The following is a 144,179-nucleotide window of genomic DNA, read 5'->3' as shown; positions in this document are numbered from 1 at the left end:
TTTTGTTCACTGTTCTTCAGCAATACCTGAAAAAAACTAAAAAAAAAATCTGTTATTGTATTTAAATATATTACTACATTTCTTTTCACAATAGTCACAAAACGAAATTTCTTTGCCAATTTGAATGCACACAAACTGCTCTTTTTTTTGGGCAAGTGAAAATCTCTTTTACAAACTGTCACATTATGAAACCACTTTTCAGATTTTTTAAAAAGCCCATGTCCACAGTGCTACACTCCACCAAGGGCAACCAGCCTTAGTGATGCTGAATGTATTTGCATTACAGACTTAAACCTGAAAACCCCACTGGCTTGTAAATACTGTGCATGACTATACACGGCAAGGACATGGGTGTGTGCTAAGCCTCTGCTTCTTCCCCCAATAATTCGCTCCCCCTTTCCATCTAATGCAACTGTGAAATCACCAGAGCAAGACGCAATAAATCTCTGCCTATAATTCTTCTATGCACACAGAGTCATGTTTTCACATTAGTCCCAAAACGAAATTTCTTTGCCAATTTGAAAGCACACTTACTGCTCTTTTTTTTTCGGGCCAAGTGAAAATCTCTTTTTACAATTTGAAATCACTTTTACAGACTGACACATTATGAAACCACTATTTTTGATTTATTTAAATGCACATGTCCAAGCTGTTTTTTCAGACCACCACCATGTGTATTCTCTGTGACTGCCTACACTCCAGCAAGGGCAACCAGCCTTAGTGATGCTGAATGTATTTGCATTACAGACTGAAACCTGAAAACCCCACTCGCTTGTAAATACTGTGCATGACTATACACGGCAAGGACATGGGTGTGTGCTAAGCCTCTGCTTCTTCCCCCAAAAATTCGCTCCCCCTTTCCATCTAATGCAACTGTGAAATCACCAGAGCAAGACGCAATAAATCTCTGCCTATAATTCTTCTATGCACACAGAGTCATGTTTTCACATTAGTGCCAAAACGAAATTTCTTTGCCATTTTTAAAGCACACTTACTGCTCTTTTTTTTTTCGGGGCAAGTGAAAATCACTTTTTACAATTGGAAATCACTTTTACAGACTGACACATTATGAAACCACTATTTTTGATTTATTTAATTGGACGTGTCCAAGCTGTTTTTTTTTCAGACCACCACCATGTGCATTCTCTGTGACTGCCTACACTCCACCAAGGGCAACCAGCCTTAGTGATGCTGAATGTATTTGCATTACAGACTTAAACCTGAAAACCCCACTGGCTTGTAAATACTGTGCATGACTATACACGGCAAGGACATGAGTGTGTGCTAAGCCTCTGCTTCTTCCCCCAAAAATTCGCTCCCCCTTTCCATCTAATGCAACTGTGAAATCACCAGAGCAAGACGCAATAAATCTCTGCCTATAATTCTTCTATGCACACAGAGTCATGTTTTCACATTAGTGCCAAAACGAAATTTCTTTGCCAATTTGAAAGCACACTTACTGCTCTTTTTTTTTCGGGCCAAGTGAAAATCTCTTTTTACAATTTGAAATCACTTTTACAGACTGACACATTATGAAACCACTATTTTTGATTTATTTAATTGCACGTGTCCAAGCTGCTTTTTTTTCAGACCACCACCATGTGCATTCTCTGTGACTGCCTACACTCCAGCAAGGGCAACCAGCCTTAGTGATGCTGAATGTATTTGCATTACAGACTTAAACCTGAAAACCCCACTGGCTTGTAAATACTGTGCATGACTATACACGGCAAGGACATGGGTGTGTGCTAAGCCTCTGCTTCTTCCCCCAATAATTCGCTCCCCCTTTCCATCTAATGCAACTGTGAAATCACCAGAGCAAGACGCAATAAATCTCTGCCTATAATTCTTCTATGCACACAGAGTCATGTTTTCACATTAGTGCCAAAACGAAATTTCTTTGCCAATTTCAAAGCACACTTACTGCTCTTTTTTTTTCGGGCCAAGTGAAAATCTCTTTTTACAATTTGAAATCACTTTTACAGACTGACACATTATGAAACCACTATTTTTGATTTATTTAATTGCACGTGTTCAAGCTGTTTTTTTTTCAGACCACCACCATGTGCATTCTCTGTGACTGCCTACACTCCAGCAAGGGCAACCAGCCTTAGTGATGCTGAATGTATTTGCATTACAGACTTAAACCTGAAAACCCCACTGGCTTGTAAATACTGTGCATGACTATACACGGCAAGGACATGGGTGTGTGCTAAGCCTCTGCTTCTTCCCCCAATAATTCGCTCCCCCTTTCCATCTAATGCAACTGTGAAATCACCAGAGCAAGACGCAATAAATCTCTGCCTATAATTCTTCTATGCACACAGAGTCATGTTTTCACATTAGTGCCAAAACGAAATTTCTTTACCAATTTGAAAGCACACTTACTGCTCTTTTTTTTTCGGGCCAAGTGAAAATCTCTTTTTACAATTTGAAATCACTTTTACAGACTGACACATTATGAAACCACTATTTTTGATTTATTTAATTGGACGTGTCCAAGCTGTTTTTTTTTCAGACCAACACCATGTGCATTCTCTGTGACTGCCTACACTCCAGCAAGGGCAACCAGCCTTAGTGATGCTGAATGTATTTGCATTACAGACTTAAACCTGAAAACCCCACTGGCTTGTAAATACTGTGCATGACTATACACGGCAAGGACATGGGTGTGTGCTAAGCCTCTGCTTCTTCCCCCAATAATTCGCTCCCCCTTTCCATCTAATGCAACTGTGAAATCACCAGAGCAAGACGCAATAAATCTCTGCCTATAATTCTTCTATGCACACAGAGTCATGTTTTCACATTAGTCCCACAACGAAATTTCTTTGCCAATTTGAAAGCACACTTACTGCTCTTTTTTTTTTCGGGCCAAGTGAAAATCTCTTTTTACAATTTGAAATCACTTTTACAGACTGACACATTATGAAACCACTATTTTTGATTTATTTAATTGCACGTGTCCAAGCTGTTTTTTTTTCAGACCACCACCATGTGCATTCTCTGTGACTGCCTACACTCCACCAAGGGCAACCAGCCTTAGTGATGCTGAATGTATTTGCATTACAGACTTAAACCTGAAAACCCCACTGGCTTGTAAATACTGTGCATGACTATACACGGCAAGGACATGGGTGTGTGCTAAGCCTCTGCTTCTTCCCCCAAAAATTCGCTCCCCCTTTCCATCTAATGCAACTGTGAAATCACCAGAGCAAGACGCAATAAATCTCTGCCTATAATTCTTCTATGCACACAGAGTCATGTTTTCACATTAGTGCCAAAACGAAATTTCTTTGCCATTTTTAAAGCACACTTACTGCTCTTTTTTTTTTCGGGGCAAGTGAAAATCACTTTTTACAATTGGAAATCACTTTTACAGACTGACACATTATGAAACCACTATTTTTGATTTATTTAATTGGACGTGTCCAAGCTGTTTTTTTTTCAGACCAACACCATGTGCATTCTCTGTGACTGCCTACACTCCAGCAAGGGCAACCAGCCTTAGTGATGCTGAATGTATTTGCATTACAGACTTAAACCTGAAAACCCCACTGGCTTCTAAATACTGTGCATGACTATACACGGCAAGCACATGGGTGTGTGCTAAGACTCTGCTTCTTCCCCCAAAAATTCGCTCCCCCTTTCCATCTAATGCAACTGTGAAATCACCAGAGCAAGACGCAATAAATCTCTGCCTATAATTCTTCTATGCACACAGAGTCATGTTTTCACATTAGTGCCAAAACGAAATTTCTTTGCCAATTTGAAAGCACACTTACTGCTCTTTTTTTTTCGGGCCAAGTGAAAATCTCTTTTTACAATTTGAAATCACTTTTACAGACTGACACATTATGAAACCACTATTTTTGATTTATTTAATTGCACGTGTCCAAGCTGTTTTTTTTTCAGACCACCACCATGTGCATTCTCTGTGACTGCCTACACTCCACCAAGGGCAACCAGCCTTAGTGATGCTGAATGTATTTGCATTACAGACTGAAACCTGAAAACCCCACTCGCTTGTAAATACTGTGCATGACTATACACGGCAAGGACATGGGTGTGTGCTAAGCCTCTGCTTCTTCCCGCAAAAATTCGCTCCCCCTTTCCATCTAATGCAACTGTGAAATCACCAGAGCAAGACGCAATAAATCTCTGCCTATAATTCTTCTATGCACACAGAGTCATGTTTTCACATTAGTGCCAAAACGAAATTTCTTTGCCAATTTGAAAGCACACTTACTGCTCTTTTTTTTTTTCGGGGCAAGTGTAAATCACTTTTACACACTGACACATTATGAAACCACCATGTGTAACTACAACAAAAACAATTCCCATTTCTATTATTCATTTCTTAAGTTACCACATACATCCCCTCTCAAACTGTAAACTCACCTTTAAAATTAGTTAGTTGTGAAAGAAATGTGACACTCAAACAGCAGATTATCAGAGCCAGGATCTCTGTTCTGTTCACCTCTCTCCTCTCAGCAGAACCAGATAATGGCAAACTTTCCCTCTATTTTTCCACACATATACATGTAAGTTTCAAATCTCAGTGCTTCCCCCTTTTTTTCACATGTATTCACACATTTCTATTGGTTGAAAACCAACCCTTTTCCAAAAGTACCCTGCCCCCAACTTGACTTCTGCCTAGTACCCTTCCCCCAACTTGACTTCTGCCTGCTACCATAGCAACAGCTCATGGAACACTGCTGTGTGCAGTTAGGTCAGAAGTTCGACACACAATGTTTCAATTCCACAGAGCAAGAGTGCTTGACTTTTCAAACCTTACAGCAAATCCATAGTACTGTTCTTTGGTTACACATTTTTTTGTACCAATACAAAACAGGCTTCTATTAATTTTCACATACAGCCTAGTTTTTATTCTAGAATGGTATGAAACAGCCAATCAGTTCTTTTTGTTTTAAAAAAATATGTATGCCTCCATTTCCAAACTGTCTTTCTTTTCTTATTGCCATTCTACTGAAAGACACCTCCTGAGTGCATCCAGTTCTCCTTTGAAGATGTTCACAGTGTGGATTGTAGGGCACAGCTATGTCTTCTGGAGTGAAAAGTTTGCAGAGAAAACAGATATGGTGAGAGACCTTGCTTTGCCAAATGTAGACATTAAATGGATTGGTCAGAGAGGGTTAAAGTGGCACCAATTGATGCCATTGGTGAAATCCTTCATTCAAATCCAACACCCTGACCTCATAATAGTGCACTGTGGTGGCAATGACCTAGGCACTTTGACTGGGGTAGGTCTGGAAATGCTTATGAAGGACACCTTTGCACAACTGTTTACACTTTTCCCTAAAACTGCCTTTGTGTTTTCCAACATATGCCAAAGGCAAAAATGGAACTGGTCCAATCATTTCTGTCCACAGATTGACAAAGCAAGAAAGCACGTCAACAAATCTGTTTCTGCTTTCCTCCGTGACTATGGTATGGGTGCCATTTACCACAACAACTTGCGTTATGACATGCAAGACATTTATAGAGGAGATGGTGTGCACTTCAATGATGAAGGGAACAGAGTCTTCCTCTTGAACCTTAGACTCTGCATCGGTACTTACTTGTAGGTACCACTAAAAAAATGACTTCATAAACACAACAGCTCTTTTTAGAGCTCCCTAATTTCTAAACTCTTAAATCTGCTTTTCATTTATCTTTTTTTTTTTTTTTTTTACCGTACGCTTACCGTAAGCTTACCGTACGCGTACCCCGTGATTTTTTTTTAAATCAATAAATGTTTTTTTTGTACTTTTCTGTCCTTCTTTGACCCCCTTACAAATGTTAGGGGGTCTGTAACTCTCCTCATTGCCCCCTTTCCTTGTTTTCACTCTTTTTTTTCAGAGTGAAATACACAAAATGGCGGCCGCCGCTTCCTGGTTTCGACCGATTCGAATGTTTACTAAGATCTAACAGCCACTCAGAATCGCGCTCGCGCACGCCGCCGTACGCTTACCGTAAGCGTACGGTAAGCGTACCGTAAGCGGGCTCAGATATATATATTGATTTAAAGGCTATTTTCTCAGAATCTACTGAACAGATTTACACCAAACCTACAAAAGGCACTTCCTTGACCTGAGGACTACCTCTCTGCCAAATTTCAAGTAATTCTGTTCAGCCGTTCGGGCTGTAGCTCGTTCTAAAGGTCCTATGGAAAAATGCATGGGAAAAACGTGTTTTGGGACCCCCCTTTTATCTCAGCCCCCGCTTGACGAATCCCCCCGAGACTTTCAGGGTAGGAGCGGAGCGTAGCGCCCCACCTATTTTGAGAAATTCGCGAGGATTCGTCGACCGGCGCCAAAGTTATTCAAAATAGAATGTTGAGGTTTTCCTATGGAAACGTGGTCCTAACTATAACTACCTACTGGCGACCGCCAGTAGGTAATATATATATATATATATATTGCCTACTGGCGGTCGCCAGTAGGTAGTTATAGTTAGGACCTAGTTACTATAGGAAAATGGCAACATTCTATTCGCAATAACTTTGGCGCCGATTGACGAATCTTTGCAAAATTTTTAAAACTAATTCTTTGTTGAGATCAGCTCCTGTTTTGAAAGTTTGGGCGTGATTTGTCAAGGGAGGGCTGAGAAAGAAGGGTAAACGGAATTACCCCAAATTTGGCAGGGAGAAGGGACTTGGTCTAGAAAGCACGCTTTTGTTTATTTGGTGTAAATTCAGTCAGTAGTTTTTGAGAAATCGCGAAATTTACAGATATCGATATTTGGGAATTCTGTCATCTGATTGGCTGAGGCGTTACGAGCACTAACTTGCTGCGAGCGGTGCGAGCGGTTGCAACTAGGAAGTGTTGGCCGCCATGTTGTGATTCTGTTGAAGCGAGTAAGGTAAAAAAAGGGGGAAAAAAGGGGGAAAAATTGGGAAATAGGAGGGTAGGAGCACTGTAACCTCTGTGGGGTGTTTAGGGTGTGCTATAGAGGGGGTGCGAAGCAACGTATTTACCCCTATCGGTGTGTAAGTGGTGGGCTATGGAAATTAAGAGAGGTATTGGGTAGAGTCTGATGCGGGTAAGGTGAGCTGGTGCAGGACTCGGGGATTAAAGCGTGAGCCCAAATTGTGTGTCTTATGCTGTGAAGTCATGTGCCATGGCCGCTGCACTACAGTTGTGGAAGTAGTTTCCGGATGTGTTTATAACTACTAGGACGAACTACTGACCCATACTGGTGTGGAAGTCCTGGGGTACGGAATATATGTGAGGTATTGTCTAGAGTCTCATGTTGCTAAGCTGAGCTGCTGCCGGAGATTAAAGAGTGAGCCCAAACTGTGTATATGCTGTGAAGTCATGCGCTCTGGCCGCTGTGCCACATCTGTGCAAGTAGAGTCAGCATGTAGTTATAGGTACTTGGATGAACTTTTGTTTAGAACATTGTAGCTTGTGTATGGTGCCTAGGTGGTGTTGTATAGGGAGTGCGAAGGTAAATCAATATGGTATTTGTAGAGCACAAACTACTCACCCCATGGGTGAGTAGAGCTGGGGATCAAAGCAAGAGGTCTGTGCTGCAACGTGAGATGGTTTGGCCGCTGCGGCACAGCTGTGTGGAGAATACATTTTGGCGAGGGTGCGGGAGTTGGCGTTATATGGCCCTAAAATAGGGGGCCTAAGTTGTAAGTTATAGGGTGGCTCTAAAAAGAGCCCTTGTGTTCATTAGTTGGAGCTACATATAAGTGCGGATGCACAGCTTCAAGTTATTCAGGAAAACTTGGTTTCCCTGATCTGTGAAGTGTACTCCATCACTTCTGTATATATACGCCATATCAAAACGTATGTTGTTGTTGTATATAGACCCCATTTTGTGGTCTCTTAGGTATGCAGAGACAGCTTTGTTGACTTTTTTCCGAGATTTTTCAATCTGAGGACAAAATAGTTTGGACCATTTCCATTTCTGTCTTTGGCATATATTGGAATTTACAAGGACAGTTTGAGGCAAAAGTAACATAAATTGTCCAAAGGTGTCCTTCATAAGCATTTCCAAATCTGCCCCAGTTAATGTGCCTAGGTAATTTCCACCACAGTGCACAATCATGAGGTCAGGGTGTTGCAAACAGGTTTTAACCAAAGTCAACAATTGGTGCCACTTCAATCCTCTCTGTCCAAACCATTTAATGTCCACATTTTGTAAACCTAGGTCCAAGTCAATACGTCTCTGTTCTGCATACCTGTTGCACCAGAAAACATAGCTATGTCCTACGATCCACACTAGCATTTTGAAGGTATGGCTGGAAGGTATGGAAAGATGTCTGTAGCTCATGCAGTTCCTTCGTAGAATAAAGGATATGTTTAAAGATGGGGAACTAGTTTCTTTTTGCATATAAACGGTACCTGATTGGGAGATGAAAAGCATTGTTTTTAAAAGTAGGGTGCACATTCATTTTGTGGAAAAGTATGTTTGTGATTGGTTAAGAAAAAGCAGTTTGCACATACATATTATAGTACATATTATTGGATGCAATTTGCTCAACTCAACCACACCTGCTACTTGCATTTGGAAGGCACTGTTCCAACTTAAAACAATCGTGAACTTTTAACCTGCACGTGCCGTTAAATGTTCAAGAAAATGTTGCAAAAAAATATCGTTAGGTTTAAAAAAATTGATGAACTTTTACCCTCCATGTGTTGTAGAATGTTGTAGAAAGTGTGTTGATAGAATACGTTGTATTTCTGACTTTGATGTGTACTTGAATATTTAAAAAACTATTTATATGGAAAAGTAGAAAGACAGTAATAGAGAGAATTTTTGAAAGCTAAAAGAATCAAGGAACTATTGTAATTTGTTCTTGATTACCTACTGGTGGTCACCAGTAGGTAGTTATCACTGTTAACGGTCTGAAAGTGCGGTGTTGCTCAGAGTGGCATAGTGGTGATATGATATGGTGCTACACTTGGGTATGAAACCGAGAGTCTAAACCGTGAGGTCATTGCTGTAAAGTGATGTGGTCTGGTGTTTGTAGCATATGCGTGCAGGTAGTGTTAGTAGGCGTTTATAGCATACAGGGAGTGGGAAGCGAACTACTGACCTCTACTGTGTGCTGATAGTATACCGGAAGCGGGAAGCGAAGTAGTTACGCGTACCGGTATGAAGACTTGGGGATGAAACCTAGCTGATTGCTGTAAAGTGATGGGCTCTGGGCGGTGTAGGATACTAGCCGCTGTAGTATAAGTGTGTAAGTAGTGTTAGTATGTGTTCATAGTATATCGGGAGTGGGAAGCGAACTACTCATCCCTGCTGGTGTGAAGACTCGTGGATTAAACCGTGAGCCTAAATTGTTAGCTCATTGCTGTAAAGTGATGTGCTCTGGGTGCTGTAGCATACTTGTGGAAGAAGTGTTAGTTTACGTTTATATAATATAGGGAGTGGGAAGCGAAAGTCTTACCCCTCCCGGTGTCAAGACGCGTGGATGAAACTATGAGCTCATTGCTGTAAAGTCATGTGCTCTGTGTAGTATTCTATTGTAAGTCATAGTAGAATGTTAGTATGTAATTCTACTAGAATCTTAGGGGCATATTATCAAGGAACGGCGTTAAAATTATCGCCGCTTTAGCGGCAGAAAACTGCCGCAAAAACGGCGATAATGGGCTTGATAAAATGCCGTAGAGAATTCCAATAGATGCCCATGTTAACACGAGAACGTGGGCTTCTATTGTAATTCTCTACGGCATATTATCAAGCCCATTATCGCCGTTTTAGTGGCTGTTTCCTGCCGCTAAAGCGGCGATAATTTTAACGCCGTTCCTTGATAATATGGCCCTCAGTATGTAATGTTAGAATGTAGGGCTGTCATGAGGGGAACTTTGCGGAGTTTGTACACGGTGCTGGATTAAACGGTTGCTTTGCTGTCTGCTCCTGTTGGTGGTTGTTTCAGGTGTCTTGTTTTCTTGTAATAAATCTACTTATTGGATTCACTGCTGTCTGCCTCTTCACTACATAAATTTGGCGACGAGAGGGAGAAGGCAAAAAGAAGGCACCACTCACCAATATTTCAAAATTGCTTGCGTTGTGCTGAAGACCCGTTTTGTTCGTGTAGCTGTTTCTACTCATGCCAGGGTCGTCGGCTCATTGAACTATGTCATCTGACTTCTGGTAGGATTTATATTTTTAGATTTTGTGCTTCCTCTGCTTCTTCACTACATTCTGGTCGCTGTACTTCACATGTGTAAGTAGTGTTAGTATGCGTTTATACTAACAAATGCATCATGGTAGTAGGGAGGGCGACCTCTCAGTCGCAGCTCATACAATGTCCCGGGATGTGCATTCGCTGGACATTTGTATTTGCAATTAGAGGGTGGTGCATGGCTTCCACCCTGTGATAGCAAATACTTGTTTGACTACTTGAAGCGAGAGGAGGAAAACCTTGTATCGCTGTACTAGAGGGGATGCGGATGGTAAAAATGGAGAGAAACAAACAACAAGATAAAAAAAGCGGGGTCTCATCCGTTCTTTTAAATGAGGCCCCTGGTGGGTGGGTAATGTTCCGTGGCCAATCCAATTATTATATTGCGGGGTCTCTGTAGGACTGAGGATCTTAATGTCACATGTAAATTAGGCGCGGAAGGGCACAGAGACATTTTGCAGCCTATGGGAGCGCCACCTTCCCGGGTATTGTTTACTAATTGTTTGGGGGCTTCGAGGCCAACTGAAGTCTGGGGATCGCCACACTCCGGGGTTTTATTTAAATATGCAGGGTGGGACTAGGCAGTCCCTGAAGCCTCGGTGGTCCTAGGCAGTGCCTTATTTGTTCTGTAATCACACGGGCAGTACTTATGGTGTTATAAAGTGATACACTCATAGAACTCTTGCAGTTGTACAATTACCCAGGCTTCATTTGTCTAATAGTCAGTTAGATTATGTTTGTTAGGTGCACTCTAATATTAAATAATCTTGTCCTTAAAATCTCCTATGAACAGATGATTTTCACAATAAACAATAGACAAGTGTCGTCAGAAAAAGAAGACCTATACACTCAGTTATTTATTCGAAAAAATAAGTAACTTTTATTAAAACAGAAATAAATAGAAATGTAACTTTAATAGAACAGTATAATAAAAAAAACGTGGGTTGGACTTGAGTGGAAGCAGCGTAGGAAACCTGCAAGACAAAAATGAAACATAAGTATGTGTGCTATGTGGAAGAGTTAAAGAAAGGTAGTCCAAATGAAAGGACCATAGTGAGAATGGAAGGGAGGGGGAGTGGGTGGAAGGGAGAAGGGGAGGGAGAGTCAAAAGAAGAGAGGGAGGAGGAGACAGAGCGTCGGCCTATTGTACCTAGCCCTTAGTGTTTACCTTCCGTCACCCATTTGTCTAGAATGCTGGGGTCTGCGAGAAAGAGTGTGGTTCAGCAAGTTATTAAAATAAAATACATGAGGCCAGAGATTATGGGCCATATTATGAAGGAAGGGCGATGACATTATCGCCGCTTTAGCGGCAGGAAACTGCAACTAAAGCGGTGATAAGCGGTTGATAATATGCCCTTGTGAATTCCCTTAGAAGCCCAGGTTCAGGTGTGAACCTGGGTTTTTATGGGAATTTACAAGGGAATATTATCAACCCCTTATCGTCGCTTTAGCGGCAGTTTCCTGTCGCTAAAGTGGTGATAATGTTATCACCGTTGTTTGATAATATAGTCCTACATTATTAGCTATGGGAAAATCACTTGCATGCACCTGAGCACCCAGGGTGCTGCACCCCAACCCCTTCCCCCGCACTGTGCTCAATTGTAGGTCTTGCACACGAGGCTTCTCTGCTCACCTGCCACCACTGGTGTGTCCCATGACGTGTTGGTGCAAGCTCCTCGTCCGGGGTATGTTTGCACGATAGACCAGGTCTCCGGTCGGGGACGGTGTCTTGATACCACGATGGAAGGTGTCAGAATGCCAGGGCATCATTGCGGGGTCAGCTCCCGCTCCGCCCTTCTTGTGGCAATCAATGGAATGTTTGAAAAGGGAGAAATAATTTAATGGTAGAATCGTCTGGAGGTAAATGAAGGTTTATTTCAAGCTTGATAGAAAATAGGAGTTGAGTGCATCCTTCGTTTTTGAAGTACGATCTACCAACTGTTAGTGCTAATCTTGGATCAAAGAGGAGTTGGAGTGCACGAGAATACACAAGGTTAAATAATATTACGTTATGCCAACGTTCACATACAAAGGAACAGAGCGCATGCTAGAAGCATAATGCGTGCGTGTAATGCAGTGGCAGAAGCCTGTGTGCATGTACACTTAGTAAGGAGCTCACTAGTGTCCTAAAAGCCAACGCCACATGTCTGTAGGGCAGCGCTGCCCGCCGGCTCAGGCCTACAGTACTGTCCAGCAGGTCCTTAAAATTAGACCGAAGTGACTGAATGAAGTCAAAGATGACACCATTACGCACGGCAACATCGCTTTTTCACACGTGCCCACTCCCGCAGAACTGCCCTCAACAGGTGTCTATAGGGCAGTGCTACCTGTATGTTCAGACCTACCTTATGGTATAGAAGGTCTTTAAAATGAGACAGAGATGTGACTGAATGAGGTCAAAGATCACATGATAACACATGGCAATATCGCTTATTCACATGTGTGCAGTCTGGCTGATACATCCCATCCCTCCCACAGCACCGCGCTGAAGAGGTGTCTATAGGGCAGCTCTGCCTTCTGGCTCAGGCCTAAAGTACAGTCCAGCAGGTCTTTAAAATGAGACAGAGATGTGACTGAATGAGGTCAAAGATCACATGATAACACATGGCAATATCGTTTGTTCGGACCTGCGCAGCTAGGCTGAAGCACCCCACCCTTCTTGCTGCAGCGTGCTCAATTGGAGGCCCTGTGCACCCAGGCCGCTCTGCTTACCTGCTGTCATTGTTGTGTGAGCAAACACTACGGGCAGCAGTGCTCACAATTCAGATGGTGTGTTGATTGCAGGAGAGTGTACACCTCATGGATCCCTTTCGTATACGACGGGCAGTAGGGCTCACAATTTAGAGTCCGTGTTGATTGCCAGGATGGAGTACACCTCATGGATCCATTTCTTTTTGTTATTGTGCATTGTGATATGTGAGGTGGATGCGGCAAATCATTTGAGGTAGTGTGGAAGAAGAGGGACTTGTGGTGTTGTGGTTATCCTATTTATACATACGTAAAGTGGTCTGGGCTTGCGTACGCCAGGCCAGCATAGGGGTGTGAATAATTATTCCGTTGACTTGGGCGTTGTTCAGTTCCTGCCTGGCCAGAAAGTGTACTTATGTGTGTTTCTTTTGTAGTTTTAACCTCGCAGAGTGTGCCATTTAGATTAGTGTAGCATGTGTCAGGAGGGCGGAAACTATCGTTAATGAGATGGCATGTGATCTAGGATGTGCAGTCTGCCCGTGGCTGATGATGCTCCGTAGAGCCAGCAATACCCAGGCCGAAAGGCAGCACAATAATGTGCAGACACACACACCAGGGGCATCGTGTAACACATATTTGTTTTTTGATGGAACGTTTGAGATGCATGGAAATCACACGTGGAAGGCTAATGTACAGAGCAAGAATATTGATCAAGATGATCGTTGCATGTTGTGTGTAGTATAAGATATGTGTATACAGGAAAACACTTTTCAAAAAAGCTTTCTAAGCACAAGAGGTGCCTCTCATCAAACGCTGTAGAGAGAATGAGTAAAATGGGTGGGGTCGTACAACTGTTACAATGGGAAATGTTATGAACCAATCGAATGCTTTTTTTTAAGGTCAAATGGCAATCGCGCACTGAGCGTGCAAGGAGGCCGCACCCGACACAATTTTGACAAAATATATTTATCATAATATAAGTTTATTACAGTTAGAAATATATAAATGTTTAAAATAATTTAGATTTTCGCGTGCTCTCATATACTGTTTAAAGTTATTTAGATATACTTTTGAGACAAAAAAAAGGGAATTGCGTACCCGGCGCAATACTATACGTCTGTGATGTAACACAGGGCCTGGCAGCGTGTACTCGTCGAATACGCAATGCGCAGCGGGCGCGACCCCATACGTACATGACGTAACGCATCGCTTGGTACTGCGTACCCGTCAGATACCAAAGTAGTACCTGGGGTGACTTCATGCGTATATGATGTTACGCGGGACGCGGGGCCACGAACTCGTCGGATACGAAATGTGCATCATTTACGAGTTTAGCAATATGGCGGATAGGATTCGTGTTGTGATGGAGCTTGGTACGCTACCGGTATGGAAGTGCAGTTTTCTCCCCCCCCAAAAAATAAATATTTTTAGGGGAAGATATAAAACATTACATGATTTTTAAGTTAAAAACAAGAAGTATAATAGAGTTCCAAAATATTTTAAAATATAATGGAAAAAATAGAGGTTTTATAAGCATTAAAATATGAAATTAACATTTAAAAAACCTTGGAAATTCACTAATAAATACATATGCTTCAGGGACGTTATAGTTAGTTGAACATTTGACTCATATAAAACGAGAGAAATTCACCTGTTATAGTTGGTTGAGCTAACTATAACTTGCGCGCCCGCAATGCACTGCTGATGATGTCACATATTACATCACTCATGACATGGTCAGTGAAATCACTTCCCACACGAGTAGGGTACGCGAATATATATTTTTTAAAACACAGTGCGGTCTCACGCGCTTTGTTTCTTTTAAGCCCCCAGGTGGGCAGGTTCTGGGGGGGCTTTGTTAGTAATATGTAGGGGGGCACTGCCACCTCTCCGGAGCTTTTTATTAAAAATGCATTGGGGTGGTCCTAGCCCCCATGGTGGCCCGGGGACTGCCAGCTCCCCGGGGCATTCCTTTATTATGGGTGGGGGCCTTGCAGGCCCCCTCAAGCCCCAGAGATTGCCACCTTCCTGGGGCTTCAATTTTTTTAAATAAGTGTGGTGGAGGGCTTCTACCACACCCCCAACACTGCCTGGGGGCCACCACTTCCCGGGAGATACATAAATTAAGGGAGGTGGTCCGTTGGGGCCCCCTGGCCCCATGGACCACCACCTCCCTGGGGCTTTAAACTTGATGGGAGGAGGGCCACGCGGACCGCCTTCTGGAGCCGTTCTTGGCTCTGGGGACCGCCACCCCCCAGGGCCGGTTCCAGCAAAGTCCTTGGGTGCCCACCCCCGGGACTTAGCAGTTTGCTATGGCAGGGCAGGAGCACTGCTCTCGCCCGGCCATAGCAAACTTCTGCTTCGCTTTATGGAAGAAAGAGCAGGAAAATTGTTCTTGCTTCCATGAAGCAAAGCAGATTTGATTATGGGCAAAGGGAGCTGCATATCAGCAGCTGCCTTTGCCCAAAAGCAAATGGCGGCTCCCGCATGAGTCTGGCAGCCGGCTGCGACCGCAGGTTCATTGGGGCTCCCCCAGTGGTCTCCACTAAGATGCCAAGTCCTGGAGGATGGTGTTCCCTGGGCCCAAAATGGCCAGGTATGGTGGCTGCTCTCGCCCCCCTATTGTTCTTTTTTTTTTAAATAACAGTGCCCCGGAGGATGGGGTCCCCGGGGCCAATATCAGGCAATGTAAATAGGAGGTATTACTACTTTTTTCTTTTGTGATAGGAGTTGTGACCCCTGTGATAGGAGTGGTGAACCCATCGCAGCTCTCAGCATGGCCCCCGTGTAACGTGGAGGTGGATTTCTATCAATTTGTAGAAAGCTACAACACTCTGAGTAGTCACTGAATAGTGAAGCTGCAAGAGAAAAGTGAGGTTTAAGACATGCTCGCAGAGCGATTAGTGATTAGCCTACTTTGTATGCGTTTGTGGAAAGGTACACTTCAAGTACACCATACAAATTTAGGTATCTGCTTGAAATGGGAAGTGCAGTCTGTCAAGTTCAAAGAATTGCATAGAGTTGTGACGAAGGTATGTTTGCACATACACATTTTTACATATTGAGCAATCAGAACAGTTACCTTTCTCCATAGAAGAGTCTGATTCAACTGTGTGATTAATAGATGGGGTTATTTCACTGCCCATCTCACTTTTTCAGTTCACACTCTGCATAAAACACTACGCAATTGGTAGATATATGCTGCCAAGACATGGAACACCCTCCCCATTCACCTGCGACAAACCCAGGACCTGCCGACCTTCAGAAGACTTCTCAAGACCTGGCTGTTCAAGCAGTAGCAGCACCTCCCCCCCTCCCCCTTAGCGTCTTGAGACCCTCACGGGTGAGTAGTGTGCTCTACAAATGCATTGATTGATTGATTGATATAAACCCCTTGGCAATATTTATATTCACAAACTATGGTCGCTAATGTTCAACTATAGATGTCAGCGCCCGGAAAGGGGAGGACTGCAATTGTACAGTAGGACATTCTCTAGTTTGCAAACAAGTTAAGTTGCACGGGGCTTGTAATGTTTTGGCTCCTAATCTGGCTTGCTTTTTAAAAGGTATTCTGGTCCCAGCTATTATTCCCGTGTTTACTTTGCTTTGTAATGGCAGTTATCTTATTTTGAATAACCACGAATGCTGTGGCTTACGGGCTGGTGCCCCGTATATAGTAACTATTTGTCAATGAGTTACATATTGCAACAACATCTTGTTTCCGCCCCCACATGGAATTGTAGATAGTTCCATTTGGCATTTAATTCCAACTTTGAAAACAGATTTTAACAAACTAGGCTGACTCAAAGCGCTATTGTTTCAACAAGAAGTAACTCTTAGATCGGATCAAGAGACCTTTGAATTGCAGGTGGGGAGAACCGCAAGTGTGATAAACTCACTGCTAAACACAAATCTCCCACTCCATTTTCGAGAATTGATACATCAAATATTTAATGTGTCTTCTACAGAAGGCCTTGCTCCCTTTCTTAAACTTGTGGGATCTGGATTCGTTTCTTCTCTTGAGACTATTTTTGGAGTAATTTCAGCCTTTATTCATTCAGTTTTTTCCAATGCCTGCTAAGGGTCTCCCGTGTTGCTCCTGTTGATTTGCGGTGTGCTGGTTCTTATACCGTTGCTTCGCAATGGCTGCTCGATCTGTGCAACTGCCAGACCCGGTCCAGTTGCAGCTGTACCATGATCGGATGTGGCAGATTTTTGGTTCTATGCGGGTGACTTCTTTTGCCATTGACTGTTGGCTGACCTTCCGCTATGCCTACTTCACCTGCGTGCAACCTGTGTTCCACTGCCTGCGGTGCCCCTTTCAATGAGCCCTGGCCGTCTGCATCTCCAATACCAAATGAGCCACCCTGGATTCCAATCTGCTAATGGGTCCCTTAAAGGCCAAGACCAGGAATGTGCCATGGGTAGGTGCCTGTTGTGCAATCCTTTGCTTGGACCAACAACAGACTTGAGTACCTGCGCCCATGCGCAGCGCCTCATTACTCAGAGTTTCATCAAAGTTGACTTAGATTACCCTGAAATTCTCCTAAGAGCCTCTGGCTATGAGGAGCATGTGTGTTCATTTGATCTCATTAACTAGAAGAAAACATTTTTGCAATGGAAGGAACAGACAACATTCTGGAATTCATGGCATTCCGCTTTTCCCACAACAATATGGTCACAGATGACGACATGTAAATGGATGGGTTTTGTGCGCCCAATTGGCAAAATGTTGCCTTTCCAAACAATATACTCTTGACATTACACATTGTTTTGGGCCTTTTTGCCAATCTCAATTGGACTGATTATCTCTGATTTCTGATTCCACATATGGCTAACGCCCTGGCCAAGGGTAGGGTGTCATGTGGCCTAAAGGGACATTGTTGTTTTTCACTAAGTTAGCATGGGTACTTCGAAGCTTGCCTGCTGATTTTGCACACTTTACTACACATCTTTATTTTTACAATATTTCAATGACTGCTTTCACATCGTAACTCCTGGCTGTGTTTGCTCTCTTGCAAGTTCCTGGGATTTTGACTGAAGATTATGTGCAAAGTTGAACAACAATGCCCCTTGTTATTTTGTTTTGGTCCAACATTAGCCCTTAAAGAAAACATACTGATTCAGCTGTTGTCTGAACAGCATACTTGTTTTTTTTTAGTAGGGTACACGAAGAGGTGAGAGACACTTGGAGAGGTACCTTAAAGGGAAAAGAACTTTGATGTAGATATACCATGTATTGGCTAAGGTATGGGGTCTGGTAACAAAGCCCACAGATCTTTTATTATAGAATAATAGTTCTTCTTAGCAAGGGGGGAGGTTAGGCCCCATAGTGTTTTTCTCCATTGTCTTTTTATGATGGCATGTCCCTTCATGATGTATTGACTCGCTGCTATGCTGACTATATTTGTATTATGCATTTTCCTGCTTGTTGTAGCACATTAGTTCAAATAAATATTTTAAACAGTTTTGTGTCTCTGTCAGATCTTATTGTGGACAAGCAGAACAGTGTGAGTGCAAAGGTGTGCCTTGTTACTGCGATTCCTGAGAGATCTGGGAGTGTTGTGTTCCGGGGTGTCTAATGATTTGTTTCTCCGGGAATTGTGTAGTGGAGCAAGTGAGACACTATAGCTAGTTGGTGCTGGATTCGTGGGTACTAAGGTGGTAGGAAAACCCAGTCTGTATAAACCAAGACCCCATACTTCTGCGCATAGTTCTGTATTTGTGCAGAATCCCTGCAACAGTGCTAGACCAATAAAACACAGGTATACATCTATTTGTATGTTTCTTTTATATATGATGGCACTAGCAAAAGGCACGGACACATGTCTGGATGGTTTCAGGAATATCCTGAGAGTTACATGCAAAGGGTTGCTGCTTTATATTTGTTTTTTCCCAGCACTCTGAGTAGTCGATGAATGGTGAAGCTGAAAGATAAATATCAGGTTTAAGACATGCTGGCAGAGCAATTAATGATTAGACTACTTTGTATGAGCATGTGGAAAGGTACACTTCGAGTACACCATATACATTTAGGTAGCTGCTTGAAATGGGAAGTACAGTCTGTCACGTTCAAAGAATTGCATGACTGAGGTATGTCTGTACTTGTACGTGTATTTTCACATGTGTTTTGCACCTAAAGTGCTAGACCTATAAAACACAAGTATACATCTATTTGTATGTTCCTTGTATGTTTGATGCTACTAGCAAAAGGCACAGACACATGCCTGCATGCTTTCGGGAATATGGGGAGACCAGTGGTCGAAGTGGCCGGGATAGGCAGGGCACGAGGTGCCCCTACTTCTTTAAATCAATATATTCCCTTCCCCTACTTTTTTAATTTAAACATGCGTCCCAGGACGGCAGAAACAGCAGAGTCGTAAGATAAGTCTCTGTGTTTTTGGCCGTTCAGGGATGCGCGGGGTGGGCAGAGAAGGAAAATGACTCTGTCTTTTCACTCTTGCCTAGAGAAGACAAGTACAGTGTCCCCTCCTGCCCTGCCTCTGGCAAATGCTCCCTCCATCTCTTTCTTCCTCCTATTTGCTCTCTTACTGTCTAGCTCCTCCTCAATTACTGAAAACTGTGACTTCAAGAAATGGTTCTGAATCTCCTTTCCTCCTTTTGTTTTCGCTCAACTGTAAAATGGGTCCAAAAAATAACACTTTTGGTGGAAATGTTGTCTTTTTTTACATTTTCCTATTGCAGCCTCGGGAATAAATGGTCCAAAATATGACAATTAAATAAATAACGAAATAAAGCAAGGCAGAGTGGTCGCAAAGTGACCAGAATGATTTTATTCACACCTAAACACATTAGCTTCACTTTACAGAGTTTACCAGTGAAGCGCTACTTTTGTTTTCTTGTCTCTGTTTGCACAGCATGGTTTTCCCCTGGTGGGGAAGTGCACTAATCCTGGAGGAACTGGAATACCTGATTGTCTGGTGAATTGGAAAACAAAATGTGTACCGCAACTCTGTGTTCACAAATGTGGTCTTTTTTAACCATACTTTTTACATTTTGTAAGAATAAAAACGATGTACATTGAAATGGGTCCCTTCGGATCCCTGTAGTCATGCCCTTAACTTTTTGGGCAAAAGCACTCACTGATTTCTGAATAGTGAGTGTAAAAGTGTTAGGGTAACCATCTTGTTCTTGCTTACATTTCACATGCTTCGCTTAATCATGCATTCCTTATGAGGGTTTTGTTTTTCCAGGATGTTGTTACTTTTTTATTGCAGTATATTGCTCTTGTCTAGTGCGTAATTTGAAGTGAGGCACATCCAGGTGTTTATAGTATGGCAAAATTGGGTTGCAGTTGAAGGCAGTGTGAGTTTCTCTTAGTTGGACAGTATTTTGATCAGTTGGGGAGAGGATGTGGCACTATGATGAGAGCTGCTTAATCTGGACCTCGGGAACCAGATTAAGCTTTCATGACCAGTCCCCAGACCACTCTTCTGAGGGAGCACATTCCGATTCTAGACCTTAGAAGGCTCCGCAAGACCTTAGAATCCCTGGTATCTTAGCACCAGGAGGTGGACCATAGCAGTGGCAAGTGTGGGTTAACCTTGAAGGCCTGTCCACCAAAATTCATGCTGAAGTTTACCTCCAGTGTTGCCGGCAGCCTATAAAGCAGCACACCCTAGAGCATAAGGTCACAGGATCCTTGAGAAGGTCTGGCTTTTGGGCGGTGCGACTGGTGGGACTACACCAGGTGCTGAGTTTGGGTGGGGGTGTCAGCAACAATAAAAATGTCATGATAACTCAGGTGATTAATGTTCTTCTTAGATAGAGAGATTAGAGTTTTGTCCAGTGGAAGTTTTGACTCATAGAAAGGTTGCGCAGAGGGTTAATGTGCCTGCTGTAAAGAATATGTACCATGCAGATCACAAAGTGCCCATATTGTAAATAGGTCAGTGGGTTGCTGCTTTTGTCAAAGAGATCCTTTTGTTACTTATCGTTTATAAGTAAAAATCTGAACATAGAACAGTTGTGAGCTATTAACTGTCATATAAGGGATGCATGCAAATTGCAAGATATAAATTAGAACGTTGTGGTTTTTTCTACCAGTCTTTGATTATCCTAATGTTGCAAAAAGTGTTCATTTGGATAGAAATGAATTCTAATTATTAAAGAGATCTCCCAACCATGGTATTATGTTTTACATTTTGAGTTTGTGTTTCTCAAGATCAATGACTATTAAACTAAACTGCCTACTAGTATGGTTGTCATGTGACTCCTAAACCTTATAGTCCTTGGTCATATGTAGGCTTTCCTATGCAGTGATTTACACACGTATAATTGATTGTCTCTGTGTAGTGTGTCTGATGTAAAGTGCTCTGACACCTTACACTGGTATGAGTAGTGCTGTAAATTAAATTAAATGCATCTGAGAGAGAGTGTGGTTATGAATACTTGAAGTGCACTGTTAAAGGTTGGTAGTGAGTATATCTGTGCCAGAGGTGGTCATTTGGGGAACACCAACAAATATTGTTGCACAGGGAGCCACCAGTGCTAAAGCCAGGCCTGCCCTTGAGGCCAGTCCGCCTCACCCATATATTACCTACATTGGCCTTTTTTCAGCAGTAGTAATTGCAACTCACCAGGGATCAGCAATACAGGATTTGCACGCTTGCCAAACTAAGCAAACTTCAGAGTCTCTGTGCTTCATGCACAAGTACTTTTAATATGTGCTGCCTAAATTGGGGCCAAGGGAATTATGCAGCAAAGGAGGACAGAATGATGCAGCTGAGTTGACTAAATTATGCAGGAAAAAAAAGCTGCAGTGTAGTTTGTGATACTTTTTGTGTTTACTATATCTGGGTGTAGTTTGTGAAGTATTGCTTCACAGAACTCTACACAGTTACAAAATAACTCTGCAGCATTCTACAGGTGGCGGAGTGCAATGCGAACTGACATTCATACTGGTCTTCCTGCCACCGGGGTAGGAATTCTACCTGAGTGGCCGCTTGCGCTCGCAAACTTACCGTTCGTGAGCAGAGAAAAAACTCTGCAGCACTAAGCGAATTGGAGTTTTCTGCTCTCCACGAGCTACGTGGAGAGCTGAGTGCAGAAAGCTCTGCAAACTCTGCGAATGGAGTGGAGTTCACTGCCCAGGCCTAATTTTTAAACATGCTAACAGTCTCTGGAAAGACTTTGCACTATTAGTACCAGTGTAAAATACAAATGAAGCAGTGTGAAAGGTGATTAGTCAACCTTTACAAAGGGCCGTCCACTTCACACCAACACATTTCACATGTTTTAGTAACTTTTGATCCGTTTGAGCTACAGACAATGTATTAGTTGAAATTGTCAGATTATGCAGCAGATTATGTAATATGTTGCATATGGCTGGGTCCAAATTGGGATTGTGAGGTGAGCAAAAAAAAATGATAGATTTAACCCTGATTCTTGCGACTGGGGGTGAATGTTTGCATTGTCCAGCATTCTGTCCATCAATTGTTTCTTTTGCATTTGCCACACTAAGTGGGAAGGGTATGCTCAGACGTGGGTACCGTGCTCACTACACCACTGGATTAAGCTACCTTAGCTGATGAATGGTAATGCCTTGAAACCGGTCCCAGGATGCTTGTTTCCGGTCCGGGGTGGACTTGGCTTGGCAGTTTGGGTTGGACTGCTCCCACACGGAACAGGGTCAAGACTGATTTGCATACGGCTGGGTCCAAACTGATGGATTTAACCGAGATCCTTGTGACTGGGGGTGAATGTTTGAATTGTCCAGCATTCTGTCCATCAATTGTTTATTTTGCATATGCTGCACTTAGTGGGAAGGGTATGACCAGACATGGGTCTCGTGCTCGCTACACCACTGGTTTCAAGCTAGCTTGGCTGATGAATGGTGATGCCTTGAAACCGGTCCCAGGATGCTTGTTTCCGGTCCATGGAGGACCTGGCTTGGCAGTTTGGGCTGAACTCTTCCCACAAGGAGCGGGTTGAAGATTGATTTGCATATGGCCGGGTCCAAACTGGGGTGGTGTGGTGAGCAAAAAAATGATGGATTTATCCCAGATCCTTGTGACTGGGGGTGAATGTTTGCATTGTCCAGCACTCCGTCCATCAATTGTTTCTTTTGCAAATATGGCAGAGCCATAATTACATAGAAAACATTTGAATATTTTGCTATTTATGTTTGAACTGATCTTGTTGCAAAAGGGAGGAGAAGTGCTGACAGAAACCCCATGGCTCGGAGCAAATGGCGTGTGCTTTTACTTTAAAAGGATTTCGGATATTTTGTGATTGGAAACATATCTCATTTTGAGGAAGTATTTTAATGTCAATAACTTAGCTTAAATAATCACTTGCATCTATTGGTTGAATTAAATAACATAACAAACTAACTGGTCAGTGAAATGCCAAACAAATACTTAAAATTTGAATATTTTGTGCATTCTGGCCATACCTCTGACTCCGCTCACTGATCTCATCGTCAGGTTGTTCCCCCCCTCTGATTCTTCACTGACAGTTACCCTACTTTTTTTCCCACTTCGACCTCTGGGTGAGACTTACAACAGAGACATGCAAAGGGTTGCTGCTTTATATTTGGCCAGGCATAACACTCAGAGTAGTCGCTGAATAGTGAAGCTGCAAGATAAAATTCAGGTTTAAGACATGGTGGCAGAGGGATTAGTCATTATGCTATTTTGTAATAGTCTGTGGAAAGGTATCATTGGCGTATGCCATATAATTGTAGGCGTTTGCTTGGAATGGGAAGTGCGGTTTGTCAAGTTTAAAGGTCTGCATTGTCTTGTGACTGAGGTATGGGTCTACTTACAAACGTATTCTGATATGTGCTATGCATCTGAGCATGCTATATGTGTGCAGTACAGGTATACTACTATTTGTATGATGCATACGCTAAAAGGTAGAGACGCATGCATGCGTGTTTTTAAGAATATGGTGAGACTTACAAGAGTAACATTGTAAAGATTGCTGTTTTAAATTTCTGGAGATCTCCTTCTTCTTTCTGCACTTCTCTGGATTCTTTCTGCATCCTTCTTGTCTGTTTATGCACCTCTCTTGGGCCAGATGTATGAACCTTTTTTTGGCTCGCAAAAGGGCCGATTCGCAGAATCGGCATGCTTGCGAACGGAAAAAAAGGGTTTCCAAATGTATTTAACCCAAATTGCGATTTGGTAACCTGTTACCGAATCACAATTTGGGTTTGCGATTTGGTATTAGGAAGGAGCGTGTTTAGGGCATCCCTTCCCAATACCGAATTGCATCGGTATTTATGAATGTTTTGTGACCGTGAATGCGGTCTCAAAACATTAGCATTTTACTGCTTTCTACAAGTAGGAGGTTACCCATTTGCAAATGGGAAGGAGTCCCCAAAGGACCCCTTCCCCTTTGTGAATGTTAGTAAAATCATTTTCAAAGAGCAGGCGTGGTCCCATGGACCACTGCCTGCTCTTAAAAAATGAAAGATAAACTTTTCATTTTTTTTTAGACGCATACCGTTTTCCTTTAAGGAAAACGGGCTGCAATTCAGAAAATAAATTGCTTTATTTAAAAGCAATCACAGACATGGTGGTCTGCTGAGCCCAGCAGGCCACCATCCCTGTTGTTTCAGCGATTCCTAGGGGGTGGCAAACTGCGACCTACCTCATTAATATTCATGAGATAGGTCACTTGCTATCCCCTACGAATCGCATAAAGTGTTAAACACACTTTCATGCATTCCATTTTGCGATTTCGCAAAATTCGCAATTAGGACATCGCAAAATAGGGCCTTCACACATCTGGCCCTTAGTTCTTTGTGCACTTCTCTTGTTCCTTTCTGCACCTCTTTTGCTTTTTTGTGCAGCTCTCTTTTCCCTTTTCGCAGCTGTTTTGCCTCTTTCTACACCTCTGTTATGTGTTTCTGCATTTGTCTTCTATCTTTATGCACCTTACTTTGCTTTCTGTGCATCTCTTTATTCTTTATGCACTTCTCTTGCCTCTTTGTTCATGTCTGCACTTGTCTTCTCTTTCTGCACCTTTCTTGGTTCTTTTGGCACTCATCTTGTCTCTTTTTGCACGCATGTTGTCTGTTTCTGCATCCCTCTTCTCTCTTTCTGCAATCCTCCTGCCTCTTTGAGCATCTCTGTCCTATGTGTGAAGCTGTCTTCCTTCTTTTTGCACCCCTCTTGCCTTTTTGCACACCTGTGTTCCTGTTTTGCACATCTGTTCCCTGTTTCTGCATCTCTCTTCTCTCTCTGTGCACTTCTCTTGCATGTTTGTGCACCTCTTTTGTTTATTTGTGCATCCGTTATTGTCTCTTTGTGAACCTATGTTGCTTCTTTTTGTTTTTCTCACATATTTTAGTAGCTGTGTTCTTCTTTGTGCATTTCTTTTTGGTATTTCTAAACTTGTTTTTCTTTCCCTTCTTTTCTTTCTCTTTAGCACCTATTTTTTCCACTTTCTGCAGTTCACTTGCTTGTTTCTATAGTTTTGTTTTTTATTTGTAGTAAAGAGAATAGAAATGTAAGTGTAAGTAATTGTTTACTAGTTAATATGATTATTGATATGTAATTAATTTATAATTGTTAATTCATGTAACAAATTATTGAAACTGTTCTTTGTTTTTTAGAAAATTATTTTGTCTGGATCACAAATTGAACATGGCAAGAAAATATGTAAAGCGATGAAAGCAAAAAAAAAACAGATCTATTTAAACAAATGTAAAAAGAGTGTATTAGAAAAAGGCAAATGTTTTACCAAGGATAAAGTCGGTCCTGGTAAGAGCACTAAACAGTTTCATAGCACAGTTACAAGGGAGAGAATTAAAATGAAAGAAAAAAGGAAAGTTTTACAACAAAGCAGAAGGAGAACAAGATATATTATAGTGATAAAACAACACATGCTTCAAGAATTCAAAGAGTAACGCACACAAATGTTTCGAAGTAGAGTAATTCAAAATGTATTAAAAATGTTTCAAAAGTATAAAAAAGATCAGCAGTGTATAAGAAGAAGCAAGACATTGAAAGTGTAGTAGATACTGCTTTTGAATTGAAACAAAAAATATTTATATTAATATTGAAGAGAATGAGAACATTGGATGAACCCTGGGCGTAGTTCGCGAAGTAGCACTTCGCGAAGCTACGCAAAGTGCAGTTCGCACTACGCGAGCTACCCGTAGCACTTCGCGAACTGCGTAGTACCTTGTTCGCACTGTGCCAGATGTCGTTTTCAATGATTGCACAGTGCGGACAAGCAACCGGCACTGTGCAATCATTGAAAATGGCATCTTGCACAGTGCGAGCTGTAATTTTCTGCTGCTCGAGTAGATTTTTACTTGAGCGGCAGCTTTCTCAACGCGAACTGGTAGTTTCTCATCGCAAGCGGTCGCAAGCATACGTGACCACTCGCAATGAGAAACCTGACCTCCTCGCGTTGGGAATCTCACCAGGAGGTTTATTTTCCATGCTCGCGATCGCCAACTTGATGTTGCTGATCGCGAACAAGGAAAAAGTCTCGCCGGGATGTCATTTTGCTTGCTCGCGGTCGCCAACTTGACGTTGAGGACCGCGAGCAAGCAAAAAATGACCGCAGCACTACGCAACACTACGCTACGCCTGTTCGCACTGTGCTACGTGCAGTTCGCGTAGTGCGAAGTAGCGCGAACTTCGCAAACTACGCGAGCGTAGCGTAGTGCTTTGCCCAGGCTTACATTGGATAAAACAATGGTGTTTATAAAGGAGAAAAGAAAAAGAATAGTTGATAGAAGTAACTTTTGTAAAACGATTACTGGTGAATAGACGCACACTTCCACTACTGAGCCTTTCTTTAATGAAGACAGCTCTTTTCAACAGAACACATTGGTTTATGCAGTTGATACTAGTGGTCGATGCTATGAGATAAAAGATGATTGTCCCATTCCTAAAGAAAAAATGGTTGTTTGAGGTGTGGAAGAAGTAATAGCTCAAGAAGTTCAAGGGAAGCACAAGGTCCTGTATATAAATGGGATTGTAGCAGTATTTGCACTATTCAACAGGAATCCATTGACATATTGCAAAACAAATTCAGAGAGTTCGCGAAAAAAAGTCTTAAACAGAAGATTAAGATGTTACAAGGACTAAATCCATGTAAAATAAAAAAATATAGTAAGTTGCAGGGTCATTCTCTGGCTTGTCTTTCAAGAAAAGTGTATCAAAGTACTTCTCACCATTTAAAAATGTTAGCAGTACACCACTCAGAAATGCAGAAGTTAGTAAGGAGTGTTTACTATGTAAAAACTCCTGCATTATGTTTAACTGAAATGATCAAAGCTCTTTTTTACGGTTCAGTTTCAGATGTAAAAATGTTTGTGATGATATACAGTTTTTTTTTTGGTTCACAAGAGGAGTGTGGAGAAAGTGGAGCTTGATAAGTGTAGGTGTTGAAGAACATGCGAAAGACATTAGTATTGATGAGTTTGCAGAAGAAATTCCAAAGTTTATGACAGATTCATGTGAAAAACCAAACTATGTTTGTGTTTGTTGTTGACATACTTATTATAGAAGTCAAAATAGGAATGTAGATTTATATATAAATAGTGAAAAGGAAAACAATGATAAGTGACAGCATTTTGGTGCTTATTTGTTGGTGGAAGGTCGATTTGAGTTGGCTACTGATCAAGTTATTTGTAAATAGTGTTACAACAAATTAGAAGAGAACAAACAAAAGGCCAACTAGAGCAGTACATAGCAAGTTAGAGTTGGTAGCTATTGCTCCAGAACTGGAAGATTTGAATGCATATGAGTCCATTCTTAGTCAATATGTGTACCCATTTCAGGCTATAGTTTGTATGGACCCTACAACAGGTAAGCTGCTTGCAACAGATTTACAAAGAGGTCTGAAAGGAAGATTTGTGTACTTACCTTTAGATTTTAAGAAAAATATTGAAACTGTTGGTGTAGACAGGGAGGGAATTGAGCCAGTAGGTATTTTAGTTAATGGTGTACCAACGATGAGTTAAAAAATATGGCAAGAGTTTTTAGATGGTAATAAACGCTAAAAGGCTACATTATATCTAGTTCAGAATAATATTTATTAGAAGAATGTAAATGTTGATGAACAGGTAATATGCTTAGAACATGAAACAGAAATTTCAAGTGGCCAATAGAAAAAGTGGACAAGTGAAGAGATTTATGAACATTACAATATACATCCTCTACATTCGAAAGAAATGATAGGAAACAATATTGAATTATTTCAAACGAAGGACACAAAGGGAACTCCCATGAGTTTATGGGAAAAAAGTTTAGAAGCTCATTGTTTTCACAGTTGTTCCCCACTGGAGAAGGTGGAAGATTTGATGAGCGAGCTGAACAGATTCCAGCTTCAGAATGCCGCCTGACAAGATTGTATTCTAAAGATCCAAGATTTCAACAGTGCATTCCATGCATATTTCATCTTCTGTTTGAAAGTGATTTATCTGCACTTTCATATGTGGTTAACCACATTTAAAAACAGGAGTTCATCTTCCACATGTTTCTGCAAAAGAATTAATGGAGAATGTTAATTTGATGGCATGTCAACATGGTACCAATTAATTTTGGTTTTGTCATCATGGTGAACTTAAATGTATGTTAAGGAACTTAGGTATACCTACATGGTTTGTAACACTTAGCTCTGCTGAATATGCGTGGGAAGATTCACTTGAATTTCTATGAGAAGCAAATTCAAATATAAAAAATATTCAATTGAAGACACCTGGAGAACGATGTTCCTTGGATCCTGTAATTGTATACAGGTATTTTAAGTAAAGGTTTCAAAGTATGATGTAATTTATCTGCAATTAAAATATTCCTCCACTTGGAGAAGTTACTGATTTCTTTTGGCAAAAAGAGTACCAAGCTATAGGTGCGCCACACATACACATGCTATACATGTGCAAATATGGAAAAAGAATGCTCCAAAATTTGGAAGTGATACTGATGAAAGTTTTTTGGCTTTCATCAAACAGTATGTTACCCATGCCGTTCCAAGAGAAGGAGGAGAAAAAATGCTTTACATAACAAGTTTTACGGTTTCAAAGTGATCGATGTGGAATCCTCCTCGGTCCTCAGATATCGATATTTTGTTTTTAGAATTTCTCAGCAACTACTGAATGGATTTATACCATTTAAGAAAAAGGTCACTTTCTGAACCAAGACCTGCCTTCTTGCCAAATTTGGTGTGATTCCATTCAGCAGTTCGGGCTGTAGACGTGTCTAAATTTCCTATGAAAATTAACATGGGGAAAACGTGTTTTGGTACCCCCCTTTTTTCTTGGCCCCTGCTTGACAAATCACCCCAAAACTTTCAAAACAGGAGCTGACCTGAGTGAACCATTAGTTTTGAAAATTGTGCAAAGATCCGTCAAACAGCGCCAAAGTTATTGGCAAAAGAAAAAACGCTTTTTGAATAGAAACAGTAGTAGCTAGTAGGTAATATATAATTACCTGGAAGCCCAATACTCCTTCGTTCGTGAAGGATAACGACGCTGCATGTGGTTGCTGTGACTTTATTGATGCACGCCCACCATCATACGCATTTTGGCTGCAAACAGCCTTGATCACCAATGCTGAGGCCCCAATGCAACCATTTTTTGTTTGTTACAATTCTGACATGCAATTAGTGACAAGTAAAAACAGACTGTTAGTTTTTGTCTTATACTCTTATACTCACAACAATACCTAAGTCTTCCTTCTTTTTACTATACTATTTTATTGTCGCAGTGGTACAAGGTTACAGAATAAATCATCCCTCATTTCAGTGTCGCATTACATAGCATGATTAATGGCTTTTAATACATTTTAAATCATTGAAAATCTAAGCATCCTATTCAAATTATGCAATGTGGTAAACTTGGTTGTGTACCCTGAGTTTTTTCGTGCATAATAATACCATAGTTTGGTTGGAAATCAATACTTACAATAAAACCAGTGTTAAGGTTATGCTTATGAAAATGGTAAGTACCATTCATTTTGATATGTGTGCCGCTAGCAACCGTGTTCATATTTCGTGCTTCCTAGTCGCAACCCCCATGTACTGCTTAGTTAAAATTATTCTTGTTTTCATTACTTATCTGAAAAGTGCTGACTCATTTGCAAATACAATTGTGTCTAACCATAGGTGTGTGTTAAGATCCTCCCAAGCATTGAGGCTACCTGGGGACTTGGTGTCTAACTCAATTATATAACGTGATTCGAGTCTCCTTAGTTGTTTCTATCTATTTCCTCCCCAAATATTAGTTGTCACTGCATCAATTACACAATATGTGAGGCCCTTTGTTTCTCCATCAGATGTCTCCTCAAAGTGATGAGCCACTGGATAGGTTTCAACTCTATTCCTAATAGCACGTAGGTGTTGTAGTATGCGTTTATGGACTGCCAGAATGGTGCTTCCAATATAGCTTAATCACCACAGACATTCCAGTAGATACACTGTGAAATCTGTTTTGCATGTGCATTTTCTTTGATTTTCCTAGGAGTTGGTGATAAGCGTGTTTTGTATGTTGAGGTGTTTTTACTGAATAGACACACCTTACATTTTGTGCATTTTAGGAAACCTCGATTGGTTGATTAAATATATTCTGTACTATCCAAAAAGTTTACCTTTTCTGCACTGATAGTAAGGTGCAGCTTCAGTTAATTGACTAAAAATTCTTTAGCGCTAGTTTCTGACCTTCTCCAAACAATGAAGAGGTCATCTATGAATCAACACCACTGTACAATGTGTTAATCCCAGATGTCTTGGTATTCAGCTCGGACCACCTGCTCCTTGCACCAGTCCATTTGCAAACTAGCATAAATTAGGACATAGCAGATGCCCTTTGCTGTACCATATGTTTGATGGAAGAGCTCTCCATTGAATAGGAAATAATTACTTGTAAGAAATTTTCCACCATCTTCAGGAGCATTTGTGTGTGCTTCCATAATTTCCGTGGCTTGCTCCTCAAAAATGTTTGATGGTCCTCAGGCCAGCTTCTTGTCTCATACTTGTGTACAATGTAGATACATTGATTGCAATCAACAACAATTAATTTTGCCATGGGAGATCATAGATTCTCTGCAAAAAATCTCCTGTAGCCTGTATGAATGGTCATAGATTTTTAACGAAATTACCTAAAATGAAATCATCTTACTCTGAAGTGTTTTCATACATGCCACGAATAGCTGATATGATGGGGCATCTTGGTGGGTTTTCCCCTTCCTTGTGCACTTTTAGGATCAAATACAATACAGATGTAATAGGGTGGTCTATCTTTAAAACATATATTACTAATGACTGATTAGACATTTTTCTCTCGATAATTGCAACTCTAGGTTATAACTTTCATGTACTACCATCATGGCTTCTTTCAAAAACCTTGTGTAACATGTTATGTTGTTAAATTGTTTATATCCCTCAGCCATATATTTGCTTTTATCCCATAACAATGTTCCACCCATGTCAGAGTTTTTCACTATGCAATTAACTTCCGATCGCAAGGTATTTATTAGAATATAGTACTCCTTTTGTCTCTGGGTACTAGTGTTTTTTATTGTTAATATCAGTGTACAGTTTCTTTAATTCATTGGTGGTTACAAGGTCATTAAAGATGTCAATAGCATCTCTTTCCATTATTAGTGCAAATCTAGATTTCGGTTTGAAACCGGTGGTGGCATCCCCGAACACACCTACACCCTGTTCCACCACCAGCATTTCCCCATTTAAAGGTGTCCCTATTCCTAAATTGGCATTTTCCAGTTCTCTAAGATATTAAGTCCATATCTTCAAATGATAGTCCTCTCTGCTGTGTTGCCAACCTGACCTCACATGCCTTTGCTTCTTGGAGGCTTAGGATTTTGCTGTTGTTGCCTGGGGTATAGATTGAAATGCCTGTCCTGAGTTAAAAAAATCAATTCATCTATGACTGATGGAATTATGTTCCTTGACAATCCACTAGTTCCTTCATCCGTGTTTGTGTCAACTTCTGAGCTGGTCAGACTGCTATGCTCTGAATGCACCTCCTGTCCTAGTTTGCCCCCTTTATCCACCACTCCACAAACGCACTCACTTCCTGGCGCACTACTGGTTGGGGAAAGAAGTTGACTTTAATACAGAGTCCCGCAGGAGGCAAGGGGACTTCATCCCACAACCAGCAGTGGGCCAGGAGGTGCATTTTCTGATTAGTGGAGAAAGGGGGTATGGCCACCTCTCAGCAGTCCCGCTGTGTGGGACTTACTGGAAGTAACAGGAGGACTTTTGCATAGTGGTGGTGAAGGGGACGTGGCCTTCTGCGAGTTTTTAGCAGTAGTTTTTTGCTTAGTTTTTCCTTTAATTCAACACCTAACTATAATGCCACATAAAAAAAAATTAGTGAATCGCTAGAATTTTTTTTATCACAAGCTAAGATCTTATTAGCATGCCATATGATAACATCACTTTAACCTTTAGATTTTTCTGTGAAAATATATATTTGTCTATTTAAAATTAGGGAGCTGTTAACCCATTGAAAAAAAGATGGGTAAGCTCAGTTAACAGATGTGGTAAGACAATGCTTTAGCTATGCTGATGTCTCTCTCTCTCTCTCTCTCTCTCTCTCTCTCCTTCTCTTTAACATTCTTTACTATATCTAGAACCTTTAAATACATTATGTTTTAAGTTACTACAAACTCACATTTCCCCCACATTATTTAACCTCTAGTTTCACGCCAGCACTGACATCTCCCAATGTTCAATTATCAGCCTTCTCGGAAAGGCTTTAAATTCAACAGCTCATTGTGTAACAAAATGGTGTTTAGGAGAGCATCACTTTTGTCTTGAACACAAAATTGTAAGAAATTGGATTATTAGTCAGTGGACATGATGACCTACTGTAAGTAAAAAACAGCACTAAGGTCACTAAATTAACCTGAACTCAATCACCTGGTAGATATGGCGCATTGCAGTCAGCCTAAATTAGAGACAATTTGCAAAGTATTTATGCAGTACAAAAACAGTAATAAATTCACAACACAACACATGAAAAAACTCAAAACAATTTTTAAATAAGAGTACAAATTAATAAAGTAAATTAAATCAAAACGACAAAACAAACAATAAGGGATACGAGCAAGGTCAACTGGTTCCCGATCCTTGATCCGCTCCCCTCTCGCTGCCAGCAGGTCTCCCTGACTCTGACTCTGCCCCTTGGCTAATTGCATTTTTGCTCTGTAACCTTAATTGCTCTGTAAGTGTAATTTTGCTCTGTGTACCATGGCTATTTGCAGTTTTGCTCTGTATTCCACTGCCATTTGGTCCTCCACTTGTGCGCTCATTCTCCTGCCTGTAACTTAGAGCTGCCTTTAATTTAGTTGCACATTTGATGCCTGTAAATAAAATTAGCATTATTTCCTATTTGTTGATTTTGCTTTCCACTTTTCTTTTCTCTTATTACACTGCCCCCCTTTCTCAGAAGCCCTGCCACTTGCTCCTTTTTCCTGGCACCCCACCTCATGCCTCCCAACTCCCAGCACCCCACTCATGACCTACTGTAATGTATGGCTGTGCCCTTGCCTTTGGAGTGTCTTTGACATGCCAAAGCAAGCTTGTCTATGCCCATCCATGCCTGGACTGCACCCAGTGTCAGGAAACCTAGCCCTCATGCCACCCACAGGAACTCCACTGCTGAGCACTGAGCACAAGACCCCAGGTGCTGCAACAACTGCTGCCTCACATCTCCTCGACCAACTGTAGGACCGTTCATCTGCTTCCTCTTCACCTGCAATCCAGGACCTTCTGCCTTCTTGAAACCCCTAACCATATCCATGTCATTGACCACAACTGCCCCAGAACCACTCCAATGCCTCCTGCTCAACTCCCGATAACTGTAGCATACATGCCACCAAAATCTGGGACACCATCACCATCCTCATCACTGAGATGTGGTTCAACCCCTCCTCCACCCCTGATATCTCCACTGTGATGCCCAACTTCTACAAGACGATACACCAGGACCGTACCCAGAGATGGCATTGTCATCATCCACAAAGAAGCAACCCGCTGCACCACCACAGAAGATAACTCTACACTGATAATGGAACACCCCAACTTCTAACTCAAAATGATGGCAGAACTACTATCAGGGTCACCATCACCTACAGACCCCCAGAATCATGGCCCAGCTTCTACAATGCCATCCCTGGATTCATTGCCCTTCTAATCATCGACTTCAAGCACTTCATCTTTCTAGGTGACCTCAACTTCCACCTCGACGACCCAAAATTAGCAACATTGACCTCACCAAGCTGGTCACCTACCCCGCACACAATGCAGGATGCACACTTGACCTTATCTTCACTGCCACTGACAAAGTCAAGTACAGTTATGCTACCAAACTCACTTGGACCGACCATGCCATTGTCCACTCCACCATCGCAGGATCACCACAACACCGGACCCCAATAAATCAAGGAAAGAATCTCCTTCTGCACACCCAAGAGAAACCTCTGGGCCGCCGACCTTGCCCTGGCTGAAAACCCACACATACACAGAGCCAGAATGGGAGGAAGTGCCTTCTCCTACATCGCTGCCAAGATCTGAAACAAACTTACCTCAGCATCAGATGAACCCCCACTCTGCAAACTTTCAGGAAGAGTCTTAAGACCTGGCACTTTGGATGAGACAGAGCTGCACGCACCCCTCTTCCCTCAGCACCTTGAGACCCTCACTGGTGAGTAGTGCACTTCACAAATCCCTGATTAATTGATTGATTGATTGATTGATTGATTACCACTAAGCCTGCCAGCTCCTCCCACCACAGCTGGAACAACATGATAGAGAGCCAAAGGATGGATGCCCTAAACACCACCCATCCTGATTACTCATCCAACTAGGCCTGTGCAGTAAACTCCACTACACTTGGGGAGTTTTTTTAAAGAATTCGGACACACTGTGCTCGTCAGAGGAGCATGAGGTACCTGAATTCTGCCTTTCCTGATGCAAGGAGAGTTTTTTTTCCCATTCATGTGCTCAATATTTGTTTTGGCCTTGCTTGTGAGCGCCACAATAATCTCAGACCACTAGCGAGCTCACACAATACTTCTTGCTTCAACGAATCACCGCTCATGCACCTTTGTGCTCGAGAAGCAGCCGAGAGGCATTTTGAGTGGATTTTCTTCTCCAGTGGGCCATTAGAGTTGCTTTTTTGGGTGAGAAGTATTTTTTTTTTTTTTTTACAACAGGAAGGAAGTGTTCCAGAGACTTTAAATTCCTGTTCCTATCCATCAGGCTCCTGCAAGTGCTTTGTCCTTCTCCTGGTCTCTTTTTCTTAGGGATTTGGAGCTGGAAGCATCACTCTCCTTGTCTGCTACATATAAACCATTGGACTGAAGGTCTTTGGGCCTGAATCACAAAGGTAAACTTACACTCTGATCCAAACTTAGACCAATTGTCTAAGTTTATAAATTTGGGAATTCACAGAGGGCATTTACGAGTAGTATCTTTATGTCTGCACTCGGGCTGATTCTGAGTGTGTACACTCGTAAATGCCCTTAGTGAATACCCAAAGTCATGAACTTAGATGTTTGCTCTTTTAAACCAAACATCCAAGTTTACCTTTCTGAACAGGCCCCTTTCTGGTTAAGATTTCACAAGTAAGTTCAAAAACTGGTGTATAAGGGAATTGTTGGTTTGATCAGGGGCATGCATCAGGATTTATTTGTACTTTTATTCAATTTTCAAAATGTATTGTGGTAGGTGGCCTGCAGTTTCAGTAGGGTCCTAGTTATTTTTTTGCATGTAATGATTCTTCTTTTGTAAAAGAAAAATGTTGCACAGTTTACTATATTTCCCCTATTGTTTTAAATAGATTTGCAATATTCATTTAATACAGTTTGTGGCCTAGTCTGCCAATGAGCCTTCCAGCCAGTAGGCCCGGTACTAGTCATGGGTACATGAAACAACTGTTTCTGTGGTGTTTTTTAAATTGAGCCAAACACAAGGAGATGAAGGACAGAGTGCTAAAACCGTTCAGACACTCACCCCCAGTCACACATCTGGGTTTAATCCATCATTGTTTTTAAGCTCACTTTGCCGCCCCAGTTCAGACCCAGTCATATGCAATTCAGTCTGGACACTATTCCTCATGAGAATAGTCCAGCCCGAACTGCCAAGCCAGTTCTTCCCCGCACCTGAAACAAGCATCCTGGGACCAGATTCTGGGTTTCGCCCCTTATCAGCCAAGCTAGTTTGAATCTAGAGGCAAAGTGAGCAAGGGACCAATGTCTTGCCATAATGTGCCAAATTAGGGCGAACAAAGCAAACAGAAGGAAATGATGGATGAAGCGCTGAAACTTTAAAGACACTCACCCCCAGTTACAGATCTGGGTTTAATCCATCATGGTTCTTTAGCTCACTTCTGCACCTCAGTTCAGACACAGCCATATGCCAATCAGTCTTGACGGTGTGCCTCATGGGAACAGTGCAGCCCGAACTGCCAAGCCAGGTCGTCCCTGTACCAAAAACAAGCATCCTGGTACCGGTTTCAGGGTTTCACCTCTCATCAGCCAGGCTATCTTGAATCCAGTGGCAAAGTGAGCGAGGGACCCATGTCTGGGCATACCCTGACAAATTAGGATAAAGAAAGCAAACACAAGGAGATGATGGATGGAGTGCTGAAACTTTTCAGACTGGGGTGGCATAGTGAGCAAAAGCACAATGGATTAAACCCAGATCTGTGACGGGGTGAGTGGCTGAAAACAACATTCAGTTTTTTAGGTATATAATTCCATTTCCTCCTGGACTCCCTGATTGTGTTGACATTTTGAGTAGGCTTTAGCATCATTCATTTGTGATTGATGATGACTGTTCCATTCCCACGGACCATGTTGCCAGCCATGGGTGCACACTAACCTCCATTTATTAAAAGATTACTATTCCATTTACCCATTCAGTTCCATAACTGCCACATATGTCTCCTTTAGAAGATATCATCATAAAGGAAAGAGTTCTATCATTCTGTATGTTGTGTGTCATTCGGATGGGGAATTATGGTATGGTGGTGTGGTCTGACTCTAAAAGTGATCACCCAAGTTAATACAACAACCACACTAATATTGCCTTTGTATGGACTAATTCAAACTGCAAAAAAATGGCACATTCCACACTAAATGTTTTTCTTGCTTTCAGGTCCACAACAGAAGAGACATCACCTGCAGTACTGCCAAACAGAAGGCCTGTGCAGTCACATGCAAGTCCTCCAATCTCTTCCACTTGTGCAACTTGGTGCAACTGCCAACTGAGAACTTTACATGGCCCCAAAGAAAGATGCTTCAAAGAAAGTGGTAGGTTAGAAGAAGCAGCTTCCCACCAGTGGGATGTCACCCCAAATCTTCTTTGGAACACCACATTGTGTGCCTGCATCACCGGCCTTGGAGAGCAAGCTGAGACATTCTGGGAGTGAAACAGAGGGTTCAGTTACAGCTAAGGGATTGATGTTCCTAATGTTTGGGCTAAAAATACATGAGAAATGCTTTACCCAATCTGTCTTTAATATGTGGTATTCAATGCCCATATGTGACCTTTTAGAGAGGAAAGGGCAGTTTACAATCTCCTAAAAAAGCCCTATTATCTTTAAGGTGGTCCACCCTTTCCAAATCCGCCCAGGCTCTATTTGGTAACTCAGTTTTCTATCATCAAAAACACCTCAACAAGCTTAGCCAAATACCATGTCTATCAGTGAGGTAGCCACTGCAATCATTGTGATGCCGACGAGTAGTAACATTGAATTGGATTTGTTCTTTTTCGCAAACTAGTACCTAATTGTTTGAGGAAACAGAGCAAAGTGGACAGCAGCTGCAACCAGCAATAGTACATGTTCCTGATGTTGGAGCAAAAGAGGAGGTTGAGCTTTCTTTCGAGCAAGAGCATCCTCTTTTAGAATCATTGGCTCTCAGAGCTTCAGCAATCTTCACCATCTTTTCCAAGCACCACTGCTGATGATGTTGATAGGGACATGGAGTGGACCCCAGCAGAGTCCAAGAGACAACAGGAGAGGCAAGGGAAAAGAACATTTCCTGAAAGACTTGGACTTATGGAATGGGATGATGAGGATGTTGACAACGAGACAATCATTGTGGAAGAAGACACAGAGAAGTCTGAAATTGATATTCATTTCTTCAATAATCAAGGAGGGGAGGAGGCTGCTTCAAGTGGTCCACTTAGCTCCCAAAAGGCGTACTTATATAATCAAGATAAAGTGGACCACCACAATTATTATGTCAGAGTCTCACAGTTGTTGTCCCAGAAACCGTACTGGCCTCCAGCAGCATATATCATCTCTGCTGGGGCAATTGTTGTGGGTGGCATCATCATTGGGTCCCGCACCTGGGTACTCACTTCCCCAAGTGAGTGATGCCTCCAACTTGAGGGAGAGTGTCTGGTAAGTAACACTGGTGGGATCCGTAAAAAATTTAATTATCTACTATGCCCAAAGACAATTTAATGTGAAGAAGCAGAGAATAGGAATAAGGTTAAAAACAATATGTGGCACCGTTAGGAAGAACTACTTATCAAGTCATAGCTGTAGGTATATTAGCCATAGAGCTCTTAACCCGTTCTGTGCCCATGACGAGCTGGACTCATCATGGAGCACAGTCGCGATGTGCCCATGACGAGTCCAGCTCGTCATGACACCCACCCACGGGGGAAGCGCTGGCGCTCCCCCCGTGAGTGGTCGATCTTTTTTTTTTTCACTGGGAAGGCAGGGGAAGACTTTCCCCTGCCTCCCCCCGCCCCCCACCCCGCATCATCAATGACATCAGCGCGCGAGCCGCGCTAACGTCATTGGAGGTTTCCCCCTTTGTTCTCCGTGGCGCAGGAAGCCATTTGCTTCCTCCGCCATGGAGAAGAAAGAGGTGAGTTTTGGGGCTGGGGAGGGGGTATTTGAGTTTTAACGGCCCGGGGACTCGGAATGTAATAGCTATGAATGTATTTTTGGTTGCATATTTATATAGCGCGAACTCGACCCGAAGGTATTGGAGCGCTTTACATAGCACCGTATTTACATTACACATTCGTGTGCACTCTTTGACTGTGCACCTTATATAAATGCCAAAGTGATGCAGGATGGAGAGAAATAGAAGGTAAATAAATACATAACTAAATAATGCAAGACAGAGGGGTTGAAAAGTGGCCAGATTGTTTTTTATTTACATCCAAATACATCAGCATCATGTTACAGAGTTTGCCAGTGAAGCGCTACTTTCGTTTCTCGACTTTCTTTGAACAGCATTGTTGTTCCCAGGTGGTTGATGGGTGGATTGAAAAACACAATGTGTACCATGGCTCTGTGTTTATGGATGTGGTCTTTCTATACCATACTACTTACTTTTTTGTAAGGATATAAGCAATGGACATAGAAACGGTGCTCTTCAGGGCACTCTAGTCATGTCCATAACTTTTCAGGTAAAACCACTCGCTGATTTCTGAATAGTGAGTGAGAGATCGTTAAGGTAACCATGTTGTTTCTGCTTACATTTCACATGCTTTACTTAATCTTACATTCCCTATGAGTGGTTGCTTTTTTTTTTTTTTAGGCAGCATATTACTCTTATCAAGTGCATAATTTGAATTTAGCCACATCCGAGTGTTTATAGCGGGCACAATTAGGTTATAGCTGAAGGCAGTGCGAGTTTCTCTCAGTGGGGAAGTATGGTGTTCATTGGGGGAGAGGATGTGGCACTATGGCCAGAGCTGTCGAATTTGGAACTGGGGAACCGGGTTCAGCCTTCATGACCAGTCCACCAGACCACTGTACTGAGGGAGCACATTCCCATGCTAGACCTTAGAAGGCCCCACTAGACCTTAGAAGGCTTGATGTCTTAGCACAAGCAGGTGTACCCTAGTGGTGTCAATTGTGGGTTAACCTTGAAGGCCTGTCCACCACAATCCATACTGAAGTTCATCTCCAGTCTTGCGGGCAGGCCTACGAAGCAGCACACCCTAGAGCAACAGTGATCCAGTCGCTGTGACTCTGTCACTGAGGTCACATGAACCTTGAGCAGGTTAGGGCGATCCGAACGGTGTGACATCACTGGGTACCTATTTCGGGTGGGTGCGTAGTGTTTGCAAGTATATTATGGTTTGAAAAAAACTTGATGCCTCCTTCCTGGCCTCCAGCAATTTTCAGAAACAATTAAAATGTCATGATAACTTTGGTGATTAATGTTCTTCCTAGATTGAGATGGAGTTTTGTCTAGTGGAAGGGTTGACACCTGGAAAGGTAGCACAGAGGGTTAATGTGCCTGCTGCAAAGAACATGTACCATGCAGATCACAAAGTACACTGCTTTAATGGGGGACCATGATGAATGGTCATTTAATGTCAGCTGTAGATGATGGATCCCTGAACAGTGTCATGTGTGTGCATGTTTGCATTGTGCGGAGGGGATTACCACTTAATTATTCAAGCAGCTCTCTGATGGATGTCACATGCGGTTTTTCTGAGTCCCCAGATAGATCATGCAGTCTGTGAGTTCTCTTTTGTACTGCCAGTCACCGGTGTATTCAACTGTGTAGCCTTGGACCGTGTCATGTATGTGCATGTAACTTGCATGATCGGGGTAACTATTAGCGGTGATACTATGTGTCTCTCGGACCTCTTTCAAGTGGTTGCCGTCCTTTTCCCCCAGCAACCCCCCCCCCTCCTCAGGGGCGGCAATCTGAGAGATAGCCCCGGGCGCCACAAGATCTAGCTACGCCTCTGCCCCCGATGTCTCTTTTATGCTCAGCAGGAATGCCCACTAGCACCAGGGTTTGTTTTCTTTTTTTAGGTTTGGGGTTGTTTGTGGGAGCGGTCCCTTAGGCAAGGGGCACTCCCCTTATGGCCACAGGCCAAGTACCCGCGACAGGCAAGGGCCCAAAACGTAGTGAGGCGACATCAAAATAGCCTATTTCAAAACCACCTGGTTTTGCAAGGGGGGTCACTTGGGTTTTTGGCCTGGTGCTCGGCGTCCATCTAGAGAAACCAACCAAACCTACACATTTCTGTAAACTAGACACCTGGGGGCTTCCAGGGAGGTATGGCTTGCGTGGATCCCCCAACGCTTCCTTACCCAGAATCCCCTGCAAACCTTAATTTTAGATGAAAAAATCCCTTTTTTCACACATTTTTGTGTCGGAAAGTTGTGGCATCACTGGGCTCACTCAAATTTCCCACCACCCAGCGTTCCCCCGGGTCTCCCGGTAAAAATGGTGCCTCTCTTGTGTGGGAGGCCCAAGTACCTGCGACAGGCAAGGGCCCAAAACGTAGTGAGGCAACATCAAAATTGGCTATCTCAAAACCACCTGGTTTTGCAAGGGGGGTCACTTGGGATTTCGGCCCGGTGCTCGGCGGCCATCTAGGGAAACCTACCAAACCCATACATTTCTGAAAACTAGACACTTGGGGGCTTCCAGGGAGGTATGGCTTGCGTGGATCCCCCAACGTTTCCTTACCCAGAATCCCCTGCAAACCTCAATTGTAGCTGAAAAAATCACTTTTTCACACATTTTTGTGTGGGAAAGTTGTGGCATCACCGGGCTCACTCGTAAGACTTTGTGGAACGCGGGGTGGGTGGGAATTTGTGGATCCAAGCAGATTCCAGAACTTTCCACCACAGAAATGTGTGGAAAATGTGTCCACTTTATTTTTTTAATATTTTAATGTGCAAACAAAATCAAAGAGGTAGCAGACGATACGTTACAAGGGGAAAAAGTGATGTGTGCATGTTACAAAAGAGTACAAAATACAAGTAGAGGTAAAATACTGCAATAAATGGCAGACACTCAGAAAACAAGAGTAAACGTTACGTTACATGAGGCAATGGTGGTAATTGTGCATGTATCAAAAGCAAACAAAATACAAGAGGTAGCAAACAATAGGTTCCAAGAGGAAAAGTGACATGTGTGCAAGTTACAAAAGAGTAAAAAGTACAAGTAGAGGTATAAAAGTGCAATAAATGGCAGACACTCAAAACACAGGAACACACTGGGAAGGCACTTCTATAGGCATGGAGAACAGAATTTCCTATAATGTAAAGACTTCCTTCAGACAATAGAGAGGGCATGAATTAAGTTTGGAAGTGTCTTTGCAGGAGAACTTTGAGGTCAGTTTTGAAGGACTGGGAAGAGGGGGTGGTCCGGAGCTGAGGCTGAGTTCCAGATTCTCGCCGCGTTGCCTGTAAAGGATTGGGCCATCGATCTTTCCTTCTTGAAAGTGGGAGGTTCAAGCAATACATTTTGTGCAGTACGTGATGGTCTAGAGCATTATATGCATATGTGACATTAATGTTTTTTTTCTCCTTTTTATTCTGGTCTAAAGCTTTTGATTCCTGTTTCCGGTTTCGACAGTGGTTGTTCTGCAGTTTTGTGTAGTTGCATTTTTTTGGTAAGAATTTTTGTTGTTGTTGTATTTACTCCAAATGAGAAATATTGTACTGTTTGAATGATTTTTATTGTAAGTGATGTCATAATGGCAGCATATTTAGTTAGTGGTTTGAGCATGAAATTCTTTGCGATGTGTTTTGCATAGTCTTATGTGTAATTTCTTTTCTCTTTCTTTTTTAGTGGGATATTGTTGATCCATACTGTGTCTGGGCAGAGTAGGTGGTGGTGATTAGTTTAGCTGCCTCTGGCAAGTGAGTGGTATTGTTTTGGAGTATATATGTGTTTTTGATAAAGGTGCTTTTTGTTTATTACTTATTTTACAAAGTGTTTGTTGTTGTTGACTTGTTTGACAAGTTACCTTTAATAATAAGCATTATGGCTAGCCGTAGAATGACTGCTCAACAGGTGGTTGGTATGCTTCTTGAATCTTCCTCTGAGCATGATTATGAGACTGACAGTGCGTCTGAGGGAGAGGAGGGAGGGGAAGATTCTGGCAGTGAGTTTTCTCTCCACATGGAATCGTCGGATGATGAAGGTACTCTCAGTGCAGATGAAGGTTCTCTTGGTGTGGATGAAGCAACTCTCAGTGCGGATGAAGTGCCTGTCTTAGAGGATGAAACTGCTGTGCCGATGGTGCAAGAGGCATTTGGATTGCAGTCTGAGGCTGCTAGGCTTCCTACTGGAAGTGCTGGACTTTGGGTTGATCCATATATGGTGCAGCCGGTGTTGCCTGCCTTTAGCAGTGATGTGTGGGAGGCCCAAGTACCCGCGACAGGCAAGGGCCCAAAACGTAGTGAGGCAACATCAAAATTGGCTATCTCAAAACCACCTGGTTTTGCAAGGGGGGTCACTTGGGTTTTTGGCCCGGTGCTCGGCGGCCATCTGGGGAAACCTACTAAACCCATACATTTCTGAAAACTAGACACTTGGGGGCTTCCAGGGAGGTATGGCTTGTGTGGATCCCCCAACGTTTCCTTACCCAGAATCCCCTGCAAACCTTAATTTTAGCTGAAAAAATAACTTTTTCACACATTTTTGTGTGGGAAAGTTGTGGCATCACCGGGCTCACTCGTAAGACTTTTTTGAACTCAGGGTGTGTGGGAATTTGTGGATCCACGCAGATTCCGGAACTTTCCACCACAGAAATGTGTGGAAAATGTGTTTTAAAAAAAAAAAAATGTAGGTTTGCAAGGGATTCTGGGTAACAGACCCTGGTGGGAGGCAGTCAAGTCACCCCATCCTGGATTCCCCTGGGTGTCTAGTTTTCAGAAATTTATAAGTTTGCTAGGTTTCCCAAGGTTCCCGCAGAGCTAGGGTTCAAAAACTACAGCTAAACATTTTGCCAAAAAAGGGTCATTTTTCACTGCGAAATTGAGCTGTGACCACGTTGCGTTTTGTGCTGTTTCCTGCCACGGGCACTAGGCCGACCCCCACAAGTAAGGTACCATTTTTCTCGTAATACTTTGGGGGACGCGGGGTGGGTGGAAATTTGTGGATCCCCGCAGATTCCGGAACTTTCCACCACAGAAATGTGGGGAAAATGTGTTTTATTGACAATTTTTTAGGTTTGCAAGGGATTCTGGGTAACAGACCCTGGTGGGAGGCAGTTAAGTCCCCCCCATCCTGGATTCCCCAGGGTGTCTAGTTTTTAAAAATGTATAGGTTTGCTAGGTTTCCCAAGGTGCCCGCAGAGCTACGGTTCAAAAACTACAGCTAGGCACTTTGCCAAAAAAGGGCCATTTTTCACTGCGAAATTGAGGTGTGACCACGTTGTGTTTTGCGCCGTTTCCTGTCGCAAGCACTAGGCCGACGCGCACCCATTTTTCTGGTAAGACTTTGTGGGACGTGGGGTGGGTGAAAATTTGTGGATCCACGCAGATTCCGGAATGTTCCACCACAGAAATGTGGATAAAATATGTTTTTTTTGACAATTGTTTAGGTTTGCAAGGGACTCTGGGTAACAGACCCTGGTGGGAGGCAGTCAAGTCACCCCATCCTGGATTCCCCTGGGTGTCTAGTTTTCAAAAATGTATAGGTTTACTAGGTTTCCCAAGGTGCCCGCAGAGCTAGGGCTCAAAAACTAGAGCTAGGCACTTTGCCAAAAAAGGGTCATTTTTCACTGCGATATTGAGGTGTGACCACGTTGCATTTGGCACCGTTTCCTGTCGCGGGCACTAGGCCGACCCACACAAATGAGGTACCATTTTTCTCGTATGACTTTGGGAAAAGCGGGGTGGATGGAAATTTGTGGCTCCACGCAGATTCCGGAACTTTCCACCACAGAAATGTGGAGAAAAGATGTTTTTTTGACAATTTTTTAGGTTTGCAAGGAATTCTGGGTAACAGACCCTGGTGGGAGGCAGTTAAGTCACCCCATCCTGGATTCCCCAGGGTGTCTAGCTTTAAAAAATGTATAGGTTTGCTAGGTTTCCCAAGGTGCCCGCAGAGCTACGGTTCAAAAACTACAGCTAGGTACTTTGCCAAAAAAGGGCCATTTTTCACTGCGATATTGAGGTGTGACCACATTGCGTTTTGCACCGTTTCCTGTTGCAAGCACAAGGCCGACCCACACAAATGAGGTACCATTTTTCTCGTAAGACTTTGGGAAATGTGGGGTGGATGGAAATTTGTGGCTCCACGCAGATTCCGGAACTTTCCACCACAGAAATGAGGAGAAAATATGTTTTTTTTGACAATTTTTTTGGTTTGCAAGGAATTCTGGGTAACAGACCCTGGTGGGAGGCAGTTAAGTCACCCCATCCTGGATTCCCCAGGGTGTCTAGTTTTCAAAAATGTATAGGTTTGCTAGGTTTCCCAAGGTGCCCGCAGAGCTACGGTTCAAAAACTACAGCTAGGCACTTTGCCAAAAAAGGGCAATTTTTCACTTCGAAATTGAGGTGTGACCATGTTGTGTTTTGCACCGTTTCCTGTTGCAAGCACTAGGCCGACCCGCACAAGTGAGTAACCGTTTTTCTCGTAAGACTTTGGGGGACTCGGATTGGGTGGAAATTTGTGGATCCACGCAGATTCCGGAACTTTCCACCACAGAAATGTGGAGAAAATATGTTTTTATTACATCTTTTTAGGTTTGCAAGGAATTCTGGGTAACAGACACTGGTGGGAGGCAGTCAAGTCACCCCATCCTGGATTCCCCTGGGTGTCTAGTTTTCAAAAATGTATAGGTTTGCTAGGTTTCCCAAGGTGCCCTCAGAGCTAGGGTTCAAAAACTAGAGCTAGGCACTTTGCCAAAAAGGGTCCTTTTTCACTGCGAAATTGAGGTATGACCACGTTGCATTTTGTGCCGTTTCCTGTCGCGGCCACTATGCCGACCCCCACAAGTGAGGTACCATTTTTCTTGTAAGACTTTGGGAAACGCGGGGTGTGTGGAAATTTGTAGATCCACACAGATTCCAGAACTTTCCACCACAGAAATTTGGGGAAAATGTGTTTTTTTTTACAATGTTTTAGGTTTGCAAGGGATTTTGGGTAACAGAACCTGGTGGGAGACAGTCAAGTCACCCCATCCTGGATTCCCCTGGGTGTCTAGTTTTAAAAAATGTATACGTTTGCAACATTTCACTGGGTGCCGGCAGAGCTAGTGTTCAAAAACTACAGCTAGACACTTCGCAAAAAAAGGGTAAATTTTCATTGTGAAGATGTGGTGTGTTCTTGTTGGGTTTTGAGCCATTTCCTGTCGTGGGCACTATGCCTACCCACACAAGTGAGGTACCATTTTTATCGGGAGACTTAGCGTAATTCAGATTTGTAAAGGAACTGTTATTACCTATTGACTTTCGTTGCATTTCTGCCTTCCAAATGAAAGACATTTTGTAAAAAAGAAGTCATTCTAAAAAATGACTGATAATTCTCATGCTAGTATGAGTATTCCCAATTTTGGAAATGTGCAAATATCTACTGTTTCTAAACTCTATATTTTGTTCCCATTTCAGAAATACATAGGTGTCTTTCATACCGATTTTTCCATGTACACATTTTTACAGAATAATTACTATATACCTGGTATATAACAAAAAACCATTGCAAGTTGCTGCTCAGTTTTTGGCTATGGGTTCGTCGGGTTCTTGGTGAACCTACAAGTCCTATATATCCCCACAACCAGTAATATCCAGCGGATGTAACGATATATTGCTTTCAAAGAGCTGTCATAATTGGAAGAAGTTACAGGTGAAAACGTTGACAGAAATGGCTGTTTTTTTCAACTAATTTTCAATTTATCCTTTATTTAACTGTTAGTTTCTATAAAGAAACCTTGATGGATCTACACAAATGACCCCTTGCTGAATTCATGAATTCAGAATTTTGTCTACTTCTCTAAAATGTATAGCTTTCCAGGATCCATTATTGCTTTTGTACCCATTTCTACCATTAACTGGAAGAAGGTCGAAAGCACAAAAAATAGCAAAAATAGGCTATGTCCCAGAAAAATGCCAAAACTGTGTAAAAAATGTTGGGTTTCTGACAAAAGTCTGGTATCCGCTAAATGCTGGGAAAATGGTGATTTCAACCCCACAAACCCTTTTTTGATAACATATGCAGGGAAAAACCCAGATGCTTTCATTTGCAGCCCGTTTTTCCAATTTTTCCATAAAAAAACAAAATTTTCCTGTATTTTGACGCATTTATGTGACCCCTTTAGGGAAATCCACAAACCCTGAGTACCTTTAGAATCAAAAATCAACAATGAGGGGGGGAATAGACCACTTGTCCTGTGTACCAGGGTCTCATTTAACGTGGATGGTTGTCGTTAAAAAACCCTCATATACGTACACAAGTCTCGGGCGGTATATGTTGGTTCTCCGCCTTCGTGTGTCGTAATAGCATGATCATTGGGCTTTTTTTGTCCAAATGCTTGCCTCCCCATGGAGGAAGACCAACTGGTTCTACAGTAGTGGTCAGAGAGATAAAAAGAGGGTGTGCTCGTGCTCAGTGAAGAAGTGATTCTGAAGATAAAAAACCCGGTTGTCAAAACTCTTTTCCTTTATTCTTGAGATATTTGACTTTGGGAAATTAAAATCGTGAACGTGCATGTGAAGACCTAGTTATTGGTCTAATGCACTGGCTATAATCTTTAGGAGGTCTGGTCTACATGTTTCAGCCTCGTGCAGAGTCTAGAGGCTTTCGTCAGGACCAAAGTAGATTAAGGGGAGCTTTGCTGGGCTCACCTTGTGAATTCTGGGGGCGGTTATTGTGTACTCACCACCTTTGGTGTAAGGAGTCAGATCTCTTAGTACCTGTTCCTGTGAAAAAGAAATAGTGTGTATTATCACATCCTAACAACACATTAATTGCTAGTGTTCTCTCTTTGATAATGCTAAAACGAATATTCTTAACAAACAGTCTTAGTATACTGTATTCATTGCGCTTCCCTGGCGCTTTTTCCATACACAGACTAGGTGAAAGAAAGAATTTACGGTCGAGTTAAAAACAGAGGTTAAGTAAACATCACATCGCTTTTCCTTGCTTGTTTTCGTTTTTTAGTTAGTGTTTAGAATAACTTTTGACTTGATGAGGTCAAAGGACTATTTATTTGCTGTCTCAGTGGCTTTTTGTATGTCGCGGTGAGTCTATGTTATCTTGTATAGACTACAAACAATATGCGTAAAGGGCTTTTCTCCGTTCATTACTAATCTAAAATACGGTCAGAAGGCAATGAACTATAAGTGGATAAACTCGGCTATTGCTGTCTTAACGGACATGAAGTCTCTATCTGGTCTACTGGGAATAGTTCACGTAAAAAAGGAGATTACCTTGTTTTTGATTTGAACATCTTTCTTCAGGATGTTAGTCAGGTGGTAGTAAACCTCTTGCTGTTGGAGAGGGGGAAAGAGTTAGTTTTCTTACTCACTGTTTGGCGCTATTTTTTGGAGACGGCTTCCGCGTCGCTTACCGGTTCCTCCGGCAGACCCACTTGTTCTGACTCTGACGTTATCCTGGGATAACGTGCGTTCCGGTGGACTCGCGTTACATAGGCCTTCGTTTCAAAAATCAAAGAAGGACTTCTCGGTTTGGTTGGCGTTAGGTTGTATGAAACTGGTTGGCGATGTAGTATGTGGTTGTCAAAATAACACGCACGAAGCCAGTAATGGTTTGGAAAAAGGAAAAGTCACTTAGGGTTATTGGAGATTCATGTGTGTGGTATTGCATTGAATGTACAGACGTTATTAGGCCGTTGTTAACATCAGTATTTTGTCGGGATGAAAGAAGGTTAAAGGATCATATCGGTGGGTACTTCTGGTTGGCAATATTATGTACAGCAAAATGGGGGGTGTGCCTATATTAAGTTGATGGTATTTATCAACTTTAGATTCATAATGATTTGAAGATTGGCCTTCATGATGTTGTGTGTTACCCTCTCATGAATCTTACGGGTCTTCATATAATCAGAGGAGATAGTTGTCATCATTTACAGAGAGTGGACCAGGGTATGGAATCATTCAGTCCCTCTTTATCTGTCTTCAGACGATGGACCCAGCGTTGTTCCTTTTCGAATAGTATTTGTTCCACATTGTGGTTTTTGAACGCTAAGGTCTCCAAGATTACCCAATTCAGATCTTCAGGGGTGTGGTTAGTGTCAATAAAGTGTTTACTCATTTTTGTTGTTGCCCTTTTGCATGAGATGTTGCTGCGATGTTCAATGATCCGTTGTTTGGCTTTCCGGCAAGTCATTCCTATGTATCTAAGGTTACAAGGACAGACAATCATGTACACCACATGTGTGGTGTTGCAGTTTGTGTGATTACGTAATTCCCATTTGAGGTTGGGAAGAAGTTGCAGAGTTTTTGTCATTTTGGTTAACTTACAGACTGAGCAGGAGCCACACGGGTAGTGACCTACTACCGGACTTAAGTTCCATGCTGTTGCTAAAGTTACTCATGTGGTCATAGTCCTTGGTCTCGTGTGGACCAGAATGTCTTTAATGTTTTTGGTTCTCTTGTTGGCAAATCTTGGTTTTGGCCATTTCAGTGTGTTCGAGGTTAGAATTCTCCAGTTCTTATTAATGATTTTCTTGACTGTGTTAGATTCAGTGTTGTATGTTGTTACACATGTCATTAAATCTTCGGGTTCTTCTCGTTGTACAGTGGATAATAGACTTTCTCTGGGTTGATTGCGAGCTCTCTTTTGACATTTCCTTATCGGTTTGATGGGGTAGTCTCTTTTGGTGAGTCGATGTTCCAAATCTCTTGCTTGCTGTCTATAATCCTCCAAATTACTACAGTTTCGTTTCAAGCGGAGGAACTGACTGTAGGGGAGATTGTCTCTTAGAGGTCGAGGATGAAACTTTTATAAGAGAGAATGCTGTTTCTGGCCGTTGGTTTATAGAAAGTCCTGGTGTGTAGTGACTCGTTCATGGAAAAGATAGTTACATCAAGGAAGTCCAGTTGATGTTTATCTGCTGTCAGTGTAAATTTGAGGCAGTCATCCCTCGTATTGATCCAAGTCAGGAAGTTTTTTAAAGCTTCTTGGCTGTCTTCCCATATCATGAACACGTCGTCTATGTACCGTCGCCAAAACCTGATTTTTTCGTAGAAGGGGTTGTTGGGGGTTTGTACGTGTTCATGTTCAAAGTTGCTCACATACAGCCCTGCTACACTCGGAGCAAATGTACTGCCCATTGAAGTTCCGTGGCATTGTCCAAATAAGGTCCCTTCGAATTCAAAGTAATTCTCTGTGAGGGCTAATCTGCAGCATTCCAACACGAAATGTCTGGGTGTTCTGTAGGTCCAATCACAAGAAAATAGGATGTTTTCTAGAGTATTAAGAGTCTTCTCTTGAGGTAAGCTGGTATAGAGACTCTCTACATCTAAACCTACTAGGAGCATGGTGTTTTCGTTGTAGGTCTGGCCTTCAAGTAGGTTCAGGAGATCACGGGTGTCCTTCAGATACGTAGGGGTCTTTTGTACCAGTGGTTTCAAGAATTGGTCAGCAAATTGGGAAAGTGGTTCTAATACAGAACCAATTCCTGACACTATTGGGCGTCCTGGTGGCGGAGTTTTGTTCTTATGAATCTTTGGCAAAGAGTAGAAATAAGGGACTCTCGGTGTTTTGGTTTTTAGAAAGTCCGCCTCCAGTTTTGAAATCCATTGGTTGATTTCGGCTTCGTCAACCATTAGTTCGACGGTTCTTTGTAATCTTTTGGTAGGGTCAGTCGTCAGTTTGGTGTAAAATCTTCTGTCAGAGAGAAGGTCAGTGCATTGTTGGTTGTAGCCTTGGTTAGTTAGTAGGACAATGGCTCCTCCTTTATCCGCTGGTTTTATAATCAAGTTGTCCTTTTTGCTTAATTCATCCAGCGCTCTTTGTTCCTTCCTTGATAGGTTTATGTAAGGTTTTCTGCTGTTAGTACTTAGATTGTCTACTTCTTGCATGATCGCTTGTTCGAAAGCTTGGATTTCAACTGGTACAAGATGTGTGGGTGGATTGAATGTAGATTTGGGCCTCAGATTTGTGTCGCTTTCTTTGGGTTGTGTTTCTTTGTCTTTAAAGAATGTCTTGAGTTTAATTTTCCTGCAGAATTCTGCTAGTTCACATTTCAACTTGAAGATGTCGAGCGGTGGAGTTGGGACGAAGCCCAGGCCTTTGTTGAGGACAATTTCTTGGTCATTGGTAAGTATGGTTTCCGTAAGATTGACTACCAGCGACTCGTCGAACTGGTTCCTGGTTGTTCCTTGGTCATGCTTCGGGTATGCATTTGTCCCTCTTGCTCGTTCCAAGTAACTCCTTTTCTTCTTGCCCTCTGGCGTCCCGGACCTCGCCCTAAAAAAGGAGAGGGTGATGGTTGTGCATTCATCATTTGGCCCATTTGTGGAGGACCTTGGAAGTAAGGATTCATCCATCCTTGGTAGTTGGGCATGTAGGGTTGGAAAAAAGGGGGTGGTTGCTCATAGTATCTCGGCATCTGCCAGTTGTTTCCTCTTTGGCGTCGGTTTCTCCTATTTTGACCCCTGCCTCTTCTTGTAGTCGTGCCTTCATCACTACTCCAATCAGAGTTGTTATTGGAACTCCCTGCTGAGGAATCGTCATCTTCTTTGTAGTCTGGAGTGACGTAATCTTCCCTTGAATAGGGGTGCATCTTTTCCATAGAAAACCTTTTGAGGTCTTTGTTCAATTTCTGGATTTTATTTTGAGTGATGTACTCCTTCGTCTCATTCATTTATTTGTTTATCTCCTCGAGTTTCTTCTTGAAGACGGAGATCTGTACCATGGTTTTTAGTTTGGCTTCGCTGGTTTGTATGCTGATTGTTAGTGTTTCAACCAAACGTGTCGCTGTTTTGATTATTAGAACTAAATAGTCTCGGGTGCACTTCCATGAAATGGAAGACCAGTCTTTGCGGAAGAGTACATCCTTCAAAAAAATACGGGGGGCATTCTGTACCCATAGGCCTTTGTGTGCTGAGTTGGCGCGTAAATATTCTTTCATGATAATGCCATGAATTGCTGTTCTGACTAGTTCTTTCTTCGTCTCCGTGAGTTCATCCCACTCATTTGTTTGTGTTAATGTTTGTGCCAAATCTCTGTCTTGCAATAAAGAAGATTCTGACAATATGGCGTTTACTTCCTCCTCCGTATAGCTCAATCCTTGCATCTCAGCCATTATCACTTCTGTGAGTGGATTTTATGCCCGTATTTGACCCACTTTTTAGGGTATGAGAGGGGCTTAAGGGAGACCGTTCTCCCTGAGTTAGAATTGTATTTCCCACAGCTGTGCGCTGCTTATAACTACAGAACATCAATGGGGGGGAGGGAAAAGAAGCAGTGGTCTATTCAGCTTCCAATGGTTAGTACAAAAATCAACAATGAGGGGGGGAATAGACCACTTGTCCTGTGTACCAGGGTCTCATTTAACGTGGATGGTTGTCGTTAAAAAACCCTCATATACGTACACAAGTCTCGGGCGGTATATGTTGGTTCTCCGCCTTCGTGTGTCGTAATAGCATGATCATTGGGCTTTTTTTTGTCCAAATGCTTGCCTCCCCATGGAGGAAGACCAACTGGTTCTACAGTAGTGGTCAGAGAGATAAAAAGAGGGTGTGCTCGTGCTCAGTGAAGAAGTGATTCTGAAGATAAAAAACCCGGTTGTCAAAACTCTTTTCCTTTATTCTTGAGATATTTGACTTTGGGAAATTAAAATCGTGAACGTGCATGTGAAGACCTAGTTATTGGTCTAATGCACTGGCTATAATCTTTAGGAGGTCTGGTCTACATGTTTCAGCCTCGTGCAGAGTCTAGAGGCTTTCGTCAGGACCAAAGTAGATTAAGGGGAGCTTTGCTGGGCTCGCCTTGTGAATTCTGGGGGCGGTTATTGTGTACTCACCACCCTTGGTGTAAGGAGTCAGATCTCTTAGTACCTGTTCCTGTGAAAAAGAAATAGTGTGTATTATCACATCCTAACAACACATTAATTGCTAGTGTTCTCTCTTTGATAATGCTAAAACGAATATTCTTAACAAACAGTCTTAGTATACTGTATTCATTACGCTTCCCTGGCGCTTTTTCCATACACAGACTAGGTGAAAGAAAGAATTTACGGTCGAGTTAAAAACAGAGGTTAAGTAAACATCACATTGCTTTTCCTTGCTTGTTTTCGTTTTTTAGTTAGTGTTTAGAATAACTTTTGACTTGATGAGGTCAAAGGACTATTTATTTGCTGTCTCAGTGACTTTTTGTATGTCGCGGTGAGTTTATGTTATCTTGTATAGACTACAAACAATATGCGTAAAGGGCTTTTCTCCGTTCATTACTAATCTAAAATACGGTCAGAAGGCAATGAACTATAAGTGGATAAACTCGGCTATTGCTGTCTTAACGGACATGAAGTCTCTATCTGGTCTACTGGGAATAGTTCACGGAAAAAAGATTACCTTGTTTTTGATTTGAACATCTTTCTTCAGGATGTTAGTCAGGTGGTAGTAAACCTCTTGCTGTTGGAGAGGGGGAAAGAGTTACCGGAACGCACGTTATCCCAGGATAACGTCAGAGTCAGAACAAGTGGGTCTGCCGGAGGAACCGGTAAGCGACGCGGAAGCCGTCTCCAAAAAATAGCGCCAAACAGTGAGTAAGAAAACTAACTCTTTCCCCCTCTCCAACAGCAAGAGGTTTACTACCACCTGACTAACATCCTGAAGAAAGATGTTCAAATCAAAAACAAGGTAATCTCCTTTTTTCCGTGAACTATTCCCAGTAGACCAGATAGAGACTTCATGTCCGTTAAGACAGCAATAGCCGAGTTTATCCACTTATAGTTCATTGCCTTCTGACCGTATTTTAGATTAGTAATGAACGGAGAAAAGCCCTTTACGCATATTGTTTGTAGTCTATACAAGATAACATAGACTCACCGCGACATACAAAAAGCCACTGAGACAGCAAATAAATAGTCCTTTGACCTCATCAAGTCAAAAGTTATTCTAAACACTAACTAAAAAACGAAAACAAGCAAGGAAAAGCGATGTTATGTTTACTTAACCTCTGTTTTTAACTCGACCGTAAATTCTTTCTTTCACCTAGTCTGTGTATGGAAAAAGCGCCAGGGAAGCGCAATGAATACAGTATACTAAGACTGTTTGTTAAGAATATTCGTTTTAGCATTATCAAAGAGAGAACACTAGCAATTAATGTGTTGTTAGGATGTGATCATACACACTATTTCTTTTTCACAGGAACAGGTACTAAGAGATCTGACTCCTTACACCAAGGGTGGTGAGTACACAATAACCGCCCCCAGAATTCACAAGGTGAGCCCAGCAAAGCTCCCCTTAATCTACTTTGGTCCTGACGAAAGCCTCTAGACTCTGCACAAGGCTGAAACATGTAGACCAGACCTCCTAAATATTATAGCCAGTGCATTAGACCAATAACTAGGTCTTCACATGCACGTTCACGATTTTAATTTCCCAAAGTCAAATATCTCAAGAATAAAGGAAAAGAGTTTTGACAACCGGGTTTTTTATCTTCAGAATCACTTCTTCACTGAGCACGAGCACACCCTCTTTTTATCTCTCTGACCACTACTGTAGAACCAGTTGGTCTTCCTCCATGGGGAGGCAAGCATTTGGACAAAAAAAAGCCCAATGATCATGCTATTACGACACACGAAGGCGGAGAACCAACATATACCGCCCGAGACTTGTGTACGTATATGAGGGTTTTTTAACGACAACCATCCACGTTAAATGAGACCCAGGTACACAGGACAAGTGGTCTATTCCCCCCCTCATTGTTGATTTTTGTACTAACCATTGGAAGCTGAATAGACCACTGCTTCTTTTCCCTCCCCCCCATTGATGTTCTGTACCTTTAGAATCCCCATGATGTTGGAAGAAAAGGACGCAAATTTGGCGTGGATATCTTATGTGGTCAAAAAGTTACAGGGGCCTCATCGCGCACTACCCCAAATAGCCAAAAAAAGGCTTGGCACAGGAGGGGGAAAAGGCCTGGCAGCGAAGGGATTAATGAGTCATCTAATGCCTCTTGTGTAGCGAGTAGGGACAGGAGTATCCTCAATCACTCATTGGTGCATATGAATCTCCCATTGCTGATTGGCATGTTCTCCCCTTTCTATAGGTTAAATGAAATTGCTCTTCAACCTGCTTCAAGGATTGTTCCACAGGTAGCACCACCAGCTCCCATAGTTGCAACACTGGTGGGATCCGTACAATAAAAAATAAAATTATCTCCTACGCCCAAAGACAATTTAATATGAAGTGGCAGCGAATAGGGACAAGGTCATCAACACAAATGTTCGTCGAGGTAAGCCTGGTAAAATATGGTACTGGAGGCAAACAACCCATATGAAAAACACCATTCAATCAAGTGGGAGGAGCACCTTTAAAAAATGCTGAACGTGGTGGTGGTGGTTAGTAGAGCCAGGGAACATCAGCTACAAGTCCAATCACAGTGGGAGGTAATGATGAGGAAGAAGAGGATGACAGCTCCACGCAAAGCAGCCCTATCCCAAGGAGTGCTCCAGCAGAATGCCCCACCTCAGCAACTTCACAATGGCACAAAGTGAGATGGTGCACCACGGGAGACAGTGAATGCCCCACCGCAATGCACATTGAGTCTACTACCACCATCTACTTCTCAAAAGATGACTGTGTCAGAGGTCCCAGAAAAAAAGAAAATCCAGACCACTATTACAGGCATGTTTAGGCAGAAAGGGCCATAGGAGTGGAACCACCCAACCGCACGTTTATGCACTAAGAAGCTGGCAAAAAGGTTAGCGCTGGACCTCCTTCCTTTTTCTTTTGAGGAAGGAGTAGGGTATCTAGAATTTGTGGTAGACATCCACCTGAAATGGATGATTCTAAGTCAGACCTATTTTACCAAAGTTGCTGTTCCAGGACTGCATCATGATGTGCTACAGTTGGTTAAACAAGCTTTGCAGCAAAGTATTGTTCACACTATCCACCTGACATCAGACATGTGGACCAGTTGTCAGGTGAGTGATTACATGTGCATCACTGTACACTGGATCTCTTTAGCAGGGGTAAAGCAAAATATATCTGCAGGTATGGGCCATGAAGAAAGTTTTAAGAGCATTCAGCAGCATGCAACAGTTGCCATGTTCACCATGGAGAAATCACACAGAGCTGTAAACATCTTCGATGAATTTAACAACAAGGTGTATTAATGTCTGTGAACCTGAGGTCTCAGAATTGGATTTGTTGCCACTGACTATGGCACTAACATAGCCAAGGCCATGTCAGATGGAGGATATTTCAGGGTCCTTTGTTTTGCCCATTACATTACATCAACCTGGTGGTGCAAGACTTTCTCAAAAAAGAACACATAGTCAGCAATATACTGACCACCTGCAGAAGAATCTGCACTAATTTCAGCTATTCTTTTAAGGCCCAGAAGCCGTTTCGGATTATTCAGCATACTAATAGAGCACCTGTTAAATCCCTGATACAGGAGGTGCCAACATGTTGAAACAAGTCCTATTATATGTTGTATCCCGTTGTTGCATGTGCCACAGGACCAGGTAATAAAGTGTCTGAAAGGTTACCCCCACAGATGTGAATCAAAACACAGAAGTGCATGCCTTGGTTCAGAGCTTAATGCTTCACTTGGCTTTTAATACAAGGCTGTAACAGGACATCATCATGTCCAAATAGTACATCTGTGCCACATTACTTGATCCATGGTACAAAAACAATTATTCCCACTTTCATTCCTTTTTATGAAGGTGATATTTCAGAATACAAACGGTGGATTGTTGAGCAAGCCGAAGATCTGGAAGAAGAATGGCTGGTACTTAAAGTCCCACCCTGCAGTTCTGGGGTGGGGTGCTACATTCAACTTCCAGAGAAGGCAGTCTTGTCTCACAGCAGTCAACAACACCATTAGCCAGAAATACGGCAACAAACAGAAGGACCGGACCCAACCGCTGCATTATATCGGTTTCAATTGGCAGAGCTTAATTCGGGTGCAGAGGCAATGTCAAAAGAGGTTAAGCATGTGGCAGCACCAATGACCATCCACAGCATGCTACTGGAGTATCTAGATGATCCAAAATAGGTCTAGGTGGATCAAAACCCATTGATGTATTGGTATAGGAAGATATCCCGATGGCCAGAGCTCAGCAGGCTGGCAATAAAGTATCTGGCCTGTCCTGTAGATAGGGTAGCTGCTGAGCATGTGTTCAGTGCAGCTGATGCGGTTGTTACAGTGAGAAGGACCAGTCTCTTGTCTCAAAAGGTGGAGAGATTGACTATGATCAAAATGAACCAACATTTAATACCACACAATTACACCATTCCTGACACAGCAGAGCAGGAGGAGGAGAATGATTTGTCAGAATCAAGTGTGTTAGCTAACCAACTTCTGGGTGAACCACCTGTGTTTGAAGATAAACTCTACTTCCTGAACTAAGTATGCCAGTGTCCCCATAGAACTTTTTAATTATTTCTTGTAGAACTTCTATCTTTGCAACAACAAAAAATTAGCTAGTGGAACATTTCTATTTTTGTGCCAGATTTATGCTGCCCCACCATTTTTTGTCACATATATTGCCGGATTGCAGTTAGACCAGTGTGCATTGAAGAAGCCTCTACAATTCCTTCATGACATTGGAGACACTGCATGCTCCCCATTGGAGACAGTGAATGCCCCCCTCGCTGCCCCAGAAGATTGTTGATTTACCAGAGTGTCAGTACCAAATTCCAATGTGTTGCCTGCGTCAAAGATGAATGCCTAATACCTAACCTGCCAGTGCTTGGATTGGAAGAGGTAACTACAACTATTGCACCAGTGAGTGAGTGGTTCTGAGAGTGATGAGGTTTGATTATTCATGTGGTGGCAGACAGTGAGGGAAGGTGTTGAATTATAATTTGGGAACGTGCTTGAGATGATTGATTTGCAATGTTTGGGGTATGAATATTGCCGATAATTATTTTACTGGAGGTGATTGGCACTTTCACACTTAGCCAGATTTACTTGCAGGGTCCACTCTTCTTTTTCTGGTTCTTCAGAGACCAGAACAGTCACTTTAGCTAACAAATGAAAACCTATGCAAAATATTGCAATTTTCTTTCTCTACTTATTCATCAACAGTAGTGTGCTACACGTCCATTTTGCTCAGGTCTGGGATGGAGTTACTATGAGTCAGGGGGAGGATGGAAGAAATCAAGACGGGAGCTGTGGAACTACCTCATAAACAGCTAGAAGCAAGAAGTTATTGAGTTCAAAGATAAACAATGAGTCTGAGGCCTAGTTCTCAGCTATCTAGAATGGAGAGAGGTGTGTTGATTTGTAAAATGCTGTGTGTGTGTGTCTGTGTGTGTTTTGCACTGGTGATAAAGGTGAAACTCTTGTTTTTTTTGCTCTGACTCTGAGTCTTCTTAATACACTCCTCCTGTAGCCTACTTTCCTTCTATTCTTCTCCTTGACGATAAAATGCAGTTTCAGTTTTGCAATCCTCTGGCTTTCTAGTCCTTAGCATGAACAAAAGTCAAACGCTGAGCTCAACACTCCTGCTTACCCACCTGACCAGTCCAGATAGACATCCAAGAGTGATGGACATTCCTGAGAAGAATGCAAAAGCAGCACCCAATTTTGCTATACAGTGTCAGTTTTTATCAACAATCATGTTTGGAGAACAGGGTGGATGGTTTCATGCCCAACCTAGAAGACAAAACATTGTCCTTGTGTAGTGTTTGTCTTTTTCAAACCATTCTAGAAATCGCCTTTCACATCCATTCATCAAACCTTTAACCATCTTCCTCCAGGCTGTGTGCTGAGGTGTGGCTTAGTTTGCACCATTAATGGATCACACAATTGGTGGGGCGGTTGTGGTGAATGCAGCTCCAACTCACTGCAGGATATATACGAAGCAATTGTCTACACTGGCCCTATTTACCCACCCGCACATAAAAAGTAATCCATATTTTAGATATAGAATGAAGAACATCAGCCAAAGCATCATCATTCAGGCCTTCTGTTGCATAACCTATCCTAAGGTCATCCACACTAGACTTTGAATCAATTTGTTATGACTTGAGGACTTTGTAAGTTAGTAGTAGCTCCACATTGCTCATGTTACTACTATTGATGTTTTTTTATTGTTTTATCACTTTCATGAATTCTTTACTGTGTATCATCATGTAGTAGTCTGGTGTAAACTCTTTGTAAAGTTTTGGTAAAACTCACTAACTCAGTGTTTTTATTACCATTTAGCTGCCTATGACAGATAATCCTTCTAATGAATCCTACAGTTGGAGCTCACCTGGGTAGACGTGGGACCTTGCTTGTGAAGTTATGATGACTTCCTTGTTATTGCTTCATCTATATTCAGGTAAGACAACTATGGAGTGAAGTGAAGCAGTTAAGTTAGTAAGTGAGTAACTAATTGCTACTACAAGTAATCATTTATCTAGGCAATATAGGTCATGCCAGCATCCCCCAATGGTCAAGATAGAGTGGCAGGACTCTATAACTAAATGGTACACTCTTACAAGCACACAGAGAGGCTACATAAAAACTTAGGGCAGCAGTGCAAAGTAAAAGTAAAACAAAATACTTCAGCATAAATTTTGATAAAATATAATGTATCCCCTTTATTGTTTTACAAACAACCCACCCTCTCCACCCACAAAACCCCTTTCCCCCAACAATCTGGCCCAACCCCCAATGTCAAAAGATCTGAAATGTCTAAAGAGTAAACCCCTGTCCCAACTCCCTTCCTGCCCTCTCCACCCACAAGTCCCTCCCACAGAAACAAAAAATTAAGAACGGGCTAGACGAGAGCATTCGAGATTTGGGTACAGAGCTGGTCCAGGCTCTGTTTCATCATAGGGAGCCTGCTCACTATAGTGCCCAGCCGCAACCTGATGTGTCGCAGCTAAGGCCTGCTGTTGTCAGTGCTGGAGCAGGTGGCAGCAGTTGATGTCAGCTGGCAACGGTGCAGGTGATGAGATGTCTGGGAGGCTGAGGGGGACCGGCTGCACTGGGTACTGGCTGAGAGGCATCTATTTCATCCTCCTCCTCTTCCAGGACCACCAGCTGCAGGTATTCCTGTTGTATGTGGTCCAGCCTCTACCAAAGCAGATGGGCCACTATTTCCTGCCTGGTGGATGGTATGACTGGATCAGTAGGAGTAGCAATATTGAGTAAAACAATAAAGACAAATTGTAAATAATGCTCTGGGCAAACAATTGTTTTTAATTAGTGTGTCACACAGTAGCAGTACATTGCTGTTACCCTAGAGCCATTGGAATTTGATGTGATTATTAGGAGAGTCACGTGGCCATTTTAGTTTTTCCCACACATGCCTTGCATAAAAAGCACTGACTGTGTGGCAGAACGGTATTAAGGCAGAATAACACCGGATAAAAAAGCAGTGATTTTATTTTATTTTATTTTATTCTAAAGACTTTTCAAGTAAGTATAAACAGACACTTTGAGTGGAAAACAAAATTGTATTTGTTTAATGAGTACGGCATTATGCACTATGGAGTACAAGTAGTGTGCTGTGCTAAAATAATGGAGCCATGCACATTGCTAGCCAGTGCGTCAGGTATTTTGCCACTGTCTGCAGCTGGAGCATCTGTAGTTGACAATTATCTATTTTTAATTCCAAAGGCCTCCTATTCTCTAAATGCATTTCTCTTTCTGCGCTGGCTTCAAAGAGGCAGATAAATAATAAATAAGATACTGCATGACATACCTAAAGTATAAAGTGCAGATATTATCCTGTCTTCCCTAAGCAGACATTAGGGAAATGATGCAGTGCACTACAGGGAAAGGAACGGGCTATATAGATTGGATTTGGCAAGTTCTTCACAGTATCTGATACACCAAACTTGACATCAAATCATGCACTTATTCCCACTTGACTTACTCTACTGCAGGGTAAGGTAGAGGGTAGAGGGATTAGGCAGCTATGGTAAAGCTTTTGATATAGAATAGAGGGGTCACTACACTGATCATCGATTCATCATCTTTGGCTTATTTAGTTACTGTACTAGTCAATAGAAGTCAAAAGGGACAAATCTGAAAAGGTATAAAATTAATCTATTATGGGAAATCATGAAATATTTTCTGGAAACACTCACTTCACATGGTTATAAAATCAAATGTGGCATATGTCAGGAATAGATTTTCCATTTACTTGGTAGACTGGGATGGAAGAACTTGTGAAAAAAGAAAAGGAGTGAAGTACTAAGAGGTGACTCAGTGGACAAAGAACATCAGTCATAGCATCATCATTCAGGCCTTGTGTTGTGTAACCGCTAACACCTATCCTAAAGTCATTCACTCCAGACTTTTAATCCATTTTTTATGACTTGAGGACTTTGTAAGATGCTAGTTGCTCCCCATTGTTCAAGTTACTCAAGTAAATTCGGCATTAACTGAAGCAGACGCACATTGCACAGCCAACGATGCAGTCACAAGTTAAACCACACTACACTTCGGTCATAGGTGGCAAAATGCCATGGGATGGGAGGGAGTTGATGAATGATGGGTGGGATACATTTGGCTCCCTTAAAAAATATAGTGAGTCAAGAGAGTGGAACAGATTTTTTAAACATTCACCCACTTTAAACCATACCTTTGATAACTCTAGGGGTGGGCGGAATTTGTGTAGTCACGCTACGTAAAGCTCCACGAAACGGTAAAAAATCTCAATGAACACGCAGAAATTCCTCAAACACGTGGAAATGCTTTTTTCCTGTTTGCGATGCTGTTTGCATGCTCGGGGGAAATATCTCAAAGACGCGCATTTTGAGAACGCGAACAAGCAATAAATTCCGCAATGCCGCGGAACGCAGAATTCTGAGCAATTCCGCGTTCTCCGCGAAACACAGAATTATCCAAATTCTGCAAATTCCACGAGCGGAACGGAATTTACCGTCCAGGCCTAGATAACTCTACATAAACAAAGTAAGCAAAGTAGGTGATCATTGCCTCCTGCTGACCAACTACTCCCAGACCCTCTGCAGCGTCCCTCTTCTTGTCCTTGAGTGCTGATGTAAGAAATGAAGAAGATAAAAAATATAATAATGATTCAGTTAATCTTCACAAAATTATTATGACAGCCAAACGCTGTCACATAATTGTACTTCTCTAAATCAGATCCCCTCACCTATAGTGCTACTTTTGAGTCTATCTACTATTGTTGAGTTGCCCATACTAATCCTAAAATCCCTATCTCAAATTTCCTTTACAAAAATTTAATTTTGAATTAATGCATCGAAGTGAATGATCTTTGATTCTATTATCATTTCTCAACACCCTTGATGGACCAACTCAGTCTCCCTTTTTTGCAATGCACAGATGCATCATACACATCCCTGCAAAATAGCTTGGAATAGGGGTGGGCGGTTTTGCGTAGTCGCGCTACGCAAAGCTCTGCGAAATGGTAAAAAATCTTCGCAAGCACGCAGAGTTCCGCAAACACGCGGAATTGCTTGTTCCGCCCGTTCGCAATGCTTTTTTCCTATTCGGGGGGAAATATCTCGCGAACATGCATTTTGAAAGCGCGAACAAGCAAATAATTCTGCGAAGCCCCGGATCGCGGAATTTTTGGCAATTCCGCGTTCTCCGTGGAGCGTGAAATTACCCAAATTCTGCAAATTCCACGAGCAGAACGAAATTTACTGCCTAGGTCTAGCTTGGAACTGTACGAGCTACATAAACAAAGTCACAGATCGAACACTAACTCACTTCTATCACTGATTCACTATGATGATAGGACTCGAAGAACATTGTGCAATGGCTTCTTAATTAATCAGCCAAAGCGAGCAGCAATGATGAGTACAATTAGATAGCCATGAGCACCTGCCTAACAGAAACTAGAAACTGGATCACATAATAATATTACAACATAAACTAAGTGTAACTTACCTCTGAGAGTGAGACGGCATGCTGTTCGGATTTTTATTAGAATTTTAGAACACAAACAAAACAAATAATTAATACTCACGAGCCTTGGAATCCCAATGACTAGGAGGTTTATCAGCTCCTGTTCCCGATCTGAGATATTTGCCCAGCAGTGCGTCAGCTGCTGGACGGTGCGCCAAGCCTGGCTGGTGCACAGCATGCATCAGTATACCCTCCCCAGTGCAGCCAACGCTTCTGAAGGGGATATCCGCTGCTGGGCTTGCCACCTGCTGCCAGCATGGAGGGGAGGTGCTGTTGCACAAGAAAAACTAGGGCTGTCAACTCCTCCTCGTTGAAGATTGCCTGGGGCTGCACACCTGGGTGGTGGCACAGACTGCAACATAGCAGACCCTCTTCCATGGTGCTGGGTGGGGTAAAGAAACATGAGAAAAGAAGGAAAATGAAGGCAAGGAAATAAGAAATAAGGAAGTGAGGGGAAAATAAGCAACATACAAAAAGTCACGAAAAACACAAAACAATGACAAAAAACGTGAAATACACAAAGACACACACTAATATAATAAATAATAATGAGGAAAAAATACATTTGATAGGGGGAGGATTAAAGGCATTAAAGAGGGATTGAAAATTAGGCCCTGCACCATAACAGAGAGTAGAAAAACAAGATGACCGCGCCCATGTGAACTGCGAAGTGCCATTCTCGCATGATTTGCAACGCTAAGACACACATGAGAACCACATGGTGCCATTTGCATGTGATTTGGAGTACTAGGACTCAGAGGAACTCTACTGACATGCGGAACGCCGCGTGGCGCTGCATAGTTTTTAAGCCACTCCGCAGAGTTCCATGTATTGCACATCCATGAACTCCGCCCTGGCCTACATCCAAACTTAAACAGGCAGGCAAGAATTTCTCCACCTGGCTCACCAACTGTGCTGATATGGTTGCCCCTATCAAGCCTGCCAAACAAGCCAGCTGGTCAGAATCACGCAATGCAATTGCAAATGGCTGGAAAGAAGATGGCACCCCAGCAAAGCTCCAACAGACCGAGTCACCTTCAAGTCAGCACTCAAAAAATACCACCAACAACTAAAAGACACAAAAAGAGGTGTCCCAGCAATCCACATTGAAGCCAGCTGTAACTACAGCAAGGCAATTTTCAACATCAACAGATATTTTTTCTGCCCATCAGCCACCGAGAGCACAGTTTGCCCCTTCCTAGAAACTCTGAAACACCCGGACGGATACAAGATATCTGTCATCTAAACAAACTTCAAACCAACCTTTACAACCTGCTCACACAGATTGATGCCACGGACAACCACCCACACATCACATGGGAGCAGCTCACCACACAGAGCAGTACAGCCATTGTGAACTCCATTCACTCTGGGACACCCCTGGACCCCTTTCCCCACCACTTCCTCAACCTCAGGAGCAGGGAAATCTGCTGGGAAAATGCCTCCATTCTCAATGCATCCATCACCATGTTAGATGGAAACACACAGAGGCCTCCTCAAGAAACTCTCCACCACCCCAGCTAACTCAAGAACTACCGCACCATATCTCTTCACCCCTTCCCCACCAAAGTCCTCAAGAAGGCCATCAACCGCCAAGTCACCAAACACCTGGAGAGTATCTATCTGCTGGACACCTCCCAATCCAGTTTCTACACCAACTACATCACTGAGCCTGTCCTGATTGCTGCCACTGAAGGCATTAGAACCCTCCTCGACTGTGGAGAAACAACAGCCCAGATCAATCCCTCAACAATGAGATCCTGGGAGATGCCTTCAAATGGATTGCATCCTTCCTCACAGGATGTACCCATAATCATCCTACCATCCTACACTTCAGAACCAATTAGCATATTCTACAGCATCCCTCAAGGATCGTCCCTCAGCCCCACCCTTTTCAACACCTATGTGATGCACCTGGCCAACATCACTAGAACCCATGGTCTGAACATATTATCCTATGCAGACGACAGACACCTCATCATCTTTCTTTCAATAGACCCTTCACCACTAGGACCAATTCCCACAACTGCATGACGAGTGTCACTTAATCGATGAAGACCAATTGCCTGAAGCTCAACATGGACAAGACGGAAGTTCTGATCTTTAGGAACAACACCTCCTTGTGGAACAACACATCGTGGACTTCCAAACTCGGACCCACACTGACAGACTGCACCTGCAATCTTGGCATCCTCCTGGAGGAGAAACTCACCATGAAATGCCAGATTAACGCATTCTCCTATGTCTGCCTCCATACCCTGTGCCCGCTCCAAAAGATATTCAGATGGCTCCCCATCAATAGCAGGAAAACTATCCCTCAAGCCCTAGTCACCAGTAGGCTGGACTATGGCAATACACTCTATGCAGGAGTCACCATCTAACTCCTGAAGAGACTCCAGACGATACAAAACTCAGCTGCCAGACTCATCCTTGACCTCCCCAAATGGACCCACATCACCCTCCACCTAAGGAACCTCCACTGGCTCCATATGCCAATTCAAGATGCTGATACATGCCTACAAAGTCTGCCTTGACCAAGGACCAGTTTACATCACACACCACCTGAACCTCCACTAGCACTCCAGACACCTGCACTCCACCCCCCTTGCCCTCGCTCACACTTTCCTCATCCACCAAAACCACAGTGAAGTTTGCTGCTTCTCCTACCTCACCACCAAGTCCTAAAACGACCTTACCTTTCACCTCCGAACATCATTATCTCTCCTCAAATTCAGAAAATGACTCAAAAATTGGCTCTTTGGCTCATGGGTAATTAGCCATGCTCTACAAATTTGAGTTGATTGATTGACTGGTTGTGGTAGACCAGGAGCTACACATGATCTAAGGCTAACTTTGATGGAGGTTTATCTGTGGACTTAGTCTTAAAAATGGAATACCAAAATCTTCAGTGGGGCAATGCAGCAGAATGCACCCATGAAGGCCTGCACAAGGTTGGATAGCCATTGGACAAGGTACTGGGGAAGCCATGGACTTTTTGTCGGAAAAGCTCAGAGTTGGAACATTTTGAACTTCATACCCGTGAATATCCCTCACCAGATAGATACTTTTGGAGTCTTCACCTGGTTTCTACAAGATTTCTACATTCACTTTTTGGGAGATGACATTCAGATGAGCTACATCATTGCTGTGAATAAATAATGTAAGCTCTCTAGCTGCTCATTAGAAACATGTGGCAAAACTGCAGTTGATAACAAGGGAGTTAACTGACAGGCTGGTGTTGGCATTGAAAATACACATTTCGCTCTGCATGTCGGAATGTTTTACTGACATGAATGAGAAAGATATTTGAGAACTCACCAGCAGTGTCCACTGAAAAGGAATAGATACAAAAATGAAAGACTCTTGAGTGCATATCTAGAAGAACATGCTGAGAATTTCTTAGCAACAATGTTTCAATAGTAAATGTGAAAATAATGAACATTTTCAAGTGCTTTGCTCTGCCTTGCCTTCCAATTGTGCAATGCACACCTAGACCAACATAGAAATGTTAGAGTTTTAAAACGGCCCATCAATCCTTGTTTGTCTATGTTAGAATGGGGGTTTCTGGTTGGTAGAGGTATGCACCATGTCCAAGCAGGAACCACCAATCTAGTCAGAGTAAGCTGGATACACACTAAAAGATAACCCGTGCTCAACCTATGGTAGCTTGGTACAGAGCGGTCAGGCTAATCTAAAGAGGCAATGTGTAAAGTATCTGTGCAGCACACACACACACACACAGAGGAACACAATGAAAACACTACCACATACTCTTTAGAGGGTTAGAACAATAGATTATATTTTTATGAGTAAAACACGATTCAATTCACAAAAATCCAATAAGTAGAACCGGAGTTATGAATGTATAAAGAATGTTAGAAATAGGAGTCTCTAGTTGGCAGTGGTATGCACTCTGTCCAAGTAGGGACCCTTTCTTCTAGTCAGGATAAGTGGATTGCACACCTAAGATAACCCCTGTTCACCCCCTTGGTAGCTTGGCACCAGCAGTCAGGCCTACCTCAGAGGCAATGTATAAAGTATTTGCACATAACACCCTCAGTAACACAGTGAAAACAATACAAATGGACACCATGCCCTTCTAGAAAAAGAAAGTACCTTTATCTGAACCAAACAAGACCAAAATGACACAAATCCAACATACACAATTCAAAATATGACTTTTTAAAGGTTTCAAGCAATTTTGTCCATAGAGAACTATGGGTGTGTGATTTTTACCTCATATGCTTCAAAATCAACAAGGCAAAAAAGCCACAGAGGGAAGTGTGGGAAAACACAGTGATGCATCAGTTCCTGAGTCCTCGTGCAGGTGATGCAACAGTTCTGCTGCATGCAGAAGAAATGATGCATCGAATCCGGACTGGAGGGTGAAGTGATACGTCGATTTCAAGACGGTTCTGGTCTGCGGTTTTTTCTCAAAAAAACTTGCCACACAGGCACAATGCGTGAAATTCAGGGACAAGCAGGAGGTCGATGCTGTGGTGGCAGTCCCACAATGCGTTGTTTCTTTTAGCTGCACAACAGGGCCTGCATCAGCGTCTATGCTGTGGTCTCGGACTTTAGAGACCGGTGCTTGAACTTGCCTGCTGTGATTCATCAGGCCGCTGATAAGTGCTGCATCGATTTCTCCAGCTGTACGGGACTGTGAGTCGAGAATTTCTCCCGCACTGCAGTGCTGCGTCAGAAAAGTCAAGAAGAGTGAAGCATAGATTTTGTGGATTTTTTCTGCTCTTCACAGCTTTTTGTAGCAGGAACCCCCTTCAGGGGCCCAGAACTGGAATAGGCACCCCCAGGCAGGTCAGGCAGGTCAGAACTCTCAGCAGTGGAGTTCAAGAAGATTGTAGGTGAAGTCTTTGTCTCCCTGATACTTCAGAGCAGGAGGCAAGCACACACAAGCCCTTGGAGATTCTTCTAAAGCAGGTTCCACAGTAAAGTCCAGTCTTTGTCCTCTCCTAGGCAGAGGCAGCAACTGCAGGCCAACCTAGCAAAGCAACACACAGCAAAGGGTCAGTACTCCTCTTCACAGCTCCTCAGCCCTTCTCCTTGGCCGAGGCTCATCTTGATTCCAGAAGTTGTCTAAAATTCTGGAGTTTTAGGTTTCATACTTATACCCCTTTTTCCCTTTGAAGTCTTTGTTTAGTAAAACAAGATCTGCCCTCCCTGGTCCAGTTTTACTACAGACGGTGGAGATAGCATTGTGCAGAGCATCCAAAGCCTATCCAGGTGTCTGTGACAACTCCTCCCACCACTCTATACCAGGATGGCCTATCAGCATATGCAGGGCACACATCAGCTCCCTTTGCGTGAGTGTCTGGAGTGAATTTTGATTTGATTTGATTTGTAAATTTATAAAGCGCACGTGTGTGATTTGGCGCTAGGAGGATGCAGAGATACCTGAGATCTACCAAGACTATGTTTCTAACCTGCATTGAATAGCCAAGTTTTTATATCTTTCCTGAAGGAAAGCAAAGATGGGCTATTTTTGATTGTAATTGGAAGCAGATTTCACGTCTTAGCTGCGTGCAACAGCAAGCTTCTTCCCCCCCACCTGACCTGTTTGTATTTTGGCACCTGGATACGTTTTGATTGGCTGAATCTCAAGGTTCTGGATGGCTCATACAATTTTAGGTGGGTTTTCAAAAACTGTGAACCTGACCCATGTAGTGCTTTGTAGGCCAGACACAACAACTTAAACTTTATTCTTTTTCCTATTGGAAGCCAGTGGAGGGATCTTAATCTGTGAGTGATTGTCTCAGACCTGGGAATGTCCAGCACCAGCCTGGCTGCTGCGTTTTGCAGGCGCTGCAGTTTCGCAAGATACTGGACTTGTATCCCTGCATATAGAGCGTTTCCATAGTCCAGCCCTGATAAGGCCAGGGTTGTCACAATTGTTTTACAAGAATCGTTGGGAATGACCGGCAAGAGTTTCCTTACCATTTTCAGGATGTACCAGATGTTGGATGCTAATTTGTTTGACTGAGCATCGTAAGACAGTTTGTTGTCCAGAAGGACTCCCAGGTTTTTTACCTTATTGACTGGGGATGGGCAGTCGCCTAAACTATCTGGCCACCAAACCCGGGACCAGATTTTTATGTCTGTCCCCAATAGCATGACTTCGCTTTTGTCTCCATTTAACTTTAGGTAATTGCTCTGCATCCATTGATTAATCTGTTCCATGCTTATTTTAAACCTGTCTGCCGTCTCTTTGGTGTTGTTTGCGATTTGCACCACGATTTGGGTGTCGTCATCATAAGAGACCGGTAGGAAGCCACAGTTCCTTATTATTGCCGCGAGAGGTGCCACGTACAAGTTGAATAGAGTGGGGCTCAACGAGGACCCCTGGGGTACACCACACCGAGAGTTAAATGGTTTTGATTTAGCCTCTCCCAGCTCCACTGTGAACGTTCTGTTAGACAAATAAGAGGCTAACAGTGTTCGGGCTGATACATGGACTCCTGCTTCGGTTAGTCGGGTCAGGAGTGTATCATGGTTTACCGTGTCAAAGACCGCCGAGAGATCCAAAAGGATCAAGGCGGCCTTTTCTCCGGCATCCAGTACACTCCTGAGTTCCTCAGTTGCCATGAGCAGGGCTGTCTCCATTCCATGTCCCTCTCGGAAGCCAAATTGCGAGTGGTCTAGGGCATTTGCCTCCACGAGAAATTGAGACAACTGTGTATTCAGTAATTTCTCCACAACTTTGCAGTGAACGGGATTCTCGCAATGGGTCTGTAGTTACAGAGTTCCTGTGGGTCTAAGTTTGATTTCTTAAGCAGTGGCAACACTGAGGCTGTTTTCCATGACTCTGGAAAGTGGCCAGAATTTATTATTTCGGTGAATAGCAGACCTAATTGCTCGCTCAATAGTTCAGGGAATAAGTGCATCATCTTAGGTGGGCATGGGTCTGTTAGGCCCCCGGACTTAGTTGACCTACCCACCTGAAGAATCTGCTCTACTGATGGTGGCAGAAAGTGAAATAAGAGGTTCTCATTTAGTGGAGGTGTTTCCTCATAAGGTTCTGTGATGGACCGTGTGGGAATAGGTTTGGCTGTCATCTTAAAGGATTCATATACTGCGCCACTTTATTCACAAAAAATTGGCCCACGTTATTGCAGAATTCAGAGCTTAATACTGTCTGTTTGGTGCTATCTATTTTCGTTAGTTTTTTTACTGTGGAGTAGAGTTCTTTGCTAGAATTCTGTGCCTCATTTATTTTTCGAGGGAAGTATTTGCTTTTTTCTTCTAATATTAATTTTTTGTAAATGACCAGGGAGGCTTTATAATCATCTTTCAACCGTTGATCATAGTTGGTCCTCCATCTCTTTTCTAGCTTCCTGCAGTTTTGCTTTTGCGCCTTTAGTGAGTCTGTAAACCATGGTTGGGAAGGAGTTTTTCTCTTAGAGGTAACTTTCTTTTGAGGGACTGCTACTTTATTGGCTGAAAATATCCAGCTTGAAATGTGGTTTGTGGCTGTATTACTGTCATGCTCTAATTCAGGAATTGACAGTGCAAGATGCTCCTTTAGTGTGTGGGAGTCAGTCTTTGACCAGTTGAGGTAAGTAGCGCACCTGGGAGGTGGTGCAGAATTGGTTACCTCCTTTTCCACTTTCATTGCAAATGTTATTGCCTTGTGGTCAGACCAGGGCACTGGTAGGATTTCTATTATCTTAATGTCATTGTTGGAAGTAAAGATCCCATCGAGCGTGTGCCCTGCCTCGTGCATGTTATGCTTGACAATCTGTTCCATGGCTAGATTGGACAGTGCATCTATCAAAGTCACTGTGCTTGTATCAGAACACTTTTCTAGGTGCAAGTTGAAATCGCCCAGAACCGTAAAATCGGTGTTCTTCACGCTAGATTCCAGAAAAGTGCTCAGTAGTTGTATCAGTGGTGTTTTAGCCCAAGGCGGTCTGTAAATCAGAAGGCCTTTAAACGTATAGTTATTGGTAATGTTTATCTGAAAGAGTAGGCTCTCACAGTCTGGGTTACTGCCCTGTTCTGAGCCCTTAGCCCTCAGTTAATTTCTGTAGATGATAGCCAGGCCCTCCCCCATTTCCCCTTTCTGTCCGCCCTGATAATTGAGTATCCTTCCGGAATTGCTAATGCAAGATCTGTAGAGGAGGCATCGTCAGCCCACGTCTCAGTAATGAAAGTGAGGCTGAGGTCTCGGGTTTCTATCAGTTCTGCCATTTCTGAGCTGTGTTTGACTAGTGACTGAGAGTTAGGTAACCCAGCCTTAATAGTCTTGTTATTTGACCTGTCAGGGTGGGTCTGAAGAGCATTCAGCCTACTGCTCTGTGTGAAACTGAAGGATAGCTGGCATGTTGTGCATAGTTTGACTTCATTCAGCATTAACAACGTGGGACAAGAGTATTTATGCCTGAGAGCAAGCAGCTCATGTCTGCAATAGCTTATCCTCTCTGGGCCTGTCTCAATTTGTGTAGGGGGTATGGCCCTGAGCCACGGGCGCAGACGGGCTTGCCTTTGGCGCACCTTCAGCCCCAGTCAGTCTAAAACCAGACGGTGAATCCACAAACAGGCCGAGGCATACAGGATGGTTAAACAAGAAAATGCCCACTTTCTAAAAGTGGCATTTTCAAACACACAATTTAACAAACATTTGCAGTGCAATCGGTCTCGCCTTTGGCACCTTATATGTATTTAGCTATGCAGCACATTAGCCTGGGTGCTAAAACATCTACTGTTCTTTAACATGGAGGGAAAGTAACCACCAAACTGCGTGACACTCCAGGTATGTAAACACATGGAGAAAAATATATTGCCTTTCAGCGGGAAATGGTATATTCCAAAGCTCTGTTTTTAATATAAATTTAGGGCCTTCGGTGATCATATCACTGAAAATACAAGATTTGAAAAAAATATTATTGTCTACGGGTACTGGTGGAAGAAGATTTCTATTGACTGGAATCTAGAGAATGCTAAAGTGATTCTGGTATTTTACTGACCTCTGCTGGTCGTTTTCTATCAAGAAAGTTAAATAGAGGCAGTTGCCAGAAAAATTTAAAAAAACAAAGTCCCTCAACAGAAAGCTACTCTTGTATTTTACTGACCTCTACTGGTCATTTTCTATCAAGACAGTTAAATAAAGGCAGTTGAACAAGCAGAAATCAAGTCTGGTGTTTTACTGACCTCTACTGGTCGTTTTCTATCAAGACACTTAAATAGAGGCAGCTGTACAGAACAAAAGTCACTAAGCGGAAGCAGACAAGTCCTAGGGCTGATCTCCAGAGCCCACAAACCACATACACATATAAGTATATACTAAAGTATATACAAGAGGTCTCAAATGTTCGACCTAAAAACCACCTTCACTAAAAGGTGTCGTATTACATTTTGAGTTCAGAGAGACTAAATTGCATATCTCTAGCTGTTCCCACTTGAAAGTTATACTTGTAAAATGTTACAAGGCTCTTCCAATGATAGCCTATAGGAGAGCTGGTCCTTGCAATAGTGAAAAATTCAATACAAAGTATTTCACTATCAGGACATGTAAAATACACTAGCATATGTCCTACCTTTAACATACACTGCACCCAGTTCAAGGGGTACCTTGGGCCTGCCTTAGGGGTGATTTACAAATAAGAAAAGGAAAGGTTAGGGCCTGGCAAGTGGGTGCACTTGCCAGGTCGACATGGCAGTTACAAACTGCGCCCAGAGACACTTCTGTGGCAGGTCTGAGACACATTTGAAAGGCTACTTGTGTAAATGGCACAATCAGTGCTGCAGGCCCACTAGTAGCATTTGATTTACAGGCCCTGGGCATACACAGAGTATTTTACTAGGGACTTATCAGTAAATCAAATATGCCAATCATGGATAACCAATCATAATCAAAGTATACACAGGGAGCACTTGCACTTTGGCACTGTTCAGCAGTGGCAAAGTACCCAGAGTACCTAAACCAGCAAAAACTAAATCCAGCATTTAGTCAAAAATACAGGAGATAGAGGAAAAAAGTCAGGGGAACCCACGCCAAGAATGCCAGCTCTATCAAAGATGAAATCAAAAAGTAGTGTTTAGAAGAAAATAGCACATAGGGGTAACTTGCAATCACGCTGGACAGGGGGAAATCCAAAGTTCAGGACAATCACAATGGAGAGCATGCCGACTATAGGACTCATGCAGGTCCAACTGAAAAAGTACCTTAAATGGAGCAAGTGTCGACATGGAAGATTTGATGCCTTGGTTCTTAATCAACGAACCCCTTTATGATACAGGCACTGCATTGTCATCGAGCCATGCAGTCCATCGAAGTGATGTCGTCAATCAGCTCCTGCGTTGGCGTCAGGGGGCAATGAGTCAGTTCTGATCAATGCAAAGTCATCCTTGGTTCAATTTTGATGGTTCTGTATAGCAGAAGTCCTCTTTCAAGGGCCCAGGACTGGATTGGCACAACATGGCAGGGCAGGACTCACAGATAGCAAAGGTGCTGTTGCAGGGTTGAAGAACGTCTTTGATGGCCCTGAGACTTCAGAACAGGGTGAAAGTCAGCAAGCCCTTGGAGTCACTCTGGGTTCAAGTGAGATGGGTTCTGTCCTTATACTCAGAAGGGTAGGGATCAGCAGGCAGCAGGACAGCCCAGCAAAGCAGAAAAGCAGGTTTTATAAAGCAGAAGTCAAGTGACAGCTCCCCTTCCCTCTTCTTGCCCAGACAGAGCTATCAGAATGCAGATGAATGCAGATGAGTTCTCTGTCACACACTTCCTTCCTGTGTTTGTGGCTGTCTTGAGGGAATGTACAAAGGGTAGATGTCACCCATCCTAGATGTATATTGGAACCAGCTTGCAAGGCACAAAGAGCAGTAAGAGTAGAGAAAAGTCACCTTTCTAAAAGTGTCATTTTAAAAATAGTAATGTTAAATCCAACTTTATCAATAAAGAGGATGTATCATTTCTTTTCTAAAGAAATAAAACATGATGAAGCTATTCTTTCTGATCAGGAATTACATCTTAAAAGTGTCTTTAGACATTTCCAATGCTAGCATATGAGAGGAGTGTGCTTCACAGTAGTAAAAAATGAATTTTGATGTTTGTCACTAACCAGGGCATATAAAACTTAAAGGGACATGCCGTAACTTTTACTTACACAGCACTTTGCCCTTAGGGATGCCTCAGCCCTACCTTAGGGGTGACTTGTGTGTACAAAAAGGGGAGTTTAAGGCTTGGCCAGGAGTTTTAAATGCCAAGTTGAAGTGACAGCAAACTGCACATGCAGGGTCTGCAATGGCAGGCGTGAGCCTGGTTTGAAAGCCTACTTGTGTGGGTGGCACATTCAGTGCTGCAAGCCCGCTAGCAGCATTTGGGTCACAGGCCCTGGGTATATGGTATGCCACTTTACAAGAGACTTATAAATAAACTAAATATGGCAATTAGGTATACACCAATGTCACCATGTTTAGGGGAGAAGCACATGCACTTTAGCACTGGTTAGCAGTGAGAAAGTGCTCAGAGTCCTCATGCCAACGAAACGATTAGATAAAGTGGAGGAGGAAGGCAAAATGTATGGGTGACCCTTCAGAGAGGGCCATTTTCCAACAGGCTGTGACTAAGGAACATCCACTTAAAAGGACATGTTACATCACCACCATTAAATAATATTTTACTATGTTATATATGGCTAAACTACATCAGTATATTTCGGATACCTAAAATAACTTGTGCAATGTCAGTTTTGCATATGCCTGGGTGAAAACTAAATAATGCTGGTGGTATTCATATGATTTTGAGAATTTCACATTATGCTTATTACGTAAATTTTCTGAATTTTCCCCATTATGACAATTTGTATAAGTATGCAACTTTCGCTATAAGCAATGTTCCATGAAATGCACCATTCATGGTAAAAACTTACCACAAATGTACGAGAACAACAGATCATGAGCGGCTGTTTGTCGGAGAGTAGGAGCTGCACCTAATGTTGCCCCCACTTTCTTTTCTGATGTTTACATTGGTTTCTGGCTATAGTCTGGCTGGGACCCTGCTAATCAGGGCCCCAGACTCTCTGTTCTCTCTAAACAACTTGGAGTGCATATTAGGTGCACTAGTGATTGGATACTGTGGTACCTTATTAGCCCCTAGTATATGGTACCTTAGGTACCAAGGGCATAGGTACTTCACAGGCCTACCAGGGGCTGAAACATGTATTATGCCAGCCCTGGGAAGCAGACTAAATCTGACACCACAGGCCTGCTACTGCAGCCTAGGTGAGGTGGTGCTAGCACTCCTCACTGAGATATATGTTCCCTATATCTCTCCTGCACACACATTTAAACCTATCAGTCACCCCTAAGGCAGGCCCTATCATTCCTGAGGGCAGGGTGCTTGGTTTCCATGTGAGGGGGTGCCTCTGCCTGAGCAGGGCCCCTCTGCAGCTCTCAGAGTCCATTCTCTGGGGCTGTTTGTGAATGCAGTCAAACCATATACTCTTAAGTGCATTATAACCTCACGGTAAATGCTAACTTTGGAATGGCTGCATCAAAACATGTCGTGTTTGGTGTCAAACGCTTTGGAATCATACCCCCACACCAGTAACTGGTGTGGGAGTATGATCCCACCCTTCTAGAGGGATAGACATGTACCCACTGTGGAAACACAGAAGAATCCTGAAGAGCCCTGGCATCACAAAATGGATACCACCAGTCACAGACACTGGGCTACTCTCCTGCTGATGACCGAAGCTCGCAGTGGAGGAGGCCCAACAATTGGCATCCTGTCACAGGGAGGTGTGGTCACCTCCCAGACAGGGTTAAGTGTATTGGGGCTGGGTGGGTGCACTCCTGGAGTGCTTTGAAGTCCTGCACTGGGGGAGCAGTAGGCTCCTCTGTGCATACATCAGTTCAAGCTGGCTCAGGGGCAACCTGCCCCTGCTCTGGTGTGAAACTGGACAAAGGGAAGTGGGTGTAGCCACCCACTCCCCTAACCCTCCCATAGTTGGGGTCATAGAGCTAGTCCCTCCCTTCCTTCTAGTATAAGTTAGGGAACCCTTGCCATTGCAAACTAGATATCCCTAGATGACGCTCTGAGGAAGAATCCTGGACTTTCGACGTTCCACAACCTCTGGAAGACTGAAGAATCTCCCTTGGAGTCAAGGAGTGACTCCCCTGCTTGGCAGGCACCCAATCTTGCAATCAACGGTCGCAAACTTTCCCGCTCCCGCCGGAGTTCGAAGACCCTGCATCCCAGGAAGAGGATTTCCTGACTTCTCCAAGGCCACCGTGAGTCCCCAGCGACGCTGCGGCAAATGGACCTCATGAGTGACGAGGAACCGCAATCCCAGGGTACCATGCACTATTTTCAAGTGCAACCCCTTCACGACGTTCTACGAACTTGTCCATTTGACCACATGTGGACCTAGCTTCCAGCAGGATTTCCACTGACGACCAGAGACCTACCCCATCCCGAGAGACCGTGGGCCCCTGTTGAGTGAATCCTCCCAAGGCGTCTTTGCGATCCCCTGCCGGTTGACTTGTGGGTCCCCAGAAGACTTTTCTACAAATCCAAAAGGCTCCCCTAGTTGCTTCAGGCCTGCACTGACTTACAGTCGCTGGGTGAGTCCCTCAGACATTGCTGGTCTGTACCGCTGACTTTTTACACTTTCCATGAGACTTGCTGTTACCAAGGCTTGTTGGCTCCAATCTGGTTTCCGACACCGCAGTAAGCTGCAGACTTTATGGTTCATGCCGAATCCAGCTCCTGGTTGTCGTTGATGCCTCCTGGACCTCGTGGCTGAAGAGTCAAGACACTCGTGGATCACCTGAAATCACCCGACGACTGTGGGCATCCATCTTCCTTGCCCCGGGCCACTGCCAAGTGACTTTAAACACTGTCCCCTCTGCTTTCAGGACTTCCTTCTTCTGAATCCAGCCTTGGATTGCACCGGACACTTCTCCTGTCTTCACAAGCAGCAAGTCTTCTTTGGCTCCCATTGAAAACGACGCCGCGACCCAACACCAAAAGATACCTATGCACCCGGTTTCCCTGGGTGAGGTAACTCCAGCACTCCAGTGCTCCTGTGGGTGTTGGCTCTAGAATTACCTACCATGTAAGTGACTTGCTTGTAGACTCTACCGAAGTATCATAAAACTCTAAATTTCCAATCGCGATTTGCTCCTTTGAAGTCAATTGGGATCCGCGGCTGTGTTCTCACACTGCATGCGCCTCCCGTGGGTCCTTTACTTACCTGCCTTGGGTGCATTAGTGAGGCCCCAGCACTTCTGAAGGCCCTAGTCGTTATCTCTAAGTCTCTTTTTTAGTATATGGTCTGGTACGCCCCTAGGGCCCCAGCCATATTTGTGCTTAACTTGTTGTGAAATGTTGATTTGTGCATATGTCCTTGACTTCTAATCTCATAAAGAGATTAGTAGAGAGTTGTTAGTAATAAATACATATATATTTTATATATATACCTGTGTGGTGTCCTTTCATTTGGTAATTCAAGAGATTATAAGGTAAAACAAGCTGCTTTACATTCCTCTAAAGACTTAGCCTGAAGGCTGCTCTCCACAGCTACCACTAGGATAGCTTTCTTTAAAAGGTTGTCTTTAACCTACTACCATAAGAGTCGAATTGTACTGGTGCAAGGTGTCCACTTTAACTAATTAACAGCATATACCAGGCCAACTTCTCACAATGTTGTTCACTGTACTTTGTTTAAATGCATCCTGGCATCAAAAATTCATGTGAAGACACATTTCATGCTAAAATATAGCGCAAATTAATGGATTTACATTCTGTGCAATATGCACACAATTTCACATAATTTTGAAGGCAGTTCACAGAATTACACGAAAGAGAATTATACAAATGGTGGACACCCCTAGTGTTACATACATTTATTTTTGCTTTCACATTTGAAAGTTCCATTGTGCTGAGATATTTATAGGACATTGTCAACATATCCTACATCTAAATCAGCATAAATGTATTCATTCAAGCAAGAGTTTTGAGAAAATAACATATGGAAGAGCCACTGGAATTATTTGGCAAGAAAGGACCAGTTTATGTGGCAGGGTTTACTAAATTACTTGGCAAGAAAATGCTTATTATGTGATATAATGCAGCATATTTTATGAGAGTATCAGATTTTTTTTGTCTTTCTTACACATTAATACTGATTGGGCAAAGGTTTCACCTTATAAGTACTCGTTTAACACCCAAATACATCAATATGCAACTGGAAGGTGAACAGTTAGCCATTGCAAAGTGCCTTCTGCAGCACAGCAACAAGAGTCACCACCTTTTTGCTAACCTTTGATCCAGTTGAACTAAAAACAAATGTTTTTGGTTGTAAATCTGCAAATTGTGCAGCAGATGATAGATAATGTGACAAATGCAGCAAATCCATAATTATGCGGAAAAATGCAACAGCCACAAAATCACATTATGTCAGTGGCCCTGCATATGGTACAGCCAACATAGTAGGCAAGAGGCACGACTAGATAACACATTCAAAACATACATGCACTTATCTGTTGAAATACATATCAGACTCCTCGCCATTCAGCTGTCATAATACCTCCACCAGGTCATGGAGGGTTGGCTAGGGGTGGGCGGAATTTGCAAAATCCACTTTCGCAAATTAACGCGAACATTTTTAAAATTATCGCAAACAAGCGGAAATATCGCGAAGAGGCGGATTTTTTTTCCCGCATGTTCGCGAGATTTTCTGCATGGTTGCGGGTCGCCAACTTACCCATGTGGTTGTTCGCGGGCGCGGCCATCTTGTTTTGAGTTGTCTCGCGGTGCATGATCGCGAGAAAAAAGACGTGGTCGCGCGACGCATGACGTCACTGCGGTCGCGAACTGTCGCGAGACAGCGCAAATGGCTAAAAACAATCCAACATCTCATGGAGAACTCGACCGGATCAAGAAAACTTGTCGGCGAACGCAGGGATTCAGATAAGGCGATCGCGCGCGCGCGAGAATGTATTATTTTACAGCGCGAGCAAGAAACAAATTATTGCCAAGCTGCGGAAAGCGGAAATTTTTACATTTTCGCGCTCTCCGCGGAACGTGAAAATGTCAAATTATCGCAATTTCCGCGAACGGAACGAAATTTTCGCCCAGGCCTAGGCTATTCTCAGGGCAATCCTGTGTACTGGTGTTAAGGTTGCTGCAAATGTGGCCAGAAGAATACCCACAGTCCATTGAACACCTTCAGGTGTATTCTGCAGTGGAGGTTCTTTAAGTGTTTGTTCCACTCCATTCCTTTCCATAAGTGGGCATACATTTGCACTGCAGGTAGGAGTTTTCCTGATCCAGGGCAATTTCATTGCTCAACCGTTTGTCAGCCCCTCCCATATAGCGGAGAATAGAATTTGATGATCTCTAATTTTTTGTAGTGGGCCATATCTTCATAACCCTCAACAATGCTTGGGGACTTGATGACCAAAGGAGGAGCATGACAGAGGAGGATGGGGTTTGGGTGAATGGATTACTTAAGAATGGCCTACATCCTGTCCATGTATGTTATTCCCTGTGTGTAGCAATAGGCAGTGTACATAAATCTCCTCCCAAATCCAGAGATCGCCTTCTCTGAGCGCAGAAATAGCCATAGACATAGTGGAAGTTATGACATTTTGTCTGGAGGTCATTTAATATTTATTTCCACATTTATGAAGACATAAGAAAAGCAAATAGGTATATGTGTGCATGTATGTGGATGGTATGATAATCCACCCTTATTCTTCGTCTTGACAGTCTCTAACCACAGTGAAGGAGCAAACAACTCAGTTAAAATATGAGGCTATATGTCGGTCCCACACCTGAATACCCTGACCTCTGTCCTGTGCTCCCCTCAGGAACCCGGATGAGGCTGTATTTTAGGGGTAAGGTCTGCATATAACACCTGTCACATGGCGATATTGTGCAGTATGCAGCAACCTAAAATTGTGCACAATTTCTAGGGAGTTCAGGAGCTCTCCCGATGAACAAGACTTCGCAATTACAACTTGAAGAAAACAAAAGTGTAGTCAATAATGGCTTGAGTATGTCTGCATACCCTACTGTATCTCTATTGAGGCTATGTGGTTGGTTGTTGGAAACGTGTGAGGAGATGGGGAGAGAGGGCATGCCTGGATCATCTTCAACAAAGAGATGTGATATATGTCATGTTCTGATTATCTTCAGGGTTTCACCACTTGACTTTTACATGCATACACTTAATCTCAGTGTCATCTCTGTATATTAGATTGTGTAGAAGTCATGAGTAACCATATTTGAGATGGCATTCACCTGATGTTCATGCAGTGTCAGTGCAGGATGACCTACTAGTCATGAGTTAAAGTCACCAGTATCTAACTGATGTCAATTAATGATTGTCAAAATATCTTGCTGTCCTTCGTGCTCCCAAGAAAGGTAGCATACAGATCAGTGAAACAGACCCTAACTTTCCAGACAGCTTGCATGTTGATGGAGTGCCAGTGTCTGTTGTATTAAAGGAGTTCCCATTTATGTGGTGGCTGAATTGCCACATGTCCCAATTTCACCAAATACACAAAGGAAATGGCAATGGCATAAGATTTCCTTGCCAATCGTAGCCTTTCTACCAGTTAATGTAGCATGAACTGTTGCATCTCAGTACCCATCATAAATGGCTTGACGGTGAGATTTACACTGTGCTCACATTGAAAATCTAGTAGGTCGCCGTGGCTAGGAAGTGAAGTGCACCAGTATTTTGACATGAGTAGTGTTGGCCTGGGAGTGGCCTATAGATTTCTTGCCCCACTCATCATCAGCTGGGGCTTTCCCATACATCACCTAATATTTGCTTGTGAAAGGAGACGCCTTTTGAAGTAAACTACGTTTCTGGGCTCACCTCAATTAGTCTCTCTGTGAGGGGAACAAAACACCTCCCCACACCCTACTCTCAGAGCAGTTGTCCTGCCTTTTTGGGGCTATTCCTGCACAGCTACTGCTGGAGAGCTAATGCAAACTAGCCTCCATAAGCTGCAGGCATGAGAAGGGTAGCTTTATAAAGTTAGTTTTCGGTAATATTTATAAAAAATCTGGCTTCACCATAATTTGGGCTTTTAATAAATATTGAATAGAGTGTTTCTAGTTTGTTGCAAAACAGAGATAGCAGAATTATTATTTACACTTGTTGCCAAGTGTTTTTCTATTGACCAGCGAGAGCCTCGTCAAAGTGAAAATAGCTGTAAGGGCAATGTCCCTGTAGGGACTGGTCACATTGATTTTCTACATGTCCCACCTATACATATCCCAGCTATGGTGCTAGGTAGTCTGGATTGCCGCTAGGCAGTACACAGTTCACCAGTGCAAGTGGAGAGCAGACATGCTCCATGTCTTTGTAAGTATGTAGCATTTATGCTCTCTTCCTTTTAGGCAAAGAGACACAGTTAGTTCTCTTTCTGTGCTGCAGTGAGGAAAATAATAGTAAATATGCCTCATAGCCTCATTAATATGATCCCTATTTTCATTTTTGGAAGCAAAAATCTTTCAGCTGGGAAAACCAACAGGCTGTATTTGAAGATGAACTCACAAAGTCAGACAGGTGTGGGACAAAGTCCCACATAAGCTGTTGGGTTTTTACAGGAAAAGCTTGGGGCAGAATAAATCCAAATTTGCACCCAAAGAAGTACCAGATACTTTTGGTGCCTTTTCCCCCTCAAGTTTTTAACCTTTGGACTTAGTCTCTTTTTTTAAGCTCATAATATCCCAGCAGGGCAGGGCTGCATGCTGTATTGGCCAATGAGTTCCACAAGGCTGAATACCTTCTTGCCGAGAGTCCACTGCCTCAAAGTTGTTTCTTGGCAGGTGGATCCTGTTTTTTTAACCCAGAGAAGTTGCTCCTTGGGCAGATAGGTTGGGGTAGTTTGTTCCAGTCCTCTGGCTGTTTGGAATTCCAAAAGGTTTTTAAATGCCAGCCTTTCAGAGGACCTGATGAATAGCCCTTAGGGATCAAGGCTCTCTCCGTCTAAGGCATCTAGCAGGGGTCAAGTAAGGTCAAGTTGGTACTGCTCCTCTTGGGTCACAGAAACGAGGTCCAGGCCTCTTCTATACCGCTATAGGTTCAGAAAGTATTCTCAAGTGGGTGCCTGGAGGGGCCACATTTATACCTGGTACCAGCTAGATGGTGAAGGAGACTCCTGGATTTTGCCTAACCAATGGGGTATATGTTCCTAGGGATAATACTACTTAATATTGCAGCAGTTCCTGTATGTGCTGCTGCGAACAATCCCAAGGTGCCCCTCACTCTCAAAGTCAAAGTTGGCGAATCCCTTCTCCCCTTGTGGAGAGCCTGTGTACCCACCCAGAGGTGTGGCCTCAGGAATGAGCAGGTCCCTCCTCTGTGGTCACCTCAAACCAGTAGTGGAGTAGCTCCCCCTCACTGGGTTTGGTATCAGCCTGACTAAGAGGCCAACAACTGGAGTCTTCTCGGTTGGCACCTAATTTTTGCTTGTGAAAAGGGAGGCCCCTTTAAAGAAAATTAGGTTCCTAGACTCTCCACAACTACCACCTTTGCTCAATCAAGCCATTGCATCTGCACTGGAAGCAAGATTCCCACCTCATCAGGGCCAAACCTGGTGTGACTATTGCTGGAGAGCTAATGCAAATTAGGCTCTAGGAGCTGAAGGCAGGCGAAGAGTAGCTTTCTAAAAGTTACTTTTCCTTAATAGTAATACCAAATCTGGCTTCACCATTGAGTTCCACATTAAATGAATATTAGAGTGATTTAATCATGTTTCTAGCGTGTTGCAAACAAGAGATAGTATAATTTGTATTTAATATTGCTTCAAAGGGGTTTCAGCGCGCGCAATGAAATTCATTTTATTTATTTATTTGTTTACATTACTCCGATCTACTGTGAGCTGGACTTTACTACCCCCCACCCTGACCCTCCCCCGCCCCTCCCCACCGCCCCGAGGCACTTCCTCCACGGGCCTCTACTGCCCGCAATGCAGGCCCCCTTGTACCATGGTGCAAGGGTGCCTGCATTGGCGCATGGCAGCCAATTGTGCGCCAGAGCAGAGGGATGCATCATATTGTTGTAAATATAATGCATCCATGTACTTTTAAAATGATGCAGCTCAGCACAGCAAAATGTCTTGAATTGACGATGTTGCAAACTTGGTGGGAAATATAAATGGTTGGATTTTAAATTGTCTTATTGTTTTAAATCTTTGATCCAATTATCTAGCATCCCCGTCATCAGGAGCAGGGGTAATATTATGTCTCAATGTGAGTTCTTACGAAGACATGCAGAATATTATAGGCTGGAATTTTAGAAAGAGGGGAGCTGTGTTTGTTCTATTGTTGAACTAGTAATACGACACCCAGACAAAAACTGTAATGTATCATGTACCTCTGTCATGTATGAAATAGGTGGACATGACAGAGGTGCTACCTGTGGCAAGACAGATGTGTTAAGATACCATTTTTAGAAATGTTATCTGTGAATGGTAGCTAACCCTTGATGACAAGTATTGAGCAAGTATATGTTCATTAAAGATGCATTTTAGGTGTTACATGCATTAACTGCCGTGCATTGTGCGCTTAAACTGGCAGCGTTAAAAGTAACAAGAAAACAGTAATTAATGTCTTCTGCTTCAAATTCCACGTTCATAATTTTGATTTATTGTTTTCTCCATCGGCCTCGCTGCATTTGTATCAATTAGCAACGTTCTTTCAGGGAAAACAAGCATGCGCTTTTAAATTGCACATTTAAAGGTCATTGAAGTGATAATCCAAAGCCTACTCTTATGGAACAAATCAAAAGGGAGCGTTTCTCTTATTTTCTCCTCTCTTTAACGCTGCCTGCAGGGGGGACGCAGGTCTACCTGGGCTCCTTACCTCCCGGCCCACAGGCGCTAGGCCTGCCAAGTGCATTACATTGTCAGTCTTAGCCTGCCTATTGACAGCTCCATCGATTTCCTGATTAATGCACCTCTCTTCTCTTGGCATTTACTACAGGAGACATCATTTTAATGTTTGTATGATCAATAGCTCCATCAACACCAAGAATTCCCACTGTTAGGCAGCATGGTTATTAGTAACGGAGCAATACATTTGTACAAATACTACGGGGGGTTTCTTCGAACACAAGAAAACCTAAGTAAATTGATGTTCTTACCGGATTCTTATTTTACTTTTCTCCTTTGAAAAAAATGCAAACAATTTTTTTAACTAACTCGCTGTAGCCCAATAAAACTAGTGACTTTTCCAACAACCACATTCGCTTTTCTGGATTATAAATAGTTTAGAAAATAACCCCATCTTGCCACCTGGTCACTCTCATCAAATAGGTATATTCTGAGAGAAATTACATTTCAGTGTGTCATCGATCGTGTAATCATGTGGTGACTGCATTTAGTTATCTCCTTAATAGTAATGTAAAAAGAAAACATTCTTATGGATTAAACAAGCCTGTGATGCAAACAGATGTCTGACACGAAACATACCACCTTAAGCAAATCACTCAAAATCTATGCCAATATTTCAATCTCTTGTTTCTCATTCGTTTTTTTCAATAAAGAATTTGACTGTGTTTTAATGCACTCTCAGTCTCAATTCTGAGTGGAACAGATTGGGATGAGGTATTTACTGTACCCGCTACATACCCGATACAAAGGGTCTAGGTATTTAATGGTCGTGGTTACTGCCTTTTAGTTCGAGTTTTCACTATGAAAATGTGACAACATGCATAATGTTTTTGTTTACATGGTGTCATCTTAAAATGTATCTTTCTAGTGTGAAGATTTCACTGGAATAAAACATATCTGTGCTTCAAGAGGAAACCTGTTAAGCTTTGTGTTAATAAGATTTGGATGCACTAGATATAGTCCCCCAAAGTGGGTTTGTTCTCAGTATCCAATGTCGTCAGAGGGTTGTATGACACAATATCGTAGAAAACAATATCTAACTTCACAACCATTGCAACAATATATTTATTACCTTAATATTGCAAACCTATACTAAAAATGAGTAAACAATAATATCAACAACAGAAATATTTCCCTTAAAAATATCTAAAGTACCAAAATATTGTTAACAAAAAAATGAAAAAACATCATTACCACAATAAAACATACTAAACATAAACATATTGCTAACTAAATTATAGACAACACATATGTTGTTATTCTAACAAGAACAAAATGAAACTAAACACTTAAAAAAAAAAACAGTTGGCAAACATTTATTCCAATACAGAAAATACACTATAAATCATTTATAATGCTATACATATTTGTTGTAATAAGGTACAATAAGATATAAAAACAACAATATACATTTAAAAAAATTATTTCACCTTTATTAAATAAAACAACAACATTGAGATATATATAGATATATAAAAAGTATTTACGCTGTAAAATATGTAAATTTAATGCATTTATAACTTTAAAAAAGCTTAGATAGAAGATGACCAAGTGAACATCACCATTCACCAAGTAAAGAAATCAATGGTAGGAAAATGCCTATTTTTGCAGGATAACCCCCGTTGTTGGATTTCTGACTCTATGCACTAGTACTCTGCCAACTAGGCTGCAGTGAATGTGCTCTGGCCCCTAAAACATGTTGACATTGGCTATGCTCCTAATGGACATGCAGCCCTAAACTGGCCATAGCACAAGCTTTCATAGAGAAATGGGAGAATGTTTTCACCACGTGGCAGGCACCTCAAGGTGCCTGCCACACAGTGCAGAGATGCCTTAGCCCCCAACCGGAAGGCCCAAAGAGAAGGGGGCACTGTCAGGGGCCCCCATACACACTTTCTGACAGGCTTTCAAAATTCGGAGAGCCAGACATGGAAAGCCTGTGGGAAACCAAGAATCGTAATCCCAATTGCGGAAATGCCGCCCATTGGGATTACAGGCCAGTCTCCGACTGCCCGTTGGAATCCAGCCGTAATCACTAGACAGTTTTAATTCTGACTGCGTAGATTGTAATTAGGTGGTCGGTATTGAAACCGACGATCTCGGTTGGAAAACCTGGCCAAAATCGTAATAGGCCCCTTACTCTGTAGAATGTGGTACACAAGATAACCAAGGCCTGTAAGTTAAATATCACCAGTAGACTGCAGCACCCAATGTGCAACCCACTACAGTGACATTGCTGTTATCACTGCAGGCATCACTGCAGGCTTACCACTGTAGCCTCTCTGTACATTTTTAAAACTGCAACTTCAACCGTTCAACATAACCCCTTTTGACTGGGCTAAGCCCTCCTTTTAAATTTTAATAAAGGTTGCCTAAGTATGCTTTAAGGTTCATGAAGCAGCATCCATGGTGTTTAAAAGTACGAAAGGTGAACGTTTCATGTTAAACATGTCCTTACAGCAACAAGGCCCCAAAAGCTATTTTCACTGTAGCATGGATAGAGGTTCCATCTGAAAGAACTGGGTTCCCCTTGGGCCCTAGAGGTCACTAGCAATTAATTATTTTGTTTGATTACCTACCCTGCCTCCCATAGGATTCCCATGGCCTAGTAGAATTGCAGTGATTCTGAAATTGATTTGTCCCAGCAGCAAATAGATTCTTCACAGATAAGCCAACAGCAGGAACCAAAGCCTACACCTGATCTTTTAGAAGTAGGATAAGTGCATGAAGTTGAGCTTGCTGCAGAGCAAGATCTTGTTGTGAAGGTCTTCCTTTGGACACATGAGACTTCATGATCTCCAGCAAGGAAAAGAAAATGCATTCCCGTTCTTGGAACCTGACCGAGATCCACCACAAGAGAGGAGGAAAAGGGAAACCTCTTGAAAGCCTTGGATGAGAGGAAGATGATGATGAGCCAGGTTATTGGTTGGGTGGGGAGCGCCACATAGAAAGAGCAGCTCAGATTTAGTTAACCTGCTCTTGGTAATGTAATGCCACCAACACTGCCTGCTTCCATTTTTTCCATTGTTTCTCATTAAATTATAATACCCATGATGATCAATGACATCTCCTAGTTCAATAGTGAAGTACCTTCATGGGGAACATTAGTTGGTTTTGCTATATTACAATAAGGTGAGGGGCTGGAAGCTGTAAGAAAGTGGGTTGTTACTTGAGGGGGTGAGAGCCCCACTCAGTAATACACATAATCCTTGTAAGGGTGAACTACAGAAGTCACTAAATACAACTGTGTGTCTCCCTCTAGTAGCCTGGCACAAACAAAGTAAGGCCTAACTTAGATGTAGTGTGTAAAGCTTTTAGGCAGCGTTAAAACAGCAATAAAGTGAAAATACCACATAATAAAAATCCCAAACCAATTTATCAAAATAGAGTAAATTTCAATTAAAGAATGAAACCTTAATCTTCAATTGGAGCTCAGGACTTGTGTTTTTAAGGCAGAAGAAGTACACTCTGATGAAAGCCAAGGGTTCAGACCATGGGGGCACCTCTTGGGGCCGGGACTCACTACAGCAGAGGCCAGCACCAGGGCTCAGAAAGGTCCAGGCAATTCAAGTTGGTGCTGGTCAACTGGGCAGTTGCAGGGAGGTCTCTGGAAGCTTGTTGTGTTCCTCTAGCTTAAACAGGAGGACTTCTGGTAAGTCTGGGTTCAAGGCAAGCAGGTTGAGGTTCTGAAATTTGTCGTTTCTCTATTGTACCCAGACTCCATCTTGTGTTCTCCGCCATTTTAGGTTGCCCTCACTCAGGCAGCTGGTAAACGAGATGTTTTAGTCATTTCTGCCCTTGCGTGTCAGGTAGCTTTTCGTCCCGTGTTTATTAACTAGTGTCAGGGTCTGGCCGAATACACTAATTCATGTCTGAACTGGATAATCCCCGCCCGAACTGTCTGTTAGCTCACACCATTCTTTCCTCTCGCCTATCTTATCTACTGCCCTTCGCTACACATCTCATGCATTCTCTGGTTTCACGACTGTCCTTCTAGAGCATACAACCATGTTTTCTTTCCTTGTAAACTTTATCATGTGGATTCTCTTTGCAATTTGCTTAAAGGGGCCAGCAACAAACATCACCTGGAACTCGAGTCAGTTTTTAGCTTAAACCATTGTTGGTAACATTTGTCGATGTTTCAAATACTATATGTGTTTGGGTTATCCATTGTATCCATTGTATTCCACTGTATAAAAGCCTGTGCGCCACGGAGTTAAATGGCAGTCGCTTGTGAATCCATCCCTGTGTGACTTCACGGACAACTCTACTAGCTGCAGCTAATAAAACTCGATCTCTTACGCCAGACGGAGTGTCCAGTGTCTCTGTATTGCAAGGCAGGAGAACTAGAGGATCTCAGGCGTACTCTGCGCCGCTTGGCCCTTAAAGGTCAGGTTCCTCAAATGGCGACCATGAAGGGACGGCTTCAGTGGTAGCGGTGCAGCCAGAAGGTCGTGAGGGGCCCCGCAAGGAAATTCCGGAGGAGGCGCCCCACGTGATTGCCCCTGTATGTCGGAAGTGGACCGAAGGATTTTACGGCGTGGCTTCTCCTTTCAGACGGCTGCTGCGGCTGCTGCCCTGATTGCCGTCCTGCCTTGGCCCCGTTTTTTGTGACGATTTGGTAGAGCGAGACGATAGACGGACCTCCGGTTGGTGTAAGAAGATACTTAGTTAAGTATTTGATTGGTTGGTCGCTCCCACAAAATTTGGTTTTTTGGGTCCTTGAGTTTCCTTTTTGTATTTCAATTGTTGCAATAATTGAAGCCAAGGGGTGAGTACGTTTGTGCTGTTTTGTTAAGAATTGACACCCCCCCCCCCTTTTTTGAAGTTTGTAGAATAGTCCAGAGAAATAACGATGCCTGGTCTAAGTAAGTTTCTTCGATTTTGTTGCTTAGGTTGTACTAGGGACTCCCAGCTCGAGGACTCTTGTCCGATTCCTCCGGTTGGAACTCCCACTTATGAGCTCTATTCAAAACATGGTATTGGTCCCATTAATTTTAACGAAACATGGGTCCGATATACCAGAAGAGAAGGTGTTTTGCAGTGGCCACAAAATGGCAGTTTTGAGCCCAATATATTAGACAATTTAGAAACCACTTTGTTTAGAAGAAAAGCCCGGCCGGCAATGTTTGACTCGTTCCGCCTTTGGCGAAAGGAAGCCAAACAGAAAGAAATGAAACAAGCAAGAAGAGATCAAAATGATAAAAATGTGTCGATTTTACAGACTGCCCAGCAGTTAAGAAATAACGAAGTAGACTCTGCTAGGGAGGTATCAGAAAGACAACATCACATGGCAGTAGATAGATGCTATCCGGTGTTGCCTACTTCCCCTTCAGAGAAGAGTAAAGATATAGAGGAAGACCCTTTAATGTCTTGTTTGTTGAATTCTCCTTCACCCTATGTGCAAACTCCTAATGCACCTCCTATGGCTCAGCCAGCAGCTGCTCAGCGACCTGCTCAGCCAAATAATACTTCTCTTCTTTCTCAGCCTTTGTTTTCTCCTCCTCCTGTTATTCCCTCTCCTTTAAATTCCTCTCTATCCCCTGTTCTGGTGTGAGATTTTCCAGGTACACCGAAGAGACTCACAAATGCTTTCACAAGTTTCTTTTCTCCTTTAATTGGAGCCCTGAATCTGTCACCGTCTTTTTCTAGACGACAATCTCGTTGTCAGCTTCCTCTTACGGAAGAAAAAGCAGTATTAGGTTCCCTCGCCCGTAAATGGATTGAGAAAGGTCCAATATATAGTGCACGGTATATTATGAGCACCTTTTGTCAATGGACAGAGCCCATTCAAAGATATGTTTTTGACATAATGTGCGATACTCTCATTAAGGGTTGGCACGATATGGAATAAGACACGGCTCCTATGGAACTGATGAAGCTCCAAGCCGATTTTGATAAAGGTTTTATAGTAGGAGCAGACGTTGAGAAAGCGGTTATTATGCTGATTGTATTTAGGACTTCATTTCTCTCTCTAAAACTCCCCGAAACTGATCTTATTGACAAAACGAAACATTATCCAATGCGTGGAGTTCCCCCAGTATGGAGATAGGCGGTAGGTGGTGCTAATCCGGTGGCTGCTCATTTCCAGCGTATATGGGTACATGAACCTTGGAAAAGAGCTGAAGTTTTAGCCCTTAAACAAACACTTCCAGACCCACGTAAAAACCCTACTGGCTATTATAAGGAGCTATCCCAGACAGTTGAGGCTTGCGTTATGAACTTAGCTGATATTGATATGTTATTTGGGAATGTTGTTCCACAAGCAATATGGGCGAAAATTCGTAGGGAAGATCATGCTGCCGAACTAGGTGGTGTTTGGGCAGCTATTAGAGCTGCTGACACAGCACAAGTTGGCGGCGCTAAGCCTGACGATCTGATTACAGCACTTCCTGGTAGAAGCATTAATTTAATGAAGACTCTTATGCCTGCAGTACGAGTAAACTGGGATAAGTTAACTGCCTGTAAGCAAAAGAAGGACGAGAGCGTCTCCGATTTCTTCACTCGTTTTGAGGAGACCTTACTGGATCATAGTGGTCAGGATATGAGCACGGAAGGTGGACAACGCTTATTTGTGGACAAGTTCATATTTAACTTGCTTCCCGAATTATCGAATAAATTAAAAAGTTCCGAGAGTGCATGGGCTGTTTTATCTACTGCTAAAATATTGGCTACAGCACAATATTATGAAAACAGAGACAAGGAGATAAGCAGGAGAAGAAAAATAAAGATTTAAAAACAAAGGTTCTTTTACAGCAGGCTTATCCTCCACGTCCTGCTCAGCACCAGTCTTCTCAGCCCCCACAGTTTCAGAAAGTGTTTCAGAAGCCCGAACATTATGTACCCCGATTTATGCTAGGTCCAAACCAATGTGGTTACTGTAAGGAAGAGGGACATTTTAAGAGTAATTATCCAGTTTTGCTCCAACGTAATAATGGAGTGTTTGTCCCACGAGGCCGTGGTAATTTCCAGTCAGTCTCCAGGGGTAGAGGTAGAGGTACATCCCTCCAAGAGAAGCGTTCCTTTCCCTCTCCTAACGCTGTGAATTCTTTTGACCAACAGAGAGTCCAGTCTACTCAATATTATAGTGACGACTATTATGTTGAAGGTGGCGACGAAAGTTTCCAAAATGAATAGGACAGCCATAGACAAAGTAAGGGAGTAGTATCAATTCCTGTAGATCAGAATGGTCCTTATGTCACTGTCAATGCAATGGGTATTTCAGAGCCATTTCTTTTGGATACTGGTGCAATGAGAAGTTCTATTATTCATTCTAAACTCCCTCGGGCACCTTTGTCTGGCTTAATAAACACATCTGTAGGATTTTCCGGCGCCCCAGTTCGTAACCCAATCTCTTGCCCTTTACCTGTTTCGATTGGTCCATATGACCTGGAAGCATCACTTATCCTTACAACTGGTTGTGGTGAGAATCTATTGGGTTTGGATCTGTTGAAAAAGTTACATGCCACGTTACACTGCTCCCCTTCTGGTGTGTATCTTACGCTAGGTAAGAAACTAACATCGCCAATGCATTTGTCTAGAGATAAGTTTCCACCTGAATTACTATCTCTTCCTGAATGTCTTTGGGCTACGGGTCCGAATGATGTGGGTCGTCTTGCGATTCCACCATATGTTGTCACCCTCAAGCCTAATGTTAAACTGCCACATATAGCTCAGTATAAGATTTCCAATGAGGGTGAAAAAGCATTATTGGCTATTGTTCAAGATTTGGTCCATAAGGGTGTGGTGGAAGAAACGAGAGGAAATGTGTGTAACAGCCCTATTCTTCTGATTCTTAAGCGAACTGATCCTTCTCAACCACCCGTCTATAGATTTGTGATTGATCTTCGAGAGGTGAACAAAATTGTTTCACCACAGTTCCCTGTTGTCCCAGACATTACAGCCTTACTGACGATGATACCAGCTTCAGCAGCTTGGTTCACTGTGATTGACTTAAAGAACGCTTTCTTCAGCATTCCGATTGCTAAAGAGAGCAGAGATATTTTGGGATTTTGTTTAGGAGGCCGAAGCTTCCGATTCAAAAGAGCACCACAAGGCTATTGTGAAAGTCCATCCATTTATAGTCAAGCTCTTAAGTCACAGCTTGATACATTCCCTTTACCTCCAGGAGCCACTCTTATTCAGTATGTGGATGATTTGTTGATCGCGACTGATTCAAAGGATGTGTGTAAAGATGTGACTGTGGCATTGTTGCGGCATTTGTCTGATCTCAATCATAAGGTATCACCTTCTAAATTACAGTACGTGTGCCAAGAAGTTACATACTTAGGTCATCTCTTATCAAAGGAGGGAAGGCGACTGACCCCCGAACGTATTGAAGCAATTACGCACATGTCTGTACCATCGACCCGTAGAGAAGTACGTGCTTTCTTGGGCATTACTTCCTACTGCAGACAATGGATACCTAATTTTTCTTTATTGGTCAAACCTTTATTAGCACTTACACAGAAAGACACGCCCCATCCACTCCCATGGACTGATGAATGTCAGAAGAGTTTTTCTGACTTACGATCAGCCCTGTGATCTGCTCCTGTGTTAGGTACCCCTGATTACAGTAAATGTTTCACGCTCTATGTCCATGAGAGAGAAGGTTGTGCATTGTCAGTTTTGACACAACAATTTGGAGACAAACAGAGGCCATGTGCCTACTTTTCTGCTACGCTAGACCCGGTAGCTAAGGTGTTACCTAGCTGTCTCAGAGCCACGGCGGTGACAGCAATCTCTACTCGTCAATCAGCTGGAGTAGTGTTGGACCACACTCTCACTGTCATGGTACCACATGCTGTGGACACTTTATTGAATAGAACTAAAACACAACATCTCACGAGTGCCCGGTTGTCTGGTTACGAGTTGACTCTCTTAGCAAGCCACATACGTATAAAGCGATGTAACACCTTGAATCCAGCTACATTGTTACCACTCCCAGATGAAAGAGATTCTCAGGATCATCATGATTGCTTTCTTCGCACAGAAGAAGAAACAAAAGGAAGAATAGATTTAAAGGATACTGCGCTCGAGGATCCGGATGGAACCTTGTGGGTTGACGGTTCCTGTTTCAAATTACCCAATGGCGAGATTACCTCAGCTTATGCAGTCACCACATTACATACAGTTGTGGAGACCGCATGCATCAGATACAATTCAGCCCAGGCTGCAGAATTGATAGCCTTGACTAGAGCATGTGTGCTGTCGAAAGGGAAAAGAGTGAATGTTTACACAGACAGCCAATATGCCTTTGGCGTGGCACACAGTTTTGGTCGTTTATGGAAGGAGAGAGGATTCTTTACTTCCCATGGAACGAAGATTCAGCATGGCCAGTTGGTCACTGATCTTCTTGACTCTCTCACATCACCTACCCAAATTGCCATCATCAAGTGTAGTGCACATAAAAGAGTCACAGATGACATTGGTCGCGGGAATGCTTTCGCAGATGAGGTAGCGAAAAACACAGCTAGGGACATCACAAGTCACATGTAAGTTGCAGGCTCTGCAAATCAGATCCCGGAAAGAGGAATGTGTGAGGACACAATTGAGAGCTTAAGAACAATTCAGGAAGAGTCTACAGAGAAAGAATTGAGTAAGTGGAAAGAAAGTACGGGAATGTTGGATTCGAATGGATGTTGGACAGAATTGTCAGAGCATCAACGATGGATGTTGCCAGATGCATATGTAGTACCTGTAGTGACTATGGCTCATGGACCAGCTCATATTAGTGCTAAAGGCATATGCAAACTCCTGGCTCCAGTTTGGCAAAATGAAGGAATTCCGAAATGCGCAGACAATGTGGTAAAACATTGCATTATATGCTTAATGCATAACCCAGGGAAGGGTACTCCAACTCCTGCAGGCCATTTCTCTCCCCCTACGTACCCCTTTGAAGTATTACAGATTGATTATATACACATGGATCGATGCAACAACCTCAAGTATGTTCTGGTGGTAGTATGTGCATTCTCTAGATGGATAGAGGCTTACCCCTTGAAAGATAACACAGCTGTATCAACTGCTAAAGTATTACTGAAAGAGTTTTTTCCTAGATTCGGTTTGCCGCGAATTGTCTGGAGTGACAATTGAAGCGAATTTGTTGGCCAAGTCATGCAAAAAGTTTGTGCAGGTCTTGGTATCAAGCAAAAATTCCATGCGGTAAACCATCCACAGTCAGCGGGTTTGGTAGAGTGCTACAATGGCACTCTCAAACTCAAATTGGCAAAGATTCAGGCCAGCACAGGTCTTGCCTGGCCTGATGCTTTACCATTGGCCTTACTATCCACCAGAACTACTGTACACTCTCGTATGGGACTTAGTCCATATGAAGTGATATTCGGACGCCCCGCCAACATTTGGGGAGTTCCTCGTCCTAAGAAGTACTCAGACATACCGTACCCTATGCTTATTGATTACCTTCATGACTTGACTTCTAAATTAAGTGTTCTTCGTCAACAGGTTCAAAGTGCTCTGTCAGAGGCCTCAACAGACCCAGGCCACTCTATCAAACCGGGAGACTGGATCTGCACCAAGAACTTTCAACGAAAGAAAAATCTTGATCCTCGCTGGTCACCTCCTCGTCAAGTTCTACTGGCTACCGGGACAGCAGTAAGGATAGAAGGCAAGAAAAACTGGGTCCACGCCGTGCATTGCAAAAAGGTACCCTTGCCCTTGCCTTTTGACCAGTGGGTCCGCGGGGGCATAGGTGAGTCTGAAGGAGACAAGACTCCCCGGTTTGTACCATTTAGTAACGCACGGCTGGAAGACACCCAGACTGAGGAAGAAAGTGATGACATTATTCAAAGAACCATTCCATTACATCTGCAAGTGAACACTACTTCTCCGGAAATAATCTTTCAGGACCAAACGATTTCAACAAAGAAACGATACAACCTGAGGACCAGGCCTGAAGCAAAGACTTGAACATTTGTTACTTTTGCCACCAATGAACTATTTTTCTTTTTAGATAATAATTGTGCCATCTGTCCCCGTCACAGGGTCTCGGTAGGAGTCTTGGACTGAACCTGGTTTATGGTCAAGATCGGCTAGGTTCAGGATTATCAAATAGCCAAGTGATTGAGGAAGATTTCCGCGAGCGACAAATTTTTCTAGCCAGAATGGATGGTACATCACGTCAGGTAGATAGGAAACAGAATATGAAAACCAAATATTGTAAATCATTACGTAATCGTTTTGGCGTAACCTTGTGTGTGTTGCTGATTCTATGTGTTTTATTAGCATGTATAGGTTGGATTGTCCATGTGTTGCAACTCAAAACTGTTCCTTTATCTACTTCTGTACCTTCTCATCGCACTAAATTTCAACAAAAGAGAAGTGCCCTTTCCTCACAGAAGGATGGAGTATCAAAATAATTTGTTTATCCAGCTGTTACACCAACACCAGTTAGTTGTCAACATATCTGACTGTTGGGTGTGTGGACTCATGCCTCACACTGCCCATAAAGGCATGCACTATCTAGTATTGCCTTTCTCATATGAAGGTTCAGCATGGGCTTACCTGACCATGTTTTCGGCTGCCTACCACAACAGACTTCGATATCCGATAGGTACATTTGAGAATGGAATGGATTTTAGCCACGGTACTTTGATAAAGGGTATAGTGGCCATGGCTAAAATCCTAGGGAAGAGTAAGATCCCTTTGGATGAAAAGAACGCCTACGAAGGTTGGAATGTAACTCATTACATTTCCAGACTTAATAACAAGACCAAACAAGAGAAGTCTTCCCCAGCATGGACTGTACCCCACCAAGGCAACTTTTGCCTCCGAATCAATAGCAAGGAGAATGACACTCAACAAAACTGTTCCCAGATATATGTATTCACGTCTCAAAATAACCCTCCATTGATCCCATCACAAGAAACCTATTTTGTCTGCTATGACAAAGCATATACATGGCTCCCCTCTGACTTTTCGGGAACATGTTACTTAGCATTCTTGCTTCCCCCAACGTATACTGCACCCTCAGACCATCACAGACACAGATATGGTAGAGGCGTATTTGATGCCAAAGACACAGCTGGCCAGGAGGGAGGAGATTTCTTCAAAGGATTCATTACCTTCTGGGGACCAATGATTAACAGCAGAAACATTAGGCAATTAGTTTGCATGGTTGAGACAACCATCGATGTTACTGCAGGTGCATTAAGTAACATCACTGCAGAACTCCGAGCGGACCGCCTTATGACGTTACAAAACAGAATTGCGCTAGATGTGATCCTAGCAGACCGAGGAGGAGTCTGTAAATTAATTGGATCGAGCTGCTGTATATACATTCCTGATGACGCCCCGACTGTATATCAGGCCATCTCAAAATTACATACCATCTCCACATCGATCCATCAGGACGAAGGAGATTGGTCCCTCATGGGATGGTTATGGGGATTATTATCTACCTGGGGATGGAAGATACTAACATTCCTTGGAGCAATTCTGGCCACCATATTCTCTTGTTGCTTGTGCATACACTGTGGTCCTGCTATCTGTGGTCTGTTCGCTACCTTATGTGTATCAAGGCCTGTAACCCAACAAACAGAGAATATTAAGATGATGGTCAAGCAACAGTTAAACAACCTTATGGCAATTGATATCGACTCCGACTCAGACTAACATGAGCCCAGTCATTGTGTTATTGCCTGAGTTATGGCAAAAGGAGGGTCTGAGGTTCTGAAATTTGTCGTTTCTCGATCGTACCCAGACTCCATCTTGTGTTCCCTGCCATTTTAGGTTGCCCTCACTCAGGCAGCTGGTAAACGAGATGTATTTGTCATTTCTGCCCTTGCGTGTCAGGTAGCTTTTCGTCCCGTGTTTATTAACTAGTGTCAGGGTCTGGCCGAATACACTAATTCATGTCTGAGCTGGATAATCCCCGCCCGAACTGTCTGTTAGCTCACACCATTCTTTCCTCTTGCCTATCTTATCTACTGCCCTTCGCTACACATCTCATGCATTCTCTGGTTTCACGACTGTCCTTCTAGAGCATACAACCATGTTTTCTTTCCTTGTAAACTTTATCATGTGGATTCTCTTTGCAATTTGCTTAAAGGTGCCAGCAACAAACATCACCTGGAACTCGAGTCAGTTTTTTAGCTTAAACCATTGTTGGTAACATTTGTCGATGTCTCAAATACTATATGTGTTTGGGTTATCCATTGTATCCATTGTATTTCACTGTATAAAAGCCTGTGCGCCACGGAGTTAAAGGGCAGTCTCTTGTGAATCCATCCCTGTGTGACTTCACGGACAACTGTACTAGCTGCAGCTAATAAAACTCGATCTTTTACGCCAGACGGAGCGTTCAATGTCTCTGTATTGCAAGGCAGGAGAACTAGAGGATCTCAGGCATACTCTGTGCCGCTTGGCCCTTAAAGGTCAGGTTCCTCAAGGTCCAGTCTTCCTTCTTCAGACAGCAGGTCAGTCCTTCTTCTGAATATTCTACAGGTCGAAGAGTGTTCTGATGAGAGGTTATGTAGAAGCCACTTTTATCTCAATGCCACCCTGTGGGTGGAGGATACACGCTTTGTTTTACAATAATGCTTTTTTCAAGGTTCACAACATGTGATGTATAAGCGCAGCATTTGACTGAATACCACAAGATTAAAAACATCCCACAAACATACCTACTGGTGCAAAGAAAAACAATGGAAATCAAAGAACCTGGATTTAACAACCACATATTGACACTGGATTGATGATGTAGGTATGTTATGTTATTCAGATCTGTAGAAAGAACTATCACCTGGGAAGGTATTCTGATGCTGGGTGGGTGTGAGCCTAGCCACACCTAGTGCCCAGTTGGACTACTGGAAAAGCCTGGTCTTCATCTTCATCTTCTTGTGGAATTCAAAAAGTGAGGTGGGTACTCTTATGTGTAGCAGCAAGCCATTCAAAGCTTTACGAGTGATGAAGGAGAAGGCTCAACTGCCGGATCTTCTGTATGCATCGGATGTATGCAAGTAGGAGTATGAACAAATGGCGGTGTCTGAAAGATTTGTTAAAGCAGACACACTTGTTGAGGTATTCTGGGCCTATGTTATGTACTGCTTTAAACGTTTTGGTGAAGAGTCTGAATTGTGCTTGTTTATGAATGGGTAGCAATCAAAGCTCCCTCAGTGTGGTGTGATGTAAGTGCGAGGATGCGAGGTATACTGGCCGCCAAATTCTGAATGATGCACAGCTTTCCAGTGAGTTTTTTGTTGATCCTGGCATAGAATGTGTTTCCATAGTACTGATGCCATCCCTCTGCTGCACTTACGATTATTGCCATAATGAAGTCAGCTGATCCTTTACCAACTCATTGCATCTACACTAGAGTCTTTTCTTTGTGTCCAAAGGTGTACTGGTACAATTGAGAGGACAGGCTGGCTGTAGTGAAGACTCTAATAAGTGGGAGCATGCTGCTGAAAGTCATGATCCATACCTCTTCCGCAGTTGTGAAGGCCTGGCACAGTTAACAATATCTTAGTAACAATGCTCCCTTGACTTGTACCTTTCTTCACACTAATATCCTATCAACCATGCTCATTTGATGCTTTGTTTTGTATATAAACTGCTCACATTAATCAATGTGTACCATGTTTAGCCCCTAAGAGCTTGTCAGCACTGTCAGCTTCCTCCAATGACAAAGTGTGAGGAGCTTGGCCTTTACTAGGGCCATTGCCACCCATCGCTTCTTGTAGTTATTGGAAAGGGTGGTGCCTGTCAAGTCATGCAGAAAGGCCAGACTAATGGATGGGACACTCTGGAGATCCCTTGGCTCATCAAGGAATGTCAACATCTCAGACCAGTACCTCATCAGCTGGGTCCAGCTCCATATAGTCTGTGCACAATGTATAACTCACCTCCAACCAATTACCCTTCACTTCGCTGCAATGCTCAGGAAAAGGAGATTAGAGTCAAATGTGGTTGCCCTTGGTGTAGCCTTATATTCATTAACAATTACTCATAGGAAAGTCAAATAAAAGAGAGGTATACTTGTATTCTTCTAGAAAACGTGATTTTAGAGACCTCAAACGCAATAGGGTGATGAATAGACAAGTTAAATATCATATTTCACATTCTAGGCACATCCAGCCTCACATTGTAGTGAGATCCACTGTGCACATTGTACGAGAAGGCCCCAACGTGCAAAAGCCCCCAGTTTCCACCCAGGGCTTACATACATCATTCAACATGACATTGCCGGGAAAATCATTGGGACAACTTGCCACAACTCTTCCAACCCAGAGGAATCCCACAAACTCAAATCCAGGCACATCACATAGCTCACTGGCCCACCGGGGTACCCTAACACCGGTGTAATTCCCAAAGTTACAGTCTAGACATTGTGGAGTAGGGCAGGAGAGTCCACGATAACTGGCAGGTGAGTCCACCCTCCCCCTACCGGGTGTCCCCACAAATGATACCCCTTCATGAGGTCAGTCCAGTCCCAGAGTCAGAATTTTTTAGCATCACCTTTTATTATCTGCCAGGGATCTGCCACAGGGTGAGGAACTTGCCAGTGACCCCCCCCCCCCCCGAAAAGATGCTGGTTGATGTTCCCAATAGCTCCAAGGATAGTCTATAACAAAGCTCCTGACCACTGAAGGACAATTGAATGCCATCATGGTGAAACAGCTCTTCCCTGCTTATCTGGAGTAAACTGTGCAGGATCATGCCCATGGTGGTACTCTCCCCCAAAAATCCTTCATACCAAATGGTTCCATTTAGCATTGATAATGGTCTGTAAGCCTTGCAATCAATGGGGATTTTGCCTGTCTTAAGTAAAAGAATTGTCAGTGCTTCCTGGGTGGAGCTAGGGAGATGACCCTCCTCTAGAGCCGCCTCATATTACTCTACTAGCTTGGGCTAATTCTTCAACATAGGCAGCTTAAAGGGCTATGGGCATTCCACCTGTTCCGAGCGTTTTGCCTCTAGCCAGTCCTTTGATTGCAGCTCGCATCTTCTGTATGTATATGGGGGCCCCTAATGCATCCGCCTCCTCAACCTCCAAGGTGGGGACTGGCATAGCAGTCAGGTATTCTTTAATTCTGTTTTCTCCCTGTCCCAAATGGAAACTATATAAGGTGGTGTAAAACTCCAGGAATCTCCTATTTATTTCTTCTTGCCGGTATAATATACGTCCCTCGGCATCCCCAATTTCAAGAATCGGAAAGCCCCCCCAGGCCTGGTTGGCCAACCAAGCGAGCAGGCATCTGGCTCTGTCCCACTCTGCATGTGTGTGTTCCATGTATCATTTATGATCATAGCCGTTTGGTTGGCCTCTTCCTCCTTGGCATCCAGTAGGGCCTGCCCCAACTCCGGATGCCCTGGCCTTTGCACCTCCAGTGCACGCAGCGCCCGGTCTGCAGACTCAAGATCGGCTTCAACGGAGCGCCTTACCCCTATAGAGGTAGCCATGCATTTGCCCCTGTGAACCACCCTAAATGCACCCCATTCGGTTAGTTGATAGTTAGTCTTGTTTGCATTAGTATTAAAGTAGTTCACAATGCACTCTCTAACTTCCTCAAGGAACACTTGGTCTTCTAGCAACTCAAGATTGAGGTGCTAAGTTGGTATTCTTTGGCGTGATTGCCCCCACCTCATGTAAAGGAGGGTCGGATTCTGATCAGACAGCGTGCGTGTTACGTATTCCACTGATTGGATTTGGGTGTGTATGTCTGGAAAGCATAGAAAAGTATCCAATCGGACATGTAGGCCATGCACCGGGGAGTAAAAGGAGTAACCTCTGCCTTTGGGGTTCAAGCGTCTCCAGGACTCTATTAAGCCCCATCTGTCTTGCCAATCTGTGAATGTCTTTGCTACTCTATTTGTTGGGGCGTCCCTCAACAGTGGGTGTGAACAATCCTTCTGGGGGTCAGCTATGCAGTTAAAGTTGCCTCTGCTAATTACAGAGTGTGGGAGAAAGGCCATCAGGGTACCTGTGATCCTAGCCAGGAACCTCCCCTGGTCTATATTGGGCCAATAAATACTTACAATCGCTATATCTCGGCCATCCAGTTGGCCCTTCCCTGTCACATACCGGCCATGCGGATCTATCACTTCCCCAGTACGCTGAAATGGGACCCCACTGTAACCCAAATCAAGACCCCCCCCCCAGCAAAGGCAGAGTAGGATGTGGAGTATAATTGACCTCGCCATCTACATTGAAGAGCCTCCCCCTTCTTTGCAGACAAGTGAGACTCCGGTAATAGAGCTTTATGGACTCCCCGTTTGTTTAGAAAGGATAACATTTTATACCGCTTGGACATAGTGTGCATCCATCTAATGGTCCATGAAATTATCCTGTATGTTTAAGGACCAGCCATTGGTGTATGTGTCAAGTGCATTTGCCAGCAGGCTTTGCGGAAACATGGACCCCGATACTTGCAGATGAAAGAGCAGTTTAGGCTCCTGCTTGGTCAGTGTCTAGTCTGCAAGATCTGCAACCCCCATCAATATTAACCTATGACACCTCAAACCTCCTTTTACCCCAGGACAAGTGAGCAAACCCTCCTCACCCCAAGCATTTGAAAAAAGAAGCCCAACATTTGAGCATCTGGGGCAGAGATGACCCTCCTCGTATATGGTGGATCCAAAGATGTGGCCCCGCCACCCTATCTTCCATCTAGTGAATAGGTCAATAGTTAAGTGTTACCATCCTGGGTGCATCCCTCCTTTAATTGCAAAGTGTGTTCTTGGGATTCTTCCTGCCCTTCCACACATCCCTTCTTAATACTTGCAGCTTCGGGAGAGAGTCAAATAATCTCATCCGCTGTAGCAGGGTTAACCACTGGACCATCTTGGCTGGCACCTTTCATCGTGCTGGTGCTATGGTCTGAGTCTGAATCTCATGGATCCTCTCTTACAGGAGAAGATGCACCACTGGAGCCGGGCATACTCAGAGATGCCTCTGCTGCCATGACCTGCTCCCGTTGCTTTTCGGCTTTATAGGGGGCGGTTGTAGATTTGCCATGTTCTCGTGATTGGGTGCCCCCTCTATTGAGCTTCTCCAGAGGGGCACACCCAGTGGCATGTTGATCAATCCATTTCCATGCCTCCTGCTGTGAACTAAAAAATAGGGTACCAGAGGGGGCACTATTCTCAGTCTGGCCTGAAAGATCATTGCATACTGGACCTCCATTTGCCACAGCTTCTTCTTGACCACCAAGAATGAAGATCTCTGATGCTGGACCTCCCTAGGGATTTCGGGGAAAAATATGACTGTGTGGTTGTCCACCACTAGGGGTTCCCTCTTGCCTGTGCAGGTATATGGTCTCTATCCTTGTAAAACAAAAGGCAGGCTACCACTGGGCATGGCTGTCCTCCAGGAGGAGGAGGCCTCACAGGGACTCTGTGTGCTAACTACCATGCAAAGTACGGAGATAGGCCATCTGGCGCCACCTCCTCCCTGAATCATTTCTCCAGGAAGGCTACCATGTCCCTTCCCACGCTTTTTCCCGGTAGCCCTGTGAGATGCACATTGTTGTGGCGGGACCTATTTACAGTGTCTTCGGCCCTCTTTGCCAGTACCTTCACTTGGACTTCCATCACTCTCAGCCGGTCCAAAGTTGTGTTTACAATTGGTTTCAGGTCTTCAATATCCGTTTCCGTCTTGGTCACTCACTCCGCCAACCGGCGATGGTCAGCTCGTAAGAGGCCCATTCCCTCCCTCACAGTGTCTTTTTTGTTCTCAACTGCCAGCCTCGAGGCTGTTATGGCCTGTAGGATGTCTTGAAGCATTGGTGCTGTTAGTGCATCTTTTTGCAATACATTAGAGGGGGTCGGTCCTGAATTGTCCTCTGTGTACATCGAATTTTGGGCCAGGGGATCGACCTCTCTACTTCTGCTGGTTTTCCCCATCTTTCCTCCAGCCTTATCGGGTGGTTGTCTTCAAGGCCTCTCTCCAAGTGGTCCGCTCTTGCCAGTACTCAAGGAATCTTATTGGGGGTCTTGCCTTTCCACCCGGGGTCTTCTTCCCCAGTGATCTACGCTATGCACAATTTCAGTCACTCAGCCTCAATGCTCTCATTATGTTGCCAGCTTAACCTGATGCGATATAGAGGCAGGGCGCCTCTCGTCCATCAGCCCCCTCCTCCTTCTGAGCAGGTGGATGTCTGGGGCCCCTGCTATTCAAGACCTTCTGACTGTACCAGCGTGCCCGTTCGCACTTTGGGGCTTAAGAGGCACCAGGCCACCCAACAGTTCATCGATGTTGGTGGGGGCGCTGCTCTCCTGTTTTGTGCTTTACAACGTGTGTTGCCTCATGTTCTGTTACTGGCTCTAGATGGACACCCTGCTTCTCAAAGGAGCTTGCGGTCCGCAGCGCTGTGTCGAGCCCTTCAAGGATCCTCAGGAATGGACCTCTAATGGCTCCTACAATTCCTCCTCCGCCTCTTATGGTGCCGGCCCTTTCATCTATGTACCGTTAGCCTTCCTGGGGTGCTGTACAGGGCCTCTGACAACCCTCGGCTGCTTCCCTTCACAATGTCTTACCCCACTAATGGCCACCAATCGGGTATTCAGCAAGTGTTCTCTCAGCCACGCTCCTTGGTTTGCGATTGGCCAGGATCGACTGAAGCCTCTCACCTGGTCCTGCTGATTCCGTTTCCACTTTGAGGTCCCCGGTTGTCGTGGCTCTCTGCCTGGGCCACCGGGCGTCTCCTCGCCTCTCCCAGCACTGTGGACCTCCCCTGCAGTTTGCGTCCCGAGGGCTCACCGCCAGCTCCGCATCCACTTCTGAGGAGGCTGATCATCACGGTTCTTCGCCTAGGCAGCAGGGCGTCTCACCACCGCCTGCAGCGCTGATGGCCTCCCCCACTGTTTGCGTCCCAGGGGTCCCCAGCTAGAGCTCTATCGGAGCACATCCCCAACACCGCTTTCGCATCTGGCAGTCCAGTTGTAGCGGACCGCCTCTGCGGGACCGCCGAGCCTCACTTCCTCCTTGTTTTGCCGATCTGGGTTCCTCCGGTGCACATCACTCTGAGGGTGCCGCCATTGTGGGTCCCAGCTGCAAGGGTCTCACAGCCACGTTTTTCAGGTCCATCTGCTTTCCACAGCTACAATTGTTGGGTGTTTTGGTTTCCCAGTGTACAGGGGGTCCTGGGGGTCCCCCACTGGTGTCACTGCAGAATGGCACTAAAAGGGGATCGGCCAGCGTGAGCCACTTGAGGAAGGCTCCGACTCCATTGGTTGCTGGTAACTCTCACCCACATACCCACCCTCTTACCGGTCTCAGCTGGTAGGTCCAGATCCGCCACACTGGTAGCTGCTCCAATGCAAAATGAAAGAGAGCTAAACTGAGAGGACTACTCATCCAGCAGGGCCAATGAGCGCTTTCACACCTGAGTAAACTGAAAACAAATCATTGGTGTAACGTTGACATGTACCAACAGCTTGGTGCATCCACCAGTAGGGCAACACTGCAGGAAATCCCATGCCAAGGACACTGGGCAGTAAGGGGTGCCTGGGGTGGAGTGGAGGTTCACTCATGACCCTTTCCCAAGCAGATCTGTCTTTGACCTTCTAACCCTCAGGTGGCAAGAGCCTCCGTCTATGAGTATATCTGCCATCTCCAACCCTGTGCCCAGCCCTAATTTAGATGAGGCTACCAACTCAGAAAGCTGAAAGGTCCTGAAGAAAGTGAGTGAGTATGCAAGACTAAATAACTGATACTGGGACAGGCATATCTGATGCACTACTCTCATTATCCTTGTTAGCCTAGCTACATAGATAGGTCTCCTGCTGTCCTTTGCAGCAGGAGCCATGCGCTCCCATCCCCTGAAGGCCCTCCATCCCTGAAGTCCTTAGTTGGGTCTCTAGTTCCCTTTAATCGTGGGAGGATGGTGTTTGCTGACAACTGCCTCTAGACTAGGGACAGGGATTTACCCCTATATTTATATACTAGCGAGGACAAACAACACTCCCTCTGTGGTGAATCGCTCCACTGTTTCGGATGAGCTATAGGATGACTCATAAATCCACCGAGCAGCCTCTTACATATCTTTTTTCTTGGGTGCCAAGGATGCTGCAATTAAGTCTGGGGCAATGGGGCACCAAGCCTCCACAACTCCCATGGAAAGTTTGAGATCACTTTGTCTGCTGGGTGCCACCATGCTCTATTCTCTGCCAACTTAGATCGAGACAAAGCCAGAGCAACCACATTATCCACCCCGGCACATGCTTAGCAGAAATATGCACATTATTATTCATGAGACAGAAGTGAATGAGGGCCTTAAGCAAACTCAACACAAAGGGGCATCTAGAGCTCTGAATATTAAATGCCGTAACCGTTCACAAGCTGTCTGACCAAAAAATATTCTGCTATTGGGTAAGGTGGCAACCCATGTATGTAAGGCTACAAGATAGGAAACATTTCTAGGAAGGTAACATTGCATGTAAGCACAATGTCCACTCAGTCTTCTGGCCAATGCCACATGCACAACTTGGAGCTCAATACCGCCCCAAACCCAATGCTGCCTGCTGCATCAGTGTAGATTGCTTCTTCCACACTATTCTGCACTGGCTGTTGCCATACGAAGGTTCAATTGAAATTGTCTAAAAAACCTTCCCTATGTTCAAATCCTCTCTGACTTCTGATGAACATCTAGTATAAAGATATTTGGCCTGCAGTCCAGACATTGCCCTGGCAATATGTTTCACCACATGGGAATTCCCCTTAGGGCAAAGTTTACCTGACCCACCCTGATCTGCAGGTGATGCAATGTGACCTTTTCTGACTGCCAAGCATGATTCCACTGAATCATTGAAAGCCGCCATTTACCTGCCTCAGAATCTATTTCAATGCCTAAGAAAGAGAGACACTTTATAGGACCTTCAGTCTTGTCCTCTGTCAATGGCACCCCCAAGGCTTGTGCCAGCCGCTAGAAGCCCCGCAGGGCCCTTCCACATGCTGGGGAGTCCAGGGAAACCATGAGCAAAAATCATCCAGATAATGCACAACTTTGTCCAAGGCCACTACGTCCTTAACTGCCCATTCCAGAAATCGACTACAAGTCTTAAACGCAGAGCAGGCAATGGAACACCCCATGAGCATGCATAAATCAACAAAAGACTGTCCCTCAAGTAAATCCAAGTAAACACGGGAAGAAGGTGGAAGGTGGCTTCTATGACAGACTTGGCCATAAGTATCACCTTGCCCAGCCTCTTCAACTTGGCAATTGTCTAATCGAGAGTAGTGTACCGCATCCTGGCCAGACCTTCATCCAGCCCATCATTAACAGACGACCCCCGCATGAAAGAAAAGATTGTGAATCAAGATACATTTTCCATGGTCTTTCTTGGGTACACGGCCAAGTGGTGAGCAAACTAGTCACCTGGATGGGGGAAAACAGGAGGGTCCTGTTAACCTCCCTACACACACCTTGTTCCAAAACTTTTCTCTAGCCACCTTTTGTTGCCGCAGCACTGACAACTGATTCTTGGGTGGAGCAGGGGTTGGAGGAGCTTTGGAAGGAATGTGGAACCCATCCCTAAAACCATAATAGAGCAAATGAGCATCCTGACAAGTTTTATACTTGCTGAGGAGGTGAGTGAGAATGTGCAATCAAATGGGTGAAGTGAGTTTGGAAGGATTAGTTGGACTGTTGACCTTTTGGGCCGGACTGCTCTCTCTGTTTCCCATGCTTCTTAAAGCACTTAGGGGCATATTATCAAGCCGATTATCGCCGCGATAGCGGCACTTTTCTGCAGCTAACGCTGCAATATCATTATCACAGTATTAGCAAGCTGCCGGTAACGGGCCTTAGCGCAAGTTATTTGGCGATAGCTGCCCTTTTGTTTATTGACAAGCATGTCAGCGATATTTATTGCTAATTACATGCAAAGTAGGCATTCCGTGAAAAAATGCACGAAAACACCACTACTCCATATTATCAAGGGGCTGCTTGATATTCAGAAGAGCCAAAAAACTGGCTCTAACTGCAGTTAGAGCCAGTTACTTAAGACCAGAAAATAGCTGGTCTTAAAAATGGTGATTAAACTTGGGCCCATATCTCTGCATGTTTTGGCGTTGTCCAGCGCTGCAAACAATGTTGCACGCTGCCCTGCATCAAAACTATAGTGCACAATAAATAAGATAGTGCACATTCCTTTGCCACAGTCATGAAATGTGTTGCTGCGCTGCGACAAGACACTGTTGCAACACTTCTCAGTACACCCTTCTTGCGACAGCATGGATGTGCTGTAATCACTGGACAGCACTCCATGATGCAAGTAATGACAGATACGTCAGGAATCCTGATGTATCTGCCTGCGTTAAAGTCACACATTCCTGCAGTCGCGTCACAACCATGACGCAACTCCAGCAATGCATGGGGCCAGCCTATCCCTGTGGCACTGCCTCACGCTCACGCCAGCCATCAGGCAGGTGGAAATTACTGACGCAGTGCTGTTCATGAGGGGTGCCAGAATGTTGGCAGTGTTGGAGAGCCATCGGTGGTGGTTGCACGCTGCAGTGTCATCTTTTGGAAGCATTGGTTGGAGTGTTGTTACGGAGGGAGTTGACGAGATGTTCTTCGTTGGCCTTGATCCAGCTGCAAGGGGGTGCGATGATGGCAGTGGCGTCCGGTGGGCAAGGTGAAGATGTGATGTTACCATTGATGGTCGGTCCATGAGAGTCCGGTGTTTTGGCTGCAGTTGAAGTTCACGCTGGTGGAGGTGATGTGCTCAACCATGTGTCCTGCTATGTGGCTTGTTGCAGTGACTTACTGCCTGCGTCTGATGTAGGGACCTTTCCCATGAGGGGGTGGTGTACTGGTCACTGGGGTTGTCCAGGTGGAACTTGAGTTCATCGAGTAGGATGTTGTCAGTGGATGGGAGAGACCCTGGGGTGCAATGAGGTCCCAAAAGACGAGGTGATAAAACAAAACCCAGCACACTCTAAAGGCGAGGCAACAAGACAAATTCAGGTGCATTTAAAGTGACACACACATGTTTATGCAGACTCCCAAATATCAAATGACTCAAGTGCAAAACCAGAATGAAATGCAGCATATATACATGTAGCAAAGAGCCAAGAAACTTAGAAATTATGTACAGAAAGTAAGGAGCACCTCACCGATCAATCTTGCAAAATCCTTGCTAACTCAAGCTGGAGAAGCCCTTCGACAGCCCAGGAAGGAGTTCGATCAGGACCCAAGTTCTGTCACTTTCACAGCAGTATGTCTACTCTGTGATGAGCTTCTATGTGCCTCACGAAGATCTCCAGCTTTAATACCTTTACTCAATGTGAAGCAAAGTTTCTAGAAACCTTGCCCCCTTCTGTTGGAAAAAAACAAGCTGGCTGTTCTGGTCTGTGTCAAAGTCAAGACAGAAGCTGGCCAGGCTCCTGTATTTTGACTCCAAGACAGAGCTGGACATTCCGCACATTCCCTGAAAGGTACCGAGCATGCATCCCACACAACATGTTCCAGTTCACTCTGATCGGTGAGGAGCAAAAAACAAGTGAAGAGCAAACATGTCCTCCCCATTTTGCAGCTACGTGCGAGCACAGAAAATGGAGTCCGTTGCACAAGATGGAATCAGTACAGAAAATTGTGTTAATTATGCCAAATGGAGCCAATGGTCAATATATCACTCAATATCAGTACATTCCACCCTTTGACCAGTGGCTTTCAGAACATATCGATCTAAGATCAACTGCTTTAGGACAAAGCATAGATAGGCGATTAGGCACACACTGGATACAACAACATAATGATATCAAGATACATATTGCTAATGCTATCCCACCTAGAACAGAGCGAAGTTTACCAAAATCCGGCAGCCACCCAAACAACCAATCCCACCACCCTTTTGCTACATCCTGCTTGACATCTTTAGCTAACTTATGTAAAGCGTCAATGTGGGATTGAATTGATTTAGAATGATCTAAAAGATTAAAGCAATACATTCCCTCAAAGTCTTAGCAGGCATGATCATGTTTTAAGAGTAAATTATCAATTGCGGCTCTGTTCTGCAATATAGCTTTTCTTGCCCCTCGAACAGCTAAAAATAATTCTGCTAAAGCAACTGATGTATGATTAATATTTTTCATCATCAAACATGCTAATTCACTAACAACCCTAGAATTATAAATGGTTAGGCCTGGAATTCCCACTTTTGAAGCAGCTAAACTAATATATTCAGACTCAGATAATAAATGAATTTCAGAATCACAATGTTCACTGAGTTGAACAGCTTCTCTCGTATTCCGGACACGTGATGATGGATGTAATGGGAACATCATGAGGCCTAATCTAGTAAAGGCACACAGCCCACCTGTGATATTTGCTGGAATATACGTATATGTAAGATTAGCACATGAGAATAACCACCCTACAGGCAATTTGACATGCCTGAAGTGACTGGCAGCAGATACTACATTTTTGCACATCATGTGGTTTTGCATATTTTTGCATGTAGTTTCATTGAAATGTTTGCAGAAAATTTGTTGTTCCCATGTCATTCGCGATTTACTTCCTTCAAATCATATTTGAGCACATTTACCAATGGTAATGGGGTCACAATTCAAGTTATAGCAAATGTTGCCTTCAGAGATGTTGAACGTTATCACTTGTGTTAGAATTTGCCAATCAACATCAGTAGTTTCCGGACAAAATCGGCAAAACTCATAAGGTGACAAGTGAGTTTTGACATCATTTTCTTCCACTGCCTCGTCTGCATTTGTGACATTGAATGGCTGCAACAGCATATCCACAGGGGTAGGTATAGCTATGAGGCACGTGGAAATAATATTCATGGTGCTTTTCATGTTTGTCATGCAAAAGTTCGACCTGTTAAGGACTGTCTGTGCATGATAGGACCACACATTGTCAGGTCGAGTCAGCAGTGCTGTTGATTTGCACTGTCGGCTGGCTACTTCAGAGGAAGGGGCACCCGGTCCCTCCCGGTCCCACTCGAACACGACCAAACACACTCCAGCGAGCGCAAGCAAAGCACAGACATGCAATGCTGTGATCTAAAAGAACAGAGAACAAACAGGTATTATTCATTCTCGCAAGTAACATTTATCAGCAGGCAGATGTTCCCATTTTTCCTGTCCTGGTTTCATGACTAACAGGACGTTGTCCTTTCCTGTTGCAATAACCTCTGCCTGTTTGGGGGACCATTTGGAGATTCTATCCACACTTTGGCTCCTGGATTCTTGTTAGTAGAGCCAAACCCTCCTTCCCCACGCACAGTGAGAAGGACTGTTGCAGTCCCCTTCTTGACTATCCCTTCGTATATTGGCATGATCACTATTTGAGCAACTCTGTCTCCAGATTGTATTATCAATTCAGTGTCTTCACTATTTAGTAGGATAACCTTGATTTCACCATGATAGTCTGCATCAATGACCCCTCCCAACACTTGAATTCCCTTTAGAGCCAATCCAGATCGAGGGGCAATTAAGCCAAAGTGCTCTGGGGGAATCTGGATTCCCACTCCTGTCTCAATGAGTGCTATATACCTTGGTTTGAGTATTTACAGTTTCAAAGCATGCAGATCAAGACCTGCAGCCTCCGGTGTCGCACGGTACGGAGCCAAAGCTATAGGAGCTGTCTCCCATTAGCGAATATTATTGGTGGCTACATGTGGCTGAATCTGTAAGGCTGGGGTTAGCATTCTCTTCAAAAGGGTTTCTGCATTTGCCAAGGGTCTATTATTCAGTATTTGCAGTGCTTCATTTAAATGATCTCTCCAATTTTTCAATGACCCATCAGACAACTTTCTCAATTGATCTTTCAACAATCCATTCATGTGCTCAATCAGATCCACAGCCTGCGGGTAATACGGAATATGAAAGACCCACTCAATGTTGTGTTGTACACAATAATCCTGCGCCAATTTGCCTTTGAAATGAGACCCATTGTCACTTTGAATCTGTAATGGATTTCTATAATACAAAATCAGCAAATCTAACTTTTTCAATGTGTTCAACTGAGTAGCACTTTTACATGGAAACGCTATCAAATATCCAGATTATGTGTCTACAGCCGTGCACACATATTGACATCCTCGACTAGTTGGCAGGGGCCCAATGTAATAAACCTTCCAGATCTGTGCTGGTAATTTTCCTCTGCCTAACTGGCCTCTTGCTATCGGTGGGAATGGGCTATGTTGGGTATTGTGACAAACAGGACATTTTAAGATCGCAGTTTTAATAAGATCTAGGGGAATGTGTATCCCTCTATTCTCTGCCCACCTGCTAGTAATCTTTTCTTCAAAGTGTTCGCACTTCTGATGTGCCCAATTCGTAATCCCAATCCCAAGCATGTCAGAATCTTGCGTTGCCACCTCAGTCTCCAAAATCTTAGCTTTTTCATATGTGAAGGAATTAAACCAGTGGTCGAGTGAGTCGGTGGAACAGTGGGCATCTACATGATACACGGTAACTGTGCTTTGTGGCAACATGGTCCAGATCTCTTTCCACAGTTCCTTACCCCACACTTCCTTTGTATTTATCAGCCAGTTATGAGCATGCCACAGTGGCTAACCCATTGGCAGTGGACCAAGAGTCAGTGTAAATATGACATTTTCCTGGCAATTCTTGTTTCAAAGCTTGATACACAGTGTATAGTTCTGCAAACTGGCTAATCTTTCTCTCTCCAGTAGTGGTCAACAATTTCTTGGTCACAGGATTGTATTCACTGCCTTCCAGTGCATTTTAGACCCTACATACCTGGCTGAACCAGCAGTAAGCCACACATGCTTCCTGTCCTCTAAGGACCATTCTTCAAATGGCTTCCCCACTTCACAGGAGACTCCTGTACATCATGCAACACCTCTGTCTCTCCCATTGGGGTTTGCGCCACCTGCTCATGCAACAGCCCAGTGGCTTTGGGAACTTCTCGGGCCCTATCCTGTATGTACCACTTCCATTTGATTATGCTAGCCTCTTGCGCATATCCTATTCTGTGAGTCTTGGGGGAACTCATAACCCATTTCATTATAGGAATCTCAGGTCTAAAAATCACATTGTGCCCTGGGGTCAATTGCTCAGCATCCACCAGGACCCAATAACATGCATGCAACTGTTTTTCAAAGGGAGTGTGCCACTCTCCAGCATCTGGTAATTTCTTTGTCCAAAATCCTAAAGGCACCCTCGGTTTTCCTTGCTTCTGCCACGGACTCCAATTAGCATACAGTCCTTGCACTGTCACATTCAGATCAACATCCCCTTCCCGCACTGGCCACAAATCCAAAGCGCACAGTATAGACTCTTTTGCTAGTTCAAATGCAATCTGCTGTTGCTCTCTCCATTCATATGCATTTTTCTTTCGCGTAACCTTGTACAAGGGGGCCAAAATCTGACTTAAGCGAGGGATGTGCTGTCTCCAAAAACCAAACAATCCAATGAACCTCTGGGTTTCCTTCCTATTTTGTGGCACAGAAAATTATTTGGTCTTTTGTCTCACTTGGGGCACCACCTCTCCGTGTCCCTGATGCCACTGAATACCCAAAAACTTCACACTTTGAGAGGGTTCTTGTAATTTGGTGGGATTTATCTCCCACCCTTTGCTCTGCAAATGCTCCACAATCCTTTCCAGCTGAATCTGCACCTGCTCTTATGTCTCTCCCTGTATCATCACGTCATTAATGTAATGGCAAAGCTGTACCCTGGGAATAACTGGCACCTCATCTAAGTGCTCCTACACCAGCCGGTGACAGATGGTAGGACTATGCAAGTACCCTTGAGACAAATTTCTGACCTTGAGTTGTCTGCCATTCCGTGAGAATGAGAAATGCTCTTGGCATTCAGGGGCTATTGGTATAGAAAAGAAAGCATTAGCAATATCAATAGTCACATACTAAGTCCCAGGATGCTTCTGTATTCTCTCAATTAAATTAACAGTATCTGGGACAGCGGCAGTCAAAGGAGGTGTGTGCTTGTTCAATTCGCAATAATCAACTGTCATGCGAAAAGTATTGTCACTTTTGTGCACAGGCCACACAGGGTTATTCTAGGCGGTAGTGATTGGAGTCCACCCCTGCCTCCATCAATTCCTGTATGGTTGTACTGATGTCCTCATGCCCTCCTGGAATTCTGTGCTGTTTCAAATTAATTACCTTAGTAGCCTGGGGCACCTTCACTGGAGTTATCTTCAAGCAACCTACCCTTACGGCACCAATTGAAATGTACTTCTTTGATCCAAATTGATAGTACCCATCCTCCAAATACAAGGTCATCCCCTTCAAGATATCAATTCCAATAATATATTCAGAGAGGGGCACAATCAATACAGTGTACTCTCTTTTTAGTATTCTCCCTATTTTCATTTGAACCTTTGTCTGCAATGCTGGTGTCTCTTTTCCGCCTAAGCCTGTTATTGTGAAATACTGTCCTTTAAACTTTTTGGGATTTCCATATATCAAGGTGGCCTCCGCTCTGGTGTCTACTAGGGCTCGGACCTTCTGAACATTACGATGTTTCCAATGAATTTCTATGTCAACATAAGGTCTATTGTCTTTGCAAGCCCATCTCTGTACCGGAGCTTGACCTATTTCCTAATCTGCTTTAAATCTGTCCACCTTTGCCCAGGTCAAATCCGGGTACAACCTGTCATATCCTCGAGGGAGTAATTCCTCCTCCCTTCGGTTCTCACTGAGCCAATCACTTTCTGAATCTCTCCCTTCCTTCGTACTCAAATGTGCAGCTCTCTCACTCTCCTTTTACTCCTCATCCACCTCTGGCTTTCTTCGCATTATATTTTGTTTATTCACTCTCCTACTTCCTTCCTTCTTATCCAAACCTCTTTTCCGATACATCTCCCACAGACTTTTAGTCTCTATTCCATCTATCTTCTCTTTCTCCACTCCATCCTTCAACAAAGCCAAAAACATGTCTCTTCTAGACAGCCTGTTATTGTCTGTATGAGTCTCAGATCTGGAAGCATTTTCAGTCTTTATCCAGTCCCCCAGCTCATGGACTGCCTCAACCACCTGCGCCAAAGAATTACCCGTCTGATTAATTAGCAAAGTCATCATCACTTGTTTGTAAGCAGGGGGAGCCACACTGATTATTTAATTTCGCACAGATGCATTTAACAGCCCATCCATCAATTTATGTGCATTATCCAGGAAAATAACAGTTTTCATCACTTCCTCCTTAAGCCTCTGTATAGCATCTCTCAGTGTATACCAAGGTTTATCATTCATTGGTCAGTCTGTCTCTGTTGGGTATTTATGACTACATCCAACCACTGCCAATTGTAACAAGCTGATTTGATTATTGTCACTGTAATTCCTAATCTGCTCCTGCACTGTAGAATCAGTACTGAGTTTACAAAATTTCACTGCATCACCATGATCTAACATTACCCCAGAGGCGCCCATATCAAACAACTGCATCATCCATGTAAGCAAAGATTCTCCATGTCTTTGTGGGAATCTGTCTGAGATGTCAATAATCTCCTGCTGAGTAAAATCCTTAATACAATCCATCGCAACCCCCTGTGGATAATTTGGACCACCCTGTATCTTCCGACAATATATGGCTGCACCTGAACCACTTTGCCTTCTTCCGACTCACCCTGGCTGCCAGCTTGATCACATTCTCCTCCAGAGTTTGAAAACTCTGAAGAATCCCAAATATTTCTATCCCACATTTCAGGTTCCCAATCAATTCCTACCTTTGCAATAGCTAAACGTACTTTTCTCTTGTTAACCCTTCCCCTCATTTTCTTGTACTTGTATTGTGCGATACGAACCGCAGCCTTTTCTAACAGTCTGGTAAGATTCCAACTTATCTTGCTATAACTTATTCTGACAGGTTAACATAGTTGAGGTAGAAACTATTTCTCAATTTTTTCATATTTGTACTGCAGCTGAACACATTTTTCATGCATTTCATGATAAGCGCATAAAAGGATCCAGCCCCTTCGGCCTAACGTGCTAAACTCTATTCCATTCTCGACAGGCACTTTTTGCAAACACACAACCACTCATGCTGGCTCAGCGTCAGCTAAAACCACATTCCAATTCTCAATCAGACCAGCGCAATGAGCCCACTCATGGGCAAGCATACCATATGGGACTACCTCCCGTCCAGGTATTTCAATTGGTATCTGGGAATCTGCCTTCGGTTTTCTAGAAAACATTTTTCTTTCCCCTTTTAGTTTCCTTTTCGAATCCTGAAAAGTGACGCCAAGATGTAGTGACACAATAGGACATACCTGGACCCTGCACTCCAAAGAGCAGGCAAATGCACTACTGCACCTTTAAACAAATCACGTTTAACAGCACTCCCAAAAGACGAGGCGATAAAACAAAACCCAGCACTCCCTTAAGGCGAGGCAAGAAGACAAATTCAGGTGCATTTAAAGTGCAACACACATGTTCATTAATTCAATATTTTAGAAAGGAAGGCAAAATATTTCAGTTAATGCAGACTCCCAAATATCACATGACTCAAGTGCAAAACCAGAATGAAATGCAGCATATATACATATAGCAAAGAAACTTAGAAATTATGTACATAAAGTAAGGAACACCTCACTGATCGATCATGCAACATCCTTGCCAACTCAGGCTGGAGAAGCCCTTAGACAGCCCAGGAAGAAGTTCGATCGGGACCCAAGTTCCGTCACTTTCACAGTAGTACGTCTACTCTGTGATGATCTCCTACCTGCCCCCTGAAGATCTCCAGCTTTAATACCTTTACTCAACATGAGGCGAAGATTCTAGAAACCTCACCCCTTCTGTTGGAAAAAACCGAGCTGGCTGTAATGTTCTGTGTCAAGGTTAAGACAGAACCTGGTCAGGCTCATGTATTTTGGCTCAGAGACAGAGCTTTACATTCTGCACATTCCCTGAAAGGTACCAAGCACGCATCCCACACAACATGTTCTAGTTCACTCTGATCGGTGAGGAGCGAAAAACAATTGAAGAGCAAAAACATGCCCTCCCCACTTTGCAGCTACATGCGAGCACAGAAAATGGAGTCTGCTGCACAAGATGGAATCAGCACAGAAAATTGAGTCAATTATGCCAAATGGAGCCAGTGGTCAATATATCACTCAATATCAGTACGTTGGCGAGGTGGTGTCCAAGGTTGATTGCGAGGAGACTGCTGGCGTCGTATCGGTGGAGTGTCCAAGAGGAATGCTCCTTGGTGCTGAGCTTGGTCCAGGGGCAGACGGATGCAAACGGCGTAGCCTATGGTTGCCTTTGGCACGGGAGACGACCATTACAACGCAGGTAGTACATCATTAACAACGTAACTCTGACAGCGCATGTGCCTTAACATTGGATTTGATTACAACGCATTGTGAGGTCAGTAATTATGTAAATTAAATTATTATGGGTGGGTATGTGTTCCAGATGTAAACTATGAAATTTGGGGGGTGTCTCATGGTGTAAAATATGAGAATTGGGGTGTTTCATGGTGTTAAATATGGAAATTGTTTTGTGTTTCTGGGTATAATGTGGAAATTGGGGTGTGTTTTGGGGTATAATATGGAAATTGGGGTGTGTTTTGGGGGCTAAGAAAGGTATTTCTGGATTCACTGTTGGGTGTGGGGTGCAAAAGTTAGTTTTATGTTGCACTCACTGAAGTGGGAATAGTGATATTTATGTCTCCGCTATGCAACACCTACTCTACTGTAGCAATCAACCTAGTATTAGAATGCATTGGAATTGAATGCGATGTCACGGCATGTGTCACAAATATGTTTGTGCCTTTGGCACACGTGTGGTATGCCCACTGTGCATGGGCGCGTAGTGGACAACATTGAGAAGTGCTGGGGGGAAATGTTCTACATGCAGGCTGTAATGCAGCCTGCAATGCGAGCAGGGAAGTGAGCATGACTGTTTTGGGCGGCCTGAGTGGGCCGAACAAACAGTCATTGCACACTTGAGTGGGCATGCCAATCTGCCCATGCCCTGCTCCGTGTTTAGAGAACGCCTACCCACCCTCCCACACCCTGAGAATACATAACATGATTACAACAGTTAGTTATCATCATGTGAAGATTGTTCCTCTTCTGCACTGCTTGAGGCAGTGGGGCAACGCTCTTCCACCATAGCGGAAGCGATGCCACTGGGGGTGCATCATCTACGTGTGATAGGCCTGAGCGACTTGCCCCACGGCCCTCCTGCGCTGCGTGTCCTGCCTTCTCCTTACCTGGCCATTGACACCTTGGCGCAATCCACTGCACTCTCTCTGAATCTGTGACTCAGCCAGCAGGAGCATCAGCAAGGTGTAATTTCATTAGGCTGGGTACAGCAGTCGCAGGCTAGTTTACTGGTGGGCCTCAAGATGCAGTTGATGCAGCATTGTCCCCTTAGGCGTGACGTTGCAGCGCTCATGCGACACAAGTTCAGCATAGCACAGGGGCCTCACGCTCCACAGTGTACTGCCAGCCCAACATCATCCGTCCTTTGATGCAGGGAGACGGCACACACCATTGATAATCCCCTCTGTGCACCCCGGTGTAGTGTTGGATCGTAGTATGCAACGCGTACCTCACTAAGTTGGTGTGCATGAGCTCCTCTTCCATTAACAGCTCCAAGGGTCGCAAGGCGGTCTTCTCACACAGGTCAGCAACCTTTTCTCCATGTGTCCTGCCGGACTTCACCACCAGGTACGGGCGATCATTGCACATCAATGTTTACCGCCACGGATCATTGACTCCACAGCTACTCCACATCCCACTCCAGGCCACAGACACAGGTCCAGCCAGGGATCCAGGAACCAGACACAGGTCCAGCAAGGGATCCAGGCACCAGACACAGGTCCACTGAGTGATCCAGGAACCAGACTCAGGTCCAGCGAGGGATCCAGGAACCAGACACAGGTCCAGCAAGGGATCCAGGCACCAGACGCAGGTCCAGCAAGGGATCCAGGAACCAGATGCAGGTCCAGCGAGGGATCCAGGAACCAGACGCAGGTCCAGCAAGGGATCCAGCAACCAGACGCAGGTCATGCGAGGAATCCAGGAACCAGACACAGGTCCAGCAAGGGATCCAGACATCAGACGCAGGTCCTGCTTGGGAACCAGGATCTCATCCTGGTCAACCGGGATGTTGGATGGCTTGAGGGGGTTGTTGATGTGTGCTGCACTATGCCCTGGCTGCATTTATCCTTGTTTTTGTGCATCATTTATATTGGAGGTGGACAGATAGGCTAAGTTCAAACTTGCGGGTTAGCGTGCCTTTTTCTATCGCTAAGGGTTTATCGCTGGATTCCACCCGCTATCGCCCGTTTCATTAATGCCATCTCGTTAATGTTAGCGGCAGTTTTTGCCGCTGATCCCTGAAGCTATCGCCTGTTAGCAAAACATTGCTTATACGTCGCTAACAGGGTGATAACTTGCAGGGATCGACGGCGATAGGAAAACTAGCGCTAACCTAGGTTAGCGATAGTTATAGCCATTTCTTGGTAATATCACCCATAATCTCTGTCTGTCCCTGGGTTCCGCAGCGAGAGCAGAGTTGTTTAAATCTACATGCCAGTCCGTTGTTACATACCTTCTTGTTATACTTACAGCAGGCCAGAATTTTGTCCCCAGAACTTTTGTTTGACCGAAAAGACTGCAACAGGTTTACAGATGACGGAGTCATGGTGAACTTGGCATCCCAAATATTATTTTCCTTTAGTTTCATGCAATCTCTGACCTAACAGCCTTCCCGTGGCTGAACTTGATGTCATATTGGTGTCAGGAAGACCCTTGAAACTCCAAGGCCGTGCAATGGGTCAGGGACATGTATCCAAACAATTGGGGAACCAACACTGGGTATTTCTCAGGCAAAATTGCTGCATAAATGGAAAACCCCATCACCTAATATTTAAGCGATCACTAAACACAAACTTTCTTCGGTTTCTGCTCACTCCCTTTCCCTGATCTGGCCCTGCCCGAGACCACTTCAGCATTAATTACGCTAAAAATATCGACATGTTCACCATTATAAATCTTCTCTTTTGTCTCAATAGGCAAATGGCATGAAAGGTCCCCCTTCCTGCACATAAACATTCTTCCCCTACATGCAGACACCCTTGCACTATGGTGCAAGGGTTCCTGCGTAGGCGCTATGGCTGCTAAGTGTAGCGCCACGCAGGGGAAATTCAGGGCTGCACCATATTCTTGTAAACACCCTGCGTCTCTGAAGTGGCTGAGTGAGGCGTTAAGCCAGGAAATCTAATGCCATACTCTGCAACTTCCCTTTCAAATTTACCCCAATGAGCGGCTGCCCAAAGGATCATCAACTCCGAAGGCCACTGAAAAAGAATCTAAAGTCACACAGCGCAAGCATGTTCCTTTGTAGAGAACACGGGCAAAGGTCCTGCATCCTTGCACTTCCTAAGAGATTTTGATACGATGGGAGCTAATTTATCTGTGTAACAACATAAATACAAACAAACAAGATGAACCACTTGGAGACTCACCTACTCCGAAGGCTGTCTAGACAGAATATCAATCCAGAGCGGAACATGGTCACCAAGCGACCACCTGGAGTGGGTGGCAGCCCAGGGACTGGTAAAAGCCACCAGGTAAACTTACCCACTACTGGGCTACATTTAAAAAGGAACCATGCATGAAATACAACATGCTCAGGGTTCCAACTCACCATCCCCTGGTCATGCTTGGTGAAACCAAGGATGTCCTTGACAAAGCTACAGTTGATCTTGATCCATATCAGGTGTGACGCGAAGATGCAAATAAGCCACAATCACTGGTGTGCCACCTTAAATGGCCCCCCAAGGCCATTGTTGCACCTCCTGATAGCATCAACAAACGCCCCCCAACACCTGCACTTCCTGCCCAAGGTGGGCACCCCACCTCTAAAGGAGGGGGCCAACTGTTGCGAAACCTCAGCTGTGTGTCCAAACATTCCTCACCATTAAAGGTAGAATAACTAATTGTCTACGATCTGAACCTCACTTGTGTCATGCATTGAAGATTAGCAATACTATCTTCAATGATTGCATTGTATTGGAGTACTTGAGGGATGGTGTTGTATTTTCCAATGCTTGTTGTTGCCAGTGTTCAGTGCAACAGTATTCATGCACGTTCTTCACACGCTCTAACGTCTTGTAGCACATGTAATATTCTAATTTGAGCCGCCTTAGAACACGTTTCAGCGGCTGTCCTGGAAGCACGTGCAAACTGTCTATGAAACACACACGTGCCTCAAAGACTATTTAAACCCCCACCTGCCTGATCCAAGCGCTTCGCTTCGTTAAGCATTACCTACCTGTTCTCTGCTCGCGATCTTCCCACTTTTGGTATTCCGCTCTGTGAAACCTCCTGCATAAGGCATCTGGCTGGCTCTCCACTTTCTTCTGGACTCCAGTGTCTTCCGGTGCTTCCCAGTCCTGCGATTTCCGTCTGGCTTCTCATCGGCTGGCTGGAGGTATTCCCTTCTATTTCCTGCAAAGAAAAAGAGAAACATTCAACAACTTGGTTGCCAGGTAACCTCTTGAAAACAATCCCGGTCCTCTTCGTTTTGAATGAAGCAGAAGCCCTGGGTAAGAGTTTATTTACTTTCTAATAATAAAGTCGCTTAAAAGGAACTTCGACATTTACAAAGAAAAGACTTATTAATACATGGCCAAGTATTCAAGGAGGACAATTATTTTCGGAGAAAGTCGTGATAGACTCATTGACCAGCTTTTGGTCTTTTAGGCTGAACTGAGTTAACAAATCACGAACTTGAAACTGGTAGTAAATATTTGTTCAAAAGGACAGAATTTTCTTTGTTTTTTATTTTTCTTTTTGACTCCCTTTTAGAATCTTCGCCTGAAAACTACCCAAGGTATGAGAATGTAAAAGTAAAACTTAACAGAGGCTCATGTGTAAACACAGAATATGTAAAACTAATCAGTGCAATCTTGGTTTGTTTTCTTTGAAAAGGACAAAATAAGGTTTACAGATTTTGTTGGCATACTATTGTATACAGGAAGGGCGCCAAGTCGTGGGCTCTCCTTTTCTGCGGTACGTTTAATAATTGAGCAGTACTCAGTACTAAGAAGTGCACCATATATATATATATTGTTTTTAGTTATGTTATTTGCATGTATGTTTCCAATAGGACACTGTTGAAGTACAACCAAACAGGTTCCAGAGATCCAAACAGTCCTACCAGAGAGAGACACAGATTAACCAGTTTCCGAAGCAACTCCAGGCTTGCAGTGTTTTGTCTCTCCCTCTCTCTCCCATTCCCCCTTCCCCCGGGGATCAGACAGAGCTGCAGGAGATTCCTATCTTGCTGCTTTGGCTGGTTTCAGGTGGAGTTGGGGAACAGCAACATCAGGAAAGGAACACACAAGAGTACAGGTGGGTGACTTCGCAACAGCACCTTCTCAGGATATTCATACATAACATCTGCTGGTCCCACACATCCAGCGCGCAGAACGTGGCAACAAGCCAGCTCTGTGCATCTTGACTGGCAATCAGTATCAGTCATGGGGTAAGTAGTGTAAAGTAAGAAAACTTCAATCTAGCCTCTTGAAGGTAGGAATCGTGCTTCCAGCAGTGCAGAGGAAATCTTATTAGAGCATGTGTTTCTTCTGCCTCTTCCAAAAAAAAATCAGGTGGAGTCAAGAATAGGTACTGAGAACTTAGCAGTTATCCGTATATTATACAGCTTCGAACTCGCTTCCCTTGTGGTGCCACACTTATCTAAATATATGCAGATTGACATAGTGAGAAGATTTAATGGACCATTTTTAACTTGACTTTTAGGCAGTGACCTAACTAGAGGTCATTTCCATCATTTTATGTATGTTAGGCCGTATTCTGAGCTTAAGTCTGCAAAATAAGTATCCCCCTGAATCATCTGATCCAGTGTCTGTGTGCCTCATTCCCTCCACTCAGGCCAGTCTTGCATGTCCTCCTAGCCATACCGTTGCATCATTCTAAAGAGGTCCCCAGTTATGGAGCCAGGGGTCTAGCTTCAACAAGGTGTGTTTCTGCTTCCATATGCGGAGCATGTAAAGGACTATTGAGTTAGTTGTTATCTGTCACTCCAGATTTACTTCATCGAGGGCCCCTAGGTTGGCTTCACACCGAAGTATGGTCTGTTTTATCTGTCTCCAAACAGGAATGTCCCAAATCCCTGGTGACTAGTGTTCAATATGAGATAAATGATTGGCCAGTTAATAAGTTCCATGTATGGCAAAGGGAGAACCCTGCCTCTTGATGCACATGCAGTTTCTACAAGGAAGCCGGCGTTTACCTCTTTTGATCTCAGAGACAATAGTCAATAGGAGATGGCGTAGAATAGTGATCAGCAAAGTCCCTAGGATGTAGTTAAGACATGGCATAGTCACCCTCCTCTTTATGGCCTGTTCATGTGCCCGGAATCATAGCTGGAGATGCGACCATTTTGCAAAGTTGATTCTAGTCTTTGTAAGCAGGGGTTTTATGTCATCCTTAGCCATGTGTATTAAGCCCCTATTTAATAGCACTGCCAAGTATTTCATCCCTTAAACGGGGCCACCTTGCATCTTCCTCTTGCATGCATGTCCTGGTCATTGTTATGGACATTGAAAGTGCTCCACATTTGTAGTCATGTTTTACAGTGCTACACAAGTAGTGGGTGGCACAATGAGTGCTGAATCCCTCTACTAGCATTTAGGGGCATATTTACAAGCAGGCGATAAAAAATCATCGCCGCTTTTGCGTCCCTTTTTGGCCGAAAAGCGGCGATAATTTTATCGCCTAATTAGCAAGGCCACGCTAACGCGTGAAACCTTGCTTTAGCGACAGGAATCCTAACGCCCAGCTTTGCATCTCTAATGAGATGCAAAGTGGGCGTTCCTGACCTAACATGACAGGAGAAATGTAGCTAAGCGACATTTCTCCTATCATCAAGCCCCACGCTACGAAGCATAGCGTCAGGAAAAGTAGCAATAACCCCTGTTATCGCTACTTTCCTTACGCCTGCTCCAGGACTGACTTAGCCATGATTTTCTAAGGAAGGTGGATATCATGGCTACGTTTTTGAATCCCTATCAGCAAGCTAACGCCACATTGCGTGAGATTATCGCTGGGTTTACAGAGATAATCTCACGTTAGGCAGTTAGCGTGAGGATTTTTATCGCTGAGGAGATAAGCATTACTAATAGCACGCTATCTCAGGGATAAAAATTCACGTTACCCGGCGATAATTATCGCCGGGTGTTGCTAATATGCCCCTTAATTAGCAGATCCAAGGATACATGTAGTAACACTCATATGGAAATTAAATGTGTCATTCTAAAAAATAAGGAAGGAGTGCAAGTATGAAATGCGTCCATCTCCAAAAGTGATTTATAACACAAAATATGCACCCAGCAATTCTAAGGAGTTTAAATCTCCCTAAGAGAAAAACATAAAGTTTTCTGTAAAAACCTCACCCGCCAGGGTTACCCCTTGGTGGCATGCTTAATGGTTGGGTCCAGCCCATTCAGCTGCGGAACGGAGCGTGCTACGACCTATTGGTTACGTGGGAGCACTTTGATTGACTATGCAATGATTAATAAGGGAATTAGGATCACTCTTTTTTTTCTAAAAATCCCCCTTGCTTTTAATCATACAGACTAGGGTTTAGAATAAAAAGCAAAACCTACTAGCCAGGTATTGTTAAAAAGACTTCACTCCAGCTCTAATCACAACCCCCCCACTCAAGTCTCCTAGAGTATCTTGTGAGTCATTGCATACACACTCAAAGTGCTCCAGAGTAACCCGTTGGCCTCAGCATGCCCCGTGCTGCAGCGGAACGGGATGGACCCAATGAAGAAGCAGGCCACCAAGGGGTAACCCTGGTGGGTGAGGGTTTTACAAAAACCTTTGGGGCATATGTGCAAAGACATGACAGAGCATATCGTAAGCCTCCTTGGCTTAACGACATGCTCCACCACTTCTGAAATGCAGGGCTGCACAATATTTACAAGAATGGTGCAGCCCTGCATTTCCCCCAGCACTGGCGTGACGTTTAGCAGCCTAGTGACAACACAGGCACCCTTGCACCATAGTGCAATGGTGTCTTCGTTCAGGGAAAGATTGTTTATGTACAGGAAGGTCCCCCTTCCTGTACATAAACAATCTTTAAATGCCGCTTTGTAACTTCTATGTGTGCTGCTTAATGCAGCACACACAGAAGTTGCAAAACTGCATTTTTTATAAATGATTGTTTATGTGTAAGAAGGGGGACCTTCACACAAAGCAGCACACATGAAAATAGCAAAAATGAGGAACCTCGTTGCGGCAGGGTAGGACCAGGTTTTCCTTGGGATTAATTCTTGCGCCGCCTCCTATTTACACCTACCTTGTAAATAGGAGACCATTTTCTCACTTAGCACATGTCAGCATCTTTACCTGCAATAAACTGCCTTTAGATAGGAAGGGGCCAGATAGCGACTTTGGAATATGTGTAATCAGGGATTTAAGTGGGATGAAAAAACTGGGGGGGCCTATCAAAGGGGCGTGGCCAATGTAATTTAGGGCGTGGCTTAAAAACACATAAGCTAAAAATCTGTGCTTAGGATAGTGTGACGCTCCACTGGTATTTTTCTGCTTCTATCATTGCGTCCATATATATAATACTACAAGTAACATTACACCAACAACAACCAATGGCTATTGTCTTTGTCAATGGTTGTTAATTGCATATAATAATTAAGCAAGGACTATGGCTTTTTTGTATATAATATTGTAAATGTTTCAGTTCTGAAATGATGAGACTGTAAAAGAACTAAAACGAGTCTGTTTGAAGTTACATTTAACCTTTGAGCAGTGGTACTACTGCAGAGTTAAGATTTTCTTTTCCAACCTTAGTGTGAGGGCAGGAATGGAGGGCCTGATAGGGAGCCGTCTCGGCACCTGCTTTTAAGAACTGCCAGTGCTCTGCACCAACAAGACCCGGCCCACTTAAAGCCCTGTGTGTAATCAATCTCAACTGGTAAGATACTGTTTTTGAGTTGCATCGAAAAATGATGTATTCAACCTCCACCATGATTATCTGTTATATTTAACATTTTCTTCATAGCAGTGAAAAACACCCTGTCATGTGTGACACCTTAAACCAAGTCTGTCTTTTTAGCAAACAGGGTTTTGCATTATGGAATGTGTAGTTTCACAATTCCCAAAGAGCATGGACCCAAAGGTCTAAAGCAAACACAAGGAGATGATGGCTGGAGTGCTTAAACTTTCCCAACACTCACCCCCAGTCACAGGTCTGGGCTGAATCCATCATCATTCGTTCTCTCACTTTGCCACCACAGTTCAGATACAGCTATATGCAAATCAGTCTTGACCCTGTGCCTCATGAGAACAGTCCAGACCGAACTGCCAAGCCACGTCTTCCCTGGACCGAAAACAAGCATCGTGGGACCGATTTGGGGATAACAGCCCTCTTCAGCCAGGCTAGCTTGAATCCAGTGGCAAAGTGAGCAAGGGACCCATGTCTGGGCATACCCTGCCAACTTAGGGCGAACAAAGCAAACACAAGGAGATGATGGACGGAGTGCTGAAACTTTTCAAACACTCACCGCAAATCAATCAATCAAATAATTTGTAAAGCGCACTACATGCCCGCAAGGGTTTCAAGGCGCTGAGGGTGGGGACAAGGGGGGTGCTGTTGCTAATGGTCGAACAGCCAGGTATTGGGTTGTCTCCTGAAGATTAGAAGGTCTTCGGTTTGTTGTAGGATGAGGAGGAGGGTGTTCCAGGACTTGGCAGCGCAGTGGGAGAAGGATCTGCCTCCGGCTGTGGTTCTATGTATGTGTGGGATGGTAGCCAGGGAGAGATCTGCGGAGTGGAGTTTCCTTTTGGGTACGTAGAAGGAGACTCGACTGTTGAGATAGGCTAGGCCGGTATTGTGGAGTGCCTTGTGTGCATGGATCAGGAGTTTGAAGGAGATTCTTTTGTCGACAGGGAGCCAGTGTAGGTTCCTTAGGTGGGGGGTGATGTGGTTGCGGCGCAGGACGTCGAGGATCAAGCGTGCAGAGGCATTCTGGATTCTTTGCAGTCTGTTGATGAGCTTGGTCGGGGCTCCGGCGCAGAGGGTGTTTCCGTAGTCGAGTCTGCTGCTGACTAGGGCCTGGGTGACTGTTTTCCTTGTGTCTGTCGGGATCCATCTGTAGATCTTGCGGAGCATATGGAGGGTGTTGAAGCAGGCAGAGGAGACAGCATTGACTCGTTTGGTCATGGTGAGTTTCTAGTCGAGGATGACTCCCAGGTTGCGTGCGTGGTTGGTGGGTGCGGGGGGTGTCCCCAGCAACACGGGCCACCAGGAGTCGTACCATGCTGAGGGGTTGGGCCCGAGGATGAGGATCTCCGTCTTGTCTGTGTTCAGTTTGAGGCGGCTATTCTTAATCCAGTCGGCGATGACCTTCATTCCCTGGTGGAGGATGGATTTGGCGGTGAGGGGTCCTTGGTGAGGGAGAGGATCAGTTGCGTGTCGTCAGTGTAGGAGATTATGTTGAGGTCGTGATGTCTGGCAATGCGTGCGAGAGGCGCCATGTAGACGTTGAACAGCGTCGGGCTGAGGGAGGATCCCTGCGGGATGCCGCAGATGATCTCGGAGGCTTCGGATCGGAACGGGGGAGGCGGACTCTCTGGGTTCTGCTGAAGAGGAAGGAGGCGGTCCAGTCCAGGGCCTTGTCTCGAAACCCTGCGTCGTGGAGTCAAGTGCGTAGTGTGCCGGGGCATACGGTGTCGAAGGCGGCAGAGAGGTCCAGAAGGATGAGGGCCGCCGTCTCGCCATTGTCCAGTAGATCCTGATGTCGTCTGATCACAGATCTGGGCTGAATCCATCAATATTCTTTAGCTCACTTTGCCATCCCAGTTCAGACACAGCTTTAAGTAAATCAGTCTTGACCCTGTGCCTCATGGGAACAGTCTAGCCCGAACTGCCAAGCCATGTCTGCACTGGACCGGAAACAAGCATCCTGGGACCGGTTTCGGGCTAATAGCCCTCTTCAGCCAGGCGAGGTTGAATCCAGTGGCAAAGTGAGAAAGGGACCCACGTCTGGGCATACCCTGCCAACTCAGGGCAAACAAAGCAAACACAAGGAGATGATGGACAGAGTGCTGAAACTTTACAAACACTCACCCCCAGTCACAGATCTGGGCTGAATCCATCATCATTCTTTTGCTCACTTTGCCACCCCAGCTCAGACACAGCTATATGCTAATCAGTCTTGAACATGTGCCTCATGGGAACAGTCCAGCCCGAACTGCCAACCCATGTCTTCCCTAGACCGGAGACAACCATCCTGGGACCGGTTTCTGGCTAACTGCCCTCTTCAGCCAGGCTAGCTTGAATCCAGTGGCAAAATGAGCAAGGGACCCACGTCTGGGCATACCCTGCCAACTTAGGGCGAACAAAGCAAACACAAGGAGATGATGGACGGAGTGCTGAAACTTTTCAAACACTCAACCCCAGTAACAGATCTGGGCTGAATCCATCATCATTCTTTAGCTCACTTTGCCACCCCAGTTCAGACACAGCTATATGCAAATCAGTCTTGACCCGGTGCCTCATAGGAACAGTCCAGCCCGAACTGCCAAGCCTTGTCTTCCCTTGACCGGAAACAAGCATCCAGGGACCGGTTTCTGCCTAATAGCCCTCTTCAGCCAGGCTAGCTTGAATCCAGTGGCAAAGTGAGCAAGGGACCCACGTCAGGGCATACCCTGCCAACTTAGGGCCACAAAGCAAAACCAAAGGGGATGATGGACGGAGTGTTGAACAATGCAAGCATTCACCCCCAGTCAACTGATCTAGGTTTAATCCATCATCATTCTTTAGCTCACTCCGCCACCACAGTTCGGACATGGCCATATGCAAATCAGTCTGACCCTGTGCCTCATGCGAACAGTCCAGCCTGAACTGTCAAGCCATGTCTTCCCTGGACCGGAATCAAGCATCCTTGCACCGGTTTCTGGCTAATCAGCCGTCATCAGTCAGGCTAGCTTGAGTCCAGTGGCAAAGTGAGCAAGGGACCCAAGTCTGGGCATATCCTGCAAACTTAGGGCAAAGAAAGCAAACACAAGGAGATGATGGACGGAGTGTTGAAACTTTTGAAACACTCACCCCAGTCTCAAATCTGGCCTGAATCCATCATCATTCTTTAGCTCACTTTGCCACCCCAGTTCAGACACAGCTATATGCAAATCAGTCTTGACCCTGTGCTTCATGGGAACAGTCCAGCCCGAACTGCCAAGCCATATCTTCCCTGGACCAGAAACAAGCATCCTGGGACCGGTTTCAGGCTAACAGGCAAGTAGTAATGGCAAAAACATTCGTAAAGGCTAATAGACTAACAGACTACATGACTGTTTCGATTATTAAAAATCGAGATCATCATCAATAGAAATATGTCATCAGGAAATATATACATACTTTAATGCGAAGTGTATGAACCAGTGACTATGCAGCAAAGCCTTTAAACATTATTCAGAATGTATTCACTAATGCAATATAATCTTGAATGTTTACACTGTAGGAAAAGACAAAAATTTGGAAGAAAAAGCAAAGCTGTAGTATGAAAATATGCATGATATGTGAAAAGAGCAGCGAAACACTTCTAAAACCTGAAGGATAGTGTTTGAAGATGGAGAGCATTTGCTGCCTCGGGCTACGCCGCTAAACAATCAGCATGAAACTCTGCATGGAGCCCAACAAAACCATTTAAAGAACCACCGGGGAGGTGAAAGAAGATGGATGCGTTCAAGCCTTTGTCTTGTAGAGTTTCATGAAACCTGAATACAAAAGGGTGCTGAATGCGAAATAAAAGCATGAGTGCCCCTGAAATGTATAATTTGCAACCAGAAGCTGTTTTCAATGTGCATGCATTCAATATGAATTGGTGAGATATATAGAATTATAGAAGATTAACAGTGAATTAGGGGCATGGTTTTCACCAAGGGGTTCTGAGTGACACCAAATAGTCAACGAGAGTGAAGCACACATTTTCTATGATGTCACCTAAAACCACGAGGTGAGACAACTCAGTAATTCACTTTTTACCCATGTTATGTATGGCCCCCAAAATCAACTGTCCCCTGCTTTTAACTGCTGCGCTGGGGCAAAGGAGTCATGGGGGAAACATTCATAACATGACCTCTCCTTCCAGTCACTAATTAAAAACAAAAACAAATGGCCTTCTGCCACCCGTACCCACTACTCTGTGCCTACCTTTCCCTTCAATTCCAAATGCTCTGCTTCCTGCTTTCCAGCTGCTGCACTGACAAGCTCTCATAGCCTGCTATTAATTTATGACATAGAAAGAGTAGTTAACTATGAATTGCTGGATTCAGACTCCAGTAATTAACAATAATAGCTCTCCATGGGAGCCATGCATAATGTGAAGAAATAACTATTATCTTTAAATAGTTTAAATTCTCGGACATCCATACCAGATTGTGGAATTCAGGAAGACATTCCAAAGTTGCAACTCAAACATATGGTGTTGCTTGTGTGGCCAAATGAATCACAGTGGCTGCCAGCTATTGCTTACCAATTATCAGTTCATTCATGAGACAGATTGGGGTGATAGCGGACTGGTTTTTGGCAACTTCAGCCTCTAGGTGCCTAGAAGCTTTCCATGTGAAAGCATTTTATCGCATAGACACATCTCTGACATTTGAAGGCTTATGCTATGGATTTCTGATGGAAAGGTCAAGTGGTATCTTAGCGTATTTCACACTGCAAAATATCTACCCTTAAAATCTGTTCCAGCTTGCTGGGTTATGAACCAGGCTTCTTTTCGCTTCCATGATCTTTTCTGTTATCATCTGGGTTGTAGCATGTCGGATTCCCAGTGTAGTTCTCCCTTTTTTCTGGGTTGACCGGCCTTTAACTTCTTTATTGAGACTTTTCTTTGGGGGTGTTTGCAGGCTTGCACATGATATAGTCAGAGGTCTGTGTCTTCTTCCTCCAGACTCCAATCCTTCGTTCTCTGGCCTCCCTGTTGTACTTGAGGGCTGTGTTCAACTGTTATTGTGTTATTGCCATGCTTCCTGCTGGAGTTGGCTGTTTTGACCAGTTTTATTTTTGGCATTCTGTTCCACATTCCTTGCTGGGCTAGGGGGCTATGCTGAGCAGTTTGGTGTAAGTGGCCTTCCATTCCATCTTATCTGCTGTACGTGAGGCTGTCTTGAGTTGGTTATTTAGTTTGGTCTGTCATTTTATCACTACCTACTGGGCTTGGGGACAGTGTTAAACTGTTTTTTGTGTTGCCATAAATTCTTTGCTTGCTGCTTGATTTACAGCCTGTATGGGCTTATTATTAAATTTGGCCTTAATTGCTATGAGCTGGACTGATGGGCTGTGCCTTATCTGGTTTTTGTGATTGTTTTTATAGTCATTGCTTCATGCTGGGTTGAGGGCTGTGGTTCTTCTGGTCCAAATTCCCTGATATTCCCTTAGCCTGCCATTAGAAATGCTCTCTCAGGTGCTGGATCATTTTTATTTTACAGAGTTTTATATAGTGCGAACTTGACCCGAATCGGGTATCAGAGCGCTTTACATAGCACCAGTTGCATTACATAAGGACACATTAATTTTTTTGTTAGGCACGGGGAGATTAAGTGATTTGTCCAGAATCACAGGATGTTCAGCATCATTGCAGAGACTCGAACCCAGTTCCCCAGATTCGAGGTCGACCGCCCTAGCCATTAGGCCAACTCTCATTATACTGCTTTGAGCCCTGTACAAACACAGAGTGCCTCCATGCATTTGCACACTGGGTTGTGTTCTTGCTCTTGTGCCCTTTTCCTTGATACCTATGATTCTCGAGATGAGGGTACCTGCTCAGCATTGTTTCTGGGGTCCTCTCCCTGATCCTTCGTAGCTGGCAGGCTGGTATTTGGCTTCTCTATTTTGCTCCCCCCTGGGCTTGGAGTTATGAATTTGTCTTTTCCAATCCTTCCTGGGGCTACAAGGTTCACTGTTTACTGGTGTCTCTCCTGGCATGCCATTTGACCTCCCTAGCCACTCACATTTTTTTCTTTGCTTGGTGTAGGGGTTTTGGTGAAATACTCTCCATTTCCTGGTTCTGTCTGGACATCTCTCTCCTTTTGTTCCTTAGAGTTGCGTCTTTGTATTCCTCATTGGTGGTGATTGCTTGTGCCTCTACTTGCTCCTGGTGATTTTTGAGGAGGCAGTTTTGATGCTGTTTCCTTCCTGGAGAGGTGTTCTGTTCCATTTCCTGGAGTGCTGGTTGATATTCTGCTGATGAACCTATAACTGGGGTGAAACAGGTCCTGGGTTGCTTGTGTTCCAGTTTAGTAAGGACCTGACTTGGTAGTTTGGGCTGGACTGTTTCTATTTGAGCAGGGTCAAGACTGATTTTCATATAGCTGGGCCCAACTGAGTGACATGAGTATTTACTAGTGGTTGAGATTAATTCAAGCATTCCATCCAGCACTATTTTGTATACTTATTGTGTCACCATAAGTGGGATTCCCAGATGTGGGTTCCCGTACACACTGAGCCACTAGACCCAAGCTGTACTCGGCTGATGAGACCCTAACTAGGAAAAAAGTGGTCCTTGGTTGCTTTTAGTCTGGTTCAGGGAGGACCTGGCTTGACATTTCAGGCTGGACGGTTCCTATTGGAGCAAAGTCCGGAATGGTTTGCATAATAGCTGAGCCAAACTGGGGTGGCCTGGTATGCATGATAACAATGGATTGAGCTGCGGACCAAGTGTCTGAGTTTTTTTCAAGCATTCCGCTCATTGCTGTTTTGTATACTTACTACCTTAGTGTAGGTATGTGGTGAGTCTAGGCCTGAATAATACAGGCAGTCTCAATAGACCTGCAGAAGACTAATTGAATAGCCAGGTCTTCCGCTTCTTGCAGAATTCAAGAAGTGAGTAGGAGGCCCTGATGTGTTGAGGGAGGTCATTTCAGGATTTGGTGGCTTGTTAGGATAATGATCAACCCCCTGTTCTGCTTTTATGGATGCAGGGTGTGTGAGTGCGTGTGAGAAAGTGAGGCTGAGAGACATTATTTGGTAGATTGGTGTTAGTGAAGCCTGTGATTGAGGTATGCGGGTCCCATGTTGTGTAGTTTCTTAAATGCGTGTGTGAGAAGTTTAAACTGACAGAGCTTCTGGATGGGGAGCTAGTGAAGTTTTCTGAGTAGGGGTGTGGGTTTGGCACAGGAGGTCAAGGACAAGTCTGGCAGCAGTATTTTGGAATGTTTGAAGTCTGTGAAGGAGATGGGTTGAGATGCAAGAGTAGAGTGTGTTGCTATAGTCCATTCGCTTGTGATTGGGTCCTGCAAGATTGTACGTCTGGTGTCCAATGGGTGTCACTTGAAGATTTTAAGTAGCATGCTGAAGATGTGGAAGCACGAGGGGGGATGGAATTGAGCTGTGGTTGTTTTAGAATCCTGATTGTGAGTCTTCCAGGAGTTTGGGGTATTTTAGGTGGTCTGAGATTTGTCTATTGATGGTCTTCTTGATGGCTTTGGCAAGGAAAAGCTGCAGTGAGATGGTTTGGTAGTTGATCAGTACTTAGGGGTCGGCTGAGTTTTTTTTGCAGAGGGCAGTGACACTGGAGTGTTTCCAGCTCTCTGGGAAGGTGGTTGTTTTGACAGAGGTGACTTTTCTGAAAACCGTGTCCTGGAGGGCTGAGTGATCCCTGACGCCGCATCCTACCTGGCCATCAGTGAAACGAGTGTTGTCTCCCTCCCGCTGCCGCCATTCAATACGCGGCCGCTGTGTGGAGGGGACTACCTTTCCCAATAGCCCTAGCGCCGGACAGGAACCGGAACCCGCCGACTCTGCTCTCGCGCCTGGAGGCGCTTAAAAACTGGCCTAACTACTGGCAAAGCGGGTGACTTTTCTGAAAACCGTGTCCTGGAGGGCTGAGTGATCTCTGACGCCGCATCCTACCTGGCCATCAGTGAAACGAGTGTTGTCTCCCTCCCGCTGCCGCCATTCAATACGCGGCCGCTGTGTGGAGGGGACTACCTTTCCCAATAGCCCTAGCGCTGGACAGGAACCGGAACCCGCCGACTCTGCTCTCGCGCCTGGAGGCGCTTAAAAACTGGCCTAACTACTGGCAAAGCGGCTGACTTTTCTGAAAACCGTGTCCTGGAGGGCTGAGTGATCCCTGACGCCGCATCCTACCTGGCCATCAGTGAAACGAGTGTTGTCTCCCTCCCGCTGCCGCCATTCAATACGCGGCCGCTGTGTGGAGGGGACTACCTTTCCCAATAGCCCTAGCTCCGGACAGGAACCGGAACCCGCCGACTCTGCTCTCGCGCCTGGAGGCGCTTAAAAACTGGCCTAACTACTGGCAAAGCGGGTGACTTTTCTGAAAACCGTGTCCTGGAGGGCTGAGTGATCCCTGACGCCGCATCCTACCTGGCCATCAGTGAAACGAGTGTTGTCTCCCTCCCGCTGCCGCCATTCAATACGCGGCCGCTGTGTGGAGGGGACTACCTTTCCCAATAGCCCTAGCGCCGGACAGGAACCGGAACCCGCCGACTCTGCTCTCGCGCCTGGAGGCGCTTAAAAACTAGCCTAACCACCGCCACGCGGGGACCGCACGCGGGACTGCGCCGGGCTAAGCCCGGGCAAAGGGCGGGCCCTCTGAGGCCCTCAGAGGCACAAAGAGGCACGGGACGGCCTAGGAAGTAAGGCCTGTATTTGAAACACATTATCCTAAATATCGTATGGGATATATTGTTTAGGGATCCACGCTAATATTGCCCTACAGCCCTACTGATATTTTGTCATTTTAAATATATAAGTTATATACATGTTAAATGTGATCCCGATTTAGTGTCATTGGAAATATAGGTTATTTTAGTTAATTCAACATTAGACAGGATTATCCTGCTGTATATATTGGTTGTTGTTAATATGAATATGCGGGAAACTAGAAGTAAGGTTGTTACCGCAGGGAATAAGCTGACGGGTACATTAGATGATTTCATTGTACGCACCAATAGCCTGATAGATCAAGGAATAGTACTAATGGAGAGAAGGGTATCCCAAGATCTAGCTTTTGCCAAGAGATCATCGATAGGCAACATTGCTGCGGCACGTAGTCCTGATAAAACCGTGCCTGATCTTCCCTTATTACAAGCACACGCGCAGATACATAATAGTGCCACCACTGATCTGGTATCACAAAACCCAATCAGCACGGGACCAGAATTATTAAACCCTGTGGAAGAAACTTTGATTGGGGTACATTTAGATACCCAGGATGACACTGTAATTCGAAAATTAAAAGGAAATAGGCAGGGGGCAATTCCAAAAGAGAGCGCCAAGAATAAAAGGTTAACTTGTAAGAAGGTTAAGGCTAAAATTGTTAAGAAGGGTGTTATTAAAGAGTCTGTGGTAAATGAAGCTGGGATTGACCCGGAACCAGAACTTGAAGCTGTCAGTCATAAGAAATTGTCTCTACCTATGATAGATGTTACTTTACCAGATGAGTCTTTAATTGATATTCTTGATGAGAGTAATATAGTGAGTAGTCTAGGTGGTTATGAGGACAGGGAAAATGTTATGATATATACCCTGTCAACACTAATCAAATCTTTATTTGCCCCCATACAAGAAAGGCTCCAAGATATAGAGAACCTACTCCAAACACTCCAAAAGGATATAAAAACACAGTTGCACACCCAGGAAAAAGTGCCAAATAATGAAATTATATCGGTGGATAAACCGCCGGTCTTAAAAGAAAATTTGCCGAAAGGGAAGAAAATAATTTCTACAATCCCTCTGCCAGAGTCCATGCGAAATGTAAACAGCTCAGTAGTGAGTACAAGGACTCCTGGGCTATTGATGGCATCCGAAGTGACTGTACCTACCATACATTTGCCTTCCGCACCTACTCCTAATCAAGATAAACCGCAACAGGAGAAAATTGAAAAGAGCAGAAGCATAGATTTGCCCCCGGATGCTTGCCCCTATGTGGTAGTATTAACTGGGGTCCCTGAATTGGCACCTCATACTATGGAGCCCTTTGAAGCATTAAGAAACAAGGTGACTCACTGGCTAAACTCTAATTATCCTATACCTTCAGTTTTGGCCAGTAGAATCTTGATGGTCCGAAGGGCATCATGGGTGGGCAGTAAGAGAAAGAAACTACATGGTGACTGCGTGGTTATAACTTTTGAAAACCCGCAAACGGTAGATTATATCTGCCAGGGGAACCCTATAAATCAAGATTTGCTAATTACAGCTAGACCTCTATTCTATTTCTATACTCCAAATGAACAATTAGATGATAGATGGAGTTGGACTAGAAATGAAAATTGTGCTAGGGAAGGAAGGAGAAATAATTTGTATGGGGATTTAAACTTGTACAGGCAGGGATGGAGGGAAGATGACCACTGGACTTTAATACAGCGAAGGTTCGGGAGAAATCAAAAGGGAGGCCCGCAACATTGGGGAGATTGGCCAGGCATACAGTCTGGTCCATTTGCCATCCCTTGCTATAACAGATTCAGTCCACTGGATATGGTCGACTGACGTCCAGGGTGTGAAAAATTTCCTGTCCTGTTGCCGTCTGCAAATATTACCCCAAATCCACCAGCCCCTAGCCCCTCCAACGAAAATCTTGATAAGATTAGTATAAGTTTGTGCAATAGGACTTCGTTAGTAATCAAAGAACTGAATAATAAAGCCAAATTGTCGGGGCAAGAGTGTGTAAAAGGTAAAAAGGAATTACCACTTGATAATAGTTTAAACTTCGTCCCAAAGTCAAAAGGAAACATGACTGATCCTAAAGTTGAGATAGATAAGACTGACATAGGTCAGGTTGTCACAGACGAGGTAATATTATCCACCCAAAATGGAAACTGTAAGGTGATGTTTTGGAACGTGGCAGGATTAAAATATAAAATCTCTAATCCTTCATGGAAAACGGCCACGGACGGTGTTGATATCTTGGCCCTGCAAGAAACTTGGACAATAGATCCTATACATTTAACTGGCTACAAAACTTATTGTACTCCTGCAGTAGGAGGGACATATGGGAGACCAAAGGTGGTATAGTCACGTACCTCTCAAACTCATTATTATATGAGAGGGTACATTTCGATCATAATTGTAGTTACTATCATAAATTAGTGATAGATACCAAAACTGGGATCAGCCTTGTGATAGTTAATTTTTATAATAACATCCCGTGTACCGCTATTCAGAACACTATGAAAAGGCTAAATGAGGATCTACAAGGGGAGATAGTTAGCAAGACGAGGGAAGTAATGATTTTATGGGGGGGGGATTTTAATTGTCATCTTTGCAAAATGGGTCAAAAAGGAACTTGTGGCTTAATGTTAGAGCAAGACATTAATCTTACACACTTTGACCATACTCTAACCGGGGATTTACTAAATGAGATATTATTTAATTGTGATTTGGGATATGCTAATGAATTAACTGTGTGCCCAACATCGTTTGCCCCGACCTTTATTGGAAGGGGCGCATCTACCACCATTGATTTTATTATCTGCTTAAATACTTCTGGATTTAGGGCCGCTACTTATAAGAATTGCCAATTACCACTGAGTGATCATTACCCACAAGTACTCGAAATTGATAGCCCGTTTTTAGCATGCCAACATGATAGTTTACAGATACAGGCAGCCCCAGATGTGTTGATGGGGAGACAAAATGGGTATTCTCTCAAGTGGAGTAAGGTGGTCCCGAATGAATTCTTAGCTAAACTAGTTAATATCTGCTCAGATAGCTTTAGAGTTTGTTTAGATGAAAATTCAAAGAATGAAAACATAATTGAACATTTTAATATCATAGCAGCTACAATTAAAGAGAGTTTGAGGGTGGTTTTTAGAAATAGGACAAAAAATGCTAGAAGATGGTTTGATAAGGCGTGTACCAGAGCCTTGACTGAGCTCAAACATGCTATCCATTTGGAACCACGAAACCCCATCCAAATAAGAGATTTAAGGAATCGCTATAATCATGCATTAAAAGAAAGAAAGAAAAACATAAAGAGGATGGCCTGGGAACAATTATGCGATGCCTCACAGGCTAAAGATACAACAGCATTTTGGGGGGTGGTAAATGCGCCGCTCCTTTTTGATAACACTAAGGCACGTATAGAAATTGCAATTAATGAGGAGGACTGGGTCACACATTTTTCAAACCTCTATATGTGTCTAGAACCGTCTTCACAAGAGGTCTTTGCCCCTTTATGTGAGAATGAGCTGGAGGCACAAAAAATACCAGTCCCATTACTGGAGGTTCCACGGGAGAAATGGGGGATATCTGAAAAACTAGTGGTAACACTGCCCGAGGTTCTATTGAGTTTAAAAGATACAAAGGGTGGAAAGGCATCGGGCCCAGATGGGATCCCAGCTGGTCTGTATAAAGCTAACAGTGAGATCTGGGGTCCCATTCTGGTACAGCTTTTTAACGCAGCACTGGCGAAGGGCCTGAGTCGGTCATGGTTTACATCAATCATTGTCCCCATTTTTAAAAAGGGAGACAGACAAAACTGTGCCTGCTATAGGCCAATATCCCTACTTGATTCGTCCATAAAAATCCTGGGCAGAGTAATTTTAGCTAAATTACAAAACTGGGCGGAGGATAACGGGATAATAAGCGACCTCCAGTTTGGTTTTCAAAGAGGCATAGGAACTATAGAACAATGTTTAAACTTATTTTTTCTGCAACAGAAGTATACATCGATAAAGAAGGAGCGACTATATCTTGTCTTTGTCGATCTTACTTCGGCTTTTGATTGCGTGTCCCACAATAAATTATGGAAAGTGATGCAAAGGATGGGCGTGGATGATTCAATCCTCTCCTTTTTGAGGGAGCTGTATTCTGGGGCTACAGCAACTGTTCGTTATGGAAAAGGGGGGGAATGTAGTAAATCCTTTGGGATAGGGCGCGGAGTACGCCAAGGATGTGTCCTGGTGCCCTTTCTGTTTTTGATTTATATAAATGGGCTGGAAGATCATCTTCTGCAGGAGTGCGGGGACATGCCAGTTGCTGGCAATAGGCGTATTCCCGCACTACTGTATGCGGATGATGCCGTTTTAATGGCACGAACACCAAATGCCCTACAAAATCTAATAACATCCTTCAACAAATTCATGTACAGTTTGGATCTAAAAATTAACTGTAGCAAAACTTTTACCATGAACTGTGGAATACGAACTAAGAAAAGGATGAAAACCATCTCAATAAATAATGCTAGTCTAGAAAACACTTCTGCATTTTCTTATCTAGGCATCGTATTTCATGAGACTGGCACGTGGACAAATGCGATTAGGGCAAGAACTCTTTTGTTCTCAAAGACTATAATGGCCCTAAAGAGTTTTATACAGAAAATGGGAAAGAAGCCTTTTAGAGAAATTTTAACTATTTATAATGCAACGTGTATATCAGTGGCCATCTATGGAGCAGGACTCTGGGGGTATGCTAACATAGATGCTATCCAAATAAATGAAAATAAGTTTATGCGGTACTTGCTGTCCGTGCCCGATAGTACTGCAACCCTAAATTGCCATGAGGAGTTAGGGCAGCCATATATCTCAGATATAATAAAAACTCAGCCTATTTTATTATGGCACAGGGTCTGGACTGTTAATGAATGTGTTGTAAATCGAGCCATAATCCAGGATGTGTTACAACTGGAAAATGTAAATGTTTTCAAATGGTTAAACTATGTGAAGACTTTTTTGACAGAGATAGATTGTGAACAATATTTTGAGGATCCACTGTCAATGGTACACATCTCTAGAAAATTATTGAAAAAATCCTGCATGGAACATCTCAGGGAAAAAAGACTGTGTGAGGAAAGAAAGAAAAAGACTGTGTGTTCCCACCAGCTGATATTAAGGTGCCGATCACGATCCGGTAAAAAATTCCCCCGTGCGACTCGTATCGGGTCTTATTACCGTACGAATCGTACAAGTGCCGTACGAACTGGCAATCACGATTCGCATGGTAAAAAGTCCATACGAACCGCACTGGGAATCATTCCCCACACGTCCTCGGGTCGGAAAATGTGTCCGACACGTCCTCGGATGATTTACCTTACAAACGTGAAAAGCCAAGTCCGACCGAGGAATCACGATCCATCCCGTGCGTCCGAGCGTACAACCGTATGGAAAAAACACCGTCCACACCGAACACCCATAGCAACCATGGAGACATGTGCCCGCATACGCGCCCAACACTCCCCCCAGCCCCCGTACGTCCGACACGTACCCCCCGTGTATGTATACCCCCACCCGTGTACCTACACCCCAGTACGTTCCAGTCGTACCCCCACCCCAGTACGTGTCGTACCACCGTCAATGTACACCCCCCCACCCCTGTACGTGTCGTACCACCGTCAATGTACACCCCAGTACGTTCGAGCCCCACCCCCACCCCAGTACGTGTCATACCCCCCGTGTACCTACACCCCAGTACGTTCCAGTCGTACCCCCACCCCAGTACGTGTCGTACCACCGTCAATGTACACCCCCCCACCCCTGTACGTGTCGTACCACCGTCAATGTACACCCCAGTACGTTCGAGCCCCACCCCCACCCCAGTACGTGTCATACCCCCCGTGTACCTACACCCCAGTACGTTCCAGTCGTACCCCCACCCCAGTACGTGTCGTACCCCCCGTGTACCTACACCCCAGTACGTTCCAGTCATACCCCCACCCCAGTACGTGTCGTACCCCCCGTGTACCTACACCCCAGTACGTTCCAGTCTTACCCCCACCCCAGTACGTGTCGTACCACCGTCAATGTACACCCCCCCACCCCTGTACGTGTCGTACCACCGTCTATGTACACCCCAGTACGTTCGAGCCCCACCCCCACCCCAGTACGTGTCATACCCCCCGTGTACCTACACCCCAGTACGTTCCAGTCGTACCCCCACCCCAGTACGTGTCGTACCCCCCGTGTACCTACACCCCAGTACGTTCCAGTCGTACCCCCACCCCAGTACGTGTCGTACCCCCGTGTACCTACACCCCAGTACGTTCCAGTCGTACCCCCACCCCAGTACGTGTCGTACCACCGTCAATGTACACCCCCCCACCCCTGTACGTGTCGTACCACCGTCTATGTACACCCCAGTACGTTCGAGCCCCACCCCCACCCCAGTACGTGTCATACCCCCCGTGTACCTACACCCCAGTACGTTCCAGTCGTACCCCCACCCCAGTACGTGTCGTACCCCCGTGTACCTACACCCCAGTACGTTCCAGTCGCACCCCCACCCCAGTACGTGTCGTACCCCCCGTGTACCTACACCCCAGTACGTTCCAGTCGTACCCCCACCCCAGTACGTGTCGTACCACCGTCAATGTACACCCCCCCACCCCTGTACGTGTCGTACCACCATCTATGTACACCCCAGTACGTTCGAGCCCCACCCCCACCCCAGTGCGTGTCATAGCCCCGTGTACCTACACCCCAGTACGTTCCAGTCGTACCCCCACCCCAGTACGTGTCATACCCCCGTGTACCTACACCCCAGTACATTCCAGTCGTACCCCCACCCCAGTACGTGTCATACCCCCCATGTACCTACACCCCAGTACGTTCCAGTCGTACCCCCACCCCAGTACGTGTCATAGCCCCGTCTACCTACACCCCAGTACGTTCCAGTCGTACCCCCACCCCAGTACGTGTCATAGCCCCGTCTACCTACACCCCAGTACGTTCCAGTCGTACCCCCACCCCAGTACGTGTCGTACCCCCCGTGTACCTACACCCCAGTACGTTCCAGTCGTACCCCCACCCCAGTACGTGTCCTACCCCCCGTGTACCTACACCCCAGTACGTTCCAGTCGTACCCCCACACCAGTACGTGTCGTACCCCCCGTGTACCTACACCCCAGTACGTTCCAGTCGTACCCCCACCCCAGTACGTGTCGTACCCCCCGTGTACCTACACCCCAGTACATTCCAGTCGTACCCCCACCCCAGTACGTGTCATACCCCCTGTGTACCTACACCCCAGTACGTTCCAGTCGTACCCCCACCCCAGTACGTGTCGTAACACCGTCAATGTACACCCCCCCACCCCTGTACGTGTCGTACCACCGTCTATGTACACCCCAGTAGTTCCTGGCGCACCCCCAACACAACCTCCTAAGTACGGAGCGCACCCCATGCCCCAACATCACAACCGCATGTACGAGTCGTACAAAGCCACACACAAGGACATCATCGTACAACCAAATGGCCCATGTACACACCGTACACACGCTCAAAACGCACGTACACAACCAGGACAAAACAAAACAACACAAGAATACACCATTCGAAAGGCACAAAGCCACTAAACATGGCCAACAACCACTAAAATAACACAATCACTGACCTGCAACTGCCAAAAACAAACAGAGGCCCAATACACCACCACTCCTTATAACACACCCACCCAAACTTCAAACACTGCCACACCCACCCATGGACCAATAAAAAGGGCCCACACACACAAACCATGAGCCTTTGCAACAGACTCACTGCTGCCAGACACCACAGAACCAGACTACAAGCTACACCACACCTTACACTTGCACACCTTCACACGACCACCGTCACAAACACCCTCTAATCACATTCACACACACACACAACCATCCACACCCCCCCCAACATCCACACACCCCCCACACCCACACCATCCCCACCCACACCCCTCACCATGCCCACTACCAAGAATCCAAAGTTCAGTCACCGAGAGTTGGAGGTCCTTGTTGATCAAATCCTCAGAGTCGAGCCACAGATCTTTGGAACATTGGTCAGAAGCACCAGCCTGGCAGCCAAAACAGCCATGTGGCAGACCATCGTCGATGCTGTGAATGCCGTTGCGGACACCAGGAGGACCAAGCAGGATTGCCAGAACAGGTGGTACGATCTGCGGAGGAGGGTCAGAGCCAAGAGGCAGGAGGAACACGACCAGGCCAACGCCACCGGAGGAGGGCCCTCCCGCAGAGCCGTACAGTACCATCCCTGGGAGGAGAGGGTGATGGCCATACTGCCGGTGGAGGCAGTTGAAGGATTAGAAGGACTCCGAGACCCGGGTGAGTACACAAACAACGCACCTCACATGGGGGGAACTGCAACCACAACCAAAATTACTAACAGGCACGCAACCACCACAAGCCATCGCATGACTCAACCACACTCCATGAGCAGGCACATGCCACTGCTGCCACCATGCCCCATGCACCCAGCTGGACAATGTCAAGTCACAGGCCACAGAAGACAACAACACATGACACGGTAACCCGGATGGCGGGAGGCTGGGCACCAAAAATCACATAGTGCGACTCCAAAGCAGACAACAATGCCCTCTGCCCATATGGCCTAGGTCACAGCCAGACAAACAGTGTGTCCCAACACAGGAATGACTTGCCAGCAAATGGCGGACGCCTTGCATCAACACATGGGGGTGAAGGCACTGTTTTGCACATGACAGCATCTAATGAACAGCCAACATTGTGAAAGAGTGGCAGCACACACCACCACAGCAGCAGCGCACAGACACACATCACACCAAATGGGTGCCTGGAGATCAGAAACAAACTCACATCAACAGGCCAAGGGCCACTCAAAGATCTGCTAACAGTGTGTGCCCAGGAAGCTGGGCCAAGGTGACAGAGGGTGACACACGGAGGGAGGGAGAGGGGGACACAGAGGGAGGGAGAGGGGGACTGAGAGGGAGGGAGACGGACAGAGGGAGGAGGCTGACACACGGAGGGAGGGAGAGGGGGACACAGAGGGAGGGAGAGGGGGACTGAGAGGGAGGGAGATGGACAGATGGAGGAGGCTGACACACGGAGGGAGGGAGAGGGGGACAGAGAGGGAGGGAGAGGGGGACAGAGAGGGAGGGAGAGGGGGACAGAGAGGGAGGGAGACACAGGAAGACGGACAGAGGGAGGAGGCTGACACACAGAGGGAGGGAGAGGGGGACAGAGAGGGAGGGAGAGGGGGACAGAGAGGGAGGGAGACACAGGAAGACGGACAGAGGGAGGAGGCTGACACACAGAGGGAGGGAGAGGGGGACAGAGAGGGAGGGAGAGGGGGACAGAGAGGGAGGGAGAGGGGGACAGAGAAGGAGGGAGACACAGGGAGAGCAAATCAGTCCTTTGGTGTGTGGGAATGTCTGCTCGTCAGCAGGTGGACTGCGTGCATGTAGACAAGGGTGGCCAGTGCCAGAACCCCCCCTCTTCATCATGGCAAAATGCAGGGCCATGTCACAACCTGTACACGAGCACAAGGACAGCTACCTGCATCATATAAGTGTGTGGATCCACTCCATGTGCACATGTACAGTGCTACAAGGAAGGCGCAAATGCATGGCTCGCCACACCTGCACACTCCACTGCTGACTGCAGTCACACTTGACGCAGCAAGTAAGACTGTGCCACACATAGTTAAAGGGGCCAAATTGGTGCCCAAGGGACACACCCATGCACAAGTGCACTGTGAGTGGAATGCAAGACAGATCCTAATTCCAAGAGGAAATGTGCCAACTTTGAAACGGATGAAACATGGATGTTGCATGGACCAAAATTAACATTGTCTCTCTCACACACAGGTCAACGTCGTGCTGCACCCCCCAACACTGGGGGGGAACACTCACAGGACCCGGATCTGCAGGAGACCGATCCCACCGGCAGCGACCACTCTCACCACTCTGCGGACGACCCGACCGACCTGGCCCCTCTGGTGTCCAACCACCTGCAGCACCTGCGTCAGGTACAACCGTGCCAACCACCACCCCCACTCCTGCCACATCCCAGGAGACACCCAGGATCCCTGCCCCAACACCACAATGCAGCCAGGCTCGCCAGGAGGGACACGGTGTCCCGGGCACCCAGGAGGAGGCAGGCGACAACGCCAATGCCACCCCTCAGGGGTCCCGGAGACCCGATGTGCCCACAAGTGCAGGCCAGGCGCAAGTGGGCAGGGGTGGTGGGAGTTGAGGACGGCGGAGGCGCGAGCCTGACCAGTTGGCTGGGGATCCGGTATTTTCCCATGTCCGTAACATCCTGGACTCATACCGGCAGGACACCACGGGCATGGCCCAGGTTGTGTCCGTCCTCGAGGGGATCAAGGTCCAGCAGGCCCAGCAACATGCGGAGCTAATAGCCTGTCTACTGGTACACCAACGGAGGATGGAGGACAGACAGGCTGAGCAAGTGACGGCGTTCCAGGGGATTCACGCTACACTCCGTCGGATGGCCGACACCATGGCCGACCCTCCCTGTGCCAGAAGGCGGAGAACATCACCACCCACAGGGAGGGATCAGGAGGAGGAGGAGGAAACATCCGACGGAGCATCCCAGACGTCGTCACGGCCTGCTGCTGAGGTTCCCCGCAGGAGGCCGGGTCGTCCACGGAAAGGACCGTGAGGGTGGCTGCTACATCACCATCTCCCAGGACACCTGGCCTGGCACCTGGCCCACTGGAGCAACAGCATCACAGCATCAAGAGACATTCTCTGCCACATGGCCCTGCTGGTCACTGGCTGACCAATGTTGACAAAGACTGTGGCATGGACTCTGAGGATTTCCAATGGCAAGGACACCAACTCCCCTACTGAACTTTGGATTCCCTAATCCCGGAAAGCCCCTCACTTTGTCCCCCCCCCCCCAATAATAAATCACACTATTAAGAGTAGATGCCTGCTGGTAGCATTATTACCTAACATGTGTCTTGTACAGTCTAAACATGCCTGAGTCATCTGTTCTCTTCAACCATCCACACCCTGGGGCCTGAGTCTGGCACAGGACACATGGGTCACAGTTTATTAGGTAAGACAGACATGGAGCACCATACACA

The sequence above is a fragment of the Triturus cristatus genome, chromosome 4_2 (genome assembly GCF_964204655.1).
Source record: "Triturus cristatus chromosome 4_2, aTriCri1.1, whole genome shotgun sequence".
NCBI lineage: Eukaryota > Metazoa > Chordata > Amphibia > Caudata > Salamandridae > Triturus > Triturus cristatus.
The sequence above is the reverse complement of the archived record's forward strand: the minus strand, read 5'-3'. Positions refer to the sequence as shown.